This window comes from Eleginops maclovinus, chromosome 8 (assembly GCF_036324505.1).
Source record: "Eleginops maclovinus isolate JMC-PN-2008 ecotype Puerto Natales chromosome 8, JC_Emac_rtc_rv5, whole genome shotgun sequence".
NCBI lineage: Eukaryota > Metazoa > Chordata > Actinopteri > Perciformes > Eleginopidae > Eleginops > Eleginops maclovinus.
In genome coordinates this window covers 767747-909042 of record NC_086356.1, presented here as the reverse complement: position 1 = coordinate 909042, position 141296 = coordinate 767747, and the positions used below count along the sequence as shown (strand labels likewise).

The 141296-nt window shown below is 42.0% G+C and overlaps 10 protein-coding genes and 1 long non-coding RNA gene across 15 annotated transcripts; 5 read left to right on the top strand and 6 right to left on the bottom strand.

Moving 5' to 3' along the window:
* Positions 1 to 4226: 4226 nt before the first annotated feature.
* On the top strand, positions 4227 to 21990 carry slc45a2 (solute carrier family 45 member 2). The gene is made up of 7 exons (XM_063889949.1): positions 4227 to 4922; positions 7963 to 8139; positions 13876 to 14243; positions 15353 to 15496; positions 17633 to 17756; positions 19705 to 19910; positions 21370 to 21990. Exons 1-7 carry the CDS (start codon positions 4466 to 4468, stop codon positions 21589 to 21591), a joined length of 1698 nt encoding a protein of 565 aa, XP_063746019.1. The 5' UTR covers positions 4227 to 4465; the 3' UTR covers positions 21592 to 21990.
* Positions 21991 to 23685: 1695 nt separating this feature from the next.
* Positions 23686 to 25598, bottom strand: rxfp3 (relaxin family peptide receptor 3). Its single transcript, XM_063889906.1, has one exon. It carries the CDS (start codon positions 25148 to 25150, stop codon positions 23933 to 23935), a length of 1218 nt encoding a protein of 405 aa, XP_063745976.1. The 5' UTR covers positions 25151 to 25598; the 3' UTR covers positions 23686 to 23932.
* A 5563-nt stretch (positions 25599 to 31161) lies between these two features.
* Positions 31162 to 38976, bottom strand: btc (betacellulin, epidermal growth factor family member). 2 transcript variants are annotated; one of them, XM_063889586.1, is made up of 6 exons: positions 38752 to 38965; positions 38330 to 38433; positions 37310 to 37417; positions 34955 to 35075; positions 34675 to 34821; positions 31162 to 34034 (listed from the first exon to the last, which is right to left on the bottom strand). In XM_063889586.1, the coding sequence occupies exons 2-6, from the start codon at positions 38355 to 38357 to the stop codon at positions 33890 to 33892; spliced, it is 549 nt and encodes a 182-aa protein (XP_063745656.1). In that variant the 5' UTR covers positions 38358 to 38433; positions 38752 to 38965; the 3' UTR covers positions 31162 to 33889. The 2 variants fall into 2 exon arrangements, with proteins under 2 accessions (XP_063745656.1, XP_063745655.1); XM_063889585.1 differs by lacking the exon at positions 38330 to 38433 and having other exon boundaries at positions 38752 to 38976.
* Positions 38977 to 41000: 2024 nt separating this feature from the next.
* Positions 41001 to 42265, bottom strand: gng10 (guanine nucleotide binding protein (G protein), gamma 10). 2 transcript variants are annotated; one of them, XM_063889591.1, is made up of 3 exons: positions 42055 to 42265; positions 41188 to 41324; positions 41001 to 41113 (listed from the first exon to the last, which is right to left on the bottom strand). In XM_063889591.1, exons 1-2 carry the CDS (start codon positions 42133 to 42135, stop codon positions 41199 to 41201), a joined length of 207 nt encoding a protein of 68 aa, XP_063745661.1. In that variant the 5' UTR covers positions 42136 to 42265; the 3' UTR covers positions 41001 to 41113; positions 41188 to 41198. The 2 variants fall into 2 exon arrangements, with proteins under 2 accessions (XP_063745661.1, XP_063745660.1); XM_063889590.1 differs by having other exon boundaries at positions 41001 to 41097.
* A 2096-nt stretch (positions 42266 to 44361) lies between these two features.
* On the top strand, positions 44362 to 47530 carry nxnl2 (nucleoredoxin like 2). Of its 2 annotated transcripts, none has more exons than XM_063889588.1 (3): positions 44362 to 44495; positions 45205 to 45508; positions 46327 to 47530. In XM_063889588.1, exons 2-3 carry the CDS (start codon positions 45207 to 45209, stop codon positions 46493 to 46495), a joined length of 471 nt encoding a protein of 156 aa, XP_063745658.1. In that variant the 5' UTR covers positions 44362 to 44495; positions 45205 to 45206; the 3' UTR covers positions 46496 to 47530. The 2 variants fall into 2 exon arrangements, with proteins under 2 accessions (XP_063745658.1, XP_063745659.1); XM_063889589.1 differs by lacking the exon at positions 44362 to 44495 and adding an exon at positions 44507 to 44536.
* A 3523-nt stretch (positions 47531 to 51053) lies between these two features.
* csgalnact1a (chondroitin sulfate N-acetylgalactosaminyltransferase 1a) lies at positions 51054 to 82739 on the top strand. Its single transcript, XM_063888801.1, has 9 exons — positions 51054 to 51263; positions 62795 to 63470; positions 64371 to 64764; positions 67899 to 68115; positions 69779 to 69880; positions 77820 to 77998; positions 78518 to 78612; positions 78727 to 78808; positions 80800 to 82739. The coding sequence occupies exons 2-9, from the start codon at positions 63084 to 63086 to the stop codon at positions 81078 to 81080; spliced, it is 1737 nt and encodes a 578-aa protein (XP_063744871.1). The 5' UTR covers positions 51054 to 51263; positions 62795 to 63083; the 3' UTR covers positions 81081 to 82739.
* Positions 82740 to 85201: 2462 nt separating this feature from the next.
* On the top strand, positions 85202 to 99501 carry plpp1a (phospholipid phosphatase 1a). Of its 2 annotated transcripts, none has more exons than XM_063888803.1 (6): positions 85202 to 85643; positions 88803 to 88954; positions 91287 to 91567; positions 95901 to 95958; positions 97011 to 97187; positions 98512 to 99501. In XM_063888803.1, the coding sequence occupies exons 1-6, from the start codon at positions 85586 to 85588 to the stop codon at positions 98629 to 98631; spliced, it is 846 nt and encodes a 281-aa protein (XP_063744873.1). In that variant the 5' UTR covers positions 85202 to 85585; the 3' UTR covers positions 98632 to 99501. The 2 variants fall into 2 exon arrangements, with proteins under 2 accessions (XP_063744873.1, XP_063744872.1); XM_063888802.1 differs by lacking the exon at positions 88803 to 88954 and adding an exon at positions 87268 to 87422 and having other exon boundaries at positions 85207 to 85643.
* Positions 90147 to 97217, bottom strand: LOC134867973 (uncharacterized). Its single transcript, XR_010166228.1, has 2 exons — positions 97017 to 97217; positions 90147 to 91531 (listed from the first exon to the last, which is right to left on the bottom strand). It is a non-coding gene; the product is annotated as an uncharacterized LOC134867973 (long non-coding RNA).
* mtrex (Mtr4 exosome RNA helicase) lies at positions 99321 to 117394 on the bottom strand. The gene is made up of 27 exons (XM_063888800.1): positions 117248 to 117394; positions 116238 to 116372; positions 114944 to 115010; positions 114792 to 114854; positions 114589 to 114701; positions 113674 to 113848; positions 113486 to 113576; positions 112702 to 112826; positions 112516 to 112614; positions 112290 to 112407; positions 111965 to 112096; positions 110802 to 110881; positions 110382 to 110492; positions 109902 to 110003; positions 108382 to 108507; positions 107052 to 107202; positions 106660 to 106832; positions 106495 to 106563; positions 105949 to 106074; positions 105709 to 105819; positions 105430 to 105618; positions 101771 to 101934; positions 101177 to 101282; positions 101000 to 101056; positions 100754 to 100916; positions 100308 to 100412; positions 99321 to 99728 (listed from the first exon to the last, which is right to left on the bottom strand). Exons 1-27 carry the CDS (start codon positions 117346 to 117348, stop codon positions 99676 to 99678), a joined length of 3105 nt encoding a protein of 1034 aa, XP_063744870.1. The 5' UTR covers positions 117349 to 117394; the 3' UTR covers positions 99321 to 99675.
* Positions 117395 to 118407: 1013 nt separating this feature from the next.
* Positions 118408 to 124850, top strand: actr1b (actin related protein 1B). Its single transcript, XM_063889499.1, has 11 exons — positions 118408 to 118610; positions 120493 to 120557; positions 121154 to 121229; positions 121780 to 121905; positions 121982 to 122106; positions 122222 to 122438; positions 123028 to 123120; positions 123198 to 123372; positions 123670 to 123731; positions 123875 to 123915; positions 124141 to 124850. Exons 1-11 carry the CDS (start codon positions 118563 to 118565, stop codon positions 124241 to 124243), a joined length of 1131 nt encoding a protein of 376 aa, XP_063745569.1. The 5' UTR covers positions 118408 to 118562; the 3' UTR covers positions 124244 to 124850.
* Positions 124851 to 131467: 6617 nt separating this feature from the next.
* npy8ar (neuropeptide Y receptor Y8a) lies at positions 131468 to 136504 on the bottom strand. Its single transcript, XM_063889788.1, has 4 exons — positions 136042 to 136504; positions 135457 to 135704; positions 134703 to 134849; positions 131468 to 134256 (listed from the first exon to the last, which is right to left on the bottom strand). The coding sequence occupies exons 1-4, from the start codon at positions 136348 to 136350 to the stop codon at positions 133806 to 133808; spliced, it is 1155 nt and encodes a 384-aa protein (XP_063745858.1). The 5' UTR covers positions 136351 to 136504; the 3' UTR covers positions 131468 to 133805.
* Between the last annotated feature and the right edge of the window lie 4792 nt (positions 136505 to 141296).

The window sequence follows — 141296 nt, the reverse complement described above, 5'->3', positions numbered from 1 at the left end:
AAGAGTCCTCTCCTGCTGATGTTCAGGTGTATATCAGTATGTAGAGTCTCTACTTTAAAGAGTCCTCTCCTGCTGATGTTCAGGTGTATATCAGTATGTAGTGTCTCTACTTTAAAGAGTCCTCTCCTGCTGATGTTCAGGTGTATATCAGTATGTAGAGTCTCTACTTTAAAGAGTCCTCTCCTGCTGATGTTCAGGTGTATATCAGTATGTAGAGTCTCTACTTTAAAGAGTCCTCTCCTGCTGATGTTCAGGTGTATATCAGTATGCAGTGTCTCTACTTTAAAGAGTCCTCTCCTGCTGATGTTCAGGTGTATATCAGTATGTAGTGTCTCTACTTTAAAGAGTCCTCTCCTGCTGATGTTCAGGTGTATATCAGTATGTAGTGTCTCTACTTTAAAGAGTCCTCTCCTGCTGATGTTCAGGTGTATATCAGTATGTAGAGTCTCTACTTTAAAGAGTCCTCTCCTGCTGATGTTCAGGTGTATATCAGTATGTAGTGTCTCTACTTTAAAGAGTCCTCTCCTGCTGATGTTCAGGTGTATATCAGTATGTAGTGTCTCTACTTTAAAGAGTCCTCTCCTGCTGATGTTCAGGTGTATATCAGTATGTAGTGTCTCTACTTCAAAGAGTCCTCTCCTGCTGATGTTCAGGTGTATATCAGTATGTAGTGTCTCTACTTTAAAGAGTCCTCTCCTGCTGATGTTCAGGTGTATATCAGTATGTAGTGTCTCTACTTTAAAGAGTCCTCTCCTGCTGATGTTCAGGTGTATATCAGTATGTAGTGTCTCTACTTTAAAGAGTCCTCTCCTGCTGATGTTCAGGTGTATATCAGTATGTAGTGTCTCTACTTCAAAGAGTCCTCTCCTGCTGATGTTCAGGTGTATATCAGTATGCAGTGTCTCTACTTTAAAGAGTCCTCTCCTGCTGATGTTCAGGTGTATATCAGTATGTAGTGTCTCTACTTTAAAGAGTCCTCTCCTGCTGATGTTCAGGTGTATATCAGTATGTAGTGTCTCTACTTTAAAGAGTCCTCTCCTGCTGATGTTCAGGTGTATATCAGTATGTAGAGTCTCTACTTTAAAGAGTCCTCTCCTGCTGATGTTCAGGTGTATATCAGTATGTAGTGTCTCTACTTTAAAGAGTCCTCTCCTGCTGATGTTCAGGTGTATATCAGTATGTAGTGTCTCTACTTTAAAGAGTCCTCTCCTGCTGATGTTCAGGTGTATATCAGTATGTAGTGTCTCTACTTCAAAGAGTCCTCTCCTGCTGATGTTCAGGTGTATATCAGTATGTAGTGTCTCTACTTTAAAGAGTCCTCTCCTGCTGATGTTCAGGTGTATATCAGTATGTAGTGTCTCTACTTTAAAGAGTCCTCTCCTGCTGATGTTCAGGTGTATATCAGTATGTAGTGTCTCTACTTTAAAGAGTCCTCTCCTGCTGATGTTCAGGTGTATATCAGTATGTAGTGTCTCTACTTTAAAGAGTCCTCTCCTGCTGATGTTCAGGTGTATATCAGTATGTAGAGTCTCTACTTTAAAGAGTCCTCTCCTGCTGATGTTCAGGTGTATATCAGTATGTAGCGTCTCTACTTTAAAGAGTCCTCTCCTGCTGATGTTCAGGTGTATGTGAGTATACCTGCTCTCTAAAGGGTTAATCTTCTTTATGAATAGCTCTTATCGTTTCCAGGATTTAGTCCTTACTGCGAGGATAACTCCTGGGCAGACGGCTGTGTGTTTCTTAGAATCTCTTCAACAGGAGCTGCTCTTCGCACCAGAAAGCTTTATGAATTTGCCCCCGGTCACGAATGTATAGTCTATCTATAAAAGACTACATTGTTTTCCTAAAAGTGGCCCAAAGCTTTTAAGCAAACATTACTCACTACGGACTAAAAAGTCCATTTTTCGGGGACTATTTTGTGCTGCAGGTCAATGGCTGCATTCAGTCTAATGAAAGAACATCTGAGTGCAACATGTGACTTCCTCATTTCAGTTTGAAAAGGTTTTTGCACGACAATGGAGCGCTATGACTCAGAGAGAGAGAGAGAAGGCCAGACAATACCTATTAGTGAGATCAATTCACTGTTGATCTTTCAGAAAATCACAAGACTCAGCCTTTAGTTGAAGGGAAGTGACCGGAAAAAGAACTTAAAGAATGGAAAGTACAGAGGTTGCTGAAATGTTTTATTTAAGCAGTCGTTGACAACACACTCCCGTTAATAGATTCACTGTATCTACAGAGTATATGATTGAATTATACAGCGATGTGTGATCCACGTGGAGTTAATACACCATACACTGTTAGCTCGGCTGTTAGCAGAGCCTCTGTTTATAACTCCATTTCCTGTTTTTGAATCTAAAAAAACCCAAACTTCAAACAAACAATGAGTAATTAAAGGCGGGAGAGAATAATGATTATATTTCACATTTTGTATTTAAACGTGTAAAAAGGAAATGCTTTTCCTGTTTGAGTCCCTTTCCCTCATGTCATTACTGCAATAGTTCATAATGCGTCGTGTTATAGTTTCTTTGAGCACCTGGAAAAGCACTATAAATTAAAGGTGTTATTTATTTTATTTTGTAATTATTATGTTAATTATTTATTATGTGAATTATTTTGGATTTATTTATTATTTGTATTATTTTACTTTTAATTATTTTGATTAATTATTATTATTTATTATTTGTATTATTTTATCATCAATATGTATTTGTATTACTTTAAACCACGCTCTGCTTTTTCCTTACCGGTAATCGTCATTGCTTTTCATTAAGAAAGTTATGATGTCCTCCTGATTTGTATTCCGGTGGTTCTAAAAAAGGATCTGAAGGTGTGGAGAAATGATGACTCAGCACAGAGGGGCCAGAGCACAGCGTCAGTAAACACACCTATATGAGTTCAAATCCTGCAGAATGAAATACCTTCTTGCCTTCTTGCTCACATGCTGCTGCGCCTCCGTCTGAATAATGCTCTTGTGGGTTTTTTAGGGCCGGTCTGCTGATTCTGTGGACGACGGAGCGCCAGCCTCAGCGTGACCTCTGCAGGAAGCCGTCTCTGATAGCTCTCGGTGACGGGAGAAGTTCACGGTGAGGAGTTCCTAAATAGATTCCTTCCTGAGTGCTGATTTGAGGTCGCAGCACGAAGCTTAAATACAGCTCCAACTTTGAGAGGGAAACATTTCACAGAAGTCTAAAAGTTTGCAATATTTTAGAAAACAAGATGTTCTTTCTTATAGATGGTTAAATAAATAAGATCGATGTTATTTACAGACAGCATTCCCATTGCTAAATACTAAGTAATTATACTAAAACGCTGAGCCTCTTATTTGTGTTTCCCACATTTATTTCTTTGGTTTGAGATCTTATACAGACCTAAAGTCCTCTTTGGGAGGATTTAATCATAATTAATAACCATCATTGCTTATCAAAGATATTCATCCTATGATGCAAAAAAGTGCCAACAATGTCCCCACAACACAAGCAAAACAGGCACACACACACACACATTCAGCCCTTGTTAGGACACTCATTGTCATAATGCGTTTCACAGCCCTTAACCTAATGTGCCTTTTCCATCCAATGTCATACGTCCAATGTGTGTGAGTGTGACGGTAAACACCAGAGAGCAGTCACACTGATTACATGCTACGCTAATTATAATCCAGTCAGCTGTGGCCGATGAGCACTTTTCTTGCAGGTATGAGAAAATAAAGTGTCATAATCTATTAGAGGGATTAAAACGTGGCTCTGATGATGATACGTCACAGGACAAAAATAATGTATTTCATTTATCAAAGGAAGATGAATGTGAACGTGGCAATCTAGATTGTGGATGAAAGAGGAGCTGTGAGAGGGAAAGCCGAAGCGAGGAATCAGAATCCTTCATCGAAATCCTTTCTGTAATCACTCTGCAGATCCATTCAAACTAATGGGGATTTATAGTCTTCACATGTGCATAATGCCTCCATGAATAAGCTTTTCTCTACCAGAGCAGCAACAAAGACTCCTGGCTGATCATTGGTGTCAAAACAAAAGCAGAGATGACCCTCACACACACTCACACACACTCACACACACTCACAGGCATGTAATCCCTCACACACCCACATGAGCCGCCTCAGGCGTTTACTACAGAACTTTGAAAACATCTCAAAAAGGGGAAGAGCCCTTCAGTAATCCCTTAAATACTTCCCCCTACTCTCTCTCCTCCCTTCCCCTCTGGTTTTCAGTGCTCTTGGACCTGAACGCCGGGTGGACTGATTGCTCAGCTATGCAGTAGAGAGAGGCGGATTAGCTGGAGCTGAGCAGAGGATTGGACGTCTCTCCATCACCTGGCGGACCCTACTCTTCGTCACTTTTCACCGGACTTCTCCTTCCTTCCTTCCTTCCTTCCTTCCTTCCTTCATTCCTTCCTTCCTTCCTTCCTTCCTTACTTCCTTCTCCCCCTCTTTCTCCTATCCCCAGCCATGACCCTATCAGAGGACCAGTCTGTGAGGCCTCAGCCGTGCCGGATCCCGGAGCCCGGCAAACACATCAGCTCCTCCCTGTACCCGACAGACTGCAGCAAAGAGGCCTTCGTGGACAGTGGGGAAAGCGGTGTGTTCGGGGCCGTGGAGCCCCACCGGCACTCCCGGGGCCGCCTCATCCTCCACGGCACGGTGATGTTTGGGAGGGAATTCTGCTACGCCGTGGAGGCCGCCTTCGTCACGCCGGTGCTGCTGAGCGTGGGTCTCCCTCGCAGCCTGTACAGCCTGGTGTGGCTGATCAGCCCCATCCTGGGCTTCCTGCTGCAGCCCGTCATCGGCTCCGCCAGCGACTACTGCCGCTCGTCGTGGGGCCGACGGAGGCCCTACATCCTGGCGCTGGGAGTCATCATGCTGATAGGACTAACCCTGTTCCTCAACGGAGACGCTGTCGTCTCAGGTGAGCTGGGGGGGGTGGGGTTCAATAACACTAATAAAGGTTTAGTTGATGAGATTGAGATCAGAATTCTGAATCTCAAAGTGCTTTTTTGATCTTAACTAGTTTTACTTTAGTAATTACAGAAAGGTCTCTCCATATAAAGTGTATTCGTGTAATGCCGTGGAAATGTCTCTCTGCTGATCTCTAAGTTACAATTCAATTAAAATCAGAGTGAGGAAAGAAATTATCAATAGAGGAAAAAAGACCAACAGACTAAAATAATAAAAGATATTAGCAGCACGATAACCCACTCTTTAAAGCAGGAGAGGACTCTTTAAAGTAGAGACTCTACATACTGATATACACCTGAACATCAGCAGGAGAGGACTCTTTAAAGTAGAGACTCTACATACTGATATACACCTGAACATCAGCAGGAGAGGACTCTTTAAAGTAGAGACTCTACATACTGATATACACCTGAACATCAGCAGGAGAGGACTCTTTAAAGTAGAGACTCTACATACTGATATACACCTGAACATCAGCAGGAGAGGACTCTTTAAAGTAGAGACACTACATACTGATATACACCTGAACATCAACAGGAGAGGACTCTTTAAAGTAGAGACACTACATACTGATATACACCTGAACATCAGCAGGAGAGGACTCTTTAAAGTAGAGACACTACATACTGATATACACCTGAACATCAGCAGGAGAGGACTCTTTAAAGTAGAGACACTACATACTGATATACACCTGAACATCAGCAGGAGAGGACTCTTTAATGTAGAGACACTACATACGGATATACACCTGAACATCAGCAGGAGAGGACTCTTTAAAGTAGAGACACTACATACTGATATACACCTGAACATCAGCAGGAGAGGACTCTTTAAAGTAGAGACACTACATACTGATATACACCTGAACATCAGCAGGAGAGGACTCTTTAAAGTAGAGACTCTACATACTGATATACACCTGAACATCAGCAGGAGAGGACTCTTTAAAGTAGAGACACTACATACTGATATACACCTGAACATCAGCAGGAGAGGACTCTTTAAAGTAGAGACTCTACATACTGATATACACCTGAACATCAGCAGGAGAGGACTCTTTAAAGTAGAGACACTACATACTGATATACACCTGAACATCAGCAGAGAGGACTCTTTAAAGTAGTAGAGATATGCTCTGTTTGTAAAGTTTCTTCAATGAAGAGCATCATTCTGATTCTTGTGAGCCTCTGAGTGGATCAGTAGAATATAAACACGGTGCTTTATGTATGTGAAAGGTAAACAGTCTGAAATAAATGCAGTGGAGTAGAATTACAAAGTGGGTGAGAAACAGGCAAGCAGACAGAGAGAGGGGGGAGGCACAGATGTATTTTTAGTCTTGTCAAATCAGAGAGTGAGCTCTTGTTCGGGGCGCCGGCTGTGACGCAGAGGATGAATAATCCTCTCCGTCAGAGAAACTGGAGTCTGGAAGAGGGATGATTCCATCTCTGATGTATGCGCTTGCTCGTAAAGATAATTATGGCTGGTAAAACTCAAGACTTTCTAGGCTTCCTTTCATCTCTTTGTTGCTCTTGCAAGCTTTTATCTTCTCGCTCTGACATTTTGATAAAAGTAAAGAACTAGAAGGTCCTGTGTGGCTCCGCTGCTCACACCATGAACTTGTGACTCGTTAGGCGGAGCTGATGCCCGCTGGCTCACACAGAGGACTGAGGAAATGTCTCTGAACATTTAGCTTGAAACACAATAATGAACTCCTGAAAATCCCAATCGCTGCAAACATGGAGCGTGTTAATGGGAGGTCAATTTGATAATGTTGTACAATAAATACTGGCAACAGAACTGGCTGCAGGAGACTTATTTCTGCTGGCTTGAAGCATCTTTAATGCCTCGCTGAATGCTGTGATTGTTGATGGAGTTTCTTTAGTAAAGACTCTGGAATTTCAATAATCATCACACAGACCATAAAGTATTCTTACGCTGCCTAAGCTGATTATCTGTCCGTGTTCCTCAGGATTGCAGTAACTGCCACATGTAGTGAATGTTTGCCTTGTTGTCGTTATCGGAGTTGTTGAGACTTGGGATTAATAATTATAGAGGTGAAAACGTCTCTCTGCAAAACTACATCTATGTTAAACGTTTAGAATTAGACTTTTCTTTTGCTGGGGATTACTAAACACACACTTGTAGATTCTCAAACACTCATTAGTAAGTTAATCAGTTCACCTGCAGGGTTAGAGAAAACATCTTCAGGAAATATACACAATTTCTCCTTCTCAGAATCAAAGTCAGAATTATGCAGAAAAATCTTAATTTGAGGAAAAGAATCTTTGAGCTAGAAGAACAGAAATTGAGGAAGATATTTTCAGGGATTTGTTTTTGGATGAAGTCACAACTTTCAGAAAAAGTCTGAAATCCAATAAAAACATATTTTTGAGAAAAAATCTGAAAGTGCGAACCATCAGATTCTTTTTTGGGGGGGGGGGGGTCAAAAATGTCAGAATTCAAAGGAAATGTTCCTGAGAAACAAAGAATTTTGAGAATAAATTCAGAGTGTGGGTTTTCCTCTTTCCTATATTTAAACTATTTCCTAAAGTCAGATTTACAGATTGCAGCGCCTTGCTTACAGTCTGTCCTTACTGACCCCTGACCCCTGTGTCAGAATGCCCGCTGACAAGTTACAGAACATTTCATTCGCTTCATTCAGCAGTGCTTCAGTTTTTAATCTGTCCTTGATTGATTTGATGCAGACGAAGCAGATGGGTTTTCAGTCTGCAACAGAAGCTGTGTTGTCTCTCCGCCGTCCTGCGGCGACCCTTTCTCTGTCTTTGTGATGTTTTTGCATCCTTTATTCCTTCAGAGGAAATGATGTAGTCAGGTTTTTAAATACAATAGTTTCCATCCTCTAAGTACCTTTGAAAGTGCTGCACCTGTGGGTTTTTCGTGGCACAGTACAAGGGGCGTCATTGTGTTGTCGCACCGCTGGCTGCAGTTCTCTGTGAGTGATCTGCCGCTTTTGTTCTGTTTTTCAGCATTAGTCAGCGACAAGTCGTTGAGGAGTATATGGGCCATCGTGATCGTGATGCTGGGAGTGGTTCTGTTTGACTTCGCTGCAGACTTCATCGACGGGCCCATCAAGGCCTACCTGTTCGATGTGTGTTCACATACAGACAAGGAGAGAGGGCTCCACTACCACGCCCTACTCACAGGTGTGTAACACAGACACTGTTCTTCAATGCCCTTAATGCTTCCATCTGTCATACACCTGTACCTCATGGCTGTCTCCAGTGTGTGCTGTGCTCTGACTTCATCAGGGTTTGTTGTTTGTTGGGTGACAGTTTCAGCAGTAGCAGGAACCAGAGATGTATGGCAGTGATCCTGAGTTAATGGATGTCTTTATGGTGTGATATCGATGGTGGGTGGAAGAGCACATACTGAAGGAGGCGTGAACATTTAATGGAGGTTGATGCCATCTGTTTGTTTCTGAATGTTAAGTAACACTCTGGATAAACACTTTTTTCAAAATGTGATGAGACTTTCTTGCAAAGACTAAGAGAGGAAGATTGGTTTTAGGGAGACAGTTAGCAAGACGGGTAAGGGGGGACTAGCCGAGCTCCATCGCAAAGTCAATACATCTGCGTGTGTGCTATAAAAGGACATGCTGTCAGTGGGCGTTATGTGCCAGACTTTCTCTGACAGGAACAGTGACTTTCTTCTGGCCTCGAGGAATTCTCACTTTGAGTGTTTAATACACTTTAGCATCTTTCAGCCCCTTGTTTTGGTTCACTCCAGAAATTAAAACAGTCTGAATTCCTAGAAAAAGTCACAATTTTCCCAAAATATAATTTTTCAGGTAAAAGTAAGACTCAAGCTCAAAAGCTCTAAATGATGAATGGACTTTATAGCACCTGTTGATAATTAAACTCACCGATTCATGAGTTTCAGGGGAAATTCATTTTCGGAGAAGTTTGTCTTTGAGGTTTTATAAATGTGTTTCTCATCAGTCTGCAGAACTCTGCGTGTGCAAGAAACTGAGGCAAATTTATGGGTAAAAGAAATGACTGTTACGTTGATTCATGTAAAAAAATGTACATCACAAATCCACTTTACCAAAAGGATCTTTTTACTTAACATAACCAAGTAGTTCCTCTGGTGCCTTGCTCAAGGGCACCACGGCAGGGCCCACGAGGTGAACGGGGACCTCTCCAAGTTCCAGTCCACACTCAATTATTTTATTTAAAGTCTGTTTAGGGACGTGAACCGGCGACCCGTCGATTCCCAGTCCAAGCCCTGCTCAAGAACACAGAGACACCTAGAGGTTCAACCGCTAACGTTCTGATTAGCCACCGAAATACTGAAAACAGACACAGACATTTGGAGGTGGAGACCGAAAACGGAGCTCAAATTGGTCGATGGATCCCAGTGTGTCTCTGTAATGCTCACTGTGTGAAATAGCTAACAAAATGTGGTTTGGTGTCAGTGCTGCTAACCCCCCAACGTGAGCAATGTGAGTAGCTCGAATTGACCCAGATTAAAAATAGACCTCAGTATTGGATCATGGTTTCTCTAACACGTCATGGAAATCCTGCCAGTACAAAGTTCCTGTGTTCCTGACTGGGTTTTATCAGATTAGGATCTCCAAACCCAACCGAATGCGTCCTTTCATAATAAGACCCTCTGGGGATTCCAGGGTGCGTTTGGACCCCTCTTTCATGTTAACCCCTCTTTCCCTTTGAGGGATTTGCAGGACCTTGAACATTAGCTCCAGGTTCAAGCGGGACATTTCAGAGGGCTTTTTGTTGCCTGTTCACAAACTTTTAATTGTCCTTGGCCTTTGATAGAAAAAGTTCCGACTTGTTTCCCTTCACCTTCGGGTCGAGTACATTATGACAATCTCAGACAGAGTGTCTCCGGAGCGGCGGCAAAAAGAAATGCGAGGCTTTCAGCGGACACAATGGAGAAAGTAGATGGAGGTCACCCGCAGCATCGATTTGTTTTCACTCGTCGTCTGGAGTTTGAGATTTCATTAACACAACTTTTCCCTCTGAAGGAGAGCTCCACGAAGCCGAGGCCAGCGAGCTGCAGCAGTGTTGCTCACATACTGCAGGATATCACAACTCAAAGTAGAGACTTTTAGACAGGAGTGAGTCAAGAACTTATTTTGTGGATGTGTTAACGAAGCGTGGTTGTTAAAAGCATGACAAACAAACAAAGCAATTTAAAGCATTCAAATAAAAATAAAATAAAAAACCCAAATAAGAGATAAATAATATAAAAATAATAATAATAATATAAAAATAATAATAATAATAATATAAAAATAATATAATAATAATAATAATAATAATAATAATAATAATAATATAAAAATAATAATAATAATAATATAAAAATAATAATAATAATAATATAAAAATAATAATAATAATATAAAAATAATAATAATAATAATAATATAAAAATAATATAATAATAATAATAATAATAATAATATAAAAATAATAATAATAATAATAATAATATAAAAATAATAATAATAATAATATAAAAAAATAATAATAATAATAATAATAATATAAATATAAAAATAATAATATAAATATAAAAATAATAATAATAATAATAATATAAATATAAAAATAATAATATAAATATAAAAATAATAATAAACAGTCAAACAGGTGAAACCTATAAAATCAATAAATAGGATAAAATATTAAAACATATTAAAAATATAAATTAAATAAAAAACCCAAATAAGAGATAAATAATATAAATATAATAATAATAATAATTTATTAAAAAAACAATTCAAAACCTGTAAAATAAATAAAACAATATGAAAATAACCAAATATTAAAGAATTAAAGACTCTTTAAAAAGTGCTTTAAGAAGAATTTAAAACACACCCGAGTTTTACATGATATAAAGGTTTAACCCTTTCAGAGACACAGCAGTGAAAGGTCTGTTAATAAATCACAAGGAAAAGGAATCAATAAATAGGATGTAAACACATATTAAATCAATTAAACAAACAACACATAAATAATAAAAATGCAATCATTAATAACATTAATGAAAGTCAAATCATTTAAACAGCAACTAAAAGGGAATGTTGTTAATAAAATGGTTAAATAAATAATACAAGTCAAACTTATAAAATAAATTAAAATAAAATAACCAAAAACTTAAAGGAATAAAATTCCATTTAGAAAGTGGGGTGTCGCTAATTAAAAAAGATGTGTTTTAAAGAAGTGAATATCAGCTGAAAATAACAAAACTCAATTGTTATAAATGTGATTCTTTATAAGTTATTCTTTATTTAGTTTTTACACTTCTACCTCACTTTGAATAATCTAAATGAGTTTAAAGCTGGATGAGCCTATGGTGCAGATGATATTTGATATAACATAAGGCAGCAGCGAACAAAGAGCTCCAGACTTTATTAAAAAGCTGTGGAAGTTGAATCTCTCTCGCAGTGTTCTAAAGGAGTGAGTGAAATAATGAAACGCTGCTCCTATAGGATTCGTTTTGACTGAAAATATGAAAGCTGTGATTTAAACAAGTGGAATGAACTCTGAGTGGTTCCCATATATTTGGAGCATAGAAGCTAAACCCTGCTTCTCTAAGTTTAGTAATGACTCTTCACTAAATAGGATCCAAATGAGTTTAGGATCAAGCAAACATATATTCTCTGGAGGACCAGGATGTTTGGGGTGTGCTCTGAGCTGTCAGCAGGCACCGGGTGGCGTGAGCGCCGGTCAGGCAGTAATCCAGCCCTGAGCTCGTCATGTGCTGCAGTCATGGGTCCGGGCTGAGAGACGCAGCAGCCAGGCACATGACTCTGCAGACGCTGCTATGTGAGCTTTAGAGGAGGAGCGGGGAGGGAGAAATGTTTCCCAGTGAGTAGTGTACCTCTGTGACCTTTTCGGATAATCATCGTGTGGTGGAAGAGGAAGGATACTCGAATGTCCTCTTCTAAGGTTAAATGAAATGCATTGCAGGAGAAACAGGATGCACACCTTCAGCCCACTCTTGAAGAAGTGCAATGTCAATAACTAACTTAAAGATGTCCCCCATCGCACATGTTCCCTACAGACACATTGACTAAAGCCAGGTTTCATATTCTAGTTTCATGTTGTCAACATATTGGAGCCAAAGGGATTAAAAACTAACCCATGAAAGTGTATTTTCTCCATGTTTTGAAGTCTAAAACGCGACATAAATAAGCTGTAAGGCCATTCAGGCGAGAGAACAGTGAAATAATGATTCTGTCCTCAACAATTATATTCATAGCATGACTCACTTAGTGGCTCACCGGTACGACTCATTTCTGCCCCTGCTTTTATTCCCGACACGGCACCTGTTACAAATAAATGGGGTTAAACCTTTTAGAGGCATTAAAAAAGTACTTTCTAAAGTGTGTCTACTTTAAAGAGTCCTCTCCTGCTGATGTTCAGGTGTATATCAGTATGTAGCGTCTCTACTTTAAAGAGTCCTCTCCTGCTGATGTTCAGGTGTATATCAGCATGTAGTGTCTCTACTTTAAAGAGTCCTCTCCTGCTGATGTTCAGGTGTATATCAGTATGTAGCGTCTCTACTTTAAAGAGTCCTCTCCTGCTGATGTTCAGGTGTATATCAGTATGTAGTGTCTCTACTTTAAAGAGTCCTCTCCTGCTGATGTTCAGGTGTATATCAGTATGTAGTGTCTCTACTTTAAAGAGTCCTCTCCTGCTGATGTTCAGGTGTATATCAGTATGTAGCGTCTCTACTTTAAAGAGTCCTCTCCTGCTGATGTTCAGGTGTATATCAGTATGTAGTGTCTCTACTTTAAAGAGTCCTCTCCTGCTGATGTTCAGGTGTATATCAGTATGTAGTGTCTCTACTTTAAAGAGTCCTCTCCTGCTGATGTTCAGGTGTATATCAGTATGTAGAGTCTCTACTTTAAAGAGTCCTCTCCTGCTGATGTTCAGGTGTATATCAGTATGTAGCGTCTGAAACCAGAGCCCTGTTCTGATTGGTTAGCTGGCCGGCTCTGTTGTGTTTGCTCACAGTAATTTCTCATTCCTTCTTGTTTTCCATTCCTGTGAATACCTTTGAGAACCTGTGATATTGCTGTATTCACCCTGCATGGTGCATTGTGCTTTATATCAGAGTTATTGCAGGGGCAGGAGGGTAAACACTCGGTGGGGGGGGGGCTCTGATGACAGAAACACAGGATTGAGAGCAGAGGAGAGCACACAGTAATGTTCATACTGAGTGAAGCGTGACTCCTAAAGTGGTTATTAGTTTACCCGCCAGCTGCCTTAATGAAGAACAATGGACTGCTGATTTCATGTCTGCTCAGCGAGCCACGGTTGATCCGCCAGGAATTATGTTTTCATGTTCTGTTTACATCCAGTATATCCCGAGTGTAAGAACACTGGGAGGGATTTTCTCAATTTGACTCGTGAATGAAGCAAGAACAATTTCAGAATACATTGTCACTGTAACCCCACGTCAGTCCCATTCGTGCGATCAAGAACACCCGGATGGAATTTCCTCACATCTAGAACAAACACCCAATGAGACTCAAGGTCACGTGACCTCACGCAACATCAATCAGTAAAGCAAATGTAAATAATTCCCACACACTGATAATAAAGCAAAGACCGTTGCTGGATGTGAACGGGTTGGTGCAGAAATGTATTTTATCATTTTCTCTTTCCTTTTTAAAAACTTTGAAAGATACTTTTACTACAATTCAGACTTTTTAAGAGCAAAACATTCAGACTTTTGGGGAAAATCAAACATTTCTGACTGTTTCAAAAATGTGACTGTTTTCTGAAAATCTCAAAACTCTGAGAAAAGATTTTCTCCCAATCTCAGAATCTAGCTTTTCTTTCTGAAATATAGCTGTGAGTGTGTCCCCTAAATGTCTTAATCGTGCCTGCTGTTACTTCCAGGTCTGGGTGGTGCGTTCGGGTACCTGGTTGGAGCGATGGACTGGGGCCACTCGGTTCTGGGCCAGGTGCTGGGCTCTGAGTACCAGGTCATCTTCTTCTTCTCAGCGCTGACCTGGGGCATCTTCCTCACATTGCACCTCTTCAGTATTCCAGAGCAGCCTCTGGGAAAAGACCCCTCGGACTCCGCCCCCTCGAGATCCAACGCCCTCCGCCTGCTGGGGCCCCACAGTAATGGTTACGGAGCGCTGGCTAAAGAGCCTGTCTCACCTGTGGGCCCCGGACCCGTCGCAGACCTCAGGCCCAGATCCTTCTCTGCTCTGGGGGAGGCCAACTCGGTGACCTCCAGCGCCAAGCAGCCAAACAAAGAGGTGGGTAAAGACAAGATAAAAACACTTTATTAATCGTCATGTTCTTGATTTCTGGGGCTTTTATTTTGAAACATAAACCTCACTCAGAGCTTCCAGCAAGTATACAGTTACCCTCCGCAGCCTTTAATGTAAAAACATGAGTCTTCTGCAGCTTCCTGTAAATAGACAGTCCATCTATGGGGCTTTTGTTTTGAAAAACATGCTTTCTCTTAGTTTGATTAAAATGTTCAATTTCTGTGTATGCATTTTTATTTTTACAATCTCTGCAAAACCGGGCTCGACCTCCATCCCTGAAGAATACTCCTTCCCAGGAAAAATCAATGATCCTGAGGGGGTTTCAAATGGTTCATTGGGTTATTTTCTGCGGAGGAGACTCTTCACAGACCCTGAAGTGTGAATACATCCTGTGCTACATAACATTATCTATTGAGATGTTCTTTAAGTATTAACTACCTCTGAACATCTCTTAATCGGTCCAACCCCCCGAGCCGAGTCTCTGTCTTCTGAGGAAAAGGAGAAAGGTCTTTTAGGATCTTTATCTTCTTCACTTTTGAAGCCTCGTAATAATCTTGAAACTCTTCTTCCTCTTGCTTTAAAGGTCTATTTGCTTTGGCTTTATGGAGCCCAGTTAGCTTCCTTTCTATTATTTCTGAGGTTCTTTTCTGTGTAAAAGCTGAACACTCTGCTGCCAGCCTTTGTAGTGTTCCCCAGAGCCTTAATGTGTCTTTGATTTCATGTCTTTGTCGTTTGAACTTTTCTAACCCCTGATCAGAGCCCTTAATGTCACCCTGAGATCTTTACTTTCATTCGTTCTCATTCAGATCCTCGTGCTGCTGAAGCCATTATTATTTTCAAATCTCTTGAACTGACACTTAAGCATCACCTAGAAGAGAATTACCAGAGGAGAAATGAGAGCTACGAGAGGAAGATCTGTTATGTATTATTGATGGTGTGTGTGTGTGTGTGTGTGTGTGTGTGTGTGTGTGTGTGTGTGTGTGTGTGTGTGTGTGTGTGTGTGTGTGTGTGTGTGTGTGTGTGTGTGTGTGTGTGTGTGTGTGTGTGTGTGTGTGTGTGTGTGTGTGTGTGTGTGTGTGTGTGTATGTGTGTAGGCCCAGAAGAGGATGACATTCAGGTCGATGATGAAAGCGATCATGAACATGCCGAGCCATTACCGCTACCTGTGTGTCAGCCACCTGCTGGGCTGGACCGCCTTCCTCTGCAACATGCTCTTCTTCACTGATTTTATGGGACAGGTAATTTTGAGTGGTTTTTAAACAAATGTAGAAGAAGATAAAGTCTGTGGTTCACACAAGAGTAAGACATTTTATTCTACCACATATAATACATCAGTAGTTCCTTTATAGCCCAACATTAGCCTCCTTTAGCTTAGCGGTGGAGACGTGAAGTCATGTGACCGTGCTGTAGTTCCTTTATAGCCCAACATTAGCCTCCTTTAGCTTAGCGGTGGTGACGTGAAGTCATGTGACCGTGCTGTAGTTCCTTTATAGCCCAACATTAGCCTCCTTTAGCTTAGCGGTGGTGACGTGAAGTCATGTGACCGTGCTGTAGTTCCTTTATAGCCCAACATTAGCCTCCTTTAGCTTAGCGGTGGTGACGTGAAGTCATGTGACCGTGCTGTAGTTCCTTTATAGCCCAACATTAGCCTCCTTTAGCTTAGCGGTGGTGACGTGAAGTCATGTGACCGTGCTGTAGTTCCTCTATAGCCCAACATTAGCCTCCTTTAGCTTAGCGGTGGTGACGTGAAGTCATGTGACTGTGCTGTAGTTCCTTTATAGCCCAACATTAGCCTCCTTTAGCTTAGTGGTGGTGACGTGAAGTCATGTGACCGTGCTGTAGTTCCTCTATAGCCCAACATTAGCCTCTAGCTTAGCGGAGGTGACCTGAAGTCATGTGACTGTGCTGTAGTTCCTTTATAGCCCAACATTAGCCTCCTTTAGCTTAGCGGTGGTGACGTGAAGTCATGTGACCGTGCTGTAGTTCCTTTATAGCCCAACATTAGCCTCCTTTAGCTTAGCGGTGGAGATGTGAAGTCATGTGACCGTGCTGTAGTTCCTCTATAGCCCAACATGTCACAGTAGAGACACTACATACTGATATTCACCTGAAAATGAGCAGATTATGTCATCTTTAATAAGTTAAGCCATATATATAAAGCAAACATATCAAATATTCTCACCTAAAGCTGTTCTGATGTGAGGATTTTCAGTCTTATATAATTGCAAACTGAATATTTAAGACTAAACCAAAGAAATCAAAGGAATAATAAACAGCTTAGTCCGTGACAAGGAGAGGGGAACAACCTTAGGGGGGGAAAGAGAAGCTGCAATATGTTTAACACATTTTACATTGTGTAGTTTGTGTTGCTGGGGGGGGGGGGTCCCCTCTTGCTGGGTCTCATGTCCTGCTGACTGATGTAGTAATGATTGACGTGTTGATCAGGATGTTACCTCTCCCCAGGACGCAGCACCACCCCCCACCGTTCATTTGTAATCTAGTCTTTGTTATCAGGGTACCACACAGGGACCCCCTGCTGAGGGTGGAAGGGAATAAATGAGAAGAAGCTGGCATGTGATATCAATATCAGTGAAGCTGTATTTTGAGAGCATGCGCTGCGGGCTAACAGGTTTTCTTTTATGCATGGATCAATGTCTGCGTTTGCTTTCATACTTGTTTAAAGAAAACATCACAAATACAAGTTTATGTGTCTGTTTGCATCTGTAGATGTCTCCCACATTCACCAACAATAAGCATGACATGATGTAATATAAAGAAGAACTGTCTTATTGTCAGTCCTGAAGAGGGGAGGTCTGGTGATATCTGGTAGTTCAATATTTTACCCCGTTCAGCGGTAGTGTGGGCAACATGTATGAATTTCACAATCCATATCTTTCAAGGCTGTTTTTTGCAGAAGAGTCCTCCTCCGTCAGGACAAATCTCCACTCAGTAGCACTTACTCACACTAAACCATCCATTTTCATTCCTTTATATATATATATATAATCTGCAGTGAATACACACCATTCACCCACTCATTTACACACACTTTATTACTAAAAACATGCAGAAAATTAGTTTTTCTGGCAGTAATTGTGATTTAAGGAGAGTCCCTTTGAAAACACCTTTGATTTGAGTACGTTGCAAGAGTTTTGATCCTGGTTTGATCCAATAAGGACATTTCTGTAACCGAAATGCATGCCAATGAGCCCAACATAATGATTCATTTGCATATTTAAACATAACATTTCAGGAAACTTGTCATGCAAAAAAGTATTGTGTTCATGTCAGCAATCAACTGGAGAAGTTTCATTATGATATTTATCAGCTGATTATTTTACCGTATTCACATCCATGTACTCTCTGTTTCACAGATCGTGTACAAGGGGAATCCGTACGCCGAGCATAACTCCACAGCCTACATCACGTACGAGCGAGGGGTAGAAGTGGGCTGCTGGGGTCTTTGTATTAACGCCGTTTCCTCCGCTCTCTACTCCTGTAAGTACACAAAAGGTTGTTATTACTGTTGTTTCATTGCCAATAGCATGTCCTGAGCCCACGTCCTTATCTCCTCTGCAGCCAATCCGCACTCTCGTTTCAGCTTTGCTTGAGGATTTCAATATGACACACAGCAGGAATTCATCATAGCAATTCAACCGGAAAGACAGGGAAATAATGTACTGCATGCACGGCGAAGTTCGGCAAAACACCAAAGCCCAGGCAGCGCTGCCCCTCCGAGTGTGAAATTGGCTCTTTCTGTTTTCTGGAAGTAAAGTTTTTGAACAGAAAATAAAAGAATATAAGAATACTCATAATAATAATATCTATTTAATTAGTATTGGTATTATTATATATTTTCATATATAAGATGTGCAAATTAAATAATGATAAAATACTACCCACAAACTTTACATCAATTATTCAGCCCATGTCACCTTAAATATTGATGGTTTTTCTCCATGCCTCCACAGTGAACCAAGAATCAAAACCTCTTGATGAATTGAAGTAAATGGGGCCAACTTTTAACAGCAGCAAACTATATAAATAAATATCTCACACAACTCGTTCAGTAGTCTCATGTGCATTCATTTCCACTAAAACCTCACTTTTTTAAAACTCTTCAGTCCGAAGTGAATTAAATATTAAGGTTTTATGAAAAATGCATGTGTTGGGAAAATAGAGAGCATGCAACTGGATAAACGAGACTTGGATTGTCCACCCTGAACTTTGCATCATGAAATGGGACGGGGTGAATAATTGATGTTCCTTTAAAATCGATTCTGTGAAACTAAAACGGGAGGCTGTTTTCTCTTTAGAGAGTAGCAGAAGTTTTCTAGTCAACTTTATGGAGAGTTAGGAACAAACAGCCTTACACTGACAGAACTTCTCAAGTGGAAAAATGCAGTCTGTTACTTTCAATCTAACCATGCTAACTTGGGCTACAAAGTTTAAATCCAAAATGATAACTTTGTTCTCTTGGGTTCAACAGCCCTCTTTAAGTTCCTCTCTTGTGCATTTCAATCCTTGCAGTCCAGTCTCTTTTTGTACCTCAAGTTATAAAATATTGGCTATAAAGGAACTACAGCACGGTCACATGACCTCACGTCACCACCGCTAAGCTAAAGGAGGCTAATGTTGGGCTATAAAGGAACTACAGCACGGTCACATGACTTCACGTCTCCACCGCTAAGCTAAAGGAGGCTAATGTTGGGCTATAAAGGAACTACAGCACGGTCACATGACTTCACGTCATCACCGCTAAGCTAAAGGTGGCTAATGTTGGGCTATAAAGGAACTACAGCACGGTCACATGACTTCACGTCTCCACCGCTAAGCTAAAGGAGGCTAATGTTGGGCTATAAGGAACTACAGCACAGTCACATGACTTCACGTCTCCACCGCTAAGCTAAAGGAGGCTAATGTTGGGCTATAGAGGAACTACAGCACGGTCACATGACTTCACGTCTCCACCGCTAAGCTAGAGGCGGCTAATGTTGAGCTATAAAGGAACTACAGCACGGTCACATGACTTCACGTCTCCACCGCTAAGCTAAAGGAGGCTAATGTTGGGCTATAGAGGAACTACAGCACGGTCACATGACTTCACGTCTCCACCGCTAAGCTAAAGGTGGCTAATGTTGGACTATAGAGGAACTACAGCACGGTCACATGACTTCACGTCACCACCGCTAAGCTAAAGGAGGCTAATGTTGGACTATAGAGGAACTACAGCACGGTCACATGACTTCATGTCACCACCGCTAAGCTAAAGGCGGCTAATGTTGGGCTATAAAGGAACTACAGCACGGTCACATGACTTCACGTCACCACCGCTAAGCTAAAGGTGGCTAATGCTGGGCGTGATGACGTTTTACCTCTCATTTAGACGCTTGTTATCGTCCTCTGTTTTTAAACTGGTATTTACTGATGTATTCCATTCTTTCAGACGTGCAGCGCTTCCTGCTGCCGTACATCGGCCTGAAGGGATTATACTTTGTGGGATACTTGACGTTCGGCCTGGGCACCAGCCTGATCGGACTCTTCCCGAACATCATCGCCACGCTCATCCTCTGCACCGTCTTTGGAGTCATGTCCAGCACGCTCTACACCATCCCCTTCAACCTGATCGCAGAGTACCAGCTGGAGGAGGAGGTACAGTACTCTCTGGGGATAGAGGGGGAAATGGGCACCAATACACTCCTGCGTTTGATCTCAGATGTGTTATTGAGGATGGATTTCAGTGAGGTTTTCTTAATTGGCAGAATAGAGCAGTGCTGGAAGAAGTATTCTGGGTCTTTAGTAAAGTAACAGTATGATTTTAGCTGTTATATAACAATTTTGCTTTAAAAGTATTATACTTTATTAAAACTATTGCTGATTAATTTACTGCTTATCAGCTATCTGACTTATGATCCTAGCTTTAATGAACATATTCTAAATTGCCCACATGGCTGCCAATAGTGTCAATTTATTGCATAATTTAAATAAAATGTTGTGGATTTGAAACTTTTGGAAGAACTCAGCCGAGAAACTGAAGGACATTTTGCATTCTGAGGAGGTCTGAGTCAGAGGAAAGTGAACGAACAAAGAAGGTGTTTCTTTGGGTTTGAGACGACAGAGTAAACACCTTTCTGCAAACTGAAATCTTTTTACTCGTATATAAACAATAAAAACAGTATTTTTCCTCCAGCTCAGAATGAAAGTTGCTGGAAAGAAAAACACATTTTGCTTTCTTCCAAAGTCTGCAGTCGATACCTCATTAAGACGAATCAAGGCTCGTGTCGAAGCGTCTGAAAGAGAATCAAGATAGTGGGAAATAAATATATAAAACGCTCTTTTAAAACTCCCAAGAGCCGAGTGTTTTCACCCAGATACTGATTGTGTTCTGGCTGCTAATGGAGGAATGACGGACCCTCACTGAGTGTTACTGGCAGCCGTTTCAGTTTGACAAATGTGAAACTGAAACCAGAATCTGTAAGTAACTCTGTGTGTGTACAGCGCTATATAAATACAATGCATTATCATTATTAACTTACTTTTACACTTTCAGTTTCAACGTTTTGTTTATTTATTATTCTCTAAATTTGGCTGTAACAATATTTCCCTCTGTGGGAGAAAAAGGGATTCTGATTATGACATTTAATAAAAACCTCCATGCTTTAGAGGCTCAAAATGAAAATTGTTGCATTAAAAGGACTTCAATGAAGGATCTTTGGTCCGTTAAATGAAGTAATGCCCATAAAGTCTAAGAGGTCTTCAAGTGTTTTGCTTTGTCGGGCAGAAATCAGAAGAAATGTACATTAATATGAAGTAAAACAGCATGTCCATCTTAGCTTATAAGAAGAACCTACGTTATGTTTTCAAATGTTTGGATCAGTCCAAAATCAAAAGATATCCACTGTGATTATTTAAAACTGAGAAACTGAAGTCAAAATAATTGATCAATGATTTACTCTTGCAGCTCTAATTCTGAGATATCTCTGTCACCTCATTTCAAATCTGTATCTCAAATAAAGGCACCCTTAAAACTATGTACTTCAATGTCCCCTCAGTATTCTGATTCTGATCCCCTCTTCTTCCTCTCTTGCTGCGATCCTCGCGGTGCGTTCAGGAGCAACTGAAGCTGCAGGGATTCTCAGGGAGTCAGCGGGGGACGGGGGTGGACTGCGCCGCGCTCACGTGCATGGTGCAGCTGGCGCAGATCATCGTGGGCGCGGGACTGGGAGCGCTGGTGAACCTGGCGGGCAGCGTGGTGGTGGTGGTGCTCTCCGCCTCCACCGTGTCGCTGTTCGGATGTATCTTCATCGCCGTCTTCATCCGATACGTCGACTAACTGTGTAAAAGTGTTTTAATGGTGTTCTTTTAATAAATACAGATTCTTTATTAAATAACATGTCACTCTTTTGGCACAGAAGTCTTCACGGGTTCAGCTTCAGGCAGAAATTGATTTGCATGAAGGATGAAAGTGAAAACAGTTATCTGTCTTTTCTGCTCATTATTTTAGTCCTACCTCCGAGGAGGATCTGTTTTCAAGGCCTTTGACGTCTGGAGGAAAACAAAGGCTGTGCCTGAAGGCATCGTTGATATTCCTGCCAACATTTCAGACGTTTTCTTTGTTAACGTGGATCGCTGGAGCAACTCTGGTGCAGATCTCAGGTATACATTCAGGGAGTTTCTTCTGTCCGGTCCCAGGGGTATTTAGAGCAGAACCTTCGCTTTAGTATTTATAGGATTGAAGCTTACTGGGTTTAATTGGTAAAACAATTAAAGATAATTGTTATTTCCTTTGGTGTGGAATCGTTTCAGTTTCTCTTAAGGTTTTCACTCTGTGTGTTTAGTGATTCAAAATAAAACCTTTGACAAACCTCAACATTTCAAGAGGCCCTGTTATATGTTGGGGGTGTTATATAGGATTGTATGCATGTAAATGGTCTGCAAAGGCTAAAATCCCTCTGAGCAGGATATATCCTCTCTGAGAAGTGAGGACATATTGGACACACATGAACACAAAGCTAGAACCGACAGAGGTGTAAGGAGATCACATCAGAAGTTATCTCAGGACACGTTCACTACGGAGCAGGTCTAGACGGTGCTCTTTATGATTACATTTCCCTTTTAAACATGAAGAAACCCGCAGGTCTTGGTGGGTTAAAATCAAAGGAGTGAGAGACTGAGCGGGGGATGGATCAGATCTGTTTTTGTATGTTAATTGGTTGGAAAAAAATCTGTTTCCTCGACTTTCTCAAAACATCAGAGGCTCACGCTGGGGGAGAAATGTCTCTGGAGGAAGACTCGCTGTTACATTTGAATTTCTAATCGAGATCTTCATTGTGTGTGTGTGTGTGTGTGTGTGTTAAAGTGTAGCAGGTGTGTGTAATATGAGCATCATCCCTGGTGCGTCAAATGTAAACCCAGGTCCTTGTGCAATTAAAGGACAATAGATGAGCTGCACACACTTTTGCTTTCAGCGGCTTAATTTAAAAAGATAAATACAGCATTCATCTCAGGAGGACGACTATCGTACACACACACACACACACACACACACACACACACACACACACACACACACACACACACACACACACACACACACACACACACACACAGCTGCTGCAGGGGAGAAGTACAGAAATTAACTGAAGGACTTTCATTCTTTACGTTTGTTAGAAAGGAAGAGACTGAATCAAGAGATGAACTCCTGCGCTTTCTGATGTGTTGTGGATTTAAACTCGTATCTGTGCCGAGTCCCCGTTAATAAAACCCGTTGTCTATCCTGGACAAAATATACTTTTGGATAGAAAGTTTGCAGAAATATCGAGGGTTCGATCGGTCTCAGACATTTAGTTAAATTGGATTTTGATTTTAATATGAAGGACGAATTTGGTGCTCATAAATCACAAATAATCTTGAATAAATTAAACATAATTAAGATGAATGGAGACATTTACTGCTGATTAGGCAGCAAAATGCTCTAAATGTCTCCATTAAATCAGAATGAATGCAGAATAATGGTTATTTATGCAGGGATTAGAAATGGAAAGCCATTTAATAACATGCCTTAATTGGACTTTAAGTGGAATCGTTAAGTCACTTAACTTTTTCAAGATGATGATTTTGAGATGATGAAATTATGGCATGATCTGAATTCTGTTTGAGTTGGCCCAATTTGACCAAGCGCATCAAACCAAGGGGGGGTTATTTTTAACTCGTTCTTCATGTGGCCCTAATCCTCTTCTTTCAAAAACGTCCCCAAAATGATGACTTTTTCCAAAAAATCTGACTTTTTTTTTTACTCAAAAAATGTCCCACTATTTTCTCTTCATTCAGACACCTGACCCTGATCAGCTGTCCGGTCTCAGGCAGAGACAGTCCCTCACAGCAGCCAGCACTCAGAGTCCTCCATTCAGAGAGCAGCTTTTTTAATATTCCAACTTGAACTCATTCTTAGCTTTCCAACAGAGACACAAAGACAGATTATACAAATATTAATTTTCAATATTTTTACTTTTTTCAACATTTCAAATTAAACTCCAGGCAAAAAAACAAAACCAACTAATGTCCGGCACTAATGTTCTTCAGTGCCCAGCAGAGAAGAAGCTCCTGCTTTAAAAAGAATCCAACGTGAACTCAAATCACTGACCAGCAGAGCCTGTAAGGCAGTCCTGTCTCCACTACGTGCTGTTGAGCGGCAGGTTATTGTACATCACGGCCCCCGGGGGGTAAAACTCCACCGCTGGCTGCCCGGGCGCGCTCACGGGCACGAGCACCTGCCCCTGCTCGTCCATGAGAGGCTTTGAGGTGCCTGTGAAGGGCCGGATCGCCGGTGACGTCATCCTCCAGAAGAGCTTCTTCAGCGCCTTCCTGAACTCGCGCCGCATCAGGCAGTACAGGATGGGGTTCAGGCAGCTGTTGGAGTGCGCGAGGCACACGGACACTGGGAACACGTACACCTGTGTGGTGTAGAACTCGTAACTGAAGTGCACCACGTTGAGTTTGATGAGGATGCCCCATGCTGTGAGCGCCTGATTAGGCAGCCAGCACAGAAAGAAGGAGAGGACCACGATGGTGACCGACTTGGTGACCTTTGCGCGCCGCTTTGCGCTCGATGTGTTGATGTTTTTGGAGGTGATGAAGCGTAAAAGGAGCAGGTAGCAGGCAGAGATAACGCACAGAGGAAACACGAACCCCAGCAGAACTTTCTGAGACTGATAAAGTCCTAACCAGAACTGCGCGGTGCCATTTGCTTCCGGGAACTTCACCAAACACAAGTCCTCACTGGACACGTTTACTGTTGTGGAGAAAACCGCATGCGGCAGAGCGGCAGAGACAGCTGCGAACCAGATGCACACGGTGATGCAGCGCGCGGAGCAGCAGCGCGGCCGCCGCCTGCGCACCTTCAGCGCGGAGGCGAGCGACCAGTAGCGCGCAACGCTCATGGCCGTGAGGAAAAACACGCTCGCATACATGTTCATGGCCGTGACGTAGGACACGATCTTACACATGGCTTTCCCGAACAGCCATGTGAAATCCAACGCGTTCTCCACCGCCCAGAAGGGCAGCGTCAGCACAAACTGGAAGTCTGTCACCGCCAGACTGGTGACGAACAGGTTGATGGAGGATTTCTTCCACACCTGTTTGGTCTTCATCAGATACAGCACCAGTAAGTTCCCCACTAAACCCAGTGCGCACACCAGAGAGTAGATGATGGAGATGATGATGCGCACCACCGCCGCGCCGTCTCCCACAGAGTAGGTTTTATTGAAGTCCGGCAGAAAGTAGTTCCGGTCAGAGGAGGACAGGTTGCTGCTGTTAGACACGCAGCTGAAGTTTGCAGGAAACACAATCCCTCCCGAGCCCTCATAGTTAGTATCCATGCGTTCTCCAGACATTTTAACTTCCACAGATGTGTCCAAAAGACATGATCCAAATCCAGTGAGGTTTAAATCCGTGCGTAACCCTCCATGCAGGTTGTTTGTTGTCTGGAGCCGTATGTAAATCCACCAGTGTGGTATTTACTGACCTATTATACCTAGTGGCACAAGCATTACAAATGAGCTGACCTTATTTCAGAACGAAAAAAAACGCTGACTTCCAAAAAGATGTGTCCAAAAAGTCACGATCCAAATCCGTGCGTAACTGTCCCCATACAGGATGTTCTGGGAATGAATCCACATGCCTGCTGACCATAGACTGCGCTCCTCACCGCGCTGCGCTGCTCTGAGCTGCTCCTCTACGCTTCGCCGCTCTCCATGCGCGTCCTGACGCAGCTCTCAGAAACACAAACGTAAATACAGAGGGAGGTATAAACACATCAGCTGGGAAGGGTGTCTGGAAATGACAGGCTGACTGATGCACACGCTTCATGCAATACCCCCCCCCCCCCCTCTCTCTCTCTCTCTCTCTCTCTCTCTCTCTCTCTCTCTCTCTGTGTGTTAAATACTAAACGACATACATCTATACATCCTACTAAAGAATACAACACAATCTCAACATGAACTTAAAATGTTATAACCCTTCTTAGTATTTATTCATATTTGTATTATTATTTTACTTGTTTCTATTTTTGAAACTTTTTAAATAATATTCATTATTAGTTATTATTATTTTATAAATGTTATTTATTAATAATGTATTTTCTATCATTTGTTTTTGTATTATTCTTCACTTTTTATTATTATTATTATTTTTATAAAATGTATTTTATTAATATTTTATTTTTGTAACTTTTATTATTAATTATTATTATTTTACTAAATTGTATTTATTCATTTCATTAATGTTTCTATTATTATTAACATCATGTCAACATCTGTGCTAACAAACAAAAAGGAAACCAGACCACAAAACATATCCAACACTCCACCTAATCCTCCATAAAGTTATATGTTGTGGTTGTGGAAAGATAGATATGCATCTTTGATATTAGATGATATATAAAGTGTGTTTTTCGCCACTAATTTTGTTTATTTTTATGGCTGGATAAGACATACATATCATAGGCATCGAAAGCTCTTATAAATAATATCATCAGATTAAGTCTTTAGAATTTTGTGGTCTTTTACTGTATTTTGTAAAAAAAAAAGTATAGGCACACACACACACACACACACACACACACACACACACACACACACACACACACACACACACACACACACACACACACACACACACACACACTGGATTTTGAAGCACTAACAGCCTGTCGCTATGGATTCATCCATCCATTACTTGTAATTCATTTTCTGTTGATTCCTCTCCTCCTCCTGTGCTCCTCAGGGTTTCTGGGTGGAAGCTGCTGGAGGGAGCAGATAACGGGCAGAGAGGAGGACGACAGGAGAGAAATGACAGGTGAAAATAAAGGAAGGATGGAGGAGCTGAGAAGTGAGCTGCTTTACCCACAGTGCAGACTTTCACAATAAAAGCCCCTTCTGTGTGAGAGATTTTTGGTGACACTTTATGACTTGTTATATTTGATTTGTATTTCTTTATATTCAAATATTATTCTTTGTTTTAAGAGAAATATTTATTCATTCATTTAATTATATAATGTAATTTATTTGTAGATGTAATAAGGGAAGGGAGAAATGAAATAATAAAAACTATTTAGTATTTTTGAACAAATGAAGACAAATGCTTTTATTCCTTCTATTTGAATTATTCCTCTTTTATTTCCAAAATACTTTATTAGCTTATTTTTATGAAATATTTTTCTCTTTATATTTCCAAATTATTTTATTCATTTTTTTATTTCACCCCAATTTATATGTCTTCATTTTCTTCTGCATTCTGTTTTTTGGCACATTTTTCCTACAGCTCAGTGTGTGTTTTATTTTTTAGGTGAAGGTTGTGTTGTTGCCAGGCAGGATACAAGTGTGTTGAAATGTGTCCCCCTCCTGCTGTCTCTTCAGGTGTTAACAACATGTCTCACCCTCAGACTGTATATATAAAGCTACCCCCCCCCCCCCCCCCCTGCTCCTCCAGCTGACCTTTGTCATCATCCTGAACAAACCCGAGCTGCTGCTGCTCTGCTTAACAAGCTCGTTAAGAAACGTAGAAAAAGAATCCAGATGGAGAAACACAAAAGGGGAGTCAGGGTGACCTCCAGTTTCACACCGGTAATTAAAAAAGGAGTCGAGAGAAATGGAGTTTGGGTTGTTTGTCCCTTTTCTTGCACCTGATATCTCCCTGCAATAAAGGTGTTTTGCACAAAGGTCCAGTTAAACTCAAAGATCAGCTCTGATTGAGGAGACACCTTTTTGTAGTTGAGATAAGAGATCACATTTTCTTGTATTTGTTTTATTATTATTTGTATTTGTGTAAATGTATTTAGTAACATTATGTTTTCTCTATTATTTTATTTGAGTAACTTTTTATTATTATATTTAACTAATGTTATTTTAGTAAATCTTCTGCTCTGAGTGGTTAGCTCATTTTACCTTTGTATTTGTTTTGTGTTTTTATGTCATATATATTTATGTTAGAGCCTCAGTTTTGAGATTTTCATTTCCTTATCTACACTTAGCATCTGTGCGTATCACAACAAAGAACCCTTGAAAGTACATGTGTTGAGCCAATAGGACTCTTTTTAAAAACCAATTCCTCCTGAAATGTGTCCATCATAACATTTTAATTCAGTGGTTTTTGGACGTAAGGTTTGAGAAGCTACGTGTTTTCACTATCTTCTCTTCTCACCTGTCCGATAGAAGCGATGACAGGACTCACATTCACACACCTTGAGAGGAGATGAAGAGGTTCCACAGCAAGGCCACTGGTTTATGTACGGAGATGGTAGCATCGCTTTGTTTGCTGTTGTTTACACTCTTAGCAGATAAAAGCTGATCCAAGGACCGTGCAGTATTCACTCATATCCACGTAACCGCTCTGGAGAGGTGTGCAGTTATTGCCCTTCAGGTTTCAAAGTATTTGCCCGACACGTGGCGCTCTGAGAGCGGGAAGAAAACCCATTTCATCCCGGTCCAGGGAAAAAAAGATCTGATAGAATAAAGATATATAAACATAAGAGGTGAAGAAAACCATTTGAATTAAAAGATATTTCTAAAACTAATTAAAGTACATTTCCAATCAAAGATAAAACTAAACCATTTGAAAAATCTTAAAAATAAGAAGTAAACAAAAGATCCAATTAAATAAACTCATTACATAAAAGTAAAATGTCCAATAAAAGATACACTGAATCAATTAAATAATATACAAATACAGTGTGAATAAGATACGTTTACAAAAGCTGCAATAACATGATTATACCATAACTCAATATTACAGTTTCATTGATAATTAATGAACATATTGAAGCTGAATTGCAAAGTTTAAAGCGTACAGTGAACTGTAATGGGAACGAGGATTTTGAATGGAAAGAATAACAATATAATTATTATAATGAGATTGTTTTTGTGTGCTTTTCTTGAAGGACGATATTTCGCAGTGAAATGTAGAGGAAGCTTCACAGACCCTCAAAGTGCTCAGCGCTTTAGAAGAAGTGATTCTGCTGACCTCCAGTGTGTGTTCATGCAAACTACAGAGAGAGACGGTCTGGTTTCCGTCTCTCTTTGGTTGTTCTTTTGCATCTCTGTTGTTTTAAGTCCTTTCTTTGGTTGCTTTGTGTCCCTGTGGTCTTTATGACTGGTGGGGGTCCCAGTATCTTCGTGGTTGTTTTGCATCTTTTTTGGACTTCTGTTCAAACGGTCATTATGGTCTTTTTGCATTTCCTGTCTTTCTTTGGGATGTTTCTGGTGGTTGTCTGTCTCTTTTTGTGTCTCTTGTCGTCCTTTTGATATCTTTGTGGTTTTGGATCTTTTTTTGGTGCTTATCTTTGTTGTCTTTGAACGGTTGTTTTGTTTGTCTTTTTAATATTTACGGGGATGTGTTTTACTCTTAGTCTTCTTCATCTCTTTGCTGTGTTTTAAAGTATTATTCAGGTTGTTTCTTTCATTGTCGTCCTTCTGAAGGTCTTCCTGTGATCTCGTGCATCCTCTGTAGTTCTTTTCCATCTCTTTGTGCATCTCTTTGAAGCCGCCTATGTCTCTTTCACCATCTCGTTTTGCATCATATTTAGCAGACATGTTGAACATCCCTTCAAACAGAGGCCTCCTCCCCCCTCTGTCCTCTTGGCTCTTCAATAATCCGTCCGTGTTTGTCGCCATGGCTCAGCTGTTGGAGGCAGCAGCGTTCACACATACCAGAGAACAGCTTGAGCTGCAGACACTCAGAGGAGGGACACTAAAGTCACACTCAGAGGAGGGACACTCAGAGGAGGGACACTAAAGTCACACTCAGAGGAGGGACACTAAAGTCACACTCAGAGGAGGGACACTAAAGTCACTCTCAGAGGAGGGACACTAAAGTCACACTCAGAGGAGGGACACTAAAGTCACTCTCAGAGGAGGGACACTAAAGTCACTCTCAGAGGAGGGACACTAAAGTCACACTCAGAGGAGGGACACTAAAGTCACTCTCAGAGGAGGGACACTAAAGTCACTCTCAGAGGAGGGACACTAAAGTCACAGTCAGAGGAGGGACACTAAAGTCACTCTCAGAGGAGGGACACTAAAGTCACAGTCAGAAGAGGGACACTAAAGTCACTCTCAGAGGAGGGACACTAAAGTCACTCTCAGAGGAGGGACACTAAAGTCACTCTCAGAGGAGGGACACTAAAGTCACACTCAGAGGAGGGACACTAAAGTCACAGTCAGAGGAGGGACACTAAAGTCACAGTCAGAGGAGGGACACTCAGAGGAGGGACACTCAGAGGAGGGACACTAAAGTCACAGTCAGAGGAGGGACACTCAGAGGAGGGACACTAAAGTCACTCCTACGCCTCATTTAAGGTTTCATATCCACTTCCCATCTTCTACTGTCATTACAGAGTTTTAAATTACACTTACGAGTTTACAGAGGGGAATAAGTACTCAGAAATTGTACTTAAAACACACACACACACACACACACACACACACACACACACACACACACACACACACACACACACACACACACACACACACACACACACACACACACACACACACACACACACTGCTATCTTTCCTTTATCGGCCTCGGACACACCCCTCATATAGAAACTCTGCATTCCTCAGCTGTCCCTTTGAAGAGTGAAAAGAGGTCAGAGATCCCGACTCTGTAAACAGCCCGGAGAACAGAGGAGGCTCTGAGCAGAGGCAGGACGTTTGGAGGGTAAGTCTGCAGTGTGTAAACGCATTGTCCTTCCAGTGTTTCCTGAGTGTATACATACAGCTGCAATACAAAGTGTGTGAACCAGTTTTCTACATTAATTTGTCATAAAATCACAAGTTCAGACAAACACAAAAATAAAAAATGTTGCTTTTAATTTATATATAAATATTATTTGTATATTTTATTCTTTAAAGCAAACATTTGATTGTAATTTTAGCCATATTTCATTTTATTGATATAATATTGTATTTCTTTATATTCTTATTTACCCATTTCGTTCTTTTTTAATATTTCTTTAATGTTTTATTCATAATATTAAAACATAATGATCTTATTTTCTTAACATATTTATTTGTTTTATTATTATTTTGTTAATGTTTTATTATGATTTGATCTATACAGTTGTATTTTATTCTTGTGTTAATCACTGCTATATTTATTGACTTGTATTGGTTTTCTTGCAGCTGTATTTTTAAATGAGTGTACTCTTCATGCTTTTTGAGCCGCATACATTTAGGCAGTCAGGATTCTGCCTCTGCAGAAATGAATAAGAGTTGGCAGCGTGCTTAAGGATTCAATTCTGGGACACCAGGACCATAGCGAACCTGCAGAGATGTTCAAAAAAGGCTTTTAAGAACATGTAAAAGCTCAGCTGGTGGCCCCGAGAAATAAAGTCATCTGTAAATACTGGCTTTGAGTCAGAAAGGTCCTTTATACTTAGCCAATTATTGTCATTTGAAACAGATCCAAAGACAGTCAGACACAATATAAATTCCTCCTTGTCAACAGGATTCGGTTGCATTATGTCAGAGGACGATACTGCTGTGTGTACACACCCTCACAGGAATCTGTTCTCCATAACAACACCGTAAACACAGGATCACAAGGAGCTCAATCACATGTGTTTGGGTTTGGATTAAAGGAGCGTTCAGCATCCTTTGTACGTCAATTATTGACCTCGCCTCACCTTGAATTCTGGCAGGAAGTCGTGTTTTTGTCATGCCTCAGCTGTTAACGAGCATTGCGTTAAAAAGCTTGATGAATCGGAGTAAATGGGGACTACGTTACACAGTATATCTTTTCACACAATGAATGCATTCAAATTCAAATAGTTTTCTATCTAGATCATTATTTTAAATGACTATTGAAAACACGTTCATAAACAGTAGTCACACCGACCAGAAGCGCTCCTGCAAAAGCATCAGACAGTTTAAGTGTTTTAAAATAGCACAATTTGACCAAATATGCAGGAATTTAAAACAGCTTCACAATCGTGCATTATAATCAGAGTCACATCTATCCATATGTTCATTATTTGACTTAAAAACATGCATTTAATACAATTATGCATAAGAAATACTGGGGATTAGCGCTCCTACACAAGCGTCAGACTGTCAATGCCCCAGTGTTTTAAGTAGTATGATTTTTAACTCAAATGCACATGTTTTGCTGCTGTTCAAAGCCGCGTTATTTACTTGAATTAATCCAAAATGTGAAATAAAACTTTTACTTTCAAGGCATGCAACAAAAGAAAAGCTTTCCGCACAAATTCAAGGAGTTATGGATATAAAAAAGGTCATCTTTCCCTTAGTGTTGCTTTAAAACTCTTGTAACTGAAGTGCTGTGTTTATGGAGACCTTATCTCTCGCCGGTTTCTTGTGAACTTGAGCTCATCGTGATGAAAACAGTCTGAGGTCGCGTTGAGCAACTCTTCCTAACAACTCGTAACAATCTCTCTGAATGTGGGTTTTATCACCTCCTCTTATCTGTTGGAATAGTTTACAGCACACATTCAGTAGACATATTTATTGAAAGCTGCCAGCAGGAGCACACTTCACTGCCTCTTCTTTCTACATTTAGATGCACATTTTATAAAAGCCCAGTGGAAGGCTGGCAGTTTTGGAAAGCGTCTGGTACAGTGAAGCCCTCTCTCCTGCACACACTGGCTCGGCTGTTCCTCGTCTGCAGCTCGGGTTCATATATAAATTCAGAAATCCTCCGGCACAAGTCCTCCTTGTCCTCATCTAACCCTGAAGTCCAGACTGCTTTTAGACCAGAAGGCTCTTCTTGCATCGCTAACGTCGATGAGTCCGTGAGTTCATACGGAGACAGACGATGTTTACGTGCTAATATTTAAATAAACGTGTCTCCATTCGGGTACCTTAGGACCCTGCATGTCGTACACTGTAAACCCTTGTGCAGTGAGTGAATTTTCCACTACCTAAGTAGATAGCCAACGTTTGTTAGTTAGCTTGGTAGATATATAGCTAACGGTCGCTCACACACACGTGTTTAGGGGAAAGGTTGCAGGTGAAATAGGGTGACTTCACTTGACGAACTAGGGAAGCTGCACCTGAAGTGACGGTAGGCGCTCTTGGCTATTAGCCATTTGGGAACGCATTTAAACTGCGACTCAAACTTTGAGTTAGAGTCACAAATGCAGCTTTCTTGACTGAGCAAGAAAAGGATAAAACGTAACCTTTGCAAAGGAAAAGCCAACAGCAGAGAAGGCTAACGGTGGCTAATTTGTAGATAGCCAGCATTAGCTAGTTAGCTTGTTAGCTATATATCTAACAAGCTAACTAGCGATTGTTAGCTATATATCTATAGTTAGCTTGTCAGATATAAAGCTAACGATTGCTAGTTAGCTTGTTAGATATATATATCTAACAAGCTAACTATAGATCGGTAGCTAAATCGTTAGCTAAATCCAACAAGCTAACTAGCGAACGTTAGCTATATATCTATAGTTAGCTTGTCAGATATAAAGCTAACGATCTATAATTAGCTTGTTATATTTAGCTTACAATCGTTCACGCTAATCTTAACGAAAGAAGTCCATGTTTGGGGAAAGTGGGCTGAGTTTTCACTTCAGAGATAACGGAAATGACCGATTTGTACCGGAATAAATCACAGAAGACCTTTGCAGTAATTACACATCTCTAAAGCTCCCCAGGTGATACTAGACCGACGCCAACCGGGCTTATTGTCTCCCACAAATCACAACAACCTGACCATCTGTTCTCCCCGGCTGCCAGCTGCTGTCACATCTTCTCCCAACATAGCAACACCTGATGAGCGCCCTGCAGTCCGCACGGTTGTTGCTTCACAGTGTTGGAAAGAAAAGTTCCTTGCCAACAGGTACGAACTCTCCGAACTCGTGTTTATCATCCTGTTTCTGCTGGAGCTTCATCACAGCTTCAGACACTGGTGCCCTTTTAAGAGAAGGGTGCAGACTCCTGTGCTGCTGCTTGATCTTCATCCAGAAAAGGTCCCTCCTCCTCCTCCTCCTCGTCCTCCACACAAAGGACTGATGTAACCATGAGACAAAAGGCAGCAGCTGTCACATGAGGGACAGAAATCCCTCGAATGTAAACACTTCCCAGACTGGTGGTCTCTCTCACACACACTGGTCACACGGCATTGGTGTGTGTTGGCTCTGAGTTTGACGCTAGCGTTGTGTGTGTCCCGCTGGTGTCCATCATGCTGAGCTTCTCCGAGCCATTCCTCGGTTCCTCTCGTCGCCGTCGTCTCCGCCAACACAACCGGCACCTCCGACTGACGGAGACAGAAAGGTGTTAGCGTTAAAATGCACCAGAAATGAATCATGCTAGTAAAATAAGCTATCTGTAAAATAGAAGTAAAGCTGATTTAATTGTGTACTAGATAGTTTAATTCATCATTTTACTCAATTTAAGTAGAATTTACTCTAAAAATATACTTTATAAAAGCTTCAAATTACTTCCTAACTTCTTTGTTCTGTTTTTTTTTCTTCAGCACGGCTGTTTAATCAAATACACTCAAAAATTCCACATTTTTTTATATTTTGTTTGTATTTATGGGCTTATAAACCCTACCGTAGCGTTTGAGATCTATTTTATTGAGCAACAAATGATTTTGGGGGAAGTAAAGAACTTCAAAAAGCTGCAGAAAAATTTCACAAAGAAATACACAGAAATATGCAAACGTGGTAAGGTCTTAACCCAATGAGAGATGGTTGAATGCACAGGTCAATAGGTTCAGTCACTTTAGAGTCAGATGCAAAGTTTGAAGGCGTAGAAAAGATGTGAAGGGCTAAAATGTTCTTGTCTTTATGCTAAGCTAAGTCTCCTGGCTCTAGTACATCTTTTAAAGGCATCTAACTTGCATCAATAAAAGCTTATTTCCCCAAATGTAGAACAACAACACAGGAGCTTACTGTGAACAAATACAGATGAACACGATGAGCAGAATGAGGAAAACGAGCCCTGCGATGACGCAGGCGATTATGATTTCTCTTTTCTCTCCGATCCGCCAATCCAGGTCCAGATATTCACACCTGGAGCCGATGTAACCATGCTGACACCTGAGAAACAGGAGGACAAACAGAATCCTTTGACGGTGTTTTATATCACAGACAATACAGCCACACTTATCTGTCGTTAACTTTGAGTTGAACAGGAAATGCTCATTATCTCCGTGTTCCTACAGCCTCTCACCTGCAGGACGGGGCTTTCTGCTCTTTGATGTAACGACACTCCCCGTGGATGCAGTAGTTTGTCAGTTCATCGGGACATTTGGAGAAGTGTCCATTCCACTGCCCGGTATCTGTCGTGTTCACTGCAGAAATAAAGATGATAAGCTTTAATCCAGAGGTGTCCAAACTTTATTCACCGAGGGCCAAATACAGAAAAATATATACGAATGTCTGGGCCCCTTCTTAGTGTACATATCGTCTTGTGCTTGACTCATATTTAAGTACAATATAAGACAAGCACAAGTTTCATTTGTGGGTCGTATCACATTATCCTTTTGAATTACCTGAGGGCCAATTTAAAATAGCCTGTGGGCCACATTTGGCCCCCAGGCCGTAGTTTGGACACCCCTGCTTTAATCAAATGAGTTTCAGGATGATTGTGGTCAGTTTAAAAATGTCATCTGTCAAAGTTTGCAGCAAAGTCTCCAACAATGCATCCCCAAAACTCTGCTTTAGCTGTCATTGAACGTGGGAATCTGAGAGTTTACAAAGGTAAGAAACATTTAGCTAAACTGCTTAATCATGGACTCGGAACACAACAAATATAAAGGTTAATTCAGGTGTTAGTTAATGTTAAAATAACCTGCTTGGTTAGTTGGAGTTAGCATAAAGAGCTAGCTTATGTTAGCTTTCAGACTGTTATCGTTGGAGGAAAACTGGGATAAAAACAGTCACTGAGTGTCAGCTAAAGTCTGCTGTAGGGGTGGGAATCAGAGTTTACAAAGGTAAGAAACACTTAACTTAAATGCTTACTCGTGGATTGAACAGGCTAGTTTATGAATAAAGAATGCTGTTGCTGGTTCTTTAGCTGAAAGAGCTAGCTTGAAGTAGCTTGAAGTAGACCCACTGGACTCATTTTTGACGTTAGCTTTCTAATTGGACAGCATTTGGTGGTGGACATCGGATGTCTCTTCTTTCTAGAGGTTATTATTTAGCATTAGCTTTGTTGATTTATTGTATTGGAGGCTTTATGCACGATATATGTGGTGTAGAAATGCAGGAAACATGTTGTAATGTACATCTCCTGTCCCTTTAGACCCCTCGCTAACTCTCACATGCCGAGCTATTCCTGTAACGTTCTGTCAGCTTCTTCTGCGACTACACCCTCACCTCCTGGCTCAGTATAAATAGTGTGCAACACGATCCAGAGAGGAGTGATGAATCATTGCTGGGAGAAGCTCAGTGTCGTTAACCACGTGTCTCAGTCACCAGCTGAATGAAACACGGTGGATAAAGTGAGTCTGTCCCTTCGGTTTCTTCTCCACAAACACTTCCTAACACGGTTCTGCTCGTTGGCCCTGATACTGAACTCCTGACCCCTGAACTCCTGATGCTGAACTCCTGACCTGAAGTGACTCATAATGCTGGTTATACTACAGGCTGCCGCTGCCTTCACGGCTCAGCCCATTATCTGTGAACACGAGCTCGTAAAACAATCCTGCCGCTCCGGAGACATCAATGGGAGCGCTTCAGCTGAAACTGAAACTCGAGATCGGGCTTGCTGCTGTTAGCCTCGTGTTGAAAAGAAGAATATCTGCTTACAAAGTTTGAAGGAATACTTTGGAGAACAGGAAGCAGTTGATGGATTGTTTGCTGAAGCTACAGCCAGGCGTCAGTTGATTTAAACTCGGTGTATATGATGCATAACTTAAAGATCTATTGTTCCATAAACGCTGTGTATATTTTTATATTGTTGGAATCTGATACTATAGTTTTCCTTTAATTTTCATTGGTCATTATGTTCCATTTGATAAGTATTACTATGTCTGGACACACTGCTGGTTTGGTAACAAAATCATTTCCCAAATAAGGATCAATAAAGTATCTATCGTTTGCACTCCTAGTTATACTGCACACATTATACCATTCATACTATTTTCTCTGATATTTACAATTACATTTACATATATTACAATGTATAACCCTTCCTTTTTAACAGCCTAATTCCTCTTACTGCGTTTATGCAAACCCCAAAACAAATCCCTCGTATTAAACCGAGTTGGCAATAAACCTGTTATGATTCTGGTATTAAACACACAGATAGTCAGAATACAAGAAAGCAAAGCCTGTGTCTAAAATGTTGAACTATTCAGGTGACATTGATCTGTTTTCAGTGGGAATAAGGTCTGTTTTTCTCCTTGTGATGAAGGTAGTGCATCAAAGGAAGACTCAAACTGTAAGGATTTGAACGACAGGCCATTACTTCCAGGACGAGGCAAGTTGGCGGCTCTTGAGAGAAAATCCTGCAGCTGAATAAGAGAGGTGGAAAACATTACACTCGTGTATGGTCCAGTTAAAGCGTCCTGTCCATGTCTACCTGTGCAGTTGTCTCTGTTGCCGTGGTGATGACAGATGGACACGGTTTGATTGGCAGACGCTTCGCTCACATTTCCGCCGGCTAGACAGTATTGGCACAAAGCCAGAGCTGCAGAAACACACACAGATAAACACACGCAGGTAAACACACGCAGGTAAACACACACAGATAAACACACACAGGTAAACACACACAATAAGGAGAAGGAAGGAGGAGTTTCTACCCATAGTTGGTATACTGTCAAACACTTAAGATGGCAATAGACAACATTTCTACCTCAGCTTATCATTATCAATATATTGAATGCTTAATGTCTGCAGACAATTCATTCAATCAGAGTTTAGATACGACATCTTTTCTGTCTCCTTTCAGGTTCAAAATCACCCTTTCACAATAAAAGCCCAAGACTTAAACACCACTGCTTCCTAGAGATCCTTCCCTTAGAGGTTACTTAACAGAATGTCTGCTCAACATTTTAATTAAAGGTCATATCCTCTCAGATCTGCTGGTTTCCTCTCTACAGCTGTTCTTAAATTGAATTTGTTTGACTCTAATTCAATTATAATTTGCATTTTTACTGACTATTGTCTTCTAAAACACCCAGATTCTGTGCAGTCTCTCTTATTTGAACTAACCTCTGGATACCATTAGGTAGAAATGATGTTTTTCTGCACTGTTTATAGGATCTACAAAGGAGATGCCAAAGAAAACACATGATAACAGTTAAAGAAAAGATGCAGAGTCATGACTCCAGCCGGCCTTAAAAGGTAGGAAATGTTCTCTCAATCACGCCCACTTTTGTCTTTCTGTCTCTCTCTCTATCTCACACACACACACACACACACACACACCCTTCTCTAAACCATGTTGACCTTTCACTCTCAGAGCAGATATTGCCCCGTCATATTAAGCCCGCATTAGGGAAGCCTGTGACTAATAACCTCAGTGGAAATATTGCAGATGTATCTACTCAATCATTAACCGACTCCAAGGTCTAAATATAGCTCACTGTCTTCTGACCTGCTTTACTTTGAAGGCACATCGTCATGGATGATGAAAAAGTGCGGCAACAGTCAAAACAAACGCAAATCAGGCCTTTTTTTACACATGGTTGAATGTTGTCTCTAGATCACCAAAAACAACAAACAAAACATTAGATATTAGAACATTACATAGACTTTAAACAGGTTATGTAATGTCATGGGCTTAAATCATCTCTTTAATTGAGCAAATTAATGAAAAATGACCTCTAAAAGCACGTTTTAAATGCAGTAATTATATGTGAACATGACTCTAACATCTCTTTTGGGATTATATCATTTTGTTATGAAAAGGAAAAATCTGAATTATAAATCATTAATTCGTCCCACGGTGGGGAACTTCCCGGTGCAGATTAAAGGCACATAAATATAGTGAGCCAACATATTTACTGAGGATCTTACCTGTGAGGATCCCTGCGTACAGCCTGATCACCTGAGCCATCTCCTCACTTTACAATAAATAAAAAACACAATAATCCAAGTTCCATTGAGAAAAAATGGATAAATCAGAGGTCAACGACCTTTGGAAAAGGTGTGGAAGTTCCCCGTGTGTGTGTGTGTGTGTGTGTGGCATTGTGATCCTGCATTACAGGCAGTCTGCTTCATAGTGAGCCTTTAAAGCATGAGTGCAAGTGTGTGTGTGTGTGAGAGTGTGTGAGGATTAAAAAAAAGGGGGTGGCACTGAAACCCAACTCCTGGCTCCCCGCCCTCCTTTAAAGGAGACTCAGCAGGTTATTTCCTGCTCGAGAACAACTGCACCTTTCATACCTGCCCTCCTTTTTAAAGAGTGAAGCAACAGGTGGAACACATTCACAGTAAACAACAGGCGGGTTTATTTATTGACTTAGTTTGAGGACTCTTTAAAGTAGAGACTCTACATACTGATACACACCTGAACATCAGCAGGAGAGGACTCTTTAAAGTAGAGACACTACATACTGATATACACCTGAACATAGCAGGAGAGGACTCTTTAAAGTAGAGACTCTACATACTGATATACACCTGAACATCAGCAGGAGAGGACTCTTTAAAGTAGAGACACTACATACTGATATACACCTGAACATCAGCAGGAGAGGACTCTTTAAAGTAGAGACTCTACATACTGATATACACCTGAACATCAGCAGGAGAGGACTCTTTAAAGTAGAGACACTACATACTGATACACACCTGAACATCAGCAGGAGAGGACTCTTTAAAGTAGAGACTCTACATACTGATATACACCTGAACATCAGCAGGAGAGGACTCTTTAAAGTAGAGACACTACATACTGATATACACCTGAACATCAGCAGGAGAGGACTCTTTAAAGTAGAGACACTACATACTGATATACACCTGAACATCAGCAGGAGAGGACTCTTTAAAGTAGAGACACTACATACTGATATACACCTGAACATCAGCAGGAGAGGACTCTTTAAAGTAGAGACACTACATACTGATATACACCTGAACATCAGCAGGAGAGGACTCTTTAAAGTAGAGACTCTACATACTGATATACACCTGAACATAGCAGGAGAGGACTCTTTAAAGTAGAGACTCTACATACTGATATACACCTGAACATCAGCAGGAGAGGACTCTTTAAAGTAGAGACTCTACATACTGATATACACCTGAACATCAGCAGGAGAGGACTCTTTAAAGTATACGCTTCCTTTCTGGAATAAATGAATCACAGTATTTTAGCTCTCCTGAAATGACCAGCAGATGGCAGAGTTCTACCTTTTCCTTTAATTATTAAATGAAGTCTTTCACCATCTCCTGAAATCTAAAATCTAACTCTTGCTTAACTTATATAAATGTGTGATTAATCTAGGTTAGCATGAGGAAAAAAAAAAAAATTTTTGGTCAGCTTGCGGGGGGGTGGGTGGGGGGCGCAAAATCTCGAAATATGGGTTGGGGCATGTTCATTTAATTCAATGAGGGTTTTATATCCCATGCTTTAAAAAAAAAGCATGGGATATAAAATGGGGGGGGGCGCCCAGGGCGTACAGGGAGGGAAAGGAAGTGAGAAAGTGGAAGGCATCTTTTGGCCAGAGACTGATTATTTGCTTTTGATTTTATGCAGATTTTAAATAAGTAAACTAATCATATCAATGTGTAAACACTCTTAAATAGACCCTAAAGCGTGCTGATGGGATCCCCTCCCACACTCTGTGATTCATGTTTTATTTCTAACATCTAAAATCGCCTTTAGCTCGTTATTAAAGTCTAACATCTCAAAGCTGGGAGGCAGCGAGGCTCTGAGCAGAAAGTCTGTGCAGCTTTGAACAGGAAGACCCCGTTTCCTCTCTCCTAACTCAGACTGAGCGTCAGGAAGCGCACAGATTCCTAAGCGTGATTTGCGCTGTAAACATCCGCCTTTTAAAACACACAGATAATCCCTGTTGACTCACAGAGATGATAATACTGCAGCAGGATCTTTCTGTAAATGAAGTCTTATAGGAAGTGTGTTTGGTGCACAATGCAGAGACGTTTTGATTGTTAGTGGTTAATTGCACTTAATGTCAGTTGATTTGGATTAAAGGGTCAGCTGAATGAACTGTAAGTTATTCATATTTAAAGTCTTATTTAATTAAATAAATGTATTATTATGATTATTATGTTAAAGAAAGCAAACATACAAACAGTAATGAGATTAAAGCAGACATTTATTTGAACAATTCAGTGTTTTTTTCAAAAATGATTACAAACTAAATGATCCTCTTCAAGTCTCCACTCGTTCCTCTCCTGCAAATAAAGACACCTGTTTTTATTCCTCATTTGAAATTCTGCTTCCTTAACAATAAGCAGTACCTTACACAAAGCTTTACTCCTTACTGGGTTTAGCTTCACACCACGGCGCAGGACCGTGGTTCTCTGAAGGGGTTGCTCCCGGTGGGAACCCCGACCAGCAGAGCGTCTTTGGCTGCGTTCTGCAGACAGAACTGCTGCAGCTCCGCGGCCGCCTGAGACACCTTCACACACCGACACAAAAACACAACAAGTACTTTTTTAAAACCTGATCGACAGAAAAGGTCAGAGGATTCCATCGACACCAAAAATGTCTCAATAGCTTGTCAGGAACTTCCCTAAAAGTCCAAAGTGAACAGAATAATAATGGAGAAACATCAATACCAAATAGCCTTACATATTCAGATAGTTTCTGATGAAGGTTCTGTAAGTGTTTCAGCTCTACTTGTAATATTAGGTGTTTAATCTATAAGAAACATCATACTTTATAAGCACTTTGCATGTTTTTGTAAGCAGCAAATCAGTTGTGAAAGTAGGATTAAAAGCTAAACGGATTAAAGGAAGCAACGTGCCGAACAAAAGACATTTCTCCCCAAATAAACCCAGTGAATTTACGAAGAATCAGTGCAGAGACGAGACATTACCAACAAATCTCGAGTGCAAAAAACACATTTGACACGCGTATGTCTTTATTGTTTTACTTTAATGTATTCCTAAATGTTTAATTGGTAAATGATATGCTGCAGAATGCATCTAAAGTGTGTGTCAACATAAGGTTGAAACATTCTGTGAAGTGGAAGTGCTTTAAGAGGAGGAGAAAATGGCCCAAAGATGAATATATGAGCAAACTGTAATGCATTGAATCTATACACAACGCAGTCTGTGAAGGAGGTAAAGTAAAGAAAGCTCAAACTCTTAAATTCTTTATATTTGTAATGTCTTCTCCGTGTTTACCTTGATCCTCTCCACGCTGGCCTCCAGCTTCAGTTGCTCCACCAGCCGTCTCATGTTGGATAAGTTAGAATTAGAAGTCATGTTGCTGGAGACGTTTCGGGCAGAGAGAGTTGGTTCTGTGTAAAAAAAAAAAAGGAAAAGGAAAGTCCCGTTCAGTCTTTCAACACAGGAGCCGAGAGCAGGAAGGAAAGGCAGCGAGAGGAGAGGAAGCGTCTCCTTCCAAACAACCTCCGTCCACTTTTCCGAGGAAACAAGGAGACAAGGAGACAAGGAGGCAAGGAGACAAGGAGGCAAGGAGGCAAGGAAGCAAACTGACCTCTAAATACCTTTAAATCTGTTTTACTTCTGTGATATTATAGAGTCTCTACTTTAAAGAGTCCTCTCCTGCTGATGTTCAGGTGTATATCAGTATGTAGAGTCTCTACTTTAAAGAGTCCTCTCCTGCTGATGTTCAGGTGTATATCAGTATGTAGTGTCTCTACTTTAAAGAGTCCTCTCCTGCTGATGTTCAGGTGTATATCAGTATGTAGTGTCTCTACTTTAAAGAGTCCTCTCCTGCTGATATTCAGGTGTATATCAGTATGTAGAGTCTCTACTTTAAAGAGTCCTCTCCTGCTGATGTTCAGGTGTGTATCAGTATGTAGTGTCTCTACTTTAAAGAGTCCTCTCCTGCTGATGTTCAGGTGTATATCAGTATGTAGAGTCTCTACTTTAAAGAGTCCTCTCCTGCTGATGTTCAGGTGTATATCAGTATGTAGAGTCTCTACTTTAAAGAGTCCTCTCCTGCTGATGTTCAGGTGTATATCAGTATGTAGTGTCTCTACTTTAAAGAGTCCTCTCCTGCTGATGTTCAGGTGTATATCAGTATGTAGCGTCTCTACTTTAAAGAGTCCTCTCCTGCTGATGTTCAGGTGTATATCAGTATGTAGTGTCTCTACTTTAAAGAGTCCTCTCCTGCTGATGTTCAGGTGTATATCAGTATGTAGCGTCTCTACTTTAAAGAGTCCTCTCCTGCTGATGTTCAGGTGTATATCAGTATGTAGTGTCTCTACTTTAAAGAGTCCTCTCCTGCTGACGTTCAGGTGTATATCAGTATGTAGTGTCTCTACTTTAAAGAGTTCTCTCCTGCTGATGTTCAGGTGTATATCAGTATGTAGCGTCTCTACTTTAAAGAGTCCTCCTGCTGATGTTCAGGTGTGTATCAGTATGTAGTGTCTCTACTTTAAAGAGTCCTCTCCTGCTGATGTTCAGGTGTATATCAGTATGTAGAGTCTCTACTTTAAAGAGTCCTCCTGCTGATGTTCAGGTGTATATCAGTATGTAGCGTCTCTACTTTAAAGAGTCCTCCTGCTGATGTTCAGGTGTGTATCAGTATGTAGTGTCTCTACTTTAAAGAGTCCTCTCCTGCTGATGTTCAGGTGTGTATCAGTATGTAGTGTCTCTACTTTAAAGAGTCCTCTCCTGCTGATGTTCAGGTGTATATCAGTATGTAGAGTCTCTACTTTAAAGAGTCCTCCTGCTGATGTTCAGGTGTATATCAGTATGTAGCGTCTCTACTTTAAAGAGTCCTCTCCTGCTGATGTTCAGGTGTGTATCAGTATGTAGTGTCTCTACTTTAAAGAGTCCTCTCCTGCTGATGTTCAGGTGTATATCAGTATGTAGTGTCTCTACTTTAAAGAGTCCTCCTGCTGATGTTCAGGTGTGTATCAGTATGTAGTGTCTCTACTTTAAAGAGTCCTCTCCTGCTGATGTTCAGGTGTATATCAGTATGTAGAGTCTCTACTTTAAAGAGTCCTCCTGCTGATGTTCAGGTGTATATCAGTATGTAGCGTCTCTACTTTAAAGAGTCCTCCTGCTGATGTTCAGGTGTGTATCAGTATGTAGTGTCTCTACTTTAAAGAGTCCTCTCCTGCTGATGTTCAGGTGTATATCAGTATGTAGTGTCTCTACTTTAAAGAGTCCTCTCCTGCTGATGTTCAGGTGTATATCAGTATGTAGTGTCTCTACTTTAAAGAGTCCTCCTGCTGATGTTCAGGTGTATATCAGTATGTAGTGTCTCTACTTTAAAGAGTCCTCCTGCTGATGTTCAGGTGTATATATCATATATCACAAAAGAAAACGAGGATTTTCAACCTGGATTTCATCAATCTTCTGAAACATAAATTAAACACAGATTTTTACTAAATAATACTTTGTCTTTATTGTTAAACACACATTTAATTTCCCAAAAATATGTCCTTGATATAAGTAACTACCTGTAAAACATGTAAAGGTGATATTTGTTTTTCTACCCTTATTTATCGGTAGCGTCCCCTTTAAGAAAACTCTGAGCTGCCGGAAACCGCAGTAAAGTGTCGCGCTGCAGCCGCGCAGTGACACTTTCATAGGAACAGCTGACCTGAAACCACATGGATGAGAAAGTAGATCCTGGATCAGCTAAGGTAAGTAAGGAGCTTTGCAGATAGGTAAACACCGCAGGAAGGTAGGACACAGACACACCAACGCTTAAATATGAGCTAAACATACTTAAATGCTGACTTTCTGCGGGGCTGGTGTAAATACAGAGTAGAATAAGAGGTTTAATCGCGTTTACTCTTGTTTTGTACTGATTACGTTTTATTTCCCCCGTTTTCCTGTGACCATGTGGTTTTCTTAAGAACACATTAAGTTAAGTAATTATCTTAACATATGACAGGATTAATTCAAACCTTTTATTCTCTATATGTATTCCTTGATAGTTAGGTTAATTATACTTTGTCTTCCCAGTATATTAAATCAGTGTCTCAAGGTAACAGGCATGTGTTTTTCCAAGATACATTTATTTTTATTTATAAAACCAATTGTTTTGTTTTGATTTCAAATTAAAAGTTCATCTCGAAATCTCCGGAAAACCAAATTGGTTTAAATCTGATTTTATTTTTTGTATATATGTGAACATTTGTCAATTTGTCAAATAGTATATGAATTATTCTACGTATTTTTTGTACATTTAAATTGGGTGTATATACTTTCTTTTCTTATTTATTAGTATGAAATATTTTCTTAAATTATCGTTATTTTTACAATTGATTTCCTATTGTTGTTTATGTTTGCACCATCATAACCCAAAGCAAATATGTGTACCTGTCATGTTGACCTGTGTTTCTGCAGACATGGTGGAGGTGTTTGCCGGGCGGACCATCCTGAACAAAGAGGGGGAAATCGTGGACCCTGAGGAGGCGCTGAGGAACAAAGTGGTGGGGATCTACTTCTCTGCAGGGTGGTGTCCGCCCTGCAGGGACTTCACCCCCATCCTGTGTGACTTCTACACAGAGCTGGTGGAGGAGAGGGAGCCCGCCGCTCAGTTTGAGATCGTGTTCGTCTCCTCTGATAAGTCTGCTGATGATATGGTGGAGTATTACCACGACATGCACGGGGACTGGCTGGCTCTGCCCTGGACAGACGACTACAAGAAGTGAGTGAAGTTAGATCTGATGGAATTAAGTTTAGTGTTTTATTTATGAAGTGCATGATTGGGTACGGAAGCCCTAAGGTCTCATAAAGTAGTCAGAACCCTTTTTATCAAAAACATTTTCTGGATAATGTAGTTTTTTTTCCTCAATAGTAAATTTATTTTTCTCGATATTATTATTACAAATGATTCTGAATAAAAACGATCTTATCAGAAAATGTATAGAATGCTAAATAATGAATGATTTAAAAAATGTATCTGCCCTTGATTGTCCTTTATTTGTCTCATTAGGATTTTACTCTCTTGTCCTCTAGTCTGTTACATAAAACGCTCAGCAGGGATTAGGGTCAAGAGAAGGACAGACAATCCGTCTACAGCTGAGACTCTGAGAGTTTTCTGTTTGACTTAATGTGGCTTTATTTTACAGCAAATCCTTAGATATCTGATGAGAGTTAAAGCAACACAGAAGAGAGAGGTGCAGGAATGAGTCCTTAAACCCTGACATGTTAACATTTAGCACTTCCTTACACCTGGTCTGGAAGTCAAGGGTTTTCTGAATGTGGTTTTGGTTGTTAGTTTCTGCAATTAATTATCCAAACTCTAACGGAGAAATCCCATTGGAGTTTTGTGGAGGGAACCAGGGAGATGCTGCCTTCAGGGTCCCACACAGAAACACGACATCACTGTTCTCTATAGTAGACAGTAGACAGGTAGAGCATAACAAACTCAGCGTATCTCAGATCTGTCCTTATATCAAAAGCTGCAGTTTTCAGCTGTTTTTTCCGATATTTATTATGTCTTTGTGTCTCTTTTATGCACAGCGAGTTGAAGCAGCGCTACAAGATCACGGCGGTCCCGAAGCTGGTGATCGTGAAGGAGAACGGGGACGTGATCACGGAGAAAGGACGGAAGCAGATCCGGGACAAAGGGCTGTCCTGCTTCAGGTCCTGGCTCGACGCCGCAGAAATCTTCCAGAACTTTAAGGGGTAGAAAACAGGGGAAAACATCCACTAATATAATATATTTAAGCTGCTCTCCAGAGGTCTGAAGAGGCAGCAGACCATTGAAGGGATTTGAAAGAGCAATATTTCTGGTTCATAAAATTCAGCTTTTTAATCAAATTTGTCAATTTTTCCTGTTTTTAGAAAACTGAGAAGAGAGTTTGCAGACTGAAGCCATAACATTAATTCATTTCCTAATTCAACGTTCAGTTGGACAGGCAATTAGAAATATAGTGGGCCAAATGAAACCATTACATCAAATCAAATGCATTATTTTCTCTATTTTATATACAATTCCAATGATTCCTTTTGTGCTGGAAAACTTTAACAATACCAGTTTGAAAACCATTAAAAGATCTGTATATTTAAATTGATTTGATCAGATCTGGATTCTTCAAAATACATTCTATGCACTCTAAAAATTATTCAAATTAAACAAAGGTAAAATCAAACGTTTGGATAAAAAAACCAAAGTCCTGCTTTGATTAAGGGTGTATGTTTTGGAGAGCTGCTTCAGAGGCGGAGGACCCGGCTGTCTGAGTCCGTTTACAGGACGTTTAGAGACAGAAACTAATCCGCCCGACGACACCGGCGGAGATTCAGATAAAAAATGAACAGCAAAATGTTCTAAATAAATGTGAGATTGCAGCTCAGGGTGGAAGAGGTTGAGATGTTTTGAAGGTGAAACTAGCAGGAAGTTGGTTTGAGTAGATATGGATTCATTCTAAGGGTTAACATCCTATGCATTTGAACTTTAACCTCAGGCTTTTCCATCATTTTATACCTTAAATACTCCCTGCTTTAAGGAAAGTGTGCATTAGTTTGAGTCATTTAAAGCTGTACCTCATTTAAAAACATGTCCATTATTGGTGTTTATAAGCTTATGCTCTAATTGAATACAGCTTTTATTATATCTTCTTCTTTTGTATATTTAACTCGTAGCTTTGAGCTGCCTGTATATTTTTGTATTTCTTTCTCTGAGTTGTTGAGGCGGTTATTATTAAAAAGGAGATGTATATTCTGAGGTTATTGTTGTGTGTTTATGCTTCTCATTTAATGGCACACAGTGATTCCCCGGTGTCTCGTTAAGGTGCAGAAAGCCCAGAGGACGATGTTTCCTACGTGTTTGCACTCTAACATCATCAGGACTAATTCTCTTGTTCCCTGTGTAGCTGACGCCGCCGTTAGCGCCTTGTTGTTTACAATAAGATTAACATGTGACCAAAGCAGTTAGGCAGCATACCAGGTCATAGCAGCACATAACTTTAGATTCCAAATATTATGCAATACTTTAAAAAAGAATCAAATCAGATAAAAACATTTAAGACAAAATAATAATAGTTATTAAATAATAAACGTTCAGAAAACTTAAGAATACAAATAAGAGTTATTGAATTAAAATAACCGGTCATAGCGGAAAGAGACAAACGAATAAACAGGAAATTAATTATATTTTTAGTTTGAACAAAAAATATAATGAATAAAAGTTCTTTAATAATAAAATAATTATTAATTCAAATTATATTTTTTCATTAAAAAACAATAAAATGAAAAAGAAATGAAATAAAAAAAACGTTTATAAAAAAATAAATATGATAATTCAAATAAAGAGCGGCATTTCATCCGCTGTCTCGCTTTGTGCTCGAAACATCCACCTGCAGGAGGAAATACCGCTTTGTGAGATCAGGTTCTGCAGGTCTTCAAAGAAATCCCTGAGGTGTTGCTTCTCCTCCGCTCGCTGCAGGTGTGAAGTTCTCCTCCGGTGGGTTCAGGTGTGTTTGAGCTTCTCCTCCGCTCGCTTTCAGGTGTGTTTGAGCTTCTCCTCAGGTGGGTTCAGGTGTGTTTGAGCTTCTCCTCCGCTCGCTTCAGGTGTGTTTGAGCTTCTCCTCCGCTCGCTTCAGGTGTGTTTGAGCTTCTCCTCGGGTGGGTTCAGGTGTGTTTGAGCTTCTCCTCCGTTGGGTTCAGGTGTGTTTGAGCTTCTCCTCCGTTGGGTTCAGGTGTGTTTGAGCTTCTCCTCGGGTGGGTTCAGGTGTGTTTGAGCTTCTCCGCTCGCTTCAGGTGTGTTTGAGCTTCTCCTCCGCTCACTTCAGGTGTGTTTGAGCTTCTCCTCCGCTCGCTTCAGGTGTGTTTGAGCTTCTCCTCGGGTGGGTTCAGGTGTGTTTGAGCTTCTCCTCCGTTGGGTTCAGGTGTGTTTGAGCTTCTCCTCGGGTGGGTTCAGGTGTGTTTGAGCTTCTCCTCGGGTGGGTTCAGGTGTGTTTGAGCTTCTCCTTGGGTGGGTTCAGGTGTGTTTGAGCTTCTCCTCGGGTGGGTTCAGGTGTGTTTGAGCTTCTCCTCCGTTGGGTTCAGGTGTGTTTGAGCTTCTCCTCCGTTGGGTTCAGGTGTGTTTGAGCATCACTTTCATCACATATCTGAGGAGTGATGCAACCTTTCAGAGTAAAGGAGAATGTGAAAATGAGGCATTAAATAAAAAACCATGAACTGGAGAGAGCTTCACTGATCTCTGAATCATTTATTCCCCTCGTGCTCTTTAGTGGGAGTTGCAGTTTCATATTCTACCACCTGGGAGCGCTGCTGGGTCATATATGAGATTATGGGGTTGGGTATTTTACAATTGTTCCTTCAATTGAAGGTGTTTGCACTTATTAGACACAAGCTACTATTCAAAGGAGGGTAATAATTCAAATCGAATAAATAATAATAATAATAAGTTCACCTCCTAGGCCCTGCTGTGGTGCCCTTGAGCAAGGCACCGGACACCTCCAATCCCCCCTCCCCATTGCTCCCCGGGCGCTGCACAATAGCTGCCCACTGCTCCTAGTACTAGGATGGGTAAAATGCAGAGGACCAATTTCACTGTGTGTGCTCTGCTGTGTGCATGTATGTGACTAATAAAGAGGGTTTCATCCTCCCATTCTATCTATTCTATCTATCTATCTAATAATAATAATAATAATAATAATAAATGTTCTGTTATAACTCTTTGTTCAGGAGTCGTGTAATAATAATAAAACAATGATTTAAAAACAAATACAAAAATAAAAACATAAGTAATAATACCATAAAAACAGTATAATATTAATTATAATACAAATACAAATTACATAAATAACTATAATAATAATAATAATAATAAATGTTCTGTTATAACTCTTTGTTCAGGAGTCTTGTAATAATATATAAAGTAATCAGAATAATGATAATAATATTAAGAAATAATTGTAATAATACTACGATGATTTAAAAACAAATAATACAAAAATAAAAAACATAATAACAAGTAATAATACCATAAAAACAGTATCATATTAATTATAATACATATACAAATTACATAAATAACAATAATTAATAATAATAATAATGCGTTTTATTTAATGAGCACTTCTCATTGTACTAAAACCCCTTTTACATGTCATGTTTTAAATTAATATAATGTTTTAAATGAATATAATGTTTTAAAGATCACTTTACTCAGGAGTCTTGTTATAAATTGGCACCTTGTTTTAAACAAAAACTATTCAAAGTAAAAACGCACAAAGGCAATTTTTCCTCCATCTTCTTCTTGTACTTCCCCCCCACTGTGTGACTGTAATGAGTAAATTAAATCACGAGTCTTCTCATAACAAGCAGCAGAAGCCCCCAGGATCCGGTCCTTCAGATCTGATGTGCGCCTGCTGCAGCTTCCGGTGCAGTTTATATCTCATGTTGACTCCGGCTCTTTAATTGGAGTCAGTTGGACTTCAGAAATGAAAGACAGTAGTGTTTCCTTTAGGGGGTCTTACCCACTAACAAGGCCGTCTTTATGTGAGGGGGGGCGGGGAGGGGAGGGGAGGGGCGGGCATGCGCTCCGGTCAAGCACTCCATGGGAATAAAGAGAACTTCCGGTGTAGGCCTTCACAATAAGACGCAGGTGAGTGATTTTATGTTAAAGATTCAGTGATAAAACGTTTATTTTGTTGTTATTTATAAATATATTTGTTTTCCTTCACGTTCTTTGTTTAATTTATACTGTATGTAAATCATATTTTGAACAAAACACATAAACTAAATAAATGAACGAAAAGTAAAAAGAGGAACATACTGAAGTTCTTCTCAAATACTGTTAGTGACACGCTCTAGACTAATGACTTAAAAATGTCAGACAATTATATTAATTTCTCTTTTATTAATGTAATAAGTTTATAAATAGATGATCAGTCTAAAACCCCCAAAAATATTCAGTAATGTTTTTTATTTATTGGTTCTTTTTCATTACTATTAAATTGTATTATATATTTATTTGCACATTCACTTCGATATATAAAGTTATACTTTTTTCCAGTAAATTTAAACACCACAAATCATAAACAAAACAACTTAATTTTGTTTAAATAAAATGCAAAATAATAATAAAAACAATATTCAGTTAATATATTATTTAAATAAAAAAGTAAATCTCAATATTCTTTACATTATTTGTAATAAATTCCAGTTGACTTGTTATTCAAATAGATCCCTCTCTAAAAATCTGCACAGCCCTCCACTTAAAATATAATACACTGCAGTTTCTTTGTTTTATTTTGAAGGCTGCCCTCCTCTACTTCCGGTGGCGTCTCCACGGAATGCTTCACCTTCTCTCGGATACAACAGGCGCTCAGAGCCGCTCCTGCAGTCCGGTGTGTGGCGGAGGACCGGGCGGAGGAACGGACCACAGCACCGGGACAGAAACACTCACACAGTCCGGAGGAGGGACCGGAGAGACGGCGGGGCGACTACCGGTAAGAGAGCCCGGTGAATACAACCGTAAAGTCTCACATGTGGCTTCACAGTATTGCAAATATCACCCAGAATCTCACAGTTCCTCTGTGATGAGTTTATCCTCATCATCCTCAGCGTGCTCACTGTTGGCTCCTGTGTTGCTGTGTTTATGGGATGTAGTTCAGCTACTTTCTGTCAGAGATGTTGGGGAAATACAGCTTTTAATTGCAATTAAATCAAGTATTTCTACCCATAATTCACTTTATGGACACGTTTTGATTTTGACAAATGTGATTATAACCTGCTTTTGTTTGGTTTAAGATGTATTCATACATCATTTAGCTGCTTTATGCGAGAAATATTGGCATTTACTTGCAATTAAATCAAGTATTTCTACCCATAATGCACTTATTAATGATCATAACTTGCTTTTTAGATGTTAACATGGCCTGCTTGTTTACTGCCATAGTTCGCTCTATTATGAGGACATCATTTAGCTATTTTTCCTTGAGAAATATTGGCAAAAACTGCTTTTATGCCAGTATTTTTACCCAAAATGCAAACAATGACATGAATAAATGTCAATATTCGCTGCTTTTTAGTGTGTTTAAGTTGCTTCAGAGACATAATTAAGCTGCTTTTTGTCAGAAATATTGAGAAATAATGCTTTTAATTGCAATTAAATCAAGTAGTTTTTACCCACTATGTACTTTATACTCACTTTGACGGTTAAAGCAAGAGCTGTTGAAGGACTGTTTATTCATCTATTCAGTGGGAACACGCTACCTGTCATATTTAACTTTAACAAAACACTCTTTTTGCAAATTAGATCAAAAAGCAGCCGGTTTTTAAATCTGTGACTCACTTTGAAGCAAAAACCGCCCACCGTAATTTCTCCTGCGTAGACTCAGATAAAAAAATTATGACCACTCAGTGAAAGTGCAGTCTTCTCACACGCACACACACACACACACACACACACACACACACACACACACACACACACACACACACACACACACACACACAGGAACATGTTTGTAATCCTGCTCACTGGAACTCTGGGTCTGCAGCGTTTTGTTTTTCTCATATTTGCAAGAATGGAAGGGGAGATTATGTAGGATTTGAGCCTGTTTTGCAAGCAGAGTGTGTGCGCACGCGTACACACACACACACACACACACACACACACACACACACACACACACACACACACACACACACACACACACACACACACACACACACAGGGTAGATCACTGTATGTTCCCTATATGAGTGGAAACAATGATGTGATACTTGATGACATGTATGCGTGCTTTAAATGCCTGGGAGATACAGTTGCCCCCTTTAGTAAATGCTCAATACTGTGTGTGTGTGTGTGTGTGTGTGTGTGTGTGTGTGTGTGTGTGTGTGTGTGTGTGTGTGTGTGTGTGTGTGTGTGGAAATCAATTATATAATTGAGCGGAGCTGTGTATCGCCTGCAGGCCGTCTGTCACACACACTCTCATAAAGCAGGTTCATTATCAGCAGAAGAAGAATATTTACCTGAGGGGGAATCGGGTTAAAGTAGTTACAGTACAGTAAAGTGTCTAATAAAATATACAAAATAATATGTATTGAAACATAAGAAATGAAAGGATAATGTGCAATAAAGATAGAATTCCAAATGGAATAAAATATTAATATAAACGAGTTAATTTAGAAATTTGAAAAATATCCAAAATAACAAAATCAGTTAAAAAATATTTATTTAAAGAAAGAATTTAAAGAAAGAATTGCAATAAAATAAGAAATAATGTTCAATAAAAGATTGAATTTAATACAAAATAAGTATAAACATCCAACAAGTCAAAATAATGTGACATACATCAAAATATTTCAATATAGAAATCATTTAAAGCAGAAGTGAAAATGTTTAAATGAACTTAAGTCAAAGGAGACATGCAGCCATGAAACAGGAGGATAACATACAATGCACATATTTATTTAAGCACGAGACATTCACATAGAAAGGATCATTAGAACGATTCATCTTTCCGTTTATTTAAGTTATTTATTTTCCAGATTTTTTTCTTGCAAATTCTCACTTTAACTTCTTGTGTTTTTATTAATATTTTGTTTTGTTTTGTCTCTTTCTCTATTGTCACAAAACCCCGGGATCAACACAGTCTTCTGATTTTAATATTCAGAGGTGTATTAGTTTTGATTAGTGCTTAATTGCACGGCTCAGTGATTGCACAGTTTACCTGCTGTACACCTCAGCGTGCTGCAGAATCGACCCGGTGTAAAGGCATGGTTTAACTGCAGGGAGAAGAGGAAGGAAGGATCGCTCGGTAACATCTTTCTCAACTCGCTGTCAACCGTCGGGTCGTTGCTCAAGTGGGAGATTGCAGACGTGGTGATGTGGTAATAACTGCAGGTGAAACGAAACACATTTACAGTCTGCTGTCGATTAGTTTACCCGTTCTCCGTCTCAGCTGTTCCAGCGTCTCCTCTCGTAGAATCCCAGCAGCGGCACTGGGAGGATCTCCATCCACTCTGAGATTTACTGCTCCGTAATTAGGTGGAGATGAGCTGAATGGAACTGTGGTGTTTTTTATTGTGTCGTTCTGAATAAGGGAGTCATTTCCCCCCCCCACACACACACACACACAATGTATATATCCAGCACATTGTAGGATTGGGTGGTGGCAGTTCTTCTGTCACTGGTTTATGGAGGAGATCAATGTGTTTCCTAAAGGCGTGGGAATGCATATACTCTTCCCTGCTGTTCAGTTGGATAGAAATCAGAATAACACTTTTTAACAAATCAGAACAACAAATTGGTCTTTTCGGGACTTGAACCGGTGACCTACTGGTTCCCAAGCCCCCCATGTCCCTGGCGCCACAGAGAGGACCGATCCTTACGATTCAAAGATTGCATTGCTCTGCACCTCCTCTTGTTTTTATAAAAGATGATGTACTTTGATTATCACTACTCACTGGTTGGTTAGCTGTTGTGATTGGTCAGCTGCTTAGAGATGTCCCGCCCCTTTGCCTGCCACTACAATGTGTTGGAGCGCCAGCCAATAGGAGCGTGAGAGTGACATAGTGATGTTCAGGAAGCAAACAGAGGAGTGAGTGGGAGAGAAAACACAGGCATTTGAGCCTCTGCAGACCATTTACATGCACTAAAACCTGTATAACACACTACAGGAGAGGGAACACCAAAACAGTATGTTAGGGTCTCTTTAAGATACATGTATATGCACAGTATGATTGATATTGCATTAATTAAGGTTCAATTGTTCAGGAAATATCAGGAAATAGAGAAAATCTGTCGACTATTTAGGTAATCTATTAATCTATTAATTAAAAGTTTCTTTTAGTGTGAATATCTGTTGGGTTTGACTGACAAGACACGTAGAGACTTTTCGGACACTTTAATGACCATATCATCATTATTTAAAGACCTTCTTAATGCCATAATGGCTCTTAAATACCAAGATCTCCTTTATTTCTCAGTTTAATGTCAGACTTAAGTCCATTTCTGCTGGTTTCTACGGACAGAACAAGACATTTAAAGACATTTGCCAGGATTTTTGTTCAGTTTTCTGACCTTTTCTGACCAAAATGTAATATTTCATGCAGAAATTGCTCTAAAATACGAAGATTTTCATCATTTCAATCAGAATATTTATCTGTCTCTACATCTATCAATCTTTGCTGTATCTCTACTGTCTGCTGCTGCTGACCCAGTTCCCCGCGGGCCCGGTTAGAGCTTCACATGATACACTTCTCTGCAGAAATGGCAGCACTTTGTAGGGGAAAGGGGGGAGGAATTGGGGGAGAGACGAGGGGAGGGGATGCATGTTAACACGAGCCTCTTGTATAGGCTCTCCAGATGGCACGTCGACAGGAAGGGAAACCGGCCCCTAATGAATGGGAGGCAAAAATCACCTGAGGGGACAGGAGGCATCAAAGGAGGCTCCCTCTCTCCTCTCCCCTCTTTCCTCCCTCCACCCTCCTCCTCCTCAGTGGTTCCCCCTCGTAAACCTTCATGCAAAGCTGCTTTATCAGCTCTTTACATCTGTGCATGCTCCTCTAAACACGTGTGCACGGTTTCGATATGGCATGAGAGACTGTGATGTTAAAGGGAAGCAAGAGATGGGTTTTAGACACAGGTGGTGAGGAAGATCTGGGTTTGATGAAGAGGTGGGATGATGAGGAGGTCTGGGCCTTGGATGTGATGACTGGAGGTGGATGGGGTGGAGCATAAACACCTGAAATCACAGCTGACTGCAGGAGAGAGGAGGACAGATTTAAAGCTTGATGATTGGCTGCTGTCTAATTGCAAAGCCTTACTTTTGCTTTTGTATTTATTATTCTTTGTATTTATTATTATTTATATTTATTATTCTTTGTATTTATTATTATTTATATTTATTATTATTTATTATTATGATTATTATTCTTTATATTTATTATTATTTATTATTATTTATATTTACTATTATTTATATTTATTATTATTTATATTTATTTTTATTTATTTTTATTTATTATTTATATATTATTATTTATGATTATTATTATTTATATTTATTTTTATTTATTTTTATTTATTATTTATATATTATTATTTATGATTATTATTATTTATATTTATTATTATTTATATTTATTATTATTTATTTATATTTATTTTTATTTTTATTTATTATTATTTATATTTATTATTCTTTATATTTATTATTATTTATATTTATTATTATTTATTATTTATTTTTATTTATTTTTATTTATTATTATTTTTATTTATTTTTATTTTTATTTATTATTGTTTTTATTTATTATTATTTATATTTATTATTATTTATGATTATTATTATTTATATTTATTATTCTTTGTATTTATTATTATTTATATTTATTATTCTTTATATTTATTATTCTTTATATTTATTATTATTTATATTTATTATTATTTATATTTATTATTCTTTGTATTTATTATTATTTATATTTATTATTATTTATATTTATTATTGTTTTTATTTATTATTCTTTATATTTATTATTATTTATATTTATTATTCTTTGTATTTATTATTCTTTATATTTATTATTGTTTTTATTTATTATTGTTTTTATTTATTATCTTTATATTTATTATTATTTATATTTATTATTCTTTGTATTTATTATTATTTATATTTATTATTATTTATATTTATTATTATTTATATTTATTATTATTTATATTTATCTTAATGAATCCCCCCTTCGCCTGGTTTTTCTCCCCGGAGAACATTCCTCTTTCTGCAGAGCGACGCTGCGGGGCAGGTTCAGACAGAGCTCACATTCACGGAGGCCAACGTGCACATGAACGCATCCTTGACCTGTAACAAATACACCCCCCCCCCCCCCCCCCCCCCCCGAGGGTAGAGACGGACAGGCCGGATAAACATGCTCAGTGGAAGATGAATGCCTCCGTGCACGATCTGTAAACACGTCTGCAGGAGTGCTTCCGATCACCGACACTAAAGGAACGTTTGAAAGAGTTCTAAGTTTAAATTCCTCACGTTTTGTTCGAGCTGCTCTTTAGTTTTGTTAGAACCCTTTATAAGTTGTTTCATCCTCTTAGTCACCGACTTTCTGATATTCTTATTGAGTTTACTGTATTTCTGAATGCAAAGGTTAAGACTTTCTGTGTTTCTACGTTTTAAATCATTTGAATGTGAAGATCTGTTGGGTTTGACTGAAACACAAGACCTGTAGAGACACTTAATGACCACATCAACGTGATTTAAAGTCCTTTTTATGCAATAATGGCTAAAAAAGCCTGTTAAAAATCAATATCTCCTTTATCTCTCAGCTTTATTTCTGACTTCAGTCCATTTCTGCTGGTTTGCTCTGACAAAGCAAGGCATCTAGAGACATTTGCCAGGATTTGGAGACTTTGTTTGGTCCTTTTTATGACCATAAAGTCATTTTCCATCCAGAAACTGTATTTTTATTGAGTGTCTGTTTTATATCAAATGAAAGTAAATACCTTTGGTTTGTACCGAGTCAGCAAGACATTTAGAGAGCTTACAGGACGCTTGGACTTGGGATGGACATCAATTTCCTGCACAAAATCCTGTGTGTGTGTGTGTGTGTGTGTGTGTGTGTGTGTGTGTGTGTGTGTGTGTGTGTGTGTGTGTGTGTGTGTGTGTGTGTGTGTGTGTGTGTGTGTGTGTGTGTGTGTGTGTGTGTGTGTGTGTGTGTGTGTGTGTGTGTGTGTGTGTGTGTGTGTGTGTGTGTGTGTGTGTGTGTGTGTGTGTGTGTGTGTGTGTGTGTGTGTGTGTGTGTTCAGGACTTCTCTCATCGCTGCGGTGACACAGATGTCCTCAGTGTGATCGAGACGTGTCATTATGGGATGGTTATGAGACAATAGACCCCCCCCCTCAGCCGCCTCCTATTGTTGTTGTTGTTGTTGTTGTTGTTGTCCCTTAAGTCCTTTTTAAGTCTCTTTGTATTCTCTGGGGTTGTGTGTCTCTGTCGTTTGTTTCTTTGGAATCATTTGGCATTATTTGTAGACGCTTTTGAGTCTCTTTGTTTATAAGTCCATTTGTAATAGTTAATGTCCCTTTGAGTGTCTTTGAGTGTCTTTGAGTGTCTTTGAGTGTCTTTGAGTGTCTTTGAGTGTCTTTGTGTTTGCTGTTTCCATTCCTAGTTGTTTTGTGGTATGTTCTCTGTGTCTCTCTGATATATTCTACCTCTTTGTTGTTTTGAAGAATACTTGTGGTCATTTTGTGTCGTGTCCACCTTTGCTCACACTCTTCTCCTGCAGGTTGCTGTTGTTTGTTTGCTGTGCAGAGGTTTTGCAATAACTCCTGCATTCCTGTTTTTAATTTCTCTCTCCAGCTCGACGTTAAATCAATGAGAGGCTTTTAAACTGATTAGCCCTGCGAGGATTTTCTAACTCTGGCTAAAGCAGATTGTTCGGTCTGATGGATTACACTACTCAGCCATGAAGTGCATGCAAAAGATTTTCAGACATTTGCAGGAAGTAGTGAAAAGGAAAGGTTTCAGGGACAGAAACTGATCAGACCGTCAGATATCGTGCAGTGAGCACATGCACACACACCGATAAGAGTCCTAGAGCAGATGGCCGTGCAGATTTCTGCTCTTGTGGTCTCTTTTTCCTGGTGTGTGTGTGTGTGTGTGTGTGTGTGTGTGTGTGTGTGTGTGTGTGTGTGTGTGTGTGTGTGTGTGTGTGTGTGTGTGTGTGTGTGTGTGTGTGTGTGTGTGTGTGTGTGTGTGTGTGTGTGTGTGTGTGTGTGTGTGTGTGTGTGTGTGTGTGTGTGTGTGTGTGTGTGTGTGTGTGTTCTTTATATCCTGAATATATTAAACAGCAGCAGAGGAGCGAGTGGCCTCTTTTACTCTGGGGGGGTCAAAAGGCCGCTTCTCAAATGCCTCAGACATTTTAAGGTCCACACACACACACACACACACACACACGGATAACCTGTCACCTGTGTGTGATTTCTGCTGCACTAGTGCCAGACATTAGACCGAGCCATGAGAAGAAATCCAGTCTGTGTTTACTGTCAGTATCCTCCTGCAGACCCTCCTCTCAGCACATTTCTCCCTTATTTTAGGATAAGATGACCCTGTTGTTACAACACACACACTCCATCTGAACACAGACGTGCACAAACACATGCATGTTCTTACGTAGAAGTGTCAATCAACTCTTTACTTGTCCTTTAAATCGCTCCTGTTGCTCTTGCTGTGGTGTTCTGTAGGTTTCTGTGCATGTAAACGGTCTGCAAAGGCCTCCATTTCACTCCTGTGTCAGAGTGACATCACTCTGTAAGACTCGCGCTCCCATTGGCTGGCGCTCTGCACAGTAACGCACGTCTTGTTACCTTCACACTGGTCCATAAATCATTTTGATATCCACACGCACGGCCGTTATTGTCCGACGGCGAGGGATAAGAGGCCGATCACAGCGCTCCATATTCAAATGACTGCAGGTCAAGATCATGGCAGCAGAGGAAACCCCTCCCTGTCCTTCAGAGGAGGAACATGCACATCTCAGACCTTCATTTCCTGCGATCCTCTAACGCAGTGAGGCTTGTTGAGGAAACACAGATGCAGTTCGTCCTGTTGCTGAGAGGACGGTAGCTGATAAATGTGTCTCTGCTCCTCACATACTCCCTCCTCTATCTGCTGGGAACAGAGATTCAGCAGCGGCACCGAGAGATGGGATCAGGCTGTCACAGAGCGGAGGACGGAGGGGATGATTTATCACCCGCCGCTCCGAGGTGTTTCCACAGCATCTGGAGCAGAATCATTTCCTCTCATCCTGCTGCAGCACTTCCTGCCCTGTGTGTGTGTGTGTGTGTGTGTGTGTGTGTGTGTGTGTGTGTGTGTGTGTGTGTGTGTGTGTGTGTGTGTGTGTGTGTGTGTGTGTGTGTGTGTGTGTGTGTGTGTGTGTGTGTGTGTGTGTGTGTGTGTGTGTGTGTGTGTGTGTGTGTGTGTGTGTGTGTGCTTCAACTAGTGTGTATCTGTGGGAAAATGTGTTCCCATTCAGAGAGAAGATTAACGGTACCCTCTGAACTCCCACAAATGGCTGTTTAAACATGAGAAAATGAGGGGGAGAAAAGAGTTTACTGTCAGGAACTCTTTAAAGTAGAGACTCTACATACTGATACACACCTGAACATCAGCAGGAGAGGACTCTTTAAAGTAGAGACACTACATACTGATATACACCTGAACATCAGCAGGAGAGAACTCTTTAAAGTAGAGACTCTACATACTGATATACACCTGAACATCAGCAGGAGAGAACTCTTTAAAGTAGAGACACTACATACTGATATACACCTGAACATCAGCAGGAGAGGACTCTTTAAAGTAGAGACTCTACATACTGATATACACCTGAACATCAGCAGGAGAGGACTCTTTAAAGTAGAGACACTACATACTGATATACACCTGAACATCAGCAGGAGAGGACTCTTTAAAGTAGAGACTCTACATACTGATATACACCTAAACATCAGCAGGAGAGGACTCTTTAAAGTAGAGACACTACATACTGATATACACCTGAACATCAGCAGGAGAGGACTCTTTAAAGTAGAGACTCTACATACTGATACACACCTGAACATCAGCAGGAGAGGACTCTTTAAAGTAGAGACACTACATACTGATATACACCTGAACATCAGCAGGAGAGAACTCTTTAAAGTAGAGACTCTACATACTGATATACACCTGAACATCAGCAGGAGAGAACTCTTTAAAGTAGAGACACTACATACTGATATACACCTGAACATCAGCAGGAGAGGACTCTTTAAAGTAGAGACTCTACATACTGATATACACCTGAACATCAGCAGGAGAGGACTCTTTAAAGTAGAGACACTACATACTGATATACACCTGAACATCAGCAGGAGAGGACTCTTTAAAGTAGAGACTCTACATACTGATATACACCTGAACATCAGCAGGAGAGGACTCTTTAAAGTAGAGACACTACATACTGATATACACCTGAACATCAGCAGGAGAGGACTCTTTAAAGTAGAGACTCTACATACTGATATACACCTGAACATCAGCAGGAGAGAACTCTTTAAAGTAGAGACACTACATACTGATATACACCTGAACATCAGCAGGAGAGGACTCTTTAAAGTAGAGACTCTACATACTGATATACACCTGAACATCAGCAGGAGAGGACTCTTTAAAGTAGAGACACTACATACTGATATACACCTGAACATCAGCAGGAGAGGACTCTTTAAAGTAGAGACTCTACATACTGATATACACCTGAACATCAGCAGGAGAGGACTCTTTAAAGTAGAGACACTACATACTGATATACACCTGAACATCAGCAGGAGAGGACTCTTTAAAGTAGAGACTCTACATACTGATATACACCTGAACATCAGCAGGAGAGGACTCTTTAAAGTAGAGACGCTACATACTGATATACACCTGAACATCAGCAGGAGAGGACTCTTTAAAGTAGAGACTCTACATACTGATATACACCTGAACATCAGCAGGAGAGGACTCTTTAAAGTAGAACTTAAATGTTGACATCATGAGGATTTCCCTGCAGTTTTTAAAAGATTAAACTCTCTGAATCACAGCGACTATATTTCACTCCCTTTTCTCCCCCCTCCTCTCCTCAGTTATTTCCTGAGTGTCTGGAGGAGGTGCTGCTCCTGCTCCTGCTCCAGACTCCTGTTGGACAACAGTCCTGCTTTCACTGCTTCACATACTAATCCTTTCATTAGCTCTCAGCTGCAGAGTGAAAGAGCTGCCTGTGGAGGCTGACACACAGAGACACATTTACAGCCCCTCCAGCACTGAGACCCTCCCTCAAATACCTATATATACGTACTGTATTTATACAACATGCATATTTAAACGGGTGTAATCATTCAGAACAGGAACCTCACATCAAACTGTGAGTTGTTTGTTGGTAAATATTTTTCCTTGTACTAATTCTGTCACCACAAACCAAAAAACGATCCAACATAGAATTAAAAAAGCCATGTCTTCAATCTTAAAAAGTCAATTGTATTCCCAAAATGAAGGTAACGTATTTATATATGGATGTTTTTTTGTAATTAATAAACTTATTTGATTATTATTATTTTAACGATCAATAAAAGATGCATATATTTTATTTATTTATTATAATTTTGTATTTGTTTATATTTATTAGGACATTTAAAATAATATATGTTTTATTAGTTTATTTAAAAAAGGATTTCTTTTTTATTTATATATTTATATTTATTATAATTGTTGTATTTATGTCTTAATTAAAAATAAAAAGTCAGTATTTTAGTTTTTATTTGCAGAGATTTTAATTATTAAATATTTTCTTTCTAAAAATCTTTTATTATTTGTATTTTTATTCTCCAGATTTTACCGAGTCATGTCTCAAAGTTTTGCAGACTTCCTAAGTCTCTGACTCAACGAGACATTCAGCAACACATTTTTCCAGTTTGTTCTGACTCCACTTATTGCAGCAAAAGAACGGTGAAGTCACCCAATGTTTCCCAGTTCCTCTGCTCTGTATCCACTGAACACACACTCATCTATACGCACACACCCTCTCTCTCTCTTTCTCACACTTCACTGACATCTCTGTTTCCAGGAATGCTTAGTTTGGCGAGGTCGGTGAAACCCTTTCCTTCAGAGTGGTCTGGTGTGTTTCTGACTCCTTTATGTCCAACGTTTTACACATTCTGCTCATTCTGTAATATCGGTGTGTAGAGTCTCCTGGGACTTTCAGTTCAGAAAGCTCTTTATTCGTGATTGGTCAACCGCTTAGAGATGTCCCGCCCCTTAGCCTATCACGTACAATGTGTTCGAGCGCTACCCAATAAGAGCGTGAGTGTTCCGTAGTGATGTCACCATGAGTCCAATCGGAGGCGTTTCAGACCCTTTACATGCACTATGTAACACACTCTTTAATAAAGGTGAGGATGATTTGACTCACCTCTCTTCTTTCTGTTCTCTCTCTCAGGAAATCATGAGGACTCTCGGCTCTCCACACAGGATTTTCTCTGCCATGAAACTGAACATTTCTGCTCCATCGCCCCCCCGGCTCATGAGTCACGTATGACTGAGGGATGATGTCACCATGTTTCCAGCCCAACGCGGAGCTCTTTCCACCAGCAGGAGAGAGTTTCCTCTCTAAATAATCTGACCTCGCGCTGATAAAGCTCCCCGCTGGGTGATGGAACAGACTCACACACACCCTCTTATCGTCGGAGTGTGTGACGTCACCTGATATATCTGTGTGTGTGTGTTTGATGCTACATGACGCCATGCTGCGCCGCGGCCTCCTCTCCTGGGTGTCCCGTGTGGGAGGCGTGTTGGTGCTGCTCTGCTGCTCGCTGTCGCTGCTGTACGTGATGACCTGCAGCCCTCCGCACTCTGTCGATCCCCCGCTGAGCCTCGCGCTGCCCCGCGCCGGACCCAACCACGCCTCCCTGGGGCCGGGGACCGGAGGAGGAGGAGGAGGAGGAGGTGCTGGAGGAGGAGTCAGAAATGCTCAGGGCAGAGGGCCTGCAGGAGCTCCGTCCTACCAGGTGCTGCTGCAGGAGCGCGAGGAGCAGCACCGCCTCCACATCTCCTCCCTGAAGAAGCAGATCTCGCAGCTGAAGGAGGCTCTGCAGGAGCGCAGCCAGCAGCTGAAGGTGGAGTAATCAAACATACTACAGCATGTGAAGAACACACTGTGGAGGATATGAGGAACATGTCACTGTGACCCTGAAGTCACATTCAGAATCAGGACAGAATGAAAAGGCTTCCTCCCTTTGTTTCCACTGAGGCGCTTTAAACACACATTTCCAACGTGCTGTCTTTCCCTTCTCTGTTTGACCTACCGTTGAGATGACTTGTATGTTGAGGTCAAACAAAGCTAAACAGAGGCAGATAGATAATAGGCACGTAGACCGTCTGTCTCTTAACGTTCTGTAGGATGAAATATCGTAACGGTTAAAACTGTGTCTCGACGTCCCATCTCTGAGTCTCTCAGAAGTCTTCTGCTGCCAGAGGAAATGTGGTCTTTGATATGGACCAGTGGTTCTCAACTGGTCAAGCCTCAGGACCCACCTTTTCCTTCTTCAATAAATCATGACCCAAAGTTCTGAACCACTGCAGTAATATATATTGTCTATAGCACGTATTTTTTGCATGAAGTAAAAAGACAGACTTGTGGCCAATCGTTGATCACTACGTGACAGCAGTTTTCAAAACCGTTTCTGGTCTCGGACATTTCCAGTAGACCCGCTACTGCAGGGTTAGACCTTTGGGCCTTCAAAATAAAAGTCAGACTTTTTTCCGTGATTTCTTTTTTTTTCTCCACTTTTTGTTTTTCACTTGCATAATTGCGCCTCACTCAAAATGGGTCCGCGACTCCCAGTTGAGAACCACAGCTATAGACGACAGAGGTCAGGATAAGGGGACAATATCTGGCTATAAGAGAAGACCAGAGTCAGGGTGTGTTCCAAGTGATGAATGCTTCCTGTCTGGCTGCTCCTGAACCCACCTGTCCGCTTTGGTCCTGATCTGAGAGTCCTGTGCTTTTTCTCCAGGGAGTGCAGGAGAGCCTGAAGAGAGCGTCCGGGGGCCCCGCTGAGGCCCAGGAACCAGGAGCCCGATCCCAGGGGGGTTTGCTGGGGGAGAACCAAGGCGCAAAGAGCCAGCAGTCCGACCTGCAGGACTTCCTGAGGAGCCAGGCGGCGAAGGCGGAGGTGAGCGTCGGCGTGCGGCTGCCCAGCGAGTACGCCGTGCTGCCGTTCGAGAGCTTCACCCTGCAGAGGGTCTACCAGCTGGAGACGGGGCTGACCCGGCACCCCGAGGAGAAGCCGGTGAGGAGGGACAAGAGGGAAGCGCTGGGGGAGGTCCTGGAGACGGCCCTGCACAGCCTCAACACCCCCGCAGCCGAGAAAACCAGCAAGGTGTACACGCCGTCCGACTTTGTAGAAGGTGAGAGGAAACATCGGGGTCATGCACGCTCCTCTGCAGCTGTACGGTGTTCTGAAGGAGATGCAAATAAAATAGTAGCATAAAAAGGAAATGTAAAATATAAGTACCATGGATTATTTGATCTTCAGTAGCAGGATGACCGCCCTGTGGAAATACTTCAGTCAAACGTTTCTAAACATTGTCCTCAAAATGTTCTTGAAGTACTTAATAGAAGCAGAGAGAACCTCTAATCCTGGTCATGCACGCTCCTCCTTGTTTAAACTCCCTGACGTAGCTCAGCCTGCTCGCTTTTATTCAGTAAAAGCATTAATGCTTTGCTGGGAAGCTGCTCAAACATGAGGAAGAGTCTGGCTCATGTATTTAAAGTAACACATCTTCAGGTTTCTGCACGACTCCTCTGCAGCAGTGAATGTGTCTCAAAGGAAATGCATGGTCAGTGTTGATGTGTTTACATTTCCTCCTGTCACCACAACCATTCATCCCACTGGGAGAAGGATGGTTTCTTTGGACCGGGGATGAAGAACAGTAAACTGAAAGTAAAGTCAGTATTGACTGTCTGATACAGACTTCTGTCAACACAACTGGGAAAGAAAATGCACAGATAAGAAGTAATTTCCTGGACTCCAGACTAAACTCCACCTCCTGTTGGACATGAATCCCTGGACGGTCAGAAGTATGTGTGTGTTTATGAACAGAGGAGTGATTCATCATTAGTTGGGATCACAAACACAGGAAAGGAACTCAGAGGCTCCTCCATCACAAACAGGCATATCATCGTGTGTGTGTGTGTGTGTGTGTGTGTGTGTGTGTGTGTGTGTGTGTGTGTGTGTGTGTGTGTGTGTGTGTGTGTGTGTGTGTGTGTGTGTGTGTGTGTGTGTGTGTGTGTGTGTGTGTGTGTGTGTGTGTGTGTGTGTGTGTGTGTGTGTGTTTGGGAGGGGCTCCTGGCGTTTCGGAAATGGAGCTGCTGTTTGTTCCTGTCTTATCTTAGAGTTCTGATGCAGTCTGCGTGTAAACAGCCTCCAACATTCCTCAAGATTACAGAAACAAAATGCAGCTGTATGTATTATTTATTTACAGGGCACTAAAAACAAATGAAATGCGTTTAAAACAATAAAACATTATTATCTTATTCTTTGTTCATTTATTGTGCAGCTTTCCATGAAACAGTAACTCCTTCCTGCTGCTTTTAAATGGTTTTAAGTCAACGCTGTTTAATGGATTCCTACACTTATATTCTTCTTAAATCCTGAACTAGCGGATTGTTTGCAGCAGACAAATGAAAGCAGAGTAAACTCCACAAGGCCAGACGGACAAAAGCATCTTCAGGGAGCTCTCAGAGCGGCCAGCTAAAACTGCACACAAGCAGGAGCTGCAGTCCTTTCAGAACGAGAGGCACAGAGACAGGAAGTGGAGCTTTGAGTCTAAATTACTGAGTGACCCTGTGACCATCAAAGGAAGCACAACAGGAAGGCTAATTGACTATTGAGCGTCTCTACTTTAAAGAGTCCTCTCCTGCTGATGTTCAGGTGTATATCAGTATGTAGTGTCTCTACTTTAAAGAGTCCTCTCCTGCTGATGTTCAGGTGTATATCAGTATGTAGTGTCTCTACTTTAAAGAGTCCTCTCCTGCTGATGTTCAGGTGTATATCAGTATGTAGTGTCTCTACTTTAAAGAGTCCTCTCCTGCTGATGTTCAGGTGTATATCAGTATGTAGAGTCTCTACTTTAAAGAGTCCTCTCCTGCTGATGTTCAGGTGTGTATCAGTATGTAGTGTCTCTACTTTAAAGAGTCCTCTCCTGCTGATGTTCAGGTGTATATCAGTATGTAGAGTCTCTACTTTAAAGAGTCCTCTCCTGCTGATGTTCAGGTGTGTATCAGTATGTAGTGTCTCTACTTTAAAGAGTCCTCTCCTGCTGATGTTCAGGTGTATATCAGTATGTAGTGTCTCTACTTTAAAGAGTCCTCTCCTGCTGATGTTCAGGTGTATTCCCTTATATGTTTCTTCCTGTCCCTTTCTTTTACTGTCTCGTCTCACTTCCCACTTTGTGAACCCTATTCCCTTTTCCTCTCGGTCCCCGCAGAGTTCAGAGTCCATTTGTGAGTAATAATCCTGGTAATAGCAGAGTGATTGAAAAACAACTTCTCTCTGGAGGAACACGCTGACGTAAAGCCTGCAACAACAAAATTGGTCTGGATGACCATAATAACCTCTGTGTGTGTGCGTGTGTGTGTGTGTGTGTGTGTGTGTGTGTGTGTGTGTGTGTGTGTGTGTGTGTGTGTGTGTGTGTGTGTGTGTGTGTGTGTGTGTGTGTGTGTGTGTGTGTGTGTGTGTGTGTGTGTGTGTGTGTGTGTGTGTGTGTGTGTGTGTGTGTGTGTGTGTGTGTGTGTGTGGCTCTTTGCCCAGCAGCAGCAGTGGATGGATAATGTCCCCTGGCTCCTTATATGCCCTCTTTTTCCACCCCGTGTAGAAACACACTATCAGTCTGTCAGAATGATGTTCCCCTTAAAAACAAAAACAGGGGCTGTTTTTGGGATATTTTTAGAAGAATAACAGGGAAAGTAAATGGTCTTTGGCACTGGGAAACACAGAAAGTGCTCGGGGGATTTAAACAAAAGCCTGAAGCCTCTCTCTGCAGGAAAACAAAATCACTGCGACAAAATCTGCCAGCAAACCCAAACAACAGCCATTGTTTCTGCACTGGGTTTCAGTCACACTGGTTTAAGTGATGCAATGTTAAAGAGTTCCCTTTCGGGGATGTTCTCTGTCCTGTAGTGTGTCCTGTAGGTTTTAATGCATGTAAATGGTCAGCAGAGGCTAAAATCCCAACGTTCAGTTCCTGTCCCACACTGCCTGAAACGCCTCCATTCCACTCCTTTGTTTACTTCCAGCCACATAGTGACATCACTACAGAAAACTTGCACTCCTATTGGTTAGCGCTCCAACACATCGTACATGATAAGGCTAAGGGGCGGGACCTCTTTAAGCGGTTGACCAATCACAACAGAGCCGGTCAACTAGAACATCAAAGCATGTCACAGTAGAGGAACCAAATGCAAACATGGACCTGGAGAAGAGCAGGACAGGGCCCCTTTAAATACATCTCGATGACTTCCTGTCTTTGCGTCTCCTCAGGTATCACGCGTACGGAGAAGGACAAAGGGACACTGTACGAGCTGACCTTCAGAGGAGAAGCCGCTCAGGAGTTCAGGCGCCTCGTCTTCTTCAGACCCTTTGGCCCGCTGATGAAGGTCAGGAACGAGCAGGTGGACACGTCCAACGTCCCCATCAACATCATCGTCCCGCTGTCCAAACGCACCGAGAAGTTCAAGCACTTCATGACCAACTTCAGGTGAGAGACCCAGGTTTATTTCCATCAACTCTTTCTGTTCTGTGGTCTAGAGCTATAAGCTGTCTTTATATAGCCTTTAAACAGATGAGACGATTTATCAGCGGACATTTAGTTTAATATTAATTAAAGATAATAATTACTAATATAATTACAATTCTATGAATTATATATCGCCTAATAATGTTTAAAAATACATATTCCTGTAAGAAATAGCCCAACATAATAATTAAACTAATACACTGAAGTGAAAATAGAATTATAAGTTTTAAAAAATCAAGTTTATAATAAATAAAAAACTAAACTGAAAATGATTTATAGTTTACAGAACATTCTAATAATCAGTAAACTAAAAACCTTTTGTCAGAGTTTCTTGAAATGCAGGACTTCTTGTTTTCCTGGTAATTTTCTTCCTTAATTAAAGGAAATGAATCCCCTTTCATGCATTGAATGTGACACAAACAGATGCAGCAAATGAACTGTTTGATAAGGTTTGTTGTGTCCGAGGTGATGATTAACTCAGGACAACTTGATCCTGAAACCAGTTTAAATTCCAGTTTCTTTTTAATCAGACAGGAAGAGGATAGCGGTATCAGAGCAGAGAAACATCAGACACCTTTTTTTAAAAAGGGAAATGTAATTCATATTCTGCCTCTGCCCACTCCTCAATAACTCTGCAGCCGGGACCATCACCCCCACCCTCATCCAGCTGCACTGGCTCCCCATGCTCACAGATAAAGCCCTCCACAACCAGACCCCCACCTATCTGGCTGACCGCTATAATAATAATAATAATAATAATAATAATAATAATAATAATAATAATATGTATTATTGTTGTTGTTGTTGTTGTTATGTATTCCATCATTTTGTGATATAGTGAATGATTCATATTATTTAGTCGACTGTAAACTATAGATATAAATGTTTTGTTGTATTTACTATATTTATTTGACCTGCTGCTGTGACACAACGTTTTCCCAGTTCCTATAAAATACATGGATCTATTTTTCTGCACAGTGTGAATAATTAGGAATGAGCAGCTGTCCTAAAAAAGATGTTGTATTCTGCTGTAAAACTTCATCAGTGTGTCCTCGTTAGTGTGAGAATAATCGCCGCTCATCATCACGGCTCTTCTTCCAGTGTAGACCATTAACCCCCCCCCCCCCCGCAGCTGAGGTACAGAGGAGTGAAGTGTGTGTGTGTGTGTGTGTGTGTGTGTGTGTGTGTGTGTGTGTGTGTGTGTGTGTGTGTGTGTGTGTGTGTGTGTGTGTGTGTGTGTGTGTGTGTGTGTGTGTGTGTGTGTGTGTGTGTGTGCGCTGTGACTCCGGATTATCACTGAAAATGAAGATTATTTAAGAAGCAGTTTGTTTTCTGGGTATTTTCAGGATTAATGGAGTGATCCTTTAGTCTATTAATGTCAGGAAATGTTGTGTAGAGTGTGTACTTCCCCCGGGTCCAGAGGGGACGTCTGTTTGATGCATATTTTATCAAAGAGATCGCATTTAAATCGGGATGGAACAGCATTTGAGGAGCGAAGGCTTTTGTTACTGAAGGAAGCGAGATGTTTTTGGACTATTCGTTTAAGCACACACCTCCCTTCGTCCTCTTCCTTCCTGCTTGAGAAGCCTTTCATCCCTTCCTGTGTGTGTGTGTGTTTCTGCAGGGAAGTGTGTGTGCGTCAGGACGGCCGTGTCCATCTGACCGTGGTGTATTTCGGGACGGAGCAGATGAGTGAGGTCCGCAGCACGCTGGAGAACACGTCCAGGTGGGTTAGGAGTTAAATGTCTGTTGCACTATGAAAATGATCTGTGTTAAAATAGAAGATAAGGCGAGGTTTGAACGGGTACACAAAGTAAGAGTTGGTTCACGTCTTAAAGCTGCTGATTCATACGTAGACAGCACCACTCAAAAACAAATGTGCGATGTTGTTTTCCTAACCCTTGCTCTCTTTAATCAGAAAGAAATCAGAAAGAAATCAGACTTTTTTGTGATTTCGACTTTTACGAAAGTCTGATTATTTTTTCTTTTGAATTTCTTTTCAAACTTCACAGTAAGAGGGAACAATGATCCACCTTCACATGCCCACCCTGGGTTTAGTTTTCCTCCAACAACAGCTCCTATCACAAACACACTTTCCTACTTTCACCTGAAATGACTTCTCCGGGACGCGGTGCGCAAACTATGTGAAGCGAAGCCAAGACGTTTTTAATTAGAGGCCAAACACACAATATGGAAACCAATTTATGTAACGAATAAACACCGCAGTCACGCACCCCCCCTCAACACTCACAGTAAATCTCTCCTACACACTTTATCATCTGTCTCTGTCGCTCACACACACACACACACACACACACACACACACACACCTTCTGGCTCAGCGTCCTGCCACAGCCATTCATCTGTCTGATGATGAATAATGGAGCAGCTGAGAGCCTGCAGCCAACACACAGATACATTACTGCACTGTGATCATCCCTGACTCATGATAACCCTCCAACATGCTCCTCACACGTACGCACACACACACACTTCCTGCTGCAGACCCCCCAAAGGGAGTCCGTATGGGGGATGCTCGCTGATTTTTTCCTCCCAGCCTCAAAGGGGTTTTTTTTGCGGCCTCGATACTTTCCAACTGTCTCTCTGACACAGGAGGAGTCTCTGCTGCTGTCAGTGAGAGAGGAGAGTGCAGATAAAAAGAAGCGTATCGATATCCACTAAAACACAAAGCCTCTGCAAACAGAAACACACTGACTGAAGAACGTCCACAACAGAGACACAAAAACACATCCAGGGAAACCAAAGGAAAACAAAAGGCAACAAAAATCTGATTAAGAGAAACTAAACGATCACAGAGACACACACCACCTAATCATCCCCCGATTCACTAGTCAATTAGGACAGGTGTCTTTCATCGAGCGACTAGTCCTCGTTATATTCAGCTTCTATTCTTTAAACAACGAGCTGAAAACCCTGGAAGAAAAGTGCAGTCGGACAACATCTGCTCAATCTGAAGGTCAAACACTTTAATTGGTTTACACAGAGAATGCAGTTAGTGTGACACACACACACACACACACACACACACACACACACACACACACACACGCACACGCTAATACTGTTCCCAGCAGTGATGACATCATGAGAGGCTGATCTGATTCTCCCCTGCTCTTCCTACAGTTTAAATTCCCCTCTTTTAGAAACAGCAGTCACACTTTCAATCCGCTGCGAGTCTTTCCAAAAGTAGATCTAAACATCAGAGGCAGCTTTCATAACGAGTCCTCTCCTGCTGATGTTCAGGTGTATATCAGTATGTAGAGTCTCTACTTTAAAGAGTCCTCTCCTGCTGATGTTCAGGTGTATATCAGTATGTAGAGTCTCTACTTTAAAGAGTCCTCTCCTGCTGATGTTCAGGTGTATATCAGTATGTAGTGTCTCTACTTTAAAGAGTCCTCTCCTGCTGATGTTCAGGTGTATATCAGTATGTAGAGTCTCTACTTTAAAGAGTCCTCTCCTGCTGATGTTCAGGTGTATATCAGTATGTAGAGTCTCTACTTTAAAGAGTCCTCTCCTGCTGATGTTCAGGTGTATATCAGTATGTAGCGTCTCTACTTTAAAGAGTCCTCTCCTGCTGATGTTCAGGTGTATATCAGTATGTAGTGTCTCTACTTTAAAGAGTCCTCTCCTGCTGATGTTCAGGTGTATATCAGTATGTAGAGTCTCTACTTTAAAGAGTCCTCTCCTGCTGATGTTCAGGTGTATATCAGTATGTAGAGTCTCTACTTTAAAGAGTCCTCTCCTGCTGATGTTCAGGTGTATATCAGTATGTAGTGTCTCTACTTTAAAGAGTCCTCTCCTGCTGATGTTCAGGTGTATATCAGTATGTAGAGTCTCTACTTTAAAGAGTCCTCTCCTGCTGATGTTCAGGTGTATATCAGTATGTAGTGTCTCTACTTTAAAGAGTCCTCTCCTGCTGATGTTCAGGTGTATATCAGTATGTAGTGTCTCTACTTTAAAGAGTTCTCTCCTGCTGATGTTCAGGTGTATATCAGTATGTAGAGTCTCTACTTTAAAGAGTCCTCTCCTGCTGATGTTCAGGTGTATATCAGTATGTAGAGTCTCTACTTTAAAGAGTCCTCTCCTGCTGATGTTCAGGTGTATATCAGTATGTAGTGTCACTAATTTAAAGAGTCCTCTCCTGCTGATGTTCAGGTGTATATCAGTATGTAGTGTCTGTACTTTAAAGAGTCCTCTCCTGCTGATGTTCAGGTGTATATCAGTATGTAGAGTCTCTACTTTAAAGAGTCCTCTCCTGCTGATGTTCAGGTGTATATCAGTATGTAGAGTCTCTACTTTAAAGAGTCCTCTCCTGCTGATGTTCAGGTGTATATCAGTATGTAGTGTCTGTACTTTAAAGAGTCCTCTCCTGCTGATGTTCAGGTGTATATCAGTATGTAGAGTCTCTACTTTAAAGAGTCCTCTCCTGCTGATGTTCAGGTGTATATCAGTATGTAGTGTCTCTACTTTAAAGAGTCCTCTCCTGCTGATGTTCAGGTGTATATCAGTATGTAGAGTCTCTACTTTAAAGAGTCCTCTCCTGCTGATGTTCAGGTGTATATCAGAATGTAGCGTCTCTACTTTAAAGAGTCCTCTCCTGCTGATGTTCAGGTGTATATCAGTATGTAGAGTCTCTACTTTAAAGAGTCCTCTCCTGCTGATGTTCAGGTGTATATCAGTATGTAGTGTCTCTACTTTAAAGAGTCCTCTCCTGCTGATGTTCAGGTGTATATCAGTATGTAGAGTCTCTACTTTAAAGAGTCCTCTCCTGCTGATGTTCAGGTGTATATCAGTATGTAGAGTCTCTACTTTAAAGAGTCCTCTCCTGCTGATGTTCAGGTGTATATCAGTATGTAGAGTCTGTACTTTAAAGAGTCCTCTCCTGCTGATGTTCAGGTGTATATCAGTATGTAGCGTCTCTACTTTAAAGAGTCCTCTCCTGCTGATGTTCAGGTGTATATCAGTATGTAGCGTCTCTACTTTAAAGAGTCCTCTCCTGCTGATGTTCAGGTGTATATCAGAATGTAGCGTCTCTACTTTAAAGAGTCCTCCAGTGAAAGCAGTGTGTGGAGGATAAAAGGTTAGAGCTCTAAATAGATGATGAACTCTCCTCTCTCTCATCTCGTCTTCAAAGCCTGAACTCAGACTCGAACCGTCGGGGGGAATGTTCGTCTCTCAGCCTTACAAGTTCGTGAATAATGATGAAGAACAATAGGAGATAAAGAGGAAGAGGGAGGATAGGAGTGATCTGCTTTAAAGAGATACAGCTCAATGAATAACTCCAGGAGGAGGATGAGGAGGAGGAGAGGAAGTAAAAGGGGAGAGGTGTTAAGATAAGATGGGAGAGCAAGCTGGGAAAAAATCAGTCTGATTTTTCGAGGATGAAAGAGGAGCGTCAACGAAGGATTTCAAAGGAGGTGAAGTTGAGAGGAATGAAGGATAAGATTATGCTGTCACTCACACAACCTTTACCTCTGAAAACACAACGCTCTTACAGAGGAGTTTATTCAGTTCACAGACGGGTCCACAGCAAGAGCCTCTGGCAGCTTCTGGAAGGTGTCCAGAACTCATTTGAAAGAGTCGTTAGGACCCATCACGCTCCCAGAAACAGCGCCAGGCTTTAAAGAAAAGTCCCCTAGTGGCCAAACGTGAAACTGACGGGGCACACAGATACTTTTACCCATTGACTTACATCCTGAAAGAGACGTGTGTACATTATCTTTTATTTTGTATGACGTCCAGATACGAACTCTTTAAAATCCCTTGTAGCGCTAGCCAGCCAAATATATTTTGTGATATTATTATTAAATGTGTGTTTTTTATTTTCCGTATGAGTATTTATATTTTCCATAAATAATGAGTTCAAATAATAACGTTTCTGCAGAATAGCGTGCATTACGTGATTGTTAAGTAGGTCGTTTTGGACTGTCCATCATTTCCATCCCTAGAGCAACACCACCCGCTCAGTGTGTGGATAAGAAAGCATCACCTGCATCTCGGTGTTTAAAAACCTGCAAATGTCCACAGACTGAATCCGAGAGGCTGAGAGACTCCCTCATTCAGAGAGCAGAACTACCAGGTCCCTGCGACACTACGTCTACAACACAGCCTCCTTTAGGTGCCACCATCACACCCCCGCTAACACACACACTGTTTCAGAGCATAATGAGGCTCGGGGGGGGGGAATATATATTCAGCAAACAAGACGGGTTTAAATTGGATTCTTTACTTGGAACACAATCATGTTCATTTACTCAGGATTTAGAGAAAATGTGGAGACACACACACACACACACACACACACACACATACACACACACACACACACACACACACACACACACACACACACACACACACACACAGACGAATAACATATTCACTTGATGAATAATAAATCCACTTCGCCTCTCTGGAATTACATCTTCCCTTACACTAAAGCTGCCAACTTTTAGGTTTAGTTTGGAGAGAGACGCTACATACTGATATACACCTGAACAGGAGAGGACTCTTTAAAGTAGAGACGCTACATACTGATATACACCTGAACAGGAGAGGACTCTTTAAAGTAGAGACACTACATACTGATATACACCTGAACATCAGCAGGAGAGGACTCTTTAAAGTAGAGACTCTACATACTGATATACACCCGAACATCAGCAGGAGAGGACTCTTTAAAGTAGAGACTCTACATACTGATACACACCTGAACATCAGCAGGAGAGGACTCTTTAAAGTAGAGACTCTACATACTGATATACACCTGAACATCAGCAGGAGAGGACTCTTTAAAGTAGAGACTCTACATACTGATACACACCTGAACATCAGCAGGAGAGGACTCTTTAAAGTAGAGACTACATACTGATATACACCTGAACATCAGCAGGAGAGGACTCTTTAAAGTAGAGACACTACATACTGATATACACCTGAACATCAGCAGGAGAGGACTCTTTAAAGTAGAGACAATACATACTGATATACACCTGAACATCAGCAGGAGAGGACTCTTTAAAGTAGAGACTCTACATACTGATATACACCTGAACATCAGCAGGAGAGGACTCTTTAAAGTAGAGACTCTACATACTGATATACACCTGAACATCAGCAGGAGAGGACTCTTTAAAGTAGAGACTCTACATACTGATATACACCTGAACATCAGCAGGAGAGGACTCTTTAAAGTAGAGACTCTACATACTGATATACACCTGAACATCAGCAGGAGAGGACTCTTTAAAGTAGAGACGCTATATACTGATATACACCTGAACATCAGCAGGAGAGGACTCTTTAAAGTAGAGACTCTACATACTGATATACACCTGAACATCAGCAGGAGAGGACTCTTTAAAGTAGAGACTCTACATACTGATACACACCTGAACAGGAGAGGACTCTTTAAAGTAGAGACTCTACATACTGATATACACCTGAACAGGAGAGCACTCTTTAAAGTAGAGACTCTACATACTGATACACACCTGAACAGGAGAGGACTCTTTAAAGTAGAGACCCCCTCTCTTTTTTCTGTTTCTTCTAACAGCCGGTTTTTCTCTTCTCCAGAGGCTCCTCTCGCTCTGCCCGGCTGCAGCTCCTGACTCAGAGACAAACAGACCGATTGTTCTCTGTGTTTCTGCGTCTGTGGACAGTTCAGAGCCAGCGGGCGGAGACACTCTCCCAGGACGCACAGAGAGTGTGTGTTCTGCAGAGCAACACACACTCTCTGTTTACATCAGAAACATAAGGACGTTGTGTTTGTGTTTCAGATACAAACAGTGTTAGGAGTCCTTCTGGGTTTTATTACTGGTATTTGCCCCAATATTTATAGTCATTTTGTGTCTCTGTGGTCATTTTGAGTCTCTGTGGTCATTTTGAGTCTCTTTGTTTCGTATTGTGTCAGCTGTCCCTACTTCAGAGTCCCAATGCATCTCTATGATAGTGTGCTGTCTCTTGTAGACATTTATTTTGTCTCGAACAAATGAGCCAGGCTCTGACTTTGCTTAACAAAGCACACAACAACTTTGAAAGGTGCTGAGTTGAAAACCACACGGTAGCAGACAAGAACATCATCACATTGCAAATGAGTATTTACTGCTTTTAATAATGCACAGCAGGAGACGAGACGGACGTGTTTCAGCCGCCGGCGATAAACGTTTCTGCAGATGTTTGGTATGTCTGGCCTCATTGTAGTCCCTTCACGTCTCTCTGTAGTCTTAATATGTGTTCTGCAGTGAGACTCGATAATAAACACACACACACACACACACACACACACACACACACACACACACACACACACACACACACACACACACACACACACACACACACACACACACACACACACACACAGAAGTCGTGGGAAAGCGAAGCAGACAGTGTTCCCTCTGCATGTCTGCCTGTTTTCTCCAGACTGAAACGTCTGACAGCCTCTCATGCATGCCGGGGGAATCCAGTCAGTTCTGCTTCGGACACATGAACCGCTTTTTCCTCAGCATCGTCCATCGTGACGTCCTGTGTGTGTGTGTGTGTGTGTGTGTGTGTGTGTGCGTGTGTGTGTGTGAGAACCGGATTAGTCACTGGCAGTGTGTGAATTGTTGTGGTTGAGAGGGGGAAAGAAGGCCCAGCTGAGCACATCTGGAGCCAGCTGTGTTCTCTGTACTCTCACCACATCCTCAGAAAGCTGCAGCAGGACGCGTTGTTGTCCCGCCGCGCAATTAGCTCTGGTTTTATTCGAAAGCTCTTTTGTTTTAGGATTAAAATCCGGGAGAACAGGACACACACACACACACACACGGACAGAAACATAAGGACGTCTTGAATGTGTTTCAGATGCTTGTTGTTCTGTATGGTCTTTTGAGATGTCTTTTTAGCGAGTGTGTCTATTTGGAGTTGTTTTCAGTGTCTAAACAGTCTGTTTACCTCGCTTTGTCATCAGTTTGAGTCGCTTTAAAGTCACTTTGCAGCCTTTTTAAGTCTCTCTATGGTCATTTGAGTATCTTTCTAGTCATTTTGACTTGCTTTTTCATCACTAAACCATATAAACCATTTCTGGGAATCATCTCTTTGTCTGTCTGCAGATGTTTGGCCTCTCTTTGTTGGTTGTGCTGATGTGAACTTTATGAGATCATTATGCTTTAATATTTGGGTGGAAAATACAAACTGGATTACCACCGCTGAATTATCCCAGCAGGGGAGCAGAGATTGCAGCGCAGCTTTACTCAATGGTGTCCCTGTGCTCCCAGTCTGCAGCCCATGTGAGAGACGGTTTGTTAGTTGATCAAAACACAAATGCGTTTCGTAAAGGCCTCGTTTGAGTCCATTATGAAGTGAATTTTGGCCGAAAGCAGCGCCTCAGGATTCGATAATAATGCAGAAGCTAGCCTAATGCATGCATCGATTGAGCTTACTTTCTTTGGTGCATATTCCCAAACTCTCTGCAGCATGCATTGAGTTTCATGTACAACGGCAGCTATACAAGTAGGATAAAAGGGAATAAACATTGGAAATAATCTGTAATAATTCTATCAAATATCTTTGAAAATCCTGCAGTTCTGCCTCGTTAACACACCAAGGAGATTGACTGATTTAAATGTGCTCTCTGTAACCTCTCCCCCTCTCCCTCTCTGCAGGGAGGCGAGCTTTAAGAACTTCACTCTGCTGCAGCTGGACGAGGAGTTCTCTCGCGGACGGGGCCTCGACGTCGGGGCCCGGGCCTGGAAGGGAGGAAACGTGCTGCTGTTCTTCTGCGACGTCGACATCTACTTCACCGCCGACTTCCTCAACACCTGCAGGCTCAACACGCAGCCAGGTGAGACCAACTGTAATACTGTCAACCTTTAAAAGATGGAGACATGTTGTAATACGAGTCAATATGCAATAATGATGTGTCGTTAGATAAAGGGTTTCAGGATAAAACTGCTCAAGCAAATCCCTTTTTAGGATGTGCATAACTCTAAGATAAAAGCTATAAAGGTAGACGTCTAAAAGATGAATTCTGCCTAGCAACAACCCACATTCCATCTGTTTGGACCAGTCGCTGTAGTTTCAGATATCTACAATATTGACAAATTGTCCTAAGTGTTTTTCTGAAAGACTAATTAGAGATGGTAAAGTGTTACTGAATATAACACCAATTAACCTGCAGATTACTTTATAGATTAAGCAATTAACCAACTTTATACTTCTTGTTTTGTCCGTCTAAAATCCTCTGATATTTACTTCCATGTGAAACAGAATAAAATGCTCCGGTTTAAATGTGTCACAAACAGTACGTCCAAAATGTTTGCATGATAACTGATTTAGAGCCTCTGTGTCTGCTCTCCTTTAGGTAAAAAGGTTTTCTACCCGGTGTTATTCAGCCAGTACAACCCCACTCTGATCTACGGGAGTCCTGAACACATCCCTCCTGTGGAGCAACAGCTGGTAACACACACACACACACTCACACACACACACACTCACTCACTCACTCATTCACTCATATATATCCAGAGCCGTGGTTCCTGTTCTGCTCTCTAACTCGTCTCCTCTCTGCAGGCGATAAAGAAAGACACCGGCTTCTGGAGGGATTTTGGATTCGGGATGACTTGCCAGTACAGATCCGACTTCATCAACATCGGTAAATATTTGCACGCCGTCACAGCGTCTCTGCAATTCATAATCAGCCTCTCTGAGACTTCCTCTGCTGGCGGGGCTTACTGCATGTGAACGCAAATGGCTCAATATTGCATCACTTCTCTCAGCTGGGAGGAGACTTTATTAAATGACTGTGCAGAAGAGAAGCAGCCGCTGCGTTAGCGTCTCTCAGCTCTGCTCTCTGAGTGTTGAGGGATACCGGCTCTCCCAAGATATTTAAATCAAGTTAGTTTCCCTCAAAAGTCACATCAATGGAAGGGGTTCATTCACACACACACACACACACACACACACACACACACACACACACACACACACACACACACACACACACACACACACTTCTCTGTCTTGCAGAGCGTACATGAGAGTATGTAATGTGTTGTGGTACAGTAACTGTGTAGGGTTAGGGTTTTTGATTATCCTTTTAAACAAAGTGATCTTTTTAGTCCCGGCAATGATTTTTGTAAATAATACAGCTATTTGAATATCTTTATATACACTGAATTTGTTTGTATAAGTATCTTTGTTTGGTTTTAACTGAAATACGTTTATATGTTTTAATATTTGTGTGTTTGTACTCAACATAAATCTATTTTTAAGGCACAACGCTGCTCTTATCTTTGTTGTAATCCGTCTGATTATTTTTTATGTCTTAGTTAAATAATTATTCCTATTAGAAGTTTTATTTATCAAATACCTTTTCCTCAGAAATTCTGTTGCAACACGTTTGAGGCTGTGAGAGCATGCACATAAACATATGAACACAAACGCTGGGGGGGGGGGGGGGGGGGGGCAGAGAGAATAATGAAAATAAAACAACATGTGAGAAACAGACGACAGGAATATTTCAGACATGTAGAGATGCAGGTTTTAACACGCCTGCTGAGGAACCGTTTCTGCAGCATCTGTACAGAACCCCCCCCCCCTCCGTCTCTTTCCTCATAAAACAACACACTGTGCAGAACAGCTGATTATGATCTCAGGACTCTAATCAGGGCTCTAGGAGGAAGTGAGCGCAGCGCTGGAGACATGAATCTCTCAAACGCTTTCCTTAACGCCTCAGATCTCCACTCACAGTCCTCACAATAAACCTGGTTTGCTTTGCAGTGACGGAAAGGAGACAAAATGGACATAAAATACGAGATATATTGTTTTAATTAATGGGAAATAAGTGAATACCTAATTACATGACAGTGAAATAAGATAATGGTCATCATAAGGTGAAAATAGAACACATTAGAAGACAGAAGACTGATAATAAAACCATTTACAAATGTTTTAATTCAATTAGTATAATTAAAATAAACTAAAAAACTAAAACTAAAATAGTAAAATACAATTATTATAAATGTAATAAATCTAAATAATATAATTAAATCTAACAAATAAAAATAATTCATAAAAGAAGTTTGAAAAAAAATGCAAAACATTTCCACAGTAGATAAATGACAAAAAAGATCACACAAAAAGAAAAGAATAAATACACACACACATGAGGGGTGTATTCAACTCAACTACAGAAAAGTTCCTTGTCGGTTCCTTAGAATCTGAGACCAGACCTCCGTTAACGTTGGTATTTATCGGACATTACGACGAGGCTTCAAAGGAGGAAACGTCTGTCATCAGATTTTACTGTTCAGAAGAACCGGTTTGTTTCTGGCTCAAAATAGTGTGTGTGTGTGTGTGTGTGTGTGTGTGTGTGTGTGTGTGTGTGTGTGTGTGTGTGTGTGTGTGTGTGTGTGTGTGTGTGTGTGTGTGTGTGTGTGTGTGTGTGTGTGTGTGCAACAAAAACAAACTACTTCCTGTTAGGCTTCTCCTTTAGTATGCATCATGTCTGAGCAGGTCACCACTGCTTTAAACTGTAAGACAAACAGCATCAATATTTAATATTATATTGTATTGGACATTTCACATAAATATCTTTAACTTTGAATTGACTTCATATCTTTATTTACCCCCCCCAACCTGCAGGTGGTTTTGACATTGACATCAAAGGCTGGGGGGGTGAGGACGTGCACCTGTACAGGAAGTACCTCCACAGTAACCTGCTGGTGGTCCGGGCCCCGTCCAGAGGCCTGTTCCACCTGTGGCACGAGAAGCACTGCGCCGACGAGCTGCCGCCGGACCAGTACCGCATGTGCATGCAGTCCAAGGCCATGAACGAGGCGTCGCACGGCCAGCTGGGGATGCTCTTCTTCAGGCAGGAGATCGAAGCGCACCTCCGCAAACAGAAGAACCCCAAGAAGACCTGAGGCTGAAGCAGACGGATTATAGTCTCAGAAAGGACTGCAAATAACCGGGAGGACTTCACCTGGTCTGGACCGGATCAGGTTTTACAGGAACGGTTCGACATCTTGGAAAACACGCTTCGGACTCCACTCTTGTGTCTGTAGGCTAACACATTGAGCTAGTTAGCAGGTAATTAGCTTAGCACAACATCTCTCTGTAAAGTAAGACTCACTCTGATGTCTGAATATTGAGCTAGAGTTAGCTTAGCACGAAGACAACGGGGAAACGGGAACCAGCAAAAAGCTGCACACCTTAATTATACAAATTAAGATTTGGTTATGTTTCTTTGGTTAGCCAGGAACCTATAGATTGCAGGTTATTAGCTTAGCTTAGCATGAAGCCTGGAAGTCATTCAAATCAAAATGTCTGTATTTTTCTGTAGCTGTGTGCTGTAACATTTCTGGGACTTGCACAGACTATTCCCATGTCTGTATGCTGAATATAGAGCAGGAGTTAGCAGGTAATTAGCTTAGCATAAAGGCTACACATCCGAGGTAAAACATGTGTGGAATTTCCTGACGTTCGCAGTCCACAAATCTGAAAGCATAATGCTCCTTCCCTCTGATGCTAAGCTAAGCTAACTCATTCTCGCTTAGCTTCATATTTAGCCTCTCTAACTCCACAAGAAAGCAAACATTTCCCAAAATGTCAAACGATTCCTTTATTGAAAAATGTGAAGACTTCCTTTCTAAAGACCTTTCAAAGACTCGGAGCACCTGAGAGGACAGCAAAGGGTTCAGAGGAATCCAAACGGACTCGAGGAATTCGTCGCCGCAACTGAAGTCGGACGTTCCTAATCCCCAGTCTGAAAACACCTGTAATTTAAGGTGTAGTTTGTGTTTTCCTCTGTAGCTGGAACACATGTACAGTATATGTGTGACTCTGACCCATGTGTGACTCTGACCCCATGTGTGACCCATGTGCCTTGTGTGAATAAACCCTTTGTATGTGGGGCAACAGCGCCACCCAGTGGACAGACTATGAGCAACATGCCTGCATTAAAACAAGTGAAGGACTGCCTCTGAAGGCTTTTAAAACATATTTTTATAAATTATTCATTCCTTTTATTTATGTTTGTCATCATTTGTAAATGCCACCGTGTATTTGGAGTATTATGGGATGCAGACAGTATTATGTGTGGGTCTAAAAACATGTTTTTTTGTCGCTAAAATCAACGTTTTTCTAAATAAGCCTTTGTAATTTCAGACCTTTGTTTAAAAGCCCAAAATAAATGTAAAATAGGTTTATTTTTAAAAGGTTTAATTTAAAAAAGTGACTTGTTTGTGTTTTTTGTCACATTTTCTGTTCGCATTATGAATATACAAAGGGTTGTTGACAGGGCGCTGACGATGGCTTTAAAAGTCAGAATTAGATTTATCAAACATGCGTTACTGCAGTCACAGAAACTGGAGATGTTTCAAAATGTATCTGTCGCTAACCTTCCTCAGCTTTAGCTCCAGCACTTCAATCAAAACAAGCTGTACTGAAGAGGCACTTTTTCTCAATCCTGTTTTTGATTTCCTCTGCCATTGAAACATTCCTTGTATAAAATGAAATTTGAATAATATTTGAAATGTAATTTTCACTTCCTGTAAATGAGCTGAATAAAACATATTTGTGCATTCTGTGTTTTTGTCCGGCTTTAAGGAGGATGCAGGAAAATTGGAGATTAGATTCCTCTAATTGCTCTGCATGAATGCCGTGTCAAAGATGACTTATGTGAAGCGCTTCGAGGGATCGTAAAGACTGGATAAAGGGCCATATAACATTTAAACAAAGGAGGCCAATGGAGGCTTTTCATGCAGGGGGGAGTGTGAGGGAGAGAAACTCCCACAACACAAGGATTCTAGCAGACCATTTACATGCACACAAATGTACACTAACAGGAGAGGGGAGGGCACAATAGGGCCTCTTTAATATAACCATCTCTTGCAGGATTGTTGTTTGTGTTTGAGTGTTCATAACCAACCAGTGTGTGTGGGTGGTAAATACAGAATTACGCTAGTGTTTTCTGGGTGTAATTTCACCTCCAAACCGCGCGGGGGGGTCAGCGGTCTGGTAATAAGGTCCTACATCTTACCGTCTGTTCCTGAAGTGTGGACGCCAGATCATTCATAGATTAGAATCCTGACAGTTCAAATACTGAGGTATGTCATTACAGTAAAAGATATGAAAAAGTGAATACAGTTTCTAAAAAATATTGAGTTCTCTCTCATCACATGCATGTTTCCTACATATAGTAAAAATGTGTCAGAAGCAGCGTTGCTCATCACACAACAACGAGACTAATAAATAAAACACTTTGAAAAATAATTGAATTATGTAGACAAACTAGTAATTACGAGGATATAATTATTAGACTAAATTAATATTAAGTATGTATGGGGACTGATATCTAATTAACTCTGGGATAAGATAAGATGCACCTTTATTATCCCCGTGGGGAAATTCGAGTGTTGAAGCAGCAACAGAGAAGAGGATAAACAGGACCGGTCCACACAGGATAGAAACACACACAAAGAATACAAAATCAAAACTACAAAAAAATATATACAGATAAGTAACGAAGTATTGCTAAAAAATATCCACGTGTGTGTGTGCAGAAAGAGAGAGCAGGTCAGAGTGATTGTGCAGAGAGCAGCTTGGTGTGCAGTCCGGTTACTGTCGGTGGGTCTGATGGTGAACCCCTTGGTGTGCAGTCCGGTTACTGTCGGTGGGTCTGATGGTGAACCCCTTGGTGTGCAGCCCGGTTACTGTCGGTGGGTCTGATGGTGAACCCCTTGGTGTGCAGCCCGGTTACTGTCAGTGGGTCTCATGGTGAACCCCTTGGTGTGCAGCCCGGTTACTGTCAGTGGGTCTCATGGTGAACCCCTTGGTGTGCAGTCCGGTTACTGTCAGTGGGTCTCATGGTGAACCCCTCATGGTGTGCAGTCCGGTTACTCCAGGATACTATCCAGTGTCCTCCTCGTCCTCCCCTCAGCCACCTCCTCCAGATTGTCCAGTTTAACTCCAACTACAGAGCTAGCCTTCCTCACCAGCTTGTTCAGCCTGTCAGCATCCCTTTGGTTGGTGTTCCCCCCCCAGCACAAAGAAGAGCACACTGCCCCCCACAGACTGGTAGAGCGTCTGCAGCAGCCTCGTGCACACGATGAAGGACCTGAGTCCCCTCAGGAAGAACAGCTTGCTCTGTCCCTTCCTGCAGAGAGCATCAGTGTTGTCTCTCCAGTCCAGTTTATTGTTCAGGTGCACTCCCAGGAACTTGTAGCTGTTCACCACCTCCACCTCCCCCTTTTTTTTTTTTGCACTATTTTATTTATGTTATTTGCACCATGTATGTTGAGTTGTTGGAGGAGCACGCGACATAAGATTTTCATTGCCAACATATACGCTGTATCTGCTGTGCATATGACAAATAAAGCCTTGAAACCTTGAAACCTTGAAACCCCCCCAGATGGTGATGGGGGTTAGAGACCTCTTCGTGCTCCGCCTGAAGTCCACCTCCAGCTCCTTAGTCTTGCTGATGTTGAGCCGGAGGGGGTTGTTGTCACACCAGCCTACGAAGTTCTCCACCAGGGCCCTGTACTCCTCCTCGTTGTCATCTGTGATGCAGCTGACGATGGAGGAGTCATCGGAGAACTTCTGTAGGTGGCATGAGCCGGAGTGGAAGCTGAGGTCAGAGGTGTAGGGGGACACGCTGAGGACTGCTGCCCTGCAGTCTGACATACTGAGGTCTGCTGGTGATGTAGTCAGTGATCCAGGCCACCAAGCTGTGATCCACCTGCATCAGGGACAGCTTCTCAGCGAGCAGGTGTGGCTGGATGGTGTTGAAGGCGCTGGAGAAGTGGAAGAACAGGGTTCTTAATAATATTAATATATATTAGAAGTAAATAATTAACATATCAATAAATAATAATAATAATGATGTCTTGTGTTATCTTCTTTCCAAAAAATAAACAAGATTCTGTCAACATTCTAAAGATAAATACACATTTGGTATTTATCACTTCGGAGATCACAAACTGCGTTGACTCCCGATTTTCCCACTAGCCCCTGAACGCACCACCAGGGCCGCGCAGCCTCGATCGACACCGGATTTTTTCGGGTTTGTCTCGCGTGCACCCTCAGACACCAGCTACACACACACGGACACCGAGCCGGTAACAGGTGTGTGTTTCGCACGACCATCCTCCCGGTGTGGGTTCGTTTGTTTTACTCTGCCATGCGGCGCTTCGTGCGGAGTTATCAGCTGTGCTGCGAATCCCCGCCTTGCAACACAAACAACAACAACAAATGCTCCTCTTGATGTCTCCTGCAGTTCCGTCGCTTCTCTTCCAGGGTGGGGACGCTTCAGTGTGCTTTTGCTCCGTTTGCTGACATTTTCTGATCGGACGTAAACTCCACCCCCTGCGGCCGCTCTGTGCACCCGGGGAAGAGGCTTCATTTGCGGCAGAGACAGCCAGGAGGCAACATGTTCGAGGCGAGAGGAATCCCCTTCGTGCTGCTCGACATTACATGTCTGATCCTCGGTATGTTCTTCATTATTCTCCATTATTCCCTCGCCGCTGTAATCCGGGTTAAAGGGTTGATATTTAATCCTGCTGTTGGGTAGTGGCGGGGAATGGGAGCTCATTTTAACCTCTAATTGAACCACTAATAGAACATAATGTGTGTGTTGTTGGTGACAGTGTGTTACTGGTGACAGTGTGAGGTGTTTTTGACAGCAGGTTTTAAGGTGTTCCCCTTCATCACAGATCATTGTTACGTGTTGTCTCTGTATGCAAATGAATGCGACTCCAAAGTCTGCCAGCTATCAGAGGTTCAGAGGCACTAACGGGTTAAAAATTAAGCTTTTTATTGAGGGTAACTGGACGTAATGCACTGTAATACTTATATCATCCACGATATATTCATTGGTATTGAAGTTACAGCTAATATTATTCTCTTAGACTTCAAACGTGTTTCTTTGAAAGCTTTGAATTTGAAATCTGTCTTCTGGTTTTATAATATCTGAGTACTTCTACTTTATCTGAAGTAACGAGACCTGTTTGAAACTCATGAAGTAGTTTTTCATCTTGAGTTTCTGCAGCTGTTGTCTGTCAGCTTTTAAACTGATGCTCTACAACAGCTGGAAACAGAAACACACTTAGCTCGCTCTGTCTGTCTGTCTGTCTGTCTGTCTGTCTGTCTGTCTGTCTGTCTGTCTGTCTGTCTGTCTGTGAGTGCCACAAATCAACTGACAGAGAGAAAGGTCCATATTAACCTGAAAGCTGAGGCTTTGTGTTATAACACAAATTAAATCAGCAAACCAGGACAAATAAACCCTCTCAATGCACTTCAGAGAACACAGAAACATGTGTTCTTCCTCACATGTATCAGACGTACATGTGTGTGCATGTTAGGATGTGACATTTCACTGTGGATGCAGATTACTCCATATAATCCAATCGTCTGCAAACTAATCAGCTCTGTTTCTGCTTCGGTCATCTGAGCGCTGAGTCCCCTCTGCACACTCTGTGGTATAACATATAGACAGACAGACAGACAGACAGACAGACAGACAGACAGACAGACAGACAGACAGACAGACAGACAGACAGACAGACAGACAGACAGACAGACAGACAGACAGACAGACAGACAGACAGTAGAAAATCTAAACTAAATAAAAAGCAGGATATTATATATTTATATAAAGTATGTAAGGAATGGAATATTGTATATAATAAATATCTCTGAAGAGCAGCAATATTTATCAATGAAATGAAAACCTCATCAGAGCTTCAGGTCTGATGTGAGTAAAGGGGCTCCTGGTTGAAGTGGTGGTCCCTTGAAGCCGGACCCTCTTTCGTTGTGAGATATTCCTGCCATTTATAGTTTGTCACTCGTACTGTGTAACATTTACAGCGATGCATCGGTATTAGATCATTCCCAGTTTAGGAATGGTCTGGATGCGGAGACAGTTGGGATGCAGGTTTGTCTTTCATTGTGTTTTAGAAACTGAGCTTTGAAAGGTTGGGTGTTGTTACTCTGTGATCCTCTAACATCATACCCTTCTCACCGACAGGTCTGGAAACAGATTATGGAACCCCCTCCTCTGTGTTCTCTCTGTGTTCTCTCTGTGTTTAACTCCTCCGATGTCTCGCTCCACAGGGGGTCTGCCTCTGGCGGCCTTTAACCTGGGTAAAGTGCGCCCCTACCAGAGGGGCTTTTTCTGTAAGGACGACAGCCTCCGGTACCCGTTCCACTCGAGCACCGTCACCTCCACCGTGCTCTACACCGTGGGCTTCACGCTGCCCATTAGCTGCGTAAGTAGGAGGCGTTCAATGACTCGTGTTGGCTCGTTCATCGCAGGAGGGGAAATGATCTGCTGCGCTGTGATGCAGACTGGGCTATGACCTCATATGCATGTAGGAAGGGGACGATATGAACCCTTTACGTCATCAAAACTTAAATATGTCCCTAAAACATGCAGTGTAAACGAGCCTTTTAGCTAACATGCTAACATTTTGACATCTTTTTAAACTGATTTTTAATCAACTTGTACGTCTGCCCTTTTTTAATGATTTTTATGCTTTATTAAATGTAATCACAGCCCCCCCCCCCTGCATAAAGATACATTAATTAATTTAATTAGAGAAATTAATTAACAAAAAATAAATTTCCTTTCAAAAATAATTCCTGTTTTTAAAAAAATCGTCTCTCTTTTTTATTTCTTGATCAGGATAACGAGCGTCACATTTTTTTCGTATCAAAATTAAGATTTATTTTCTATTATTAAAATTCACCACAACAAATTATTGTGAGTATACTTCTTATTTTTCCCCCATTTAAATGTCATATATATTGCATCCCTTCCACATATGAGGCATCTTGTGTTTTCCTGCCATGGCGAGTCAACACGTCACCGCTGTGGCAGTTTATGAAAGAGTCACATGATAGTTGTGTGTAACGCAGGATGTTCAGCTTCCTGTGACACCAAGGACTCGGGTCTTTCATCTAGCTCCGTTCTAACGTCAGTGTGAGGCTGTTATTAGAGGCTCTGAAGGTCTGTATGACGAGGAGGAGGTCCACTTCAAACCATTAATGCAAAATACATTTAAAATCATGACACACACACACACACACACACACACACACACACACACACACACACACACACACACACACAGAAGAAGGAGGTCTGTGCTGCAGGATGACTTCCAGACATCACACCCGAACACTCCCTCTCCTATTGGCTAGCGTTCCTTCACTTTGTACGCGATAGGCTTAAGGGGGCGGGACATCTCTAAGCTGTTGACCAATCAGAGCAGACTGGGCTCTGGTTTCAGACAGAGAGTGAAAATAAAGTGCTTTTTGAAAGCATGGAGACATGTCCCAGTAGGGATACTATAGACTGGTATGAAGAATAAGGCAGGAGGGGAACCATCGAGGAGAGAAAAAGGAAACTCTCCCACCTTTTCCTCTCACTCTGATGTTTGACGCTTCTCTTATTAACATCCTAACCAGTCTTTCTTTCCGTGCTCTAATATGTGCATCCCAGGGTTCCTGATAGTTGGCGAGGGTTTCCGCTAACCTGGCTGCAGCTTTGCACACTGTTGCATGATGGGGGGAAAAGGGGGCTCCGTCACATATTTTTTGTAACCTGTATTTTCTATTTCTTTTTTTTCTCACTGCCTCTCTGCTAGCTGGACTCCCGTTTGTAATATTCACGCTGACTCACAGTCCTTTCCACCGGGGCTTTTTCTGTAACGATGATTCGATCAGGTTCCCCCTTAAAGAAGACACCATTTCCTATCAGTTGTTAGGAGGTGTCATGATTCCCGTCACGGTGCTCACTGTAAGTGCATCTGGTTTGTTTGTTTTCTGCTAACAGCTCTCCTGTGTTTACTGCCTGACTTCAGTCCACCTCTACACTTTTCTACATGCACAATTCTGCAGCTACTAATACATTACTCTGTGATCATAAAGCATGCACGATGCAGGTTATCTCTCCTGGCCCATACTGATAAGATCACTTAAATCTAACTCAGCTGATCGTTCCTAACCTGTAGTTTCTGCACACATTAGTACGCTTTTACTCTTTAAACCCCCATTTATGCATGCAAAAGTAAAGGAGAATAAGAAAAGGCTAAGATTTACCAAGAAGAAATCTATTATTTAACCAAACCTGACTGACATTTCTCTACACAGAAAAAACACATACTTTGTGTTTTATATTTATTTAATGTTTTCTAGTAAAGAACATTAAATAAAATGTTGTTTTTCAGTTTGTGTGGTTATTCTCTAAAAGACTTTAATGGGTGCACACACCACTCTCTGTACCCAGATGTGTAGATGCTGCACTTTTAAAGCCTTTCTTTTGTATTATATCCTTAAAATTAATCACTTTCCATAAAATATCGTGCATCCAATGAGTTATGTATGCATTATCCTAATTGCATGCATGATTAACCCTGTGAGCTAACTAATAACTAACTGCATTAAAATGTTTTCCAAACTCTGCAAGAGGAAACAGAGACGTGACCTTTATTTTGAAAATCCCCAGCCCTAACTCAGTGTGCAGCTGCAGAGGGAGGGAGAGAACCACACAGATGTGAAACTCTTCAGCAGTGACCTCGGTCAGGAATTATAAAAATGTGAAAGCACTTAAAGAGAAAAAATAAGGAACCACATTATTTCCAGAGAATATTCTGCTGTTTACTTTTAATATTGCTCCTTTTCAAGCCTCCTTTATGTTTTATTTATTATGTATTTAATCATTTATTCATTAAATCATGTATTTAATTTGATTTATTATGTATTTAATAATTAATTTATCTATTTAATAATTTACTATTGTATTTAATAATATATTTAATCATTTATTTATCTTTATTTATGGATTCATTTCTTATCATTATTATCATTTATTTGTGTTCACCAAAAACTTCCTGCAGGTTTAAACTTGAAATATTATTGAACAAAAGCTGATTACCAATCAGAACCTACAGAACATAGTGAAGTAAAGCAGCTCAGAGACAAACAGACCATAAACTTTAGAGACGTCCTTTTATTTGACACTATCAGGAGCTTCTGATGGACATTCAGTAAACGGCTGTTATCTGTTGGAAACGAACGGAGGTGCTTCTGAACCACGACAGGAATCTAAGAGTCATTCTCCGTCATGCACACAGGCTCTTACTCTGACATCCCATAATCTAAATCAGGTGTTTGTGGTTTGAAGTGGACATCCTCCTGTTGCTAAATACAGTTTTGCTCTGGAATGGCATACAAACTGAAGGAGTAGTTCTTCTGTATGGGAGTTTTCTGTGTTTCTGATTTTAAGGATGATGCCGCTCTAGTTACATTAAATATGAAACTACGATTAGCCTAGCCGATAGCCTAGCCTAGCTTAGCTTAGCTTACTTTAGTTTAATGACTGTCTGTAAATAAGGGCAAACTGGTATCTTCTGCATTAAATAAAAAAACTAAATATACCTAATCTCACTTTAAATAGAGCTGCACATTTGAAGAAAATATACGATAGCTTTTAAATGAAAATGCATACACAAATAAACATTAGAGGCACTTCTATTTAATTATCTAGCTGTTTACTTCTGTTATTATCTGTCATCGAAGTCACACATATCCCTAAATGCGATATGGCAATCCTACAGGATGTGTTTCTCATGCAAGCTGACATTGTTATCTTATTCAAGAAGCTAAATATTGTTCAGTTTTAATCCTGATTAAACCTATATTCCTGCTTCGTCACCTCTATGCTAAGCTAAGCTAGGCTAAATTATCTTTCATCTAAATAGAACAAAATGTGTTTACGTGCAAGTTAACATCACTCTGACCCTAAAGAACTATATATTGTTCAGCCTTACCTTCACATCTCACTATTTAGCATGTAGGATGTGGTTTGTTGATTTATTCCTAAATGTTGTCAGTCTTTATGCTAAGCTAACTAGCTGCATGTGGTAGCGTAGCAGCATGAGAGCGGTATCAAAGAAAAGCAAATACTCAGATTTCCCAAGAAGTCGAACTATTCCTTAAACATTATGGCATAAATTTGGTGTAATATTCTGAATTAATTGACATAAACAGACATTATTTTAGACTGAGTAGGGGAGGATAACATTAGGGAATAGTTGTTGATCTTTCTGTATTTCTGCTCCCTCTCACAGATGGTTATCGGCGAGTGCCTTCTAGTTCACCTGAAGCGCCTCAAGTCCAAGTCGTCTTACGGCAGCTACGTGTCGTGCGTTTACAAAGCCGTCGGGACCTTCCTGTTCGGCGCCGCCATGAGCCAGTCTCTGACCGACATCGCCAAGTACTCCATCGGTCGGCTCCGGCCGCACTTCCTGGACGTCTGCAAACCGGACTGGAGGCTCATCAACTGCTCGGCGGGGGCGTACATCGAGGACTTCACCTGCACCGGAGACGCCAAGATGGTCAATGAGGGCAGGTAGGTCCGGTCTCTCAGCACCCTTCATTATTTTACTCAATGTTTAAGTCATATTTGTATTTATTCATACATACATCTTATCTTTTTAGGGGTTATTATGCAACACATTTGAGATTTTAATCCTTTCCTTCTCATAAATGATGAATATTTGAGGGTTTAGGATTATTGTTTCATACAAAATATGCATAAAAACATCCAGCTCATCAGGTATGAAGATTTAATGCTTTTTATCTGTCATTAAATTGGATTAGATTAGAGTTATTGTCCCCAGGTGGAAATTCATTTTCACAGCACTGTTCCAGTACACAATATACAATATATAAACAACATCATCAACAACAACAACAACAACAACAACAACAACACAGACAACAACATATAGCGACACACATGGCAGTGATGGCGGAATATTTAACAGAATATTTTTGGGATTTTGTGGAATTTAGAAGCTTTTAAAAAGGATAAATTCTGGGAACTTTTTATTCCATTTAAAAACGAATGAATGAATTAAAGATATCCAGCTCTAGTGAAATAAATGAGGGACGTTTGAGACGTTGTGAAATGTGCGTCTCGTGTAAATTTGCAGCCTTTTGGTTTGTGTTGCTCACCAGATTATAGAATCTGACGCAGGATATCGAACCCTGTGTGCTCTGCATTGTTCGTACCCTGCTCATGCTGTAAGTCCAGAGGGCAAAGGTTAAATGAGTCCAATGATTTTGCCCGATTGTGATAACACCGTAATAAAGAGGTGCAACTCGTATGTTCCTGCTAGCGTTGTGTGCGGAGCAGAGGCGTGGAGGAAAGTCTCAGGAATGTGAAGCTTGTTTTGATTTAAGGAGCGTGGCGCTTATCGGCTCGCTGCAGCAGGACAGTGAGGGAGGAGAGGATTTCCACTTCTCGTTAGTAATTATAGAAGCAGAGGCTGGGGTGGTGACATCAGCTGTGCAGATTGTATCTGGGTGAGGTGGGTTTATTATGGGCTGGGAGGAACTCAAGAGGGATGGTTTGAATGGTTTGTAGGGCACAGATCCAGAGTCAGACAGCACATTTAAAGGACCTGCTTTGTAGGGTTCTCCTTTCTAAGACATATTGCCCCGTACCAATTTTAAAACTCCTTCAAACAAAGGCTACGAAAGGCTCAAAGCAGGCAAAATAAAACGCATTAAAATCTGTTCAAGTGGACACGATATGTAGAATATATCACAGCTTCCCCCTTGAGAAGGACAGACTTTTTGAAGCTGCATAAAGGCTTTTTTTACAAACAGAACTCAGGTGTCACTCTTCCTCTGCCTTGATCAGGTTAGTGTTATTGTGTGAAATCAGTGAGTCGGATCCAACCTTTTAAAGCACTGAACAAAGGAAGAGCAGTTGGGCAACTTGTGTGATAAAGGAAGTAAAATAACTGATGTTTCCAGTGGAGTTTGATCAGATATTTCAGTTACTCTAAAGGGATGGTTTGGATGGTCTGTGGGGTTTGTCTGAGGTCAGGAGATGCAGTTTGGAGAAACAGGAGCATCAGCAGGAAGCAGGAAAGGAAATCAATATCAAGGCAAGGAGAGCTTTACAGAACCATTAAGAGCAGGAAGACCTCAGTCTGTAGGGACCAAAAAGAGCTTTTCGTTCCGATCCTCTGTTTCTGGTTCTCAAAGAGAAAAACAAAGTCAACAATGTGCAAATTAAACAGGGTTGAATCAGTTCCAGTGCACTTTACTTTACTGTCACAGCACTGAAGGCTGTTGTTAATACCCTTTAGGAAGAACTCCAGACTCCATGGACAAAACAGTATTTCTACCTCACAGAGCACAGGGGTTGCTTGTCTACCTTTAAATGTGTTATTTTATTTGTGTAATTGTGTGACTTTAGTGGATTTAAACTAACCGTTAAAGCACCAAAGGCACACAATAAAGATAACACAGAGCAGCATCTTATGGAGGGGATGTCGGAGGAACAATGACAGTTTTTGTCATGGAGTTTGAAGAAAGCACCGATAAGAGGTCCTTTGTTTAGTTATACTTCACTTTAAAGGGATAGTTTGAGCTTTTTGAAGTTGAATGATATGAGGTCCTTTGGAGAAACAGAACCAACAGGAAGCTATAAGCAAAGGCAGGGACTAAGGCTGGATGTTTGTCTACAAAGCCCCATGACAGAAGCAGAATTTCTACCTCACAGAACTCAGGTGTTGCTCGTCTACCTCGGCCTCAATGAGGTTTGTTTGTTTGTGTTATTTTTGTGAATTCTGTGCAAAGAAACCCACCGATGCATGCAGTGGTTAACCAGCAACCCCTGTGATGTGCATGTTTCCTCTGAACCGATCCCTCCCAGGTAAACTGTGTTACTCTGCTCAAAGCTTAGAGTGGAAATGCCCCCCGTCCTCCGGGTTATCTGCGGTGTTCAGGGTGTGGTGCGCCATGGTTCATATTTCAGTTCACTATTTTAATAAAGCATAACGAGAGAAACCAGGCAGGGCCGAGTCCAGATTAATGTCATACTTCTAGCGTGTGCTGATAGAGAGCTGCAGCAGATCTCACTAACGCTGTGACGCTCAGGAGGGTTTATAGACGATGGCATGATTATTTAATCTGCCGGTTAGGTTTCATTACCACGGTCTGCTTCAACACCCTGAAACGATAAGCCGACTAGTTTATTAACCTAATGACTTTTAGCACCTGCTGGTGTTCAGGTGTATATCAGTATGTAGTGTCTCTACTTTAAAGAGTCCTCTCCTGCTGATGTTCAGGTCTATATCAGTATGTAGAGTCTCTACTTTAAAGAGTCCTCTCCTGCTGATGTTCAGGTGTATATCAGTATGTAGAGTCTCTACTTTAAAGAGTCCTCTCCTGCTGATGTTCAGGTGTATATCAGTATGTAGAGTCTCTACTTTAAAGAGTCCTCTCCTGCTGATGTTCAGGTGTATATCAGTATGTAGCGTCTCTACTTTAAAGAGTCCTCTCCTGCTGATGTTCAGGTGTATATCAGTATGTAGCGTCTGTACTTTAAAGAGTCCTCTCCTGCTGATGTTCAGGTGTATATCAGTATGTAGAGTCTCTACTTTAAAGAGTCCTCTCCTGCTGATGTTCAGGTGTATATCAGTATGTAGAGTCTCTACTTTAAAGAGTCCTCTCCTGCTGATGTTCAGGTGTATATCAGTATGTAGCGTCTCTACTTTAAAGAGTCCTCTCCTGCTGATGTTCAGGTGTATATCAGTATGTAGCGTCTGTACTTTAAAGAGTCCTCTCCTGCTGATGTTCAGGTGTATATCAGTATGTAGAGTCTCTACTTTAAAGAGTCCTCTCCTGCTGATGTTCAGGTGTATATCAGTATGTAGTGTCTCTACTTTAAAGAGTCCTCTCCTGCTGATGTTCAGGTGTATATCAGTATGTAGTGTCTCTACTTTAAAGAGTCCTCTCCTGCTGGTGTTCAGGTGTATATCAGTATGTAGAGTCTCTACTTTAAAGAGTCCTCTCCTGCTGATGTTCAGGTGTATATCAGTATGTAGTGTCTCTACTTTAAAGAGTCCTCTCCTGCTGATGTTCAGGTGTATATCAGTATGTAGAGTCTCTACTTTAAAGAGTCCTCTCCTGCTGATGTTCAGGTGTATATCAGTATGTAGTGTCTCTACTTTAAAGAGTCCTCTCCTGCTGATGTTCAGGTGTATATCAGTATGTAGAGTCTCTACTTTAAAGAGTCCTCTCCTGCTGATGTTCAGGTGTATATCAGTATGTAGTGTCTCTACTTTAAAGAGTCCTCTCCTGCTGATGTTCAGGTGTATATCAGTATGTAGAGTCTCTACTTTAAAGAGTCCTCTCCTGCTGATGTTCAGGTGTATATCAGTATGTAGAGTCTCTACTTTAAAGAGTCCTCTCCTGCTGATGTTCAGGTGTATATCAGTATGTAGTGTCTCTACTTTAAAGAGTCCTCTCCTGCTGATGTTCAGGTGTATATCAGTATGTAGAGTCTCTACTTTAAAGAGTCCTCTCCTGCTGATGTTCAGGTGTATATCAGTATGTAGAGTCTCTACTTTAAAGAGTCCTCTCCTGCTGATGTTCAGGTGTATATCAGTATGTAGTGTCTCTACTTTAAAGAGTCCTCTCCTGCTGATGTTCAGGTGTATATCAGTATGTAGAGTCTCTACTTTAAAGAGTCCTCTCCTGCTGATGTTCAGGTGTACATCAGTATGTAGCGTCTCTACTTTAAAGAGTCCTCTCCTGCTGATGTTCAGGTGTATATCAGTATGTAGAGTCTCTACTTTAAAGAGTCCTCTCCTGCTGATGTTCAGGTGTATATCAGTATGTAGCGTCTCTACTTTAAAGAGTTTTTTGTCCTTGTGTTGCAGGCTGTCCTTCTACTCCGGCCACTCCTCGTTCTCCATGTACTGCATGCTGTTCCTCGCTGTGAGTACCTGAAGCACTTTACATATCCACCTGCACTCACGCTGTTTTCAAACTCGTTATCATTTCGTATAATTTAAATATAAACTCTATAGCTGCAGCATGTTAGCTTAGCTTAGCATTAGCATTTGTTTTTAACACATTTCTCATCCCAAACGTTTTCCTTACCATGACTCTCTGTAATACATGAACTTATTAAATGCATACTACGCTTAATAGGATTCTTAATGACATGTTAACAATACTAGGACTTGTAAGGCTCAACCAAACCACTGAATTTCCCCACTGCGATTAATAAAGGTACATCTTATCTTATCTAATGAACTCCTTATGCTAATTGTAATCATTGATACCAAAATGTAAACATGACCCATTAAAGCTGTTAGTGTCATGCTAACTTGTCCATCCGTTTCCATTCATTATGCTAAGCTAAGCTAACAATGTCCTCTCTTAGGCCTTTAATTTACAGACAGACTTTAATCTTTATTCTGATCTAATCCTCAGCAAGATAAGAAAGTATATTTTCCGGTATTGCTTTGAGCTCCAGCGCTGTAGGATGTTTTTATTTATCATTAGCACGCCTTGAGCCCGGTTAAAGCGTGATAGATACCCCTGCTCAGAGACTCTGTCCTCTGAGTGTTGTGATCTGCTCTCCTGCCCCTCCCTAATAATGTAATGCTGATATATAAATATAACTCTAGGACAAAGTCCTGGCAGCGACTCAGAGGCCCCTCCCTCTGCACAGAGCTCCAGTCTGACATTTAAACCTCCCAGTTCAAACCCTGGAGGAGCGTTCCCCTCTCCCAGCACTGAACAACAGCAGACTGCGTCATGCGTGTGGATTCAGTTAGAATTTCCTGATCCTGATATAAATAAATCAGACTGAGGTGTGTGTGTGTGTGTGTGTGTGTGTGTGTGTGTGTGTGTGTGTGTGTGTGTGTGTGTGTGTGTGTGTGTGTGTGTGTGTGTGTGTGTGTGTGTGTGTGTGTGTGTGTGTGTGTGTGTGTGTGTGTGTGTGTGTGTGTGTGTGTGTGTGTGTGTGTGTGTGTGTCCAGCTCTACCTGCAGGCGCGGCTCCAGGTTGAATGGGCGAGGCTGCTCCGACCCACGATCCAGTTCTTCCTGATCGCTGCCTCTGTGTACACGGGCCTGTCAAGGGTGTCGGATTACAAACACCACTGGAGTGACGTGCTGACGGGCCTGCTGCAGGGCGCCATCATGGCCCTGCTGGTGGTGAGGGGCCTCAGCTGACCTCGGGGGTGGGGGGGGGGGAACAATAATATTAATTAAATGACACAAATAACAAAGTTAAAATGATTATATATTAAAAGATATGTAAATATGAAATGCATTTAAATACAAGTTACATCAAAATAATATATCTAATAAAGAAAAATGTGCATTTGATAATGTATACTGTAGTGTACAGGAGTAGCAATAATAATGTGTTGTTGGAGGCAGCGTTCCTGCAGGAGAGCCAGGAAATTTGAGCTGCAGTGATTTGCAGATGACTCATGATGCATCTTTTCCAACACACCACTCAGTCTGATTCATAACCCCTCTGAAATCAAGTCACCAAAGGAACCTCAAACTGAATCTAGATAGGAAAGTTGGTCCTGTGTTTCGATGTACTGAGGTTTTATTTTATTATGACTTCCTGTATCTGACTTTATTTATTATCCGGATCATTGCATTTATTACCCATACAGACAGTCGTCCCCTAAGGACACCGTAGCTAAGATAAGGGTGAGTATGTATGACCTTAAAAAAGACGTACAAACAGAAAATATATGAAGAAATGAAATGTGGATTATAGATTATACTATTTAATGAGCTCAACAAATAATGATCATGAATTTGGTTCTGACACGTTTTCCAACGTTCTAAACTCCGACTTTTTTACACTTTTTTGTTGTTTTCTCTTTTTCTTTTGTCAACAAACAATAACTTAGTTTGATCATTTTTATCACGTGTCGTTCTCTGACCACAGAGGGATTATTTATTACAGGGATCATTTCATTTATAGTTTGAAGTCAAGTCATCCAAGGACCGTTGGAGAAGAGTCGGTCGGTCGGAGGGGACTAAGACGTCTTGTTTTCCATATTTCTGGAAATGTTTTCATGTTTTTGTGCTCATACATTATTCAGTTTTTGACACACTATACCACAACCTATTTTCTTCTTCCACTAGCTGACTTTGTAGTCAGAAAAGAAACGAATCTTCATGTTTTGATTCCATTTAATGAAGCGTGAAAGCATTAACCAGAATCTAACTTCCCGCGGGGGGGGCAGATGTTTGCAGCAGCTTTTGCTACAACATCTGTTCCAGGTTGCACAGAAAAACCAGGACCAAGAGGGAGGGTCTCAGCCAGGCAATGTGCATTACAGATCTGTAGAACTGGTCCCAGCCTGTGGGCACACTGCCAGAAAAGCATCCCGAGATATTTAATGAGAATTGTGTTGAAATGCATTATCTTTTTGACATACTCTACTCTGACTTGTTTCTGTGGCTTCATGTCCTTTCTAATAAACCGTCCTCCCGCTTCCTTAACCTGCAGGTGTTCTGCGTGTCGGACTTCTTCAAGCCTCCCGTGGCGCCACGTAAGGAGGAGGACATCCCCCACACCACGCTGCAGGAGACCTCCACCAACGGGAACCACTGTGAGAGTCCTAACTGAGCCTCGAGGGGAGGAGCCTCTCTGCTGTCCACACGCACACCCACCAGGACCCCCCCCGCCTTTTCATTTCATGCTGACCCTTTCCCCTGCATCAAGCTGTGCATCCAAGCAGCTGCACCTCAGCAGCCCTTAAGACTTTTTTAAATCACCTGGAGGAAGGAGCTGCCTACCTGCGGAGCCTCGAGATCCACTCCTGAGCTTCTGAAGCCTCTGCAGAGCCGTGTTGATCTACTGAGGAGGAGGACTGCTGCCACTGAGGGGTCTGACCACTGAGGGTGGGACACCTGTGAATGTAACCTGTGCTTTCGCCTGATTTAACGTCAGGGTTTTTGGACGATGACTTTTCAGATTTTTGACCGGCTAATCAACTTTTTCTCGACGAATCATGACTTTCTCCAGATTTCACGACTCCTCGACTTTCCGCCGTGCATCATGCGTGTATCTCAGATCAGCCTTTAGTTGGAGTGCCTTTCGGTCCGGAGTTAATTAAAGGGCTAATTAAAGGAGGACCGCTTGCTTCTCGAGGCTGAAGCTGATGCAGAAACTGCTTCAACTCAAACCAAAGTCAACTGAAGCTTCACTCGTATTACGTTTGGTTGAGAGTCCCGTGTTGCCTTCGCTGCTGCTGCGTATCGATATAGATCTAATATAATGAACATCTACTTTTGTATGTAAACAGAACCAACCAATCACCGTACAGACGTTTATTCAAAACAAATATGTACAAATGTCTAAAAGAAGCCATTTCACTTAAGATGAACAGAAATGTGTTTTTAAATGAAAGCATGACTTTTTGTTTACCCCCCCCCCCGCCTGATATATCCCACATATGTTGTATTATGAACCACTAATAAACGCATGAATGTTCCACACGTGTGTTCACGTCCTCGTTAAGCAATTACCAGAGAAAGACCGGATCCCATGACAATCCAATTAAAGAACATTTTTTGGGTTAATTGGGACGTTATTTGCCCGCTGTGGAAAGGTAGATCTGTGGTCTTTAATCAGAACTAAAACTGCTCAGGTGTTGGGAAGCTGAGGCGGTTATAGGTAGAGACTGGCAGCGAACACGATGTCCCGCTTGATCTTCGTTATTCCTGCAGACACACAAAGAGTTCATTAAGCAAGGGAAGTTACTTCACACAGCATCGAGGTCAGTAAAAGTGCTGTAGGGAGAGTTTAGCAATAAGAAAACAAGAAGCAAAGAAATATCCAAGAATTTCCTTAAATGTGTTTAAAAAGACAACGTAGGAAAGCAACAATAAAACCCACAAAAATGACCAACTGCATTTCAAAGAGAATTAACACTGCCTGCATGAATAGTTAAAGTTTATAACTCATTTAAATAGTTAAATGAGTTATAAACTTTAACTATTTAAATGAGTTAAAGAACAATTTATTCAGAAAGATGTTATGGCATGAATTATCAAAGCTTACTTCTAAAGTTTATTAATTTACATTTATTTTAAACTTATCTCTTTATAATAATATTCAAATGTCTAAAAAAGCAAAAAGTGTCGTCTTTAAATGTTTGGTTCGACTGAAAGGTCTCAGCAAAGCTTCACAGAACACAGGAATAACAGCTCGTGAGAGGCTGGAATCTCGTTGCCAATTAGGGTCCCGTTAATTGGCCCACAGAGTTAATTGCCTCAGTGTTAATTGGTAGTTTATTTTACCTTCAGCGAACTTGTTCTCCAGCTCCGTGTTCCCGATGGCCTTGGCAGCAGAACACATCTGCCTCAGGACTTCCTCCAGACGCCGCAGGCAGCGGATGATGCTCCCTGCACACAGAGAGAAACGTTCACCGAACACATCCTATTTTAAATGTTATATACATATACAATATACATTTAGTTAAGCTTTAAATATTTATTATATATTTAAAAAATGGAATAGATAAATCTGGGAAATCAAATAAATAGTTGTGATTCAAAGTGTGTGAATATATTGCTATAACCATCATGAATAAATGTTCAAAAGGGAACTCTCCTGTAATCTGAAGTTCCAGGAACTCTAACTGGTGCCTCAAAAGTCAATTAGCAGACCTTTAATTCGACCTGTTCATATAGTGAAGCACTAAGTGAGACGTACTTCAGGGCACTTTAATTATTATTAAACTGACCCTCGAAGACGTCGGTCATCTTGCAGATCTGAGCGAACGTGGCTCCGTTGGCCCAGGCGAACACCACGTCCATCAGGTGCGGCTTGAACTGGTTCAGGTACGTCTCCTCGTCCACCTCCAGCTTGGCGTCGGCAGAGACCTTGGCGATGCGCTTTGCACACTCCTGCAGAGAGACCACAGCGGGACAATTAAGATCCAATTACAGCTGTTAACGAGCAGAGGCGAGATTGATTTCAGTCGCCTCACCTGCATCTGTCTCAGAGGAGCAGCCAGGGTTTCCGTCAGTTTGGGCATCTCACTGGCCTGCAGGGGGGAGAGGACACCTTTAATGAGACTCTAAACTTCAGTTAGTGCATCTCACGGCTCTATATCTGTGTGTGTGGAGGATAAGGGGATTATTCGAGTGTGTGTGTGTGTCCGTACGTTCTCCTGGAAGACGAAGCAGGACAGCAGCGCCGTGACCTGCTCCACCGTCAGGTCGTTGAAGAGGCCGTTGAACACCATCTCCGTCAGCAGCAGCTCGTCCCCGCTGGAGGAACCATCAGATTATAATCAGTTAAAGTCATTCAGCCGCTCGCTCGTCCTCTAAATAATAACTAGAATGCACACAATAAGAAACTCCTGAAATCTCCTCATAGAAGGACACATCCAGGCCTTAACTGTAAAATAAACCAGCCTAACGCAGTGTGCTCTATGTAGAGGATTTCCCTTCTAGAAGCAATTCTGAGCAATAGACCGTGCAGAAGTAGTTGTATCTCAGAATGTGTGCAGGGTCATTTCTCAAATGCAGCTTCTCATCTTTAACGTTTACTGCCAATTCATTTATTTGATTTACAGCTTTCTAGTGTTTCATATATTTATAGTAACTGGATTAAATGGTGTCCGAAAGAAGGCAACAATGAAACAGCTGATTAAATGCACGCTCAGTTTTTTGGTGAACCTGCTTTAAAAACTCTCCCCCCTGTCCCAGCAGACAGACAGGTGTATACAGACCGCCCCCCCGTCCCCCTCTTCTACCTGCTGATCTCACAGGCGACGCGTCCCTTCATCTCGATGACGTCGGACGGGCTGGCGAAGCCGAGGCGTCGCAGCACTCTCTTCCTGCACTTCAGTTTGTCCATCTGCAGCACGGTGCGGGCTTTCTTCAGCTCCCGCTTCGCCGTCCGGACGTCTGCTGCGATCTGAGACACAGAAGCCCTCGATTTAAAACCTTTATCTGCTGTAAAGAAACCGCTTTATAGGTGTTGAAGCACTGACAGATATTCTGACATCAACATGGTAAATAACTCTCAAATTGACCCAGTTTGTTGTTGTTGTTGAAGAACCACATGGCTTCAGTCAGATGAACCCCATCACACAAAATCCAATGATAAAGTATAATTTCATCAAGTCATCCACTGCAGTGTGTGTGTGTGTGTGTGTGTGTGTGTGTGTGTGTGATTTTATCGATTTAGATTTTTTAAATATATAATAAATATTTAAAGCTTAATTTAAAAACCTAAAAAAGCTATAAATGTTTTAAAAGATAGAAAATACAAAATAAAATAAATGAAAATATTAAATAATTAAAACTTCATTTAGAAACTTAAGAAGCTTTAAGTGTTTATTAAATAATATCAAAGTAGTAAATAAATAAATACATGGATAATAAAACAACATTTAAAATAACTGGCTTTGTTTGGGTTTATTATTGCAGTGTTTCGGTTCTCTCTCTCTGTCTTACTAGTTTGCATGTTGCCCTCTTCCTGCTCTGCCCTCCTCTGCTTCATCTCTTCAATATTAACAAACTGAGGTTCCTCCATCTGACACAATGACCTATGAGGAGGGCGAGGCGCTGCAGGAAGAAAGCCCTCGCTCTCTTCCTGCAGCGCCTCGCCCTCTTCCTGTGTTTGTATGTAAAAATATACAGAGCTGAAGCAGGAAGAGAGAGCTGAAGCAGGAAGAGAGAGCTGAAGCAGGAAGAGAGAGCTGAAGCAGGAAGAGAGCTGAAGCAGGAAGAGAGAGCTGAAGCAGGAGGAGAGAGCTGAAGCAGGAGGAGAGAGCTGAAGCAGGACGAGAGCTGAAGCAGGAAGAGAGAGCTGAAGCAGGAAGAGAGAGCTGAAGCAGGAAGAGAGAGCTGAAGCAGGACGAGAGCTGAAGCAGGAAGAGAGAGCTGAAGCAGGAAGAGAGAGCTGAAGCAGGAAGAGAGCTGAAGCAGGACGAGAGAGCTGAAGAGAGAGCTGAAGCAGGAAGAGAGAGCTGAAGCAGGACGAGAGCTGAAGCAGGAAGAGAGAGCTGAAGCAGGAAGAGAGAGCTGAAGCACGAGGAGAGAGCTGAAGCACGAGGAGAGAGCTGAAGAGAGAGCTGAAGCACGAGGAGAGAGCTGAAGAGAGAGCTGAAGCACGAGGAGAGAGCTGAAGCAGGACGAGAGCTGAAGCAGGACGAGAGCTGAAGCAGGAAGAGAGAGCTGAAGCAGGAAGAGAGAGCTGAAGCAGGAAGAGAGAGCTGAAGCAGGACGAGAGCTGAAGCAGGAAGAGAGAGCTGAAGCAGGAAGAGAGAGCTGAAGCAGGAAGAGAGCTGAAGCAGGACGAGAGAGCTGAAGAGAGAGCTGAAGCAGGAAGAGAGCTGAAGCAGGACGAGAGCTGAAGCAGGAAGAGAGAGCTGAAGCAGGAAGAGAGAGCTGAAGCACGAGGAGAGAGCTGAAGAGAGAGCTGAAGCACGAGGAGAGAGCTGAAGCACGAGGAGAGAGCTGATGCAGGAAGAGAGCTGAAGCAGGAGGAGAGAGCTGAAGCAGGATGAGAGAGCTGAAACAGGAAGAGAGAGCTGAAGCAGGAGGAGAGAGCTGAAGCAGGAGGAGAGAGCTGAAGCAGGAAGAGAGAGCTGAAGCAGGAGGAGAGAGCTGAAGAGAGAGCTGAAGCAGGAGGAGAGAGCTGAAGCAGGAAGAGAGAAATGAAGAGAGAGCTGAAGCAGGAAGAGAGAGCTGAAGAGAGAGCTGAAGCAGGAAGAGAGAGCTGAAGCAGAAAGAGAGAGCTGAAGAGAGAGCTGAAGCAGGAAGAGAGAGCTGAAGCACGAGGAGAGAGCTGAAGCAGGAAGAGAGAGCTGAAGCAGGAAGAGAGAGCTGAAGCAGGAGGAGAGAGCTGAAGAGAGAGCTGAAGAGAGAGCTGAAGAGAGAGCTGAAGCAGGAGGAGAGAGCTGAAGCAGGAAGAGAGAAATGAAGAGAGAGCTGAAGCAGGAAGAGAGAGCTGAAGAGAGAGCTGAAGCAGGAAGAGAGAGCTGAAGCAGAAAGAGAGAGCTGAAGAGAGAGCTGAAGCAGGAAGAGAGAGCTGAAGCACGAGGAGAGAGCTGAAGCAGGAAGAGAGCTGAAGCAGGAAGAGAGCTGAAGCAGGAAGAGAGCGCTGAAGCAGGAAGAGAGAGCTGAAGCAGGAAGAGAGCTGAAGCAGGAAGAGAGCTGAAGCAGGAAGAGAGCTGAACCAGGAAGAGCGCTGAAGCAGGAAGAGAGAGCTGAAGCAGGAGGAGAGAGCTGAAGCAGGAAGAGAGAAATGAAGAGAGAGCTGAAGCAGGAAGAGAGAGCTGAAGAGCGAGCTGAAGCAGGAAGAGAGAGCTGAAGCAGAAAGAGAGAGCTGAAGAGAGAGCTGAAGCAGGAAGAGAGAGCTGAAGAGAGAGCTGAAGCAGGAAGAGAGAGCTGAAGCAGGAAGAGAGCTGAAGCAGGAGAGAGCTGAAGCAGGAGGAGAGAGCTGAAGCAGGAGGAGAGAACTGAAGCAGGAAGAGAGAGCTGAAGCAGGAGGAGAGAGCTGAAGCAGGAAGAGAGAGCTGAAGAGAGAGCTGAAGCAGGAGGAGAGAGCTGAAGTAGGAAGAGAGAGCTGAAGAGAGAGCTGAAGCAGGAAGAGAGAGCTGAAGCAGGAAGAGAGAGCTGAAGCAGGAAGAGAGCTGAAGGTCACAGACTGTAATCTAACAAGAGGGAGGGAGTAATTCATAATCAAAGTAAACCCCCTGTGTTTAATCTGAGAGGTCTGACATGTAGTAAGGTTTCTAGGGAGGTAGATCTGTCTCTAAATCATTGAGAACAATAAGTATAAAATTATAAAAGTGAGAATTTGAATGGATCCATAAACACTAAATAATATTTTGTTTTTTAAATGTTCGCAATTCTATTAATTTAATTTATTTTATTTACAGTTCTTTTGTATTTATTTGTGGAACTTTTGTATGAATTATAGATAGTTAAGAGTCATTTCACATGTGTTAAAATGTTTGTAAAACCCAATTAATTACTAAATTAAAATCTACTATTAATAATTAATAATAATAATAATAATAATAATAATAATTATATTATAATTATTATTATTATTATTATTATTATTATTATTATTATAGTGATCTGATTGGTAGCTCTGTCGTGATTGGTCAACCACTAAGACATGTCCCGCCCCTTAGCCTGCCACCTACAATGTGATGGAGCACTAGCCAATAGGAGCACACTGTGTCACCGTGATGTCACCGTGTTCCGGAACTAAACCAAGAGGAGTCCAAAGGAGGCGTTTGAGGACCTACAGGAAAGGGGACGCCCCCCAGGAATGGTGTGTGTGTGTGTGTGTGTGTGTGTGTGTGTGTGTGTGTGTGTGTGTGTGTGTGTGTGTGTGTGTGTGTGTGTGTGTGTGTGTGTGTGTGTGTGTGTGTGTGTGTGTGTGCCTCACCAGAGCTTTCTTTTCACAGAGCGAGTACACGGACTCCAGGTTGGGGTCGCTGTGCAGGGGGTGGGAGTACATGCGGTGCTCGAAGGCCTCCACCTTCTGGATCACCTTCTTCAGCGCTGGGTCTTTGATGCCCATGTCGTCCACTGGGTCCAGGAGGGGAACTCCGTCTGGGAAGCGTTTCTGCACCTCCTGAATGTTTGGGGGGAGGGAAAGAGAGAGGGATGATTCAGAGTGGTTTCAGACCAGTGGAACCAGTGTGTGATTGACAGGTTCTCCTACCTGTATGGACTTAAGCATCAGCTGCCTGTTGTCGAAGGGCCTCAGGTCTTTGGGGATGTACAGACGGACGGAGCTGATGGAGGTCAGGAGGTGCAGCATCACTGGGACCACCTGTGGAACAACAGAACCACATTTAAGGAGGACCCTGAAGGCAGCGTCTCCCTGGCTCCCTCCATTTGTTATATATCTACGTGTGTGTGTGTGTGTGTGTGTGTGTGTGTGTGTGTGTGTGTCCCTCACCTGCATCTCCCCGGTCTCTCCTGGAGCTGCAGGTTTAGCCGCCTCCGTGGCAGCCTCCTTCACGCTGTCCTTACTGCAGTGAACCAGAACCTCCACCACGTACAGCGGCTCAGAGTCCGTGCTGGACTACGAGGGGGAACAGAATGATCAGAATCAGAACATTTGATTTATACCGGGGGAAACCGGGTTTAGTGACGGATAAAATAAAGTAAATAAAAGATTTTTTTAAATACATTTAAATATATAAGAAATTAAAGCAACAAAAAAACTGCAATAAAATAGAATTTAAAAGATATAAATATTAGAAGTTTAAAGAAATCCTATAAAAATGTTATTTAAATAAACATAAATTAAATAAACAGAAAAAGAAAGAAAAGTTAAAATAAGTTATTATTTTACAATTAAATATAAAACTAATTATAGAAACATAAATTAAAATGAACTAAAACTTTACAGGAAAATAAATCCTAATAATAAATAAAATACTATTATTTAGAAGTCTCATCCAGATGTAAATGAGCTCACAAACAAATCTATCAAACTCACCTTCACGTTCGACTTCTTGCAAAAGTTCACAACGACCCCCCAGCCAAAGTCAGCGTCATCATTTTTGACCTGAGGTTTAAACAAGGAGCCATTTAATTACAGGCTCACATATACAGTTATTACCATTGAACTGCGTGTGTGTGAGGTGTGTGTGTGAGGCATCACCTTGACCAGCCTGCCAGGCTGCAGGAAGGGTAAGCAGTATTTGGGTTTGTGGGTGAACTCCTGGATCTCTTTGCCCAGCTTGGCGAGCTGCTGTCGGATTTTGAAGTAGGTCACCACGCCCTCCTCGTTGGGGATCTCGATGCTGTTGTACTGCGCCTCGTACTTCTGCATCTCTGCACAGGAAAATACAGTGGAGATATATCACTAAAGGACTAAAACGTGTGTTTATCTTAGCTTTTAGAACATCCTATCAATAAGAGGTGCTTGCCATTTATATTCAACAGTAGGAACATATCAGATCATAAGTTAACCTCCTATACAGGTAACTTTCTCATCCTGCAGAGTGTCTGTAGTAAACCAAGTATAAATAAAGTATTAAATGAGGTACTGACTCTCCACGACGCCGGGTAGGGCCCTGTAGTGCTGGAACTGGTAGAACGATTTCTCCAGCATGTACTCGGGGTTTATCTCCTCCACCCGCAGCAGGTTCAGCACCATGTTGTAGGTCAGGTGGAAGGCCGAGTTCAGAGGGTCTGCGGTCCCCTGAGCGAGAAGCAAACAAATAAAAGCTGTATTTTATATTTAGCAGCAAGCATCTAATGAAGAATAACACAAATGTGGTATTCCTACACTGTGGTATAACTGCAGACCATTTACAGTGGGGCAGAACAGTATTTAGTCAGCCACCAATTCTGCAAGTTCTCCCATTTAAAAAGATGAGAGAGGCCTGTAACTTGTTATCATAGGTATACCTCAACTATGAGAGACAGAATGGGGGAAACAATCCAGGAAATCACATTGTAGGATTTTAATGAATTCCTCTGTAAAATAAGTATTTGGCCATGTATCGTGAGATTTAGAGTGAAAACCTCCTTCCATCAGCAAGGGCACTGAAGATGAAGCGTGGCTGGGTCTTTCAGCATGACAGTGATCCCAAACACACCGCCAGGGCAACGAAGGAGTGGCTTCGTAAGAAGCATTTCAAGGTCCTGGAGTGGCCTAGCCAGTCTCCAGATCTCAACCCCATAGAAAATCTTTGGAGGGAGTTGAAAGTCCGTGTTGCCCAGCGACAGTCCCAACACATCACTGCTTTAGTGGAGATCTGCATGGAGGAATGGGCCAAAATACCAGCAACAGTGTGGAAACCTTGTGAAGACTTACAGAAAACCTTTGACCTCTGTCATTGCCAACAAAGGGTATATAACAAAGTATTGAGATGAACTTTTGTTATTGACCAAATACTTATTTTCCACAATCATTTGAAATCAATTCATTAAAATCCTACAATGTGATTTCCTGGATTGTTTCCCCCATTCTGTCTCTCATAGTTGAAGGTATACCTATGATAAAAATTAAAGGCCTCTCTCATCTTTTTAAATGGGAGAACTTGCACAATTGGTGGCTGACTAAATACTTGTTTGCCCCACTGTACATGCACCAAAACCTGCAGAACTAACTAAACTCCAACCTCAAGAAAAGCAGATATTCTGGAGCCCAGATTTCCCCCAGACGCTCAGTGAGTTAGTGGTTTTCATCAACATGACCGCTTTAAAAAGCTGAGCAGATACATATTTATAGCGGCTATAAAACGTGTCAGATCAGAGACACTCTGGCTCCCCTGAACGCCTCGAGGATCCAGCAAACTGTTTCCACTCAAGACAGCCCCGAAGAGGAGAATGAGGAGCATCAGGACCCTGAGAGAGGCAGCAGTATGGAGGTCACCTTGAGGAGCTGCTTGCCGATGGACGGACTCATCTTCTCGTCCACCATGAAGATAACGATCCCTCGGTCGTCCATTCCTCTCCTGCCGGCTCGCCCGGACATCTGGATGTACTCGCCCGATGTGATCTGCACCAGATACAAACACACGGGACATTAGGAGGACGTTGAGAGGACAGATATCAGTTCTTTAAAGCATCTGACAAAGACTCGGACCTGTGTAGAAAACCCCTGTAAAGAGCAGAGAGAGAAGAGGAAATACAAAGCTTACAGAAAAGTGCAGAACCGACGGACTGGGGTTCAAGTTCTGATTACATTCCACTTTATTATCAACACACAGTCAAATAAAATCCAGTTTGCATCCGACCAGAGCGTGCATAGAGTTACAGCAAATTCAACAAAGTTTAGAAGCAGGAGAAGATAAGGCTGCACAGAAAACAGCGACTATAATAACACGACACGCAGCGGCTGAATAAGCAGGACGCAAAGAGGAGGACTTTTTATTGTAGGGAAGACACGATGTAGGGTTGTAACGCAGGAGGTAACTGGATTTTAAATAAACATATTTGCTGTTATGAAAAATGATGCTGAATTATGCACCGAGACGCTGACATGATGTCTGCAGGTTGGAGGTTTATTTGTACACAGAAGGATCTGCAGAACAGGACGATGAAGGCTAATATGTATGCATTAAGTCATGAAGATATTGGTTTGTTTGACCATCAGCTGATATCAACGGGTTGTCCGCAGCTTATAGAAAAGTGTAGCCTTTTTTGTGAATTTTAAGGATTTATTTTGCACATCGTGGCTTCCTACTGGTTTATACATCATTATTTGTTCCCATCAGCAACAGTCTGCAAAGCACGAGCACTCATTTAGAATATGCATCATACAGGGCTGATTCCACCACAGGAGAGACGTGATATTTGCTGCAATTAGAGGAAGAAATGTGTGCTTATATTAGCAAAAATAGGCAGGAAGACATCTCCATATTGGTTAAAAAAATAAGCAGCATCGAGCCTCCCGAGGAGAGCCTGATTCCTGGCGCCTCTGGAGAATATGTGGGGGTCTTTGTGCAAAAAAAAGGCAAAACTCAAAGCCAGATGAGAATGCTTCTGTGATGCAACACTTTTGATTTGAAACAGGAATAAGAAATATGTGTGAGTGTGTGAGTGTGAGTGTGTGAGTGTGTGAGTGTGAGTGCCTGCGTGGAGCTCTGGCACCAGCAGCGCCTCCAGATGTTTCTGATGAAGCTCTTGGAGATCTCTAAAGTGACGGCAGGTCCGCACACAGTCACAGACACAGACACACACACACACACACACACACACTCCTATGAACAACACGTGGCAGTTCATGTGGCTGCAGGACTCTGAGACCTTATAAAGGCTTCAGAGCAACACGCTGAGTGAGTGAGTGAGTGAGTGAGTGAGTGAGTGAGTGAGTGAGTGAGTGAGTGAGTGAGTGAGTGAGTGAGTGAGTGAGTGAGTGAGTGAGTTTGGTGTGTGTGTGTGTGCTCTTACGAAGCGGTGGTTCTTGCCGTCGAACTTGCGGGCGCTGGTGAAGAGCACGGTGCGGGCCGGCATGTTGATGCCCATGGCGAACGTCTCTGTAGCGAACAGAGCCTGAGAGGAGAGAGGAGAGAGGGTCAGAGGTCAGAGGGTCAGAGGGGGTCATCTTCAGATCAGATACCATTGGCTGAGAGGGTCAGAGACCAGTCTGCACTGGTAAAGGAAACCAGTGAAGCTGCTTCTGATGGGAGGGTGGTTCAGGAAACAAAGGCAGGAAGGGAGAGCTGAGAGCAGCTCATCAGGAGGGGAGAGAGGTCCCCTCTATTCTGGGTTTATGTATTCACTGAGGAAGAGGAGGAAGAGGGAGAATGAGAGAAGGGGGAGAAACAGAAGACGCAAAGAGGAAGAGGAGGAGGAAGAAGAAGAGCAAGAAAAAGAGGAAATGAAGACGAAGAGAAGAAGACGAAGATGAAGAGGAGCAGGAAGTCGTACCTTGATGAGTCCCTCAGAGAACAGGATCTCGATGGTCTCCTTCAGGATGGGCAGCAGACCTCCGTGATGGATTCCTATCCCTCTCTTCAGCAGAGGCAGCACGTGCTCCACCTGCACAACAACAACAACAACACAGGTAAGAGTTTGTTTACAGGGATTCAAGCGCCTTCAAGCGACCTAAACCACGCACCTTCAGACGTAAGCCCTTAATCACGACTTATAATTCATCTTCAAAAGGAACGTTTACAGAATGAATCAAATCTGAGAGCTGGATATTTCTACCAGCTGTACCAGAGGAGGCCCGACTGTCTCTGAGCAGAACAGGATCCTGGGATTTAAAGGGGGACCCTTGTCCAGGTTCATGTGTTTGTGCCTTTGCAGATCATTGACATGCACCAACACCTGCAGAGTCCGGCTCACCTGGGGGAGCTTCTTATCCTCGTCTGACAGACAGTCCACTGCGTTGCTGAACACCTCCTCCACCAGACGCTTCTCCTCCTCTGCAGAGAGACAGACGGAGAACAGGATATTAGAAAGAGATCACACACACACACACACACACACACACACACACACACACACACACACACACACACACACACACACACACACACACACACACACACACACACACACACACACACACACACACACACACACACAGCAGAACTGTGTCTCAGTTGCTCCTACATGCTTCAGATATTATGTCCTTGGCGTGTTTGGGGGATGTGGAAACTCGGAGAGGTTTTGAGGCTCGCAGGAAAAGTGAAACCACAACGAGACGGAGGAAGAGAATCCGTCCTCTATTTCACAGCCCCAATCTGTCACCTTTTTTCTGTCTGTGCTCATAACGTTGCCCTGTTTGCCATCTGAGTCTGTCACAGAAGCTACTCTGGGAAAACTTCCTGCTCATGTAAGTCAGAAACGTTTATTATAAATAAAGTTTCTCAGGTCAAATTAAACCGGAAACCATCTGCGTGTTCTTCTAGGACAACCAGTTTAAAAGGTCTGTTCAGGAACATTCTCTAAATGAAACTGATGGAGGAGGTATTATCTTTGGCCGTTTATTTGTTTAGTTTCCTGAGCAAAACCTGGCAGCGCCGACAGCTCTTTTCATGTCCAAACTTCACTTATCTCCGAAAAGCAGACAGCTGTGCAGCTACAATGAGATGCGTTCAAGCTCTCACTCTGAAAGCAGGAATTCTCAGCTCTGTTTGCGAACAATTTCAATTTTTGTTCAGCAGTTTTGTTGTCCCCATTTCAGCTCCTCCTCTAATACTCTCTAAAGAATGTATGTGCTTTGTACAATTAATACTCAAAAGCTGACAAATGCATTATAAAACAGTCAAAAAATAACCAGAATAAATATTAATTGCACAGGTGACAGGTGACAGGTGACAGGTGACAGGTGACAGGTGACAGGTGAGTAGGAATATTCGTACTGCATCGTTATCATTCATTTTCTATTCATCGATTCAAAAAGATTTGGGAAATCGTCTTAAAGTAAGAAAATTGTGGGAAAAGTGTTACACATTTATCTAAAGCTCAAAATGAGTCTTCCTGTGATGAACACACACACTCACCTGTGTTGAAGTCGAGCTTGGCCACCTGCAGAGCGTACGCCTCACACTCCTTCTTGCTGAAGCTGAAGATGATGACGGGCTGGAAGTTCCTCTCCATGATCATCTTCACGATCTTAAACACGCTGGACGGACCTGAGGATTGGATCATATAATAGTAACAGAGGGTTATTTTTAACGCAGTTTCCAGACACAGGATGCTAAACATGTAATAAATAAAGGGTAAAACATCAGTAATAAAATATACAAAAGCTGCTTCCCAGTTTTATTTTCGAGGGACTTTTGGAATATTTAAAAGGCATGTTGTTGAAGACATTTCGTAACTGACCTCTGGTGCCTCCTTTCCGTCCTCTCGGGTCCCACTTCCCTCCTCCGCTTCCCCCAGAATCCCCGGCGTCTCTCAGCACCTGCATGGCTGTGTTGAAGTTATCCTCTCTGAAGTCTCCCTGAGGAACACACATGCAGACATTCGCCAGAAAGCAACCACACACATCTAGTCTGTGTTGACTAGGATTAATTAACTCTTCAAATACTCAGGTTACAGGTGTCCTTACATTCTCATCCACCACCAGGTGGAGCCCGTCGCCCCCTGCTGGGAAGATGTAGTGCTGCAGCGGAGTGGGGCGGTACTCTGTGTAGACGACATGGCAGGGCTGCAGGAAACAGAAACCAGGCATTCATTTTATAATGTGATGCAGAGAGAGAGGGACATTAATGACTATGCTCGTTAAGCGTCCCACCTGCTTGTGGAGGTGGCAAATCCACTCTGCAAACTGCTTGGCGTTGGGGATGGTGGCCGACAGGAAGACGTAGCGCACGTTATCGGGGAGAAGGATGATGGTCTCCTCCCAGACCACACCACGCTCTGAAACACACGGAGCGGTTGTCATTATTTAATCTATAATCATTCTCATTTTGCACAGTTCACAAGGTTTGATAATAAGCCCAATAAATGCCCATTAAATAACCATAGAAGGCTTGTTGTTATATTGACCATAACGTTTCCCTAAAGCCTCGAAATAATGCTGCTTGTTCTCATAAAGCTTCCAACCAGTTAAGAATTTAATGAAAGTAAAACATATCTTGCATTCAGTTTGTTTTAGTCCTAGTTTTTTCTAGAAAAAGATAGCATGAGGCGCTAACGTCTAATTTAAGCCCCGCCCACTTTCAGGTGTAAATCCTGCATTAAAATAAAAGTGTCTTCACGTCTTAAAGCTGCTGAGTCAACAACAGCTGCACCTCCAACAACAAATAGATCCAGAGCTCCGGTTCCTTTACTTCCTCTCCAGAAAAAAGGAGAGTAAAAGAAAGGATCAGAAATCTCAGTCAGTGTCAGCCTGCTGCCTGCCACTCGTCCCCCGCAGACCCACCGGACATCCATCCCCTATTTATTCTCCGTAAGCTGTCTCTGCCGTCTGACCAGACATCTGACCCCACCTCCATATCTCTGGACTCATTAAACCCTTTCTGACCCACAGAGAGATTGTTTCCTGGCAGCACTTTAACATGGTATCCTGTCCTCACCTGAGTCTCTCATGTAATGGATCTCATCAAAGACCACCCAGGCCACCTCCCTCATGATCTCAGAGCCTCGGTACAGCATGCTCCTCAGGATCTGGGAGGAAAAACATTTAGCATGTCAGAAAAACCTCTCAGTTTCCCACTGAACGCACACAGGGTGACATATCTATAATGGCTCCAGGTTTCCTCACCTCTGTGGTCATGACGAGGCAGGAGGCGGTGGGGTTGATGGTGACGTCTCCCGTCATCAGACCCACGTCCTGGAACTCCTCGTACATCTCTCTGTACTTCTGGTTGGAGAGAGCTTTGATCGGGCTGGTGAAGATCACCCTCTGCTTCTCCCTGAGCGCCAGGGCGATGGCATATCTGCAGGAGGAGGAGAGTGGAGATTGGTTGGCAGTAAATAACCATAGTTAACTAAACTCAGGAGAAAGACATTTCATTTAAGAGAGGCTAAACAGATAAGCAGCTGTGCCAGCATTTACACTTTAAAGACACACAAGCTTATGGAATTAAAGGAAATTAAAAAGGCGAAATAAAAACTTGATGTTACATTATTTATAAATAACGTCATTAATTATTAAAGTATTAAGAAATATATAATAAATACAATAGAAGAGTAAATAATAAAAGACACAAATACAAATTCAACTGAACGTCAGTCTAACAAACACTGACTAAAAGATTAGTATTTCTGTGCCACCAGGAAAAGTGCATTCCTCTCTTGCACCTTAACGGTTTAGTGACTGCCTGATTGTCTGTAAACATTAAGAAACTCAACAGGACATTTTAATAGACAGTCATTTCTTATACTTGAATACAAATGCACTCCCATTAACAGCGGCATGTTTTTGACTACTTTTCTCCACAAAAGAGTCCAGAAAACCACTTTATTCCTCATGAGTCATAAAACGGGGCTATGGTGACGGTATGATCTGTGTCAACAACCAACACAACACCATGCAGCACACACACCAGTGCCAACAGTCCCACGGTAAAGATTGCACAAGAACGAAGGCCAAATGCACCGTTTCTGGTTTCACTTGCATGCTTTAGACTCCTACAGTAAGTGCACTTCGTTTTGACCATATGTATCAGATACTCACTCAGCACAGACAGTCTTTCCAGCAGAGGTGTGGGCCGACACCAGCACAGACTGGTTGTTGTCGATGCACAGGATGGCCTCGCGCTGGAAGGGGTCCAGAACAAAAGGGTATTCCTGCAAGACAAGGAAGACAAAGATAAAGGTTATACATTAAATAAATGAATGCTTTGAAGAGTTTTGGATGCATTTGAATCTACATCATACCTTGGCTGCTTTCCCCACTCGTGGCTTCAGGGGTTTGTATTCATCGCTGTTCTGCAGAGCGACCTGAGAGGGAGAGGCAGAATTCATCATTAAATCAGACGTATTTTCAACACATTTGTGACTAATCTGTCACCTTGCTTTGGTTCCTTTACCTCGTGCGAGCATCCTTCCACAGTCTCAACCTGCTCCACCTTCACTTGGGGCATAAACTCTGCAAGACTGAAGGAAATAAAGAGAACACCCGTTACCTACGCAGAGGTTAAAACACATTCTGCACGATCTCAAGACCAGGGTGGGAATTTCACGGCGGCCATGATGGCCATGGCCTTCATTGCCCCTCGGTCTGGCCGTGATGCCCCGAAAATAATTGTACGTCCTACGGCCACCGTGGCCGTTGAGCCCTGATTCTGTTCAAATTTCGAAGTTGCTTTAAAAGCGTCAGAGCGGTGGTCTGGGCTCTGAACTGCATTAGTCCTTGTAGCTTGGATTTGTTGCCTGCACCTCACAGTCATCATCGCATCATTCGATCATCATTGCAGCGTCTCGCTGTAAGGATACGAGGAGGCCTCGTGTCTCCTTTTGTCCGTGAGTTTATTCACTTCTGAGACAGGTTACTGTCGTCCGGAACCACGGCAAAACAACAAAGAAGTACGTTAATTATCACACACACATATACCGTTAGCTCTCCCATAGCATTCCCCCGTCTCTCTCTCTCTCTGTAGGAACCTCCCTTCCCCTCACCCAGTGGCGTTTTATATGTACAAAACTGGTGGGGCACGAACAACTTAGATATATAAAGGCTTTCTGTACCTTAAAACATGGCAGTAAGAGCGCTACCACAAAGCAAAACTTACCAATAACAACAACTGTGATGCCTCAGCATGAAAACATCAGACTGTAGGAAAACACAGACTCTCGTCACCGTGGTTACAATAGCAATCGATCCATCGACACATGAACTATACTTCCGCTCACCAAAGCTCCAGTAGAGGGTCAACTTCTTTCATGTTCTGTTTGTATTATTCACCACTGATGTAGTCTAAGCCCTCTCGTCTCCTCTGCATAACTACACTTTTGCACACACACACACACACACACACACACACTTACAGCCAATCAGCTCTGACTTATGAGCTGATGTTTCAGTGAGGCTGCGAGCGCTTTGCTCCACTTCTGATTTATTTTTTGCCGCACACCTGAATGAAAAACTACTCTATTCAATGTGCAGTTAAAAAGTCATTCCTGTGTTTTATCAGAAAGTTAGGTTGTTTATTTGTAAGCTCCAAATCCTAATTTTTCCCTCATTGGCCTTTGTGCCCAAAAAACATTGTGACACAAAAGGCCAAATGGCTTTCCCCCTGAAATTACGAAATTCCAAGCCTGCTCAAGACAGTGTTTCTCCAGTAGTGGAACACGATTACAGAAGACGAGGTGCATTTATCTTACTTCAGGTCGTTGGCAGAGACGGTGTCTTGTCGGGCTTTCTTCCCGAACAGAACCTCCTCTCCTCCGTCACTGTCCGCCTCCCTCTTGATGGCAGCACCAGCATCTTTTTCAGCGCCATTTTTAGTAATAACTTTCCTGTCAAAAAGAAAAAACACACAGAACTGTTAGCTGACACTTGGACGCAACACAGACAGACATGCATACAAATAAACAGCAAATATTTAACAGATTCTCCGTAAAGACATTATTACAAGGGTATCTAAAAAATAAAACACAATATAAAGAAAATAATGAATTAATTTTCATAATCTGTAAAAGAGAACTTCACTGAGCAACAGAAGTATATAGAAATGATGTAGTATATACATTACAGCTGTGCAAATTGTTCTGGATTATAGAAAATTAGACACTTAAGAAGCAAAGAAAGTATAATTTTTAGTATTTTAAAAGTTATCCTTCAGTTTGAAAGTAAAAAATAGATACATTTGTAATTAATAATTTGATTATTTTAGCAAACATATTTCATATGCAAATGTATACTTTTATATAAATAAATCAAAGAGGTCAAAATAAAAAATGTGGCATGAATGACTAAATTAAAATATAATAAAATATTGATACATATTAAGTTAAATTTAAAGTGTGCCATAATGATTAAATAAAATATAATAAAGTATGTTTATAAAGACAAGCCGTTGCAATAAATCATAGAAAAATAGAACACTTGAACGCAACACGAGTTAGGCTAGCTTGACTCTTGTGATGATTAACTTCTTAAATTACACACATATGGTGTTTAACGTTACACAAAACACAACAAAGGAAAAGCAGAAACAATGTCAATAAACGTTAATGACCATAACACGTGTTTAATGTGAGTTTTCATTAGCAGTTAGCAGCATTAGCAACATTAGCCACGTTAGCATTGTTATTGCTGCGTTCAGGTTTCTGTACGCAATTTAACATCGGGATTCCAAACGTTAAATACGCAACAGAAAACAAGGCTTTACCCGATTTCTGGAGTCAGAGAAGCGGGTATCTTTTTACTTGTGGTAGTTTGTTGTTCATCGTCAAACACGCTGAACAAACCGTCTCCAAAAGCGTCCGCCATGATTGTTAGGGGCAAAACTTCTTCCCACAATACAACACGAGGTTTGCTCTCCAGATCTCCAGGAAGTGCGCCGGAAGCCCATTAAAGTGACCGTAGTGGCCAAATGGTAGTACTACACTACTCCGTGACGTCATTTTGACCCAAAAATATATTTTTAGCGTTTTTTGGGACAGATTTCAATTTGATTTAAGATAAGATAAAAAAAGACTTTTATTTATCCCATGGATGTATTATAAAAATATTATATACTTGTCATAGCAGCAACAGAATAAGAAGAAACACAGATATTACACATGGAATATACACAGGAATCAAAAGAATAAAAGTAAAATAATACAATCAAATAACTAATTAAATACAAAATAAATTAAGTATAAAAATGTTTAAATAGAAATAATAAACAACGAGAGTAAAGCAATGGTCCGGTTAATGTAGATAATACTGATATTCCTGTGATTTTTGTAATTTACAAGAACAAAGCTAAATATGTTTTTTTAGTTATTTTTATTATTTTATTTATGGATACTTTTTCCCATTATGACTATGCTGGTATTTCTGTAATTATTTATTTATTCATTATTTATCATTAGGTTGTTCTGTATGTCTTCTATGTTGGAAAAAGAGAAGACATAACATATTTCAAACAGAAAAAGGTATTTGCATGAAAGTATGGTTTGGTATGAGATACAATATTTGTTTGAAAAATAAACAATGCAACTCCAATTCCATGACAGAGATTTTTTCTTCAAAGGGGATTTATGGATGCAGATCTGGTATTTTTTGAGGAAATTTCATATACGAAACAAATGTTTTATTTAACACATATTTAATTGGAATTATGAAAATGTATATGTATTTATTTAAGGTAAACTGGGCCTTTTTATCACAAAGAAAATCTGTGTTTTCCGAAGATTCTCCTCCTGCTCATTGATGGCAAACAGTCTGCAACGCATGGCCATCCGGTAAAACGCTGTGATTGGTTTAAACCCCTGTCACTCATAGTATCCGTTAATATGATTGGCTCATTCTCCCCGTCAGTCACCGCTGTGTAATAGCGTTGTGTTGTTGGCAGAGGAGGCGGGTGTAACGGCAGCAGTATAGGAGCGGCTCGGAGGTTGATGACAGCGCGGTATCTTTTTCATGATTAAAACACTAAAACCAGGAGGGAAAATCACACGGAACTATAGACACATATCCCGCAAACCAAACCCGTCATGGAGTCCTATGACATCTTAGCTAACCAGCCCGTTGTGATCGATAATGTGAGTATTTATGATGTCATTCATCCACACCCTAATGTGCGGCCTGTTAGCTTCATTGTGTTGTAGCTGATGAAAACACATTATAATACCGTCATTACTTTCCTTAATAGCATGCATTCACTGTGTTCCAGGTGTCCGCGTAGCTTCAGATCATAGCATTAATAACGAGCCTTTATTTATCACAACAGCTAAAACAGCAGTTAGCTTCCAGCAGACACCGGTTAGGTTAGCTTAGCCTAGCCACCAGATCATAACGTTAGCTTTGGTGCTTGAGCTACAATAACATTACAGATATTAATAGGGATACATATCTAAGTGGCTGTGCTGAGCTGTCAGTAACGATGTGAGAGTCGTCCATCAGCTCTACAGGTTGAATCTGCCTCTTTGTGTGTGGAACAGTCAGCAGGATGCTAGCTCTGCTGTCAAGCCTTTATTATCCTGGCACCAGCAGAGGTGGGATCAGCGTTCAGGTCCTTTACTGGAGTACAAGTAGTAACACTGTACAAAGACTCTAGCTCAAGTAAAAGCAATGCTTAGAGAGTGATGTTTAAGTACAATCAGAGACAGTTACTACGGGTGTTACAGTTCTCCAGATATTTTAATATTTTTCAAAACAAACAAATAAAAACTTCTAATTAAATCATTGCTCTGCTATCCACTCATGGTTTTAGTTGCTTAAATAGCATGTTGGATGGTTAAATTCATTCCAAATAATCCTATTTTAAAAGTGTTGCTTAGTTTTGTGTGTCAAAGTCTGAATGTATGAAGTAACCAGTAAAAACATCAGTAAAAAGTGCAAAGTTTGCTAAGTAGTATACAAAGAAAGAAAGTACCTTCAATGAGTAATTAAGTGCAGTACTTATTTACTGTCCACCATGAAGTAGGAACAGTATTGATTGTGTACCTTTTTTCTAAACATTTAACAAATATTGTTCACGTCTTGTTTAGTTTATTTTTTTAAACTGGTTTCCACCTCATTTTCCAAAAATATTTAACAGATGTTTCAGACTCACAAATTCCACTTCATTTTCCACTTCATTTGACTGATATTTACCTCTTGCTAATTAATCTGCAGCAACGTGTAAGATCTCCACGTGTTTGTTTTTCCTACCGTTTTCACAAAAACATTCCCATCTTTTTGTGACATTTTCAGATATTTTTCACAAGTTTTTTGGACATTTTTTCACTTCATTTCTTCAGGGGTTTTTCATACTTCATTCCCAGTTTCTCAGAAAAACAGCCGTGTTTTCAGCTTTTTTCCTGTTTAGAGCAGGAACCCCTCTCCACACTGTAATTATTAAAGGTCTACTCTTATCTAGTTCTGCAACTACCAATCATTTCATTACAGATTGATAGGCTGATTGCTAGATGAACTGATTGATCCTATGGTCTACAAGACATCAGGAAGTATTGAAACATGTCCGTCCCATGACGATGTCTTTAAATGTCTAGGTGTTTCAGTCAAAAACCCAAATAATTCATATGATATCTAATCTGATAAAGAAGGAATTCTCCATGTTTATGAAGCTGAGACCTTCTATGGTTTTCAACAAACCTGGCAACTATTCTGTGTTGCTTTCATCCTATCTGATTAGTATGAAGCCCTATGTTTGAGACCACGTCAAATACAGTGTGTGCTAAAGAAGAGTTCAGTATTAATATACAAGACATTTATAATCAGGCCCATGATCTCGTCATGACGATGCAGGACAAAGTGGCTGTTGAAGCAATGTAGGGCACTGTGTGTGTGTGTTTGTGTGTGTGTGTGTGTGTGACTGCTAGGGGCTTCAGGCTGTGTCTTATGACCTCCCTCAGTGTGAGAGATTAACAGTCAGACCCTGTGATGTTTGGTTCTAATTGTTCCTCTCTTTCTGCTCCTCAGGGTTCAGGGGTCATCAAAGCTGGGTTTGCAGGAGACCAGATCCCCAAATACTGCTTCCCCAACTAGTGAGTGTCCCTCAGCACTTCCTGAAACGATGAGCAATGAATCTGATGGCTTTTTGTATGGATTGCAATCACTTTGTCTAAGAAATGCCGGTGATTTGTTTCATATCTTATCAGTTTTCTAAACATTTATTCTACTTTTTCTCCGGTTCTTTTAAATGCATTTTAAGGATGTTTTTATATATATATATTTTAAACACATTTCTCACAATTTATTCTGAATTTTACCGGTGTTTAACGTTGCACTCATTATTTCTCTTAAATCTGCAGATTTTGTGTCTAAAAAGGACAGAGATGTGTATAATTATTCACTTTCTGCTATTTATGTAGAAGCTATAGATGATGAGCCAGTGAGCAGAAAACTGAGCAATATCTTTACTTAGAAAATATATTTATTGTTCTTATTTTCAGATAAACATTTTTACTTTAACGTCTCTTTTGTTCTTTATATTGTAATTCATATTTAATTGTGTGTGTGTGTGTGTGTGTGTGTGTGTGTGTGTGTGTGTGTGTGTGTGTGTGTGTGTGTGTGTGTGTGTGTGTGTGTGTGTGTGTGTGTGTGTGTGTGTGTGTGTGCGTGCGTGTGTGTCCGCCCGCAGTGTGGGGCGTCCAAAGCATGTGCGTGTAATGGCTGGAGCGCTGGAGGGAGACATGTTCATCGGACCCAAAGCAGAGGTAACAGACTCCACATCTCCGTGTGTGTGTGTGTGTGTGTGTGTGTGTGTGTGTGTGTGTGTGTGGAATCACACAGTGAAGACTCTCAGAAATCGCCTGGAGGATTTGTCTCCATTAAACGCACAATATGGACTTTATTCAGAATTAGAGAGAGTCAGCCACTTCCCTTCAACCTTCTGAAATCCTCAGAGTTTCTTTACCGCATAAAGATGGCGTCTCCGTACATGAACTCAAAGTCTCAAAGCTCGGGTTAATTTGTAGCTTTTCCCAAAAAATGAAACGTCCCTAACTAGTCCAAACAGCAGAGGAGAGCAGCTGTAGCGTCAGGGTTCAGACTCCACCATGAACCAGAACACTGGAGCTTCTATTGCCTCTACGTTTCTGTGATAGAGGAATACAAGTACCTCTCTGAGTCCGGCATCCTCCATCCTGCCCCTAAAACAAACCAACATGCCTGCACTGGATTCCAGTTTAGTCATGCACTAACATCATTGATATCTGAAGACCACCGCCTGTTTGTCTTCCTGATGTCTCCCTCTCCGTCCCTCAGGAGCACCGGGGCCTGCTGTCGGTCCGATACCCGATGGAGCACGGCATCGTGAAGGACTGGAACGACATGGAGAGGATCTGGCAGTACGTTTACTCCAAGGAGCAGCTGCAGACCTTCTCTGAGGAGGTGAGAGCTCCTCCTCCTCCTCCTCCTCCTCCCCTCCTGTAGGGACACAGACATTAACCCCTCTGTTCCTCTGCAGCATCCTGTCCTGCTGACGGAGGCTCCTCTGAACCCCAGTAAGAACCGGGAAAAGGCTGCCGAGGTGTTCTTCGAGACCTTCAATGTCCCTGCGCTCTTCATCTCCATGCAGGCCGTCCTCAGCCTGTGAGTACCCCCCCCCCGGTCAGCTGGTAATACCTAGAGATGTCTGCCAGGCATCTGCTGTAGGTGAGAGAAACTCCTCCAGCTCTTGAGTCCTGACGGTGTTTCCTCCCTGCAGTTATGCCACGGGCCGCACCACCGGCGTGGTCCTGGACTCTGGGGACGGGGTAACCCACGTGGTTCCGATCTACGAAGGCTTCGCCATCCCGCACTCCATCATGAGGGTGGACATCGCCGGGCGAGACGTGTCGCGGTACCTCCGCCTGCTGCTGCGCAAGGAGGGCTACAACTTCAACACATCGGCCGAGTTCGAGGTGGTCCGCACCGTCAAGGAGGTACGAAGGGGGGGGGGCAGTATTTTCTGCACGGCAACAGGGATAATAAATACAATTCATTTAGATTTCAATTAAAGATTCAAAAGGTTTAATGTCATAAACACAACGTATGTAATCAAGATGTATCTGTGTATTCATCCGGATACAGCTCAGTGCTGTAACTTAAATAAAGCAGTAATTAAAAGTCAAACAGAAATAAGACAACAGAGATCATAATACAAATAAAACCAAGACTCAGATATTCAACAATACAAAAGTGTTCCCACGAAAAGATTCAATGTATGAATACAAAAATTAAAAGAAAAATAAATCAAATAAAGACGTAAAGAATGTCCAGAGAGGAAGAGAATGAGAGTTCACAGCATCTGAATCAGTGTTCGGCTTCATCCTTGTTTTTGGGTGTTTGGTCTTTCAAAAGCAACATTCCAGCAGAGTTTTAAAACTGTGTGGATTTAATCACTTTATTCAAACTGAGCATTTTGTCTTTCGATTTGATCTGTAGCGTCTCTAGAAAACCTCACCAGAAGTTTGATTAAACCCTGAACTTGAATTCTATCTCCTGTGTAATGAACGTGTCTCCTCCCCGCAGAGAGCGTGTTATCTGTCCCTGAACCCGCAGAAGGACGAGACCTTAGAAACAGAGAAGGCTCAGTACGTCCTGCCCGATGGAAGCACCCTGAACGTGAGTCACTATTCCTCTCTGAAATCCCTGCTCCTCCTCCTCCTCCTCACACCCTTCCTCTGTGACTCCCTCCTCAGATCGGGCCGGCCCGTTTCAGAGCCCCGGAGCTGCTCTTCAGACCCGACCTGATCGGGGACGAGTCCTCGGGGATCCACGAGGTTCTGGCGTACGCCATCCAGAAGTCTGACATGGACCTGCGGCGCACGCTGTTCTCCACCATCGTGCTCTGCGGGGGCTCCACCCTAATCAAAGGTGGGTGGTGAACATGATGATAACTGTACAAGCTGCAGTTTGGGGTGGTGGTTGTGCAGCAAAGCATCATGGGAGTTGTAGTCTTCAGTCATAACAACATGAATGAATCAGTAATAGGAGTGTGTGTCATAACTGCAACACAATGTGTGAGTTTCAGCAAGGGAATTAGAGGTCTCTGATTGAGAACAGAAAAGTGTTGCATCATGGGAGTTGTAGTCTTCAGCAGTAGAGGTGTAATAAAGGATTTTAGTATATCACTAAATAATATAGTAATATATTATCTGCGTTTATTTCCAGGTTTTGGGGAACGACTACTAACTGAAGTGAAGAAGCTGGCACCCAAAGACGTGAAGATCAAGGTGCTGGCACTCTTTCTTCAAGCTCCTTTATTCCTCGTCTCTCAGCATTATTGTGTATTTTGCTTTTGTTGTTTTCTGTGTTCTGTATAAATATCTTTATTATTGAAGCTTTTTTGAAATGCTGTGTGGGTTTCCTTTTCCAGATTTCCGCTCCTCAGGAGAGGCTGTACTCCACATGGATCGGGTAAGAATTCAGTGTTTCTTAAACTATTTTAATAAAAAGATGTTTAATTTGAGAGTTTAGTGATTGATTAAATTACACACACAAGATGTGAACTCTCCATGCTAAATATAATTGAAGAGTATGTCGTGGGGGAAAGAGCCGGAACATTGATTTATGATCTGAAAATGAATTGTATTATTTACTGATTTTAAATTTGAAACATCATTTGTTGCGTAACCTCTGCAGCGGCTCCATCCTGGCGTCGTTGGACACCTTTAAGAAGATGTGGGTGTCAAAGCGGGAATACGAAGAAGACAGAGCGCGGGCCATCCACAGGAAGACCTTCTAGAGGGTCCCCAAAGACCCCCAGAACTGCCCTCAAATGCCCCTGCCCCCCCCCCCCCCCCGACATACTGCAGGAGACCCCGACACCGCCGCTTATACACCCCCAGAGAAACATGCAGGAACATGTGTGTTTCCTTATTTACCTGCTTCTTCATTCCCCCTGCACACACACACACACACACACACACACACACACACACACACACTCTGAAGTATTGGTATTGCTCTCTTGCCTCCTCTGCAGGCTGTTCAATATCATCAAATGTTAAATAAATCTGAATGTTCTTTTTTTGCTACCGCTGACATTTCCATTCCAGAAGATTTTTATTAGTAGTTTTTTTGTTTGTTTTTTTCCTGACATGGATCAGCTGTACTGGCTCAGTACTTTATATATATATATTACTTTATAAACACTGTATTATATATCTGGCCTTTAAAGTGCACGCCCTCCTCCTCTCTAAAGTAAAAGCGGTTCATTTTAATTTATCTTTCTGTCTGGTTATTAACGATGAGATGTTTCTACATGGTGTTCGTGCCGACGAGGAGTCAGCCTTTTGTCTTAGCTGACGGGATTCAAAACAAAAGTGTAAAATTAAAGTGTAGAAAAAACACGCCTTGATTTATTATTATCATGCTTTAAATCCCTCCCAGGTTGCGGCGGCGGTGATGCACGTTCAGAGGGGAATTACGTGATTTTTGCCATTTTAACTCATTATCGCGAATGAAAGATTTTCAAAATAAAAGTACAAATTTGAAGAATTAATCAGAATCAGAATACCTCTAATGAGAAACTTGTGCTTTATCTGTGGCTGATAAATTAATTCAAATCTTTACTTTAATCTTCATTTCATTTAGCATTTTGAGAAAGAAGTGGAAAGTTCTCCCAAAAAATCTAACATCTGAACTTTATTTTGAAGGTCTCACATTTGGATCGCAGAACTGAAACTTGTTTGTCGGTTCAATCATAATTCATATTTTTCTCACAAGTTCGATTTTTAATATATGAATAAGTTAACAATTAATTGACCATTTTATTAGTGAAGTAAATATCATAAAATATATTTTGAAAAAGTGACGATTCATTCTCACAACTTAAGATTTATAATCAGTTAATTAAATCAATTAGTAAAAAAAAGAAACTCAACCAAAGTATTTTTGACATTTAAATAATGAAGGTTTCCCAAGTCCAAAAAGATTGATCATTTAATGCCAAATATTACACATTTTTACAGTGTGAAGAAACCTGGACCCATGACATGCAAGCAGTCACCAGCAGATATCAGTGTGACACCACCTCTGTAATTAAAGGGTCCGGTTTAGAATCGGAGGATGAACCCCTCTGTATGTGTAAGGGCATAAGAAGAGAAACACAAACTGTATTTTAATCTGCTATATCTGTATTTATGGCAGTCTTAAATCTTCACTTCACTAGTTGCTCTAAATCCCAAATGTTTGAATTAAAAAAACACCAGAAATGTGATAAATAATTACTAAAACAATAAGGAACAGTTCTTCAATCAGTCCTGATTATATTGAATTATTCTTATGATTTAAACTCTTTAAAAGCCTTCTTTTGCATGTTTATTTATAATGAAAGGATATCCCCATATGTTCTTGTTGTATGCATTAACACAGGAAAAATGATATCAAACATACCCCAAAATATCACCAGTGATGCAGGAGGATTCAAATCACGCCTGTGTTTTCATTTCCTAAATTGAATCTGTGTTTTTTTGTGCCTTTTTTACAACAAGGATCAGTCCTCAGTCTCATATTTAATGAAGTGCCTTTAGAGGAGATTATTAACTGAATATAATTAAAGGATCTCACTAATCAGAGTGATTCCAGTGAAGAGTTCTGGAGACACTTAAAAAAGGGCATTCAAGCGTCACAAACACGTCTGAATTAATATTATTATCAGCACAGATTAAAGAGGGAAGTTTGGGACTGGAAAAATAGGAAGATGTTCAAGAAGTGGATGAATATGGAAGAACAGGGATGGAGATGGAAGAACAGGGATGAAGATGGATGAAGATGGAAGAACAGGGATGGAGATGGAAGAACAGGGATGAAGATGGATGAAGATGGATGAAGATGGATGAAGATGGATGGAGATGGAAGAACAGGGATGGAGATGGATGAAGATGGATGAAGATGGATGGAGATTGATGGAGATGGATGAAGATGGAAGAACAGGGATGGAGATGGATGAACAGGGATGGAGATGGATGAAGATGGATGAAGATGGATGGAGATGGATGGAGATGGATGAAGATGGAAGAACAGGGATGGAGATGGATGAAGATGGATGAAGATGGATGGAGATTGATGGAGATGGATGAAGATGGAAGAACAGGGATGGAGATGGATGAAGATGGATGGAGATGGATGGAGATTGATGGAGATGGATGAAGATGGAAGAACAGGGATGGAGATGGATGGAGATGGATGAAGACGGATGAAGATGGATGGAGATGGATGGAGATGGATGAAGATGGAAGAACAGGGATGGAGATGGATGAAGATGGATGAAGATGGATGGAGATTGATGGAGATGGATGAAGATGGAAGAACAGGGATGGAGATGGATGAACAGGGATGGAGATGGATGAAGATGGATGAAGATGGATGGAGATGGATGGAGATGGATGAAGATGGAAGAACAGGGATGGAGATGGATGAAGATGGATGAAGATGGATGGAGATTGATGGAGATGGATGAAGATGGAAGAACAGGGATGGAGATGGATGAAGATGGATGGAGATGGATGGAGATGGATGAAGATGGAAGAACAGGGATGGAGATGGAAGAACAGGGATGGAGATGGATGGAGATGGATGGAGATGGATGGAGATGGATGGAGATGGAAGAACAGGGATGGAGATGGATGGAGATGGATGGAGATGGATGAAGATGGAAGAACAGGGATGAAGATGGATGGAGATGGATGGAGAAGGATGAAGATGGATGGAGATGGAAGAACAGGGATGAAGATGGAAGAACAGGGATGAAGATGGATGGAGATGGATGGAAATGGATGAAGATGGATGGAGATGGAAGAACAGGGATGGAGATGGATGGAGATGGATGAAGACGGATGAAGATGGATGGAGATGGATGAAGACGGATGAAGATGGATGGAGATGGATGAAGATGGAAGAACAGGGATGGAGATGGAAGAACAGGGATGGAGATGGAAGAACAGGGATGGAGATGGATGGAGATGGATTGAGATGGATGAAGATGGAAGAACAGGGATGGAGATGGAAGAACAGGGATGAAGATGGAAGAACAGGGATGAAGATGGATGGAGATGGAAGAACAGGGATGGAGATGGAAGAACAGGGATGGAGATGGATGGAGTCTCTGACTGTCCTTTTTGTTTGACCCTACAAAACTAATCCAGGATCAGTCTGACGGAAAGAAGGAGAAACTAATCCCCTCAGCCTGTTGGATGGGATTTCTACGTCTCTGAGTCTTCTGAATCAGAAAGACGTGCACCTTTAACTTGAGCACATTAAACCTTAACTAGTCTTCTGTAAAGCGTCTTTGTGTGTCTTGAAAAGGTCTTACACACAAGGTACAGCAAAAAATTACTCATAAAGAGGCAAAACCTAAAAACCCTGGAACTAATTAAACCTGGCTGTGGAAAATCCCTACAGACTCTTGGTGTAACCACTGGCTCTGTCGCCGACTCAAGAGGAACTGGAAATCAAATAGCAATAAAAAAAACTAGTCAAAAATATACATGTTGGAATACAAATGTAGACAAAATATAAATATAAAGCAGGATATTATATATGCATTACGGTTTGTAAGGAATGGAATATTAAATAGAATATAAATGTCCAGTGTGAGTTAACGGGACAGCAATTAAGGGAGGGGCTGACAATCACACAGGTGGGAAGGGAGGGACAGGTGAACCTCAAACATAATCCTGATGAGATAAATTAATGAGCAAACATAACGGGATGTTAACAAGTATAAACAAGTCTCTTGGCCAATCAAATTCAAGATAAGGAAGGAAACTTAATAAGGCTTGGTTTAGGCAACACAGAGGCTCAGAAGAGATCCAATTTGGGTTTGAAATAAGTCCGTTAATTAATCCTTTCAGATTTATAATTCTGAAAAATCGTGCTTTTGAGGATTTTCTGTTAGTCGAATTTTGTGTTTTTAAATCTCATTCTCCTCAAAGACTGGTGTAAGGTTTTTCGTGCAAGTTTTACAAATAGCTACCCAGTGTGTGTGTGTGTGTGTGTGTGTGTGTGTGTGTGTGTGTGTGTGTGTGTGTGTGTGTGTGTGTGTGTGTGTGTGTGTGTGTGTGTGTGTGTCGTCACAGGTAACCAGGGAAACAGGGGACAAGGTGGGAGAGGCGGGAGCTCGTGTGGAGGCAGGAATGAGAGTCTCTCCTTCTGTTTACTCTGTTTAGAAAGCGTCTCAGGGTAATGTATGCTGAGTGATTCAGACCCTGAACCCCCCGCTGCTGTTCAGAGGCACTCATTTATTCTAGACCACTATATTTATACGCTCAGTAGATTGGGAGTAGAGGCAGCGGCAGGGGCTCAGCCTGGAGGGACTCGGCTCTGGGACTGAAGGATCGAGGTACCCTTGAGCAAGGCACTGAACCGCCAACTGCTCCCTGGCGCTGGTAGAAGAGGCTTGGACTGGAAGCTGTAGGGTCGCCAGTCCAAGTCCCCGAACAGACCTTAAATCATGGAAAGTGGACTGTTTCTTGGAGAGGTCCCAGTTCAGCTCCTGGCCCTGCCGTGTCGCCCTTGAGCAAGGCATCGGATGCTAGATACTCCTCTGAATGTGTGTGTTCAACTAAAAATAAATCAAAATTGTTTTTAATTTTGATGTTTGTTTGTATTTTATTGTATTTTTAAGAAATGGATGAATGAGTATACAAAACATACAGGGTTTTTCAGAATAAAAGCCCCCCCCCCCTCCTGTTGAACAGCTGGCGGTACAGACCTCTTATCTCCGTGTCGTCGTCGTGTAGAATCTCCTTCTGAGTGATTACTGCAGGCTTTTTACACCACACGCTTGGTTTATTGATAATGTTTACAGAGAATCAGCAGTCCAGAACGTCCCCTCCAGTTTATTGAAGATTCAAACCAAACATGAGTTATTTCGTTGCTGTTTAATGAATAAAAATGTATGGAACTGGAAGAGACACACACCTCATTTTAAAAGCTGCAATAGAAACGTTGGAGTTGGAGACAAAGGAGAAGAAAGGGACCTTTAACTTTTGCCTTTTTTTAATCCATAGTTTGTGGTAAATCTGCTTTGTGGCAGTCTGAAACATTCCCACAGAGTCTGATCTCAATCAGAGAGAAGTAAGGCGTCATTAATAATCACTGAAACCGTTTCTAATGCTAAGAGCTTTTCATAACAATGATCCCCGTTTACTTCCATTGATAATCTTCACCACACTTTCTACACACTATCAACATCCTAATGACCGGTTACTGGTTGGAAAATCACAATTCAAACATGTGTGAGTTCATCCTCTGCTCCAGACTTCCTCTTCTTTGCAGAGTTGGCGTCATTTTTTCTCCAGGAATTAACCCAGAAAGTTTGTCTACAGTTCGCATCCAAACAGGGTTTCATTCAGATATTACCTTAAAATGCAGTTTGATTCTGTACATTTTACTCTTTTCACTCTGTAATACCAAAGCTGAATCTGCAACACAAGACCACTATATTTATACGCTCAGTAGATTGGGAGTAGAGGCAGCGGCAGGGGCTCAGCCTGGAGGGACTCGGCTCTGGGACTGAAGGATCGAGGTACCCTTGAGCAAGGCACTGAACCGCCAACTGCTCCCTGGCGCTGGTAGAAGAGGCTTGGACTGGAAGCTGTAGGGTCGCCAGTCCAAGTCCCCGAACAGACCTTAAATCATGGAAAGTGGACTGGTTCTTGGAGAGGTCCCAGTTCAGCTCCTGGCCCTGCCGTGTCGCCCTTGAGCAAGGCATCGGATGCTAGATACTCCTCTGAATGTGTGTGTGTTCAACTAAAAATAAATCAAAATTGTTTTTAATTTTGATGTTTGTTTGTATTTTATTGTATTTTTAAGAAATGGATGAATGAGTATACAAAACATACAGGGTTTTTCAGAATAAAAGCCCCCCCCCCCTCCTGTTGAACAGCTGGCGGTACAGACCTCTTATCTCCGTGTCGTCGTCGTGTAGAATCTCCTTCTGAGGGGCTTCCTGCAGAGATGGAGGCATGGAGAGAATCTCTGGCTCCTATAGTTGAGGTTTAAAAGGGATGAGGGGGCCAAGACCCCCCCCCCCCCCCCCCTTAGGGAAATCAGACAGAAGCAGCTGGATCTGTGGGTGCTGTTTGATGTACTGCTGCACCGTGGCTTTTATCTTGCAGAGCTGCAGGGAGGTGCAGCGACACTGAAGGAAGACGGGAGTTTTGAATGTGTGTGAAGGGAGGGGACCGGGGATTTGAGCCTTTAGCAGACCATTTACATGCACTAAAACCTATAGAGCACACTGCAGGAGAGAGGAGCAGGGCCTCTTTAAGGAGCAGATGTCGGGCCAGTTAGTAATCATTTATCACCATGACTGAAGAGGTTTTAAATCCTAAACAGGAAACCGGTGGCTTGATCTGGATCAAAAAGTTTCGGGTGAGGAAACTCCACAACCCGATCAGTCGGTCGGTCATATTCGAGCTTCAGCCTGGATACATGTTGCAGCACAGCCACAGATAACATGATCTGTGTGAAGGAACAGGAAGCCAGACTGCAGGCTGGATTCAATTGTTCTCACACACACACACACACACACACACACACACACACACACACACACACACACACACACACACACACACACACACACACACACACACACACACACACACACACACACACACACACACACACACACACACACGGCCTCAGGGTCGTTACAATCCCCTCGATGACGCTGTGCTAACGTGCTAACGGTCATTAGCTCCCGGCAGAGAGCTCAGCTGCTGTTGTGAACATCTGTCCTGACGGAGGAGGAGTCCACCTGCTTCATCTGCCTCTCCTTGATTATCTTTAGATGTCTTTATTGAACGAGGACCATGCTTGGAAACACATCCAGAGACGTCATTTTAGAGCTAAAAGCTCAATTCCATCGTGAGGCAGGAACACACAGATCAATCAACAGAAAGAAGTGGTTTCAGAGGCGGCTGGTGGTACACTTAGAGTGATTACTGCAGGCTTTTTTACACCACACGCTTGGTTTATTGATAATGTTTACAGAGAATCGGCAGTCCAGAACGTTCCCTCCAGTTTATTGAAGATTCAAACCAAACATGAGTTATTTCGTTGCTGTTTAATGAATAAAAATGTATGGAACTGGAAGAGACACACACCTCATTTTAAAAGCTGCAATAGAAACGTTGGAGTTGGAGACAAAGGAGAAGAAAGGGACCTTTAACTTTTGCCTTTTTTTAATCCATAATTTGTGGTAAATCTGCTTTGTGGCAGTCTGTGAAACATTCCCACAGAGTCTGATCTCAATCAGAGAGAAGTAAGGCGTCATTAATAATCACTGAAACTGTTTCTAATGCTAAGAGCTTTTCATAACAATGATCCCCGTTTACTTCCATTGATAATCTTCACCACACTTTCTACACACTATCAACATCCTAATGACCGGTTACTGGTTGGAAAATCACAATTCAAACACGTGTGAGTTCATCCTCTGCTCCAGACTTCCTCTTCTTTGCAGAGTTGGCGTCATTTTCTCTCCAGGAATTAAACCAGAAAGTACGTTTGTCTACAGTTCGCATCCAAACAGGGTTTCATTCAGATATTACCTTAAAATGCAGTTTGATTCTGTACATTTTACTCTTTTCACTCTGTAATACCAAAGCTGAATCTGCAACACAACAACAAAACTGCCTCTTCATTTCCTTGGTAGAGTTTTTTCCTGGTTCTGTTAGCCTCGGTCTACAGTTAGCACCTGAACAGGGTTAAATTAGCACAAAATTCCACATATATTACTTTATAATACAGTTTCATACCGTAAATGTTATTCTTGTCACACCGCTAACAAGCTAACTCTGCAACACAAGAATCCAACCACTTCTTAATTTCCATGGTAGAGATGTTTCCTGAGTCCTTCAACATGGTCACGATCAGCGTTGAGAGGCTTTATTACCTGTATTCACCCACGATTACTAATGATGTGTTAATAACTTCATCTGAGTAGCATATTGTAAAGGGATGGACTCATCCGGCAAATAAGTGAAATGAAACCTGTTTGTTACGTGTAAGGTTTGCTGGAGCATCAAATTCAAAGTGGGACAAATTTAATTATAAATTAATAATCACAACAACAGCAACAACAACAACAACAACAACAACAACAACAACAACAACAACGTTTGAGGCCACCGTGTGAGTAATCATAAAGCAAGATAATGTCTTTATTATGGCTGGTTTTCTGTAGTTGATACTGAAGACGGGGGCCATTTTTAACGATGTTACTTAACACTGAACCCTGTGTCTGTTTCTCCTCAAACCTGGGTTTAAAACAACTCACCCCCCCCCACCCACATTTTCCAGAAGCTAACTTTAATGAACTGCTAATGCTAGCGCTCGTGGACCATTGTTTCGAAATGTAGTTTTGGCGGGAAACCGCTCTCCGCTGGTGTCGTCCGTTTGTTGAATGTTTGATCTGGTTTTCTGGACATCAGAGCTGATTAGCCCGTTAGAGGCGGGGTTTCACTGTGGCAGGAAGTTCTGGAGAGTTGGGTTGAAACACGATTTAGCTGGACAGCGTGTTTCAAGAAAGAGACCGTTGCTTGATACAGTCTTAGGCGCCGATTCCGTGGGTGCTTCCGGGCCCGAGCACCCACGGAGAAGGCCGTGCACCCACGTGCCGTGCATGTCATGCCATGGACGCAGCGGGGGGGGGGGGGGGGGGACATTCCACTGTTTTGAGCACCGACTGGCGGAAACATAAATCGGCGCCAATGGATACATTTACCTTTTTATCCTGAATACAGAAAGCCGCAGCATGTCTTCTTACTCCCAAAGCCTGATGGAGTTGTATACCGTATAGACTTTACTCTTGTCACACTGCTAACAAGTTAAGTTTGCTCACAAGTCTTCTCAACCCTCCTCCGGATCTTTCAATCCGCTCAGTAAAGCTAACGGTAATTAGCTGCCTAGCTCTAGCTCGTCTGAGAAACAGTTTTTTTCTGCTTCTGTCTGAAATTGTGGATTGGTCAAATTTGGTGGGAAAATGTACCTCCTCCAAAATCCTCAATCTGGAATGTAGCAGCTGCCATAGCAACGGTTACTCTTGCAGCTCTTTAGCTCTTGGTCTCCGTGTCCATTTACCCGATTCCTTATGTAGTTTTCTGGACATGAGGCTATGTCAGTCCACCTCCGGCTGCTTCACGGTGGCAGGAAGTTAAGCTAAGAGTCATTTACAAGAGTAGCTTCCTGTGTTTTGTATGTAGAGCTACATCACGGTAGCCCAACAGAGGGAAGTTTCAATCTGGCGGGAAAGTAAAGACAGTAAAGTTTCAGCTGTCAGCCAGACTCCTTCCTCAGGTGTTAGCCGGTATAGTTTTGGCCGGTATTGCTGAGCTGATCTCGGGTCGAGGTGACAGGACGCACACCGACCCCATCCTGTTGAGGGAGGTGGCTTTGGTCATGCCCTCGCTGCCCACCGTGGACAGCGGGAAACTCTCGTAGATCTCCGCCGGGCCGCCGCCGCACCGGCAGCGCTGCAGCGTCAGCTTCAGCTCCCTCTGGAAGTTGCTGTTGAGGAAGCCGTACACCACGGGGTTGATGCAGGTAGACGCCATGGCCGTGAGGTGGCAGGCGGAGAAGACGGCGTTGTGCTGGCAGTCGGGCAGCGCCTGGTGGTGCCAGTCGAACAGCGTGTTGAAGACGGTGAGCGGCAGCCAGCACAGAGCGAAGGCCACCACGATGGCTAACAGCATGACGTTGATCCTCTGCGCTCCCTGAGTCCTGCGGCTGCGCTCCAGCATGTCCCTGAAACACAGCAGGAGGTCTCCATTGTCAGCCTGAAATCTGCTCAAATACCACTCCGAACCTCCGGCACAATGCTGGCAAATATAAATAGAGCGAGTGTTTGGGGAGAAGCGAATGAGAGGGAAACAATTCTGTTGATCTTTTTTCTCGTCTGATAAAAATAGTTTTCTCTCCCGTGTTTTACGAGACTCTGCACTCAGGAGCTTAGTTTACCACTCTGACTTTAGCCGGTATAATCCTGACAGTAAAGATGTTTTCCTGTTCTGTTTACATGCTTAGTCTCTGAGCTGTATTCAGACGCAGGGACAAAGTGCTGCCATGTTGGTCTGGGTCCAAGTTTAGCTTTACTGCGTTTATGACTCAAGTGTTTGTCTCAGTGCTCCTGCAGTATCTGGATAAAGTAAGACCTGTGACACTGCATGGTGAGATAAAGGGAGGATAAAGACCTGCGTCTCCTGAGGCGGAGGAAGATGCGCAGGTAGCAGAGCAGCACCAGCAGCAGCGGCAGGCAGTACTGGAAGATCAGCAGCGAGGTGGTGTAGGCCAGCCGGTGCCGATCGGAGGGCCACAGCTCCATGCAGATCAGATGGTCCCTGAGGAGAACCCGGGGTTAGTGTGTGGCTGGGATAAGCGGGATAATGTCGGGCGGTTCCTCTTCTTCTCTCATTGATGACCGCCTCGCTGACTTCCTTCTATTGCATTTCGGTCGGTAACATTAAACTGGAGTCTGTAACGAGTTGATTAATTGAATCCCCAGAACTGTCCCCCTCGAGTAGCCTCCCTTTAAAGTCCCTCACACACATTCATCTTTATATCTAAAGGTTACACACCCTCCCCTCTGTCATGTCCATGAAGCTGAAACAGACATTTACATAATGAACATGAAGCCATGACTCTGACTGATGATGAGTCCAGTAACGATCAGTACTCCATGACCGATGTTGTGAAATATGTCCAATTAAAACTCTGGTGTTCAGCAGATCCCTCTCTCCCGCGCGTCCTATCAGGAGCAGCGAGGTGTGAAAGCACCGCTCTGATCGCTGACTTTAGGAATGTATGGTGAACTGACTGGTTGTTCCCGGGCCGACAACAGAAGCTCCTGAGGGATTACATTTCAATGCAGGTGGAAAACTAACTAACTAGAGTAACTACCTCACATAGGGAAGTGCCGTGTATATAGCTGAGTGTATGAGGGCTCACCTGAAGGGGTTCGCAGGCAGGCTGATGTTCTGGAAGGGGTCGTTGAGGTCGTTGAGGAAGGTGAAGGAGAGGAAAGGCAGGGAGATGAAGCAGGCCACCAGCCACATTAAACCCACGGCCAGGTAGGAGTGTCCGGCAGCCGGCGACCAGCCGGTGGGATGGAGGATCAGCTGGTGGCGCTCCAGAGCGATCAAAACCAGCGAGAAGACGGAAACGGTCACCGACACACACTGGACGAAGGGAGTCACCTGAGACAGAGAACACAGGAAACAGGTTTGGATGTTTGTCGACATGTTTGCCTCTCTGTGTATAACCTACTTAATGAGTGTCAAAGGAACAGTGATTTAGCCCCGGCCGTGGCGCAACTGGCTGGGGCACCTGCACCGTATGCCGGCGACCCGGGTTCGATTCCCAACCTGTAGTCCTTTCCAGATCCCACCCCGGCTCTCTCTCCTGTCACTCTCCAATTAAAGAAAAAAAGCCCCCCAAAAAGGAACAGTGAACTGGGGAATATAGGACTCCGGGGACGTCTATATTGTGTGTGTGTGTGTGTGTGTGTGTGTGTGTGTGTGTGTGTGTGCTGACCTTACACAGCGCCTCCCCCAGCACCCAGCGGTCCATCAGTGTGTAGATGACGGTGACAGGAAGACACACCACACACATCAGGATGTCGGAGCACGACAGGTTGGCGATCAGGATGTTGGTGACGTTGCGTAACTCCTGTTGCCGGGCGATGATGAACACCAGTCCCGCGTTGCCAAGCAACCCTATTGCTATGACAACGCTGTATGCCACGATCAGGAAAGTGGCTCCGCCTACGGAGGGCGGGCACTGTGATGTTTCCGACCAATCGGAGGCCTCCCAGACACCGAGGAGGCTGCTGTCGTTGGACATGGTGGGGCGGGGGGGGGAGGTACTTGAGTAAAAGTAGAAGTACTCAGATCTTGTATTTGAGTAAAGTAGAAGTACTCAGATCTTGTTCTTGAGTAAAAGTAGAAGTACTCAGATCTTGTTCTTGAGTAAAGTAGAAGTACTCAGATATTGTACTTGAGTAAAGTAGAAGTACTCAGATCTTGTATTTGAGTAAAGTAGAAGTACTCAGATCTTGTACTTGAGTAAAGTAGAAGTACTCAGATCTTGTACTTGAGTAAAGTAGAAGTACTCAGATCTTGTACTTGAGTAAAGTAGAAGTACTCTGATCTTGTTCTTGAGTAAAAGTAGAAGTACTCAGATCTTGTTCTTGAGTAAAGTAGAAGTACTCAGATCTTGTACTTGAGTAAAGTAGAAGTACTCAGATCTTGTACTTGAGTAAAGTAGAAGTACTCAGATCTTGTACTTGAGTAAAGTAGAAGTACTCTGATCTTGTTCTTGAGTAAAGTAGAAGTACTCAGGTCTTGTACTTGAGTAAAGTAGAAGTACTCAGGTCTTGTACTTGAGTAAAGTAGAAGTACTCAGATCTTGTACTTGAGTAAAGTAGAAGTACTCAGATCTTGTACTTGAGTAAAGTAGAAGTACTCAGGATCTTGTACTTGAGTAAAGTAGAAGTACTCAGATCTTGTACTTGAGTAAAGTAGAAGTACTCAGGTCTTGTACTTGAGTAAAGTAGAAGTACTCAGATCTTGTACTTGAGTAAAGTAGAAGTACTCAGGTCTTGTTCTTGAGTAAAGTAGAAGTACTCAGATCTTGTACTTGTGTAAAGTAGAAGTACTCAGATCTTGTACTTGAGTAAAGTAGAAGTACTCAGATCTTGTACTTGAGTAAAGTAGAAGTACTCTGATCTTGTTCTTGAGTAAAGTAGAAGTACTCAGGTCTTGTACTTGAGTAAAGTAGAAGTACTCAGGTCTTGTACTTGAGTAAAGTAGAAGTACTCAGGTCTTGTTCTTGAGTAAAGTAGAAGTACTCAGATCTTGTACTTGTGTAAAGTAGAAGTACTCAGGTCTTGTACTTGAGTAAAGTAGAAGTACCAGAGTGTAGGAATACTCTGTCACAGTAAAGTATTCTAAATGTTCCTCCAGTGAAAGTAGAAAGTACTCTCATCTAAATGTACTTAAAGTAGCGACAGTAAAAGTAGTCGTTGTCTGATTGGTCCATTTCAGAATAATATCTCTGATATGTTTTAGAATGATTAAAGTGTGCAGCTCAGAGGGGAGTGCAAGTGACAGGATGTGGGGGGGGCAGGTGTTGCACGAGGTTTAATGGTGCTGAGTTTCAGAAAGCAGGCCGCAGATAACGGAGAGGATTCAGATATAGACGCTGCCCTCTTTTTCCTTGGCTGTCGGCATCCCGGTGGATCAGATCAGCGTCTCCCTGAAACACAGAGACATGGAGGATGATGAGAGGCCGGCTGGGGGGGGGGGGGCAGGATGATTACAGAGTAAACAGAACCATTGTGTGTTAGACACCGACCTGTTCCCAGCATCAATATGGAATATCAGTTATAGCCTTTATCTCGCTGACAGTTTTCTCCTTAGAGAACCAACCGATCCAAAAGGACGTCTTGATTTGTGTTCAACGAGGGTTTGAAATATCAGGATACAGGACACATCCCAATCATAACTGTAAGCAGGAAGCTAAAGTTGGATCATCCAGTTATCCTGTTTGCTTCTCCCCTCATCACTTCCTGTCCCCTGATTGAACCCCACCTGTGTAACCATCTCTAATGAGTCTCACCTGTGCCCCATCCTCACCCCTCCCCCTCAGTTCCTCTTTCAGTAGTACAGCGGTATGTTCCGTAGCTTCTACGGGTACCTGACCCAACTTCCTGTCCCCTGGTCTGGAAGTCAATAGTTTTCTGAATGTGTTTTTGGTCGGAGTGTACCTGAGTGTTTCTTCCACGACTAGCTGCAACACAATATGCATTATTTCTCCTTATATACCTCGGAGTATGTTGCAAAATTCCAATAGGAAGCTGCAGAATGAGTCCTAAGCCCTAACATGAGTCAGCATGTTATCACTCCCTGTCCCCTGGTCTGGAAGTCAATGGTTTTCTGAATGGGTTATTGGTCGGAAATCATAAAGTGGTGATTATCCTGCGTGAAAGCATCATAAACGTTGAGATTATTTCTGCAATAATCCACGGAGGAATCCCATTGGACCAGGGAGAGTCTGCCTTCAGGGACCATCACAGAAAAACCACATCCCGGGACAACAACCATGTGAACACATTGAAATGTAAACTCTCATAAACATATGGATTCTTCTCATCTCGCTCCTCCCCCGGGGACGAGCGGCTGATTAACGATAACCTTTCCAACCCTCGCGCTCATTAGCATTAAGAGAGCGTCATCATCATCATGCATCCACTACTGCTCTCCGTCTGCAGGAGACCCGGGGGACGGGAGGCTGCCAAATAATGAGACACACTCACAGGTGTTGCTGCACACACACACAAACACACACACACACTCACAGACACACACACACACACACACACTGACTCACCACATACCAGCTTATCATCACAAAGCTTAGTTAGTCGAACTACAAGGGCTCCAACGCCAGAAATATGTGGTCTGGACTAAAAACAATAACAGACTACAAAAGGACAACGAGTGGTGCTGAGGAAGTGTCTGCATCTCTCCCAGATGAACTGAACACATTTTATGCACGCTTTGAGAAGCCCCCGGCTGTGGAGGCACCAAAGGCCCAGGATCCCTGCTCACTGGTTTTAACCAGTGCAGATGTGTGTAGATCTCTGAAAAGGATCAACGCACACAGGGCTCCGGGACCTGATGGCATCCCTGGCCGTGCTCTCAAGGTGTGTGCAGTTCAGCTGGCAGATGTGTTCACAGACATTTTCAATAGGTCACTGCTCCAGTCTGTAGTCCCCACATGCTTTAAAGAGTCCATCATTGTCCCTGTCCCCAAAAAGACAAAACCCATCTGCCTCAATGACTACCGCCCAGTTGCACTCACCTCCATCATCATGAAGTGCTTTGAGCGGTTAGTCAAAACTTTTATCACCTCCTCCCTCCCTGACTCACTGGACCCCCTGCAGTTTGCCTACAGAGCAAACAGGTCCACGGATGATGCCATCTCCCTCACCCTCCACACTGCCCTCTCCCACCTGGACCAGAGGAACACTTATGTGAGAATGCTGTTCATTGACTACAGTTCAGCATTCAACACCATTGTGCCCTCCAAGCTCATCATTAAGCTCAGGGACCTTGGGCTCAACAGCGCCCTCTGTGACTGGATCATGAGCTTCCTGACGGGCAGATCCCAGGCAGTGCGGATGGGGAACATCACATCCTCCACCTTGACCCTCAACACCGGAGCCCCTCAGGGTTGTGTGCTCAGCCCTCTCCTCTACTCCCTGTTCACGCACGACTGCGTGGCCACACACAGCTCCAACACCATCATCAAGTTTGCTGACGACACGACAGTCATCGGCCTGATCACAGACGGCGACGAGACGGCGTACAGAGAGGAGGTCAGAGCCCTGACATCTTGGTGCCAGGACAACAACCTCCATCTCAACGTCAGCAAAACAAAGGAGCTGATTGTGGACTACAGGAAGAGGCAGAGAGAGGCACACACACCCATCACCATCGACGGGAATCCTGTGGAGAGAGTCAGCAGCTTCAGGTTCCTCGGGGTAAACATCAGTGAGGACCTGACATGGACACATCACACCAGGGTCATATCCAAGACGGCTCGACAGCGGCTCTTCTTCCTCCGCAGGCTGCGGAAGTTCAACATGGACTCCAGGATACTCTGCAACTTCTACAGGTGCACCATCGAGAGTATCCTGACTGGCTGCATCACCGCCTGGTATGGCAGTTGCACCGCCCTCAACCGTAAGACTCTACAGAGGGTGGTGAAAACTGCTCAGCACATCACCAGGACGGAGCTGCCATCCATGGAGGACCTCTACACCCAGCGGTGTAGGAAGAAGGCCGGTAGGATATTAAAGGACCCCCATCACCCCAGCAACAATCTGTTCTGTCTGCTGCCGTCTGGCAGACGGTACCCGCAGCATCCGGACCAAGACCACCAGACTCAGAGACAGTTTTATACCACAGGCTATAAGACTACTGAACTCCTGAGCTGTGTGAATGTCTACTCACATCTGTTTATAGTACACACATACATATATATATATATCATACACATCTGCCATACATATCTGTTTATAGTACACATATCTATATATTGTACATATCTGCCATATATATCTGCTATACATAATATATGCATCTGTCCATACCTCCTCATTCAACAGTGTAAAGTGGTTTAAATACTTTCAATGTATTCCACATATGTATATATTTCACATCCTCAAATCTTTATTGTTGTTACTGTAAATATTCTTCTCTCTTTTTGCACTATTTTATTTATGTTATTTGCACCATGTATGTTGAGTTGTTGGAGGAGCACGCGACATAAGATTTTCATTGCCAACATATACGCTGTATCTGCTGTGCATATGACAAATAAAGCCTTGAAACCTTGAAACCTTGAAACCAAAGCAGACACGACCTTTTTTAAAACACCTAGGTGTTACAAAAACACAACAACAAACGGGGACATCTGCTAATGTAACACGGTGCATTCACTCGAGTCCTGCTCTACATTAAGTGTCGTTATTTATATGCAGTGTTGGAAACAGATGCTTTAAATGGGGAAGTATTATACTATTTATGTCTTATTTATTTTGCGTGTTGCATTGTTGGAGGAGCGTTTAGATTCTCCTTCCCAAATCTCCACCAAACATAATGTATAAAACAAGTGAAGGCCTTTGAATCTTCACTTCTGCATGTTGCAGACTCTTACCACAAGGGATGAAATGCTTACTCAACAGAGATGTGTGGTCCCGATGCATGTGATTCATATGTATT

Bases quoted from the DNA above. Each gene is read 5' to 3' on its own strand.
- slc45a2 (XM_063889949.1), top strand. From the start codon at position 4,466: ATGACCCTATCAGAGGACCAGTCTGTGAGGCCTCAGCCGTGCCGGATC. The intron at 4,923-7,962 runs GTGAGCTGGGGG...TCTGTTTTTCAG, and splicing joins CGGAGACGCTGTCGTCTCAG to CATTAGTCAGCGACAAGTCG. The intron at 19,911-21,369 runs GTACAGTACTCT...CGGTGCGTTCAG, and splicing joins AGTACCAGCTGGAGGAGGAG to GAGCAACTGAAGCTGCAGGG.
- rxfp3 (XM_063889906.1), bottom strand. From the start codon at position 25,150: ATGTCTGGAGAACGCATGGATACTAACTATGAGGGCTCGGGAGGGATT.
- btc (XM_063889585.1), bottom strand. From the start codon at position 38,791: ATGGCTCAGGTGATCAGGCTGTACGCAGGGATCCTCACAG. The intron at 37,418-38,751 runs GTAAGATCCTCA...GTGTTTCTGCAG, and splicing joins GTACGCAGGGATCCTCACAG to CTCTGGCTTTGTGCCAATAC. The intron at 35,076-37,309 runs GTAGACATGGAC...TTATTTCTGCAG, and splicing joins CAACAGAGACAACTGCACAG to TGAACACGACAGATACCGGG.
- gng10 (XM_063889591.1), bottom strand. From the start codon at position 42,135: ATGACTTCTAATTCTAACTTATCCAACATGAGACGGCTGGTGGAGCAA. The intron at 41,325-42,054 runs GTAAACACGGAG...CGGTGTGTGAAG, and splicing joins CCAGCGTGGAGAGGATCAAG to GTGTCTCAGGCGGCCGCGGA.
- nxnl2 (XM_063889588.1), top strand. From the start codon at position 45,207: ATGGTGGAGGTGTTTGCCGGGCGGACCATCCTGAACAAAGAGGGGGAA. The intron at 45,509-46,326 runs GTGAGTGAAGTT...TTTTATGCACAG, and splicing joins TGGACAGACGACTACAAGAA to CGAGTTGAAGCAGCGCTACA.
- csgalnact1a (XM_063888801.1), top strand. From the start codon at position 63,084: ATGCTACATGACGCCATGCTGCGCCGCGGCCTCCTCTCCTGGGTGTCC. The intron at 69,881-77,819 runs GTGGGTTAGGAG...CCCTCTCTGCAG, and splicing joins ACGCTGGAGAACACGTCCAG to GGAGGCGAGCTTTAAGAACT. The intron at 78,809-80,799 runs GTAAATATTTGC...CCCAACCTGCAG, and splicing joins ATCCGACTTCATCAACATCG to GTGGTTTTGACATTGACATC.
- plpp1a (XM_063888802.1), top strand. From the start codon at position 85,586: ATGTTCGAGGCGAGAGGAATCCCCTTCGTGCTGCTCGACATTACATGT. The intron at 85,644-87,267 runs GTATGTTCTTCA...CTCGCTCCACAG, and splicing joins CATTACATGTCTGATCCTCG to GGGGTCTGCCTCTGGCGGCC. The intron at 97,188-98,511 runs GTGAGGGGCCTC...CTTAACCTGCAG, and splicing joins CCATCATGGCCCTGCTGGTG to GTGTTCTGCGTGTCGGACTT.
- mtrex (XM_063888800.1), bottom strand. From the start codon at position 117,348: ATGGCGGACGCTTTTGGAGACGGTTTGTTCAGCGTGTTTGACGATGAA. The intron at 116,373-117,247 runs GTAAAGCCTTGT...TCTTTTTGACAG, and splicing joins TCTCTGACTCCAGAAATCGG to GAAAGTTATTACTAAAAATG. The intron at 105,820-105,948 runs GTGAGGGACACA...GTTGTTCCACAG, and splicing joins GAGAGACCGGGGAGATGCAG to GTGGTCCCAGTGATGCTGCA.
- actr1b (XM_063889499.1), top strand. From the start codon at position 118,563: ATGGAGTCCTATGACATCTTAGCTAACCAGCCCGTTGTGATCGATAAT. The intron at 118,611-120,492 runs GTGAGTATTTAT...TCTGCTCCTCAG, and splicing joins AGCCCGTTGTGATCGATAAT to GGTTCAGGGGTCATCAAAGC. The intron at 123,916-124,140 runs GTAAGAATTCAG...TAACCTCTGCAG, and splicing joins CTGTACTCCACATGGATCGG to CGGCTCCATCCTGGCGTCGT.
- npy8ar (XM_063889788.1), bottom strand. From the start codon at position 136,350: ATGTCCAACGACAGCAGCCTCCTCGGTGTCTGGGAGGCCTCCGATTGG. The intron at 135,705-136,041 runs GTCAGCACACAC...TCTCTGTCTCAG, and splicing joins TGGGGGAGGCGCTGTGTAAG to GTGACTCCCTTCGTCCAGTG. The intron at 134,850-135,456 runs GTGAGCCCTCAT...GGTTCTCCTCAG, and splicing joins CTGCCTGCGAACCCCTTCAG to GGACCATCTGATCTGCATGG.